Source organism: Gymnodraco acuticeps, unplaced genomic scaffold, assembly GCF_902827175.1.
Source record: "Gymnodraco acuticeps unplaced genomic scaffold, fGymAcu1.1, whole genome shotgun sequence".
Classification (NCBI taxonomy): domain Eukaryota; kingdom Metazoa; phylum Chordata; class Actinopteri; order Perciformes; family Bathydraconidae; genus Gymnodraco; species Gymnodraco acuticeps.
In genome coordinates, this window is record NW_022992263.1 from 121,261 (window position 1) to 247,629 (window position 126,369).

A 126,369-nucleotide genomic window follows, 5' to 3' on the forward strand; every position below is an offset into this window, starting at 1 on the left:
TTATATGAATTTTGCATTGAACAATAAAAATAGTGCAAAAATAAAATGAACTTTACCCTTACCTTAATCTACCGTTGTGTGTGTACCCGCACCGCACGAGTAAACGGTCTGCCGTGTTTGTTAAATATTATATTGTGTTGTAAAACGACTTATTCGTACCCTTATTTTGAAGGATGCAGTATCCAACAGGAAATTATGTTCTAACTACGGGTTGCTTAGAGCGCGGCCGCAGAGATTAATGAATACTTTAGCGAAGCGGTGCAGACTGAGGTTTACATTGTGAAAGATGTAGGATGCGCTATTCAGACAATGACGTACACTAACAAAAGGTAGGAAACGTGTTTATCTCACCTTTTGTGCACGATATAATGCGCTGTAGATGATAACCCACATGTGTAATTAAACTGGTTTTGCATGCAATGTAGTCAATGTTTTAAACTAGGTAGACAGGCTAACACTTATTAACGCTTAACACCTTGGAAATGTGGCTTGAAATAGTAAAAATGCACATATACTATCAGAGTTGAGTGTGTCATTAGGCGTCCACAACATTTGCGATAGTACTGATATACACTTTGGATAATCTAAACTAGTTTTTATCTTTTAAAACAGCTATTTTTCAAGACTTTGTAGGCGTGGCAGATTACGTTTGATTGACATCTCCCTTGTTTTGGTAATAATACTCTAATTAGCCAGTTAGGCCTTATGAAAAGATTTACTTAAAACGTGATTTGTTTAGGAACTTTCACTATCAATATCCATGTTAGGGAGAGACAGGCTGCAGTGTTTTTTGTATTACAGTTTTACAGGATTTTGCCAACTTTGATGTAAACATTTACCAGACCTAACTCTAACTGTCATACCTTAACTTTACTTGGCTGCTGGACTATAGTCAGGTCTCTTTATAGCAGCTGTAAAGCATTATCTTCATGCATTATCTTTAAAACCACGTTGGTGTTCTTCTTCGCAGGTTGTGAATTTGAGGCAGACATGCCTCTTTTAGAATTCTTAGCTGGGAGCATTTCAGGTAAGAAAAACTTGTATTTGTTTTAATTTGTGACAGAAAATAATAGTTGATTGAATAGAATATGTATTAAGGAGTAATATTTGCCTGTTGATTATTGTAGGTGCATTGGGACTGGCAGTTGGACATCCAGTGGATACCGTGAAGGTGCATGACACACTGAAACCTATAAACATTACCAAATGCATAAACCTAGTTTTGTAACCTCATGTTTTATTTGTAGGTGCGCCTGCAGGCCCATTCTGCATACAAAGGGATATTTCACTGTATAGCTAAAACTTACTCTGCTGAGGGGGTAGGTGTTTTGTCCTTTTAAATTGTTGCACCTTGTAGCTCCAGCCTCCATCACAAAATATGAATGCATATTTAACTATTTTTTTGCCTTTATTATATCAGCTCCATGGATTCTTCAAAGGCATGGCATTTCCGGTGATGACCACAGGTATCAACAACTCCATCATCTTTGGCTCATACAGTAATGCCTTAGACTACCTCACTCAGTCTCAGCGCAGCGACCGAAATCAAGGCAAAGAGCCTTCTGCTGCACATGTCTTCGCTGCCGGATGCTTTTCAGGCTTTGTGCAGGTAAGAAGGACTGTCATTCATGGTCTGGCTTCTTTCAAAGCACCTTTGTAATTAACATACCCAGATATTACTGGCATGATGGGACCACAAATTCTTCTAAATAGGACATTTCAGGGTGTGAAAACTCTGCATGGTTTAAGCGAATGTCACTAGTTTCTCGTTGCATGTGTGTTTCCCACCTACAGGTGCAGGGAAACAAGACTTTAAAGGAAGGCTCCAGTCATTAGATAGTTAATTAAAACTTCAGTATTTAGTGAAACATTATGTTTAAACCATACCCTGAAGAAATCAGCGATATTCCCCGGTAAATAATGATTTTATAGCTCTTTTTTATCAACATCTGTATATTCCGTCAGGCAGCTGCCATTTTGGCCATTTTCAGTAGTCACATGATCCGAAAAACTAGGTCGTGACGTCATCTATGCGTTCACTTTGTAAACACACGAACAGCTCATTGGACGAAAACATGGCGGAGTATTTGAGTTCGGACTCGTCAGCCGAGGAAGAAGTTTAGACAAATAAAGTCCAGGCGGACGCACCTCTGGGTAATTTGGGAACTATCAGTTCCATTTGACCTTTTTCACTGTAAAAATCATTTTATTACTTTGAATTATCACTATAGGTATTCATTCCATCCAAATACAACTGTAAAAAAAATAAAAACATAGGCCTACTCTGTTATCCTCTTAGGCCCCACGGACCCGGTTCCGGGGCCGAAATCGCGTCATTTGCAGGAAACAACGTCTAAGGAACCTTAATATTTAATAAACTATGAATATTTTATATCCATATAACGGGAAAAAAACTAATTTAACTGATCTTTTTCATTTTTTTCTTACAAAAACACACAATGCTAACAGTGAGCCTCTGAATTAGCCCAGAGCGAAAAATGCTAACCTATTACTGCACCGAAAATCACTCCTAGCTCCCTTATTACTTATTCTAGCTGCACATCCAACACATCGTTTATGATCGTAAAGACACAGAATCTAACGGTGCTCACCTCAACACTGAAAGATACAAACTCGCGACGTTATCAACAAAAACGTACATCAAAACAAGTGGCGCTAGGTAGGCCTACTAACATGCGCTAGGCCAGGGGTGCCCAACCAGTCGATCGCGATCGACCGGTCGATCGCGGGGAGATTCCCAGTCGATCGCGAGATGTGTCTAAAAATAGAACAACAATATTTTGTTTTATCGTTAATGTCCTGTAACATAATCTTCCTGTGCCAGAATAATGCACTTGAACGCATCAAAGCTTTGTGATTGGCCGGCGTGACCCCATGTGTCGGGGCGCGGCTGGTGGGAAGTGGGCAGTGCACTAGTTCGCTAACGTTGTCCGTGTCAACAGGAGTGACAGTCCACACACACACAAGACCGCAATTATGGCAGAAGCAAAACATATATAATTTTCACTCCGAGTGGGAGGATGATTATTTTTGTATCTATTCCAATTCAAAGTCCATCCGTCTCATCTGCAATGCGAGCGTGGCTTTATCAAAGAAGGGTAATTTAGGAGCGGCATTTCAAAACAGTGCACAAACGCTACGAGACGGAATTCCCTCCTAATTCTGCCCTACGCTCCCAAAAGGGGAGGGGCCTGAAAGGACAGCTAAATGCACAGCAGTCCATTTTCACCAGGCCCAACAACAAGAGCAAGGCTGCTACCAGAGCATCTTATCGTGCCAGTCACGTTCTTGCGAAACACATGAAGTCTTTCAAAGACGGCAAAGTTGTGAAAGAAGCATTCCTGGAGGCTGCCGATGCGTAATAAAAATAACAGTAGCATTTCAACAGGTTTTTGATATGATAAAAATACCGTTAGATACCGTTATTAATCAGCTGTAAGTTTGAGTTTGTTTGAACTTATTCATTATAATTATTGTTCAAAATGGTATAATAATGCAAACTTAAATTGATTATAGTCTATCAATTCAGGTTAAGAAACTAGTGTTGCTTGCATCCTATTTTAAAGGCATTTCTTTTTATAATCTACTAAAATGCAACAAAAAAAAGGTTTGATTCTATTAATTTTGTCTTTTTTATTGCACTTTGGCAGCAGATTCCTGTGTAGCTTCAGATCTGAGTTGTCTTATTAGTAAGCCTAATTTATACTTTTGTAGCAACACTAATTTTATATAATGGCAAAGAAAGGGTTCAGAGTATTTTCCTTTTTTCCTGTGTCATATGTGGCAGCACTGTTCAATGTTTCTTAAACATTACCCACTGTAGTATGTGACGTGTGAATAAACTCCAACTCTGTATCAACAACACTGTTGTGTAACTTCAGTGAAATACTTGTATGTGTGTAGATTAGAAAGAGGTAAGATAAAAGATCTGCAGTATTTTATCAACCTTCCTAAATTCTCCCACACCACTCCGCTCCTCCGCTCCCTTCACTGGCTTCCGGTAACTGCTAGAATCCACTTCAAGACACTGGTACTTGCTTACCGTGCTGCGAATGGATCTGGCCCTTCCTACATCCAGGACATGGTTAAACCGTACACCCCAGCGCGTGCACTACGCTCTGCATCAGCCAAACGACTCGTTGCGCCCTCGCTGCGAGGGGGACCCAAGTTCCCATCGGCGAAAACACGTGGGTTTGCTATCCTGGCTCCAAGATGGTGGAATGAGCTCCCCATTGACATCAGGACGGCAGATAGCTTGCACATCTTCCGGCGCAAACTGAAAACTCATCTCTTTCGACTCCACTTCGAGCGTTAGAACGATTAACGAAGCACTTTTATACCAATAAAGGACTGGCTTATCTAAAGCCAGTTGAGTAGCACTTGAAATGTTTGGCTCTATGAAACTTGATATACTTATATGATTCTGTTTTCTTCAAGGTTGTGTCTTCCTGGTCGAATGTACTTATTGTAAGTCGCTTTGGACAAAAGCGTCAGCTAAATGCAATGTAATGTAATGTAATGTAATGAAGTATTAATCGTACAAAGGTCAGTTTTATACAAGTAGAAGTGTGTATTTACCTGGTAGTAGGCTGTCAGTAATGGCTACGCCTCTCTATTTGGACTGGTAGATTTCGGTAGACTGGCAACTTTAAAAGTAGCTCTCGGTTCTAAAAAGGTTGGGCACCCCTGCGCTAGGCTAACATGGCTTACCTTCGTCTTTGCCTGGTCTAAACTGGTCTTCAATGGCATTACAACAATAAAAACGATGATGTAGTTAATCCATAGGTTAATATCCAATGTGACTGTGTCCCCTTTGAAATGTTCTGATAATCTATAAGCAATAAAACTGCAATTCCGTTATCTGCTGTCCGCTCTGTGCTCCGTGCGCTCAGGGTCCTGCAATTCCTGCTTCCTTACGTAGTAAACAATAAGTAAAGTCTGCTGCGTAATGTGCTTACGCTGGCTGGCATTGGCAGTGCACTGCATCCCCATTAAGTAATGGTTGATTCATAAATCCCATTTTATGTTTCATCATACTCTCAGAGTAGTCGTCCGGAAACTTGAAATGTTCGCTGCATACATGCTCCTGTGGATCTTTCGGTACGGGCCGAGCACATTTCGCTAGCCACTGCCTCCGAACGTACTTCCTACCAGTGGCGGCCGGCCCATAGGGGCGCTAGGGACGCCGCCCCACCTCTTCCCACATACAAAAAAATATATAAAAAAATATATTAAATAAAAAAATATATATTTAAAAAAAATATATATTTTATATTTTTATTTTTAATGAACAAGGTAAATATCATACAATTGGTATCAGTAAAATGTACAATCTACAATAACATCTCGTTTAAAATTGTGTTACGATGTCTAAAGTTACTGATAAGTCACATGTTTCCTGCCTGGCCTTGCCCGTGGCATTAGTTTATCATTACCGGGCGCCGTGCAAGGAGCCCCCGAGCCAAACAGCAGCAACCAGCACGTTGCAAAAGTCTCAATAGTAAACTGTGCCGCCGAAACATAATTTCAGCCAATCAGCGCCGTCAAATATTTTGGTCACGAGGGCGCTCACGTTGGTGCCCACGTTGCTTACGTGCGTTGACGTGAGTTGTTTTTTAGACTCGTGAGTGACCAAGGTGTTGGATTAGTTGGATGAGAATGGCTTCGTGTGCAGGTGGAGTCGCCGGACCTCGGTCCCCGCCCAATTCCGTTCAAGAGCTAATCTCCAATCCTTTCGAAAGGAGAAGTTTGGGAGATAAACTGTTGCTTAAAGACCTTGGACCGGACCAACCCGATTTGTATATATCGCAGCAAGCTCATGAAAAAGACAAAACGTATCAACGAGGCTTCTCACGTAGCTGGTACACCAGAAAGGCATGGCTAGCTGGATGCAAACAGGTAAATGCTGTCTTTTGTTTCCCATGCTTGCTCTTCAAACAGCCAGGGACAGATACGATCTGTTCAGAAACTAGACAAAAGTTAAACAAGTACAAACCACAGACTGTCTGTGTCATGGAGAATACAGTCGCTGGTTTATTTATGTCTGTATAGGCCGTTGTTGTGAGTGTGGACGGTCGGAGCATATAACGTTAGCTTAGCCAAGCTCCATTCAGAAAACAAGCATTCTAAATGGTTTTTCGCCTGCCGTCTGTCTTCAGACTTGTCAAAGCATTAATTCATGGTTTTTACTAACCGGTATCAGTATGTTGTTACGTCGACATCATTTATAAACGTGTATTACAATTTAATCACGGTAAAATATGTTCATTTTGTTGTAGTTGTAGCTCCCGAGCGCGTCTTGTTTGAATGATGCTAGAGCGATGCGATAGGAGCGTTTAGAGCAGGGGTGCCCAACCTTTTTTGAACCGAGAGCTACTTTTAAAGTTGCCAGTCTGCCGAGATCTACCAGTCCAAATAGAGAGACGTAGCCATTACTGACAGCCTACTACCAGGTAAATACACACTTCTACTTGTATAAAACTGACCTTTGTACGATGAATACTTCATAAAATACTGCAGATCCTTTATCTTACCTCTTTCTAATCTACACACATACAAGTATTTAACTGAAGTTACACAACAGTGTTGTTGATACAGAGTTGGTGTTTATTCACACGTCACATACTACAGTGGGTAATGTTTTCAAGAAACATTGAACAGTGCTGCCACATATGACACAGGAAAAAGAGAAAAGACTCTGAACCCTTTCTTTGCCATTATATACAAATAGTGTTGCTACAAAAGTATACATTCGGCTTACTAATAAGACAACTCAGATCTGAAGCTACACAGGAATCTGCTGCCAAAGTGCAATAAAAAAGACAAAATTAATAGAATCAAACCATTTTTTTGTTGCATTTTAGTAGAATATTAAAATAAATGTCTTTAAAATAGGATGCAAGCAGCACTAGTTTCTTAACCTGAATTGATAATAGACTATAATCAATTTAAACAGAACAGATCTTAATGTTTGCATTCTTATACCATTTTGTACAATAATTATAATGAATAAGTTCAAACAAACTAAAACTTACAGCTGATTAATAACGGTATCTAACTTGAGTTTTTATTATATCAAAAACCTGTCCCCAAAAAGCGCTTCAGCAGCCTCCAGGAATGCTTCTTTCACAACTTCGCCGTCTTTGAAAGACTTCATGTGTTTCGCAAGAACGTGACTGACACGATAAGATGCTCTGGTAGCAGCCTTGCTCTTGTTGTTGGGCCTGGTGAAAATGGACTGCTGTGCATTTAGCTGTCCTTTCAGGCCCCTCCCCTTTTGGGAGCGTAGGGCAGAATTAGGAGGGAATTCCGTCTCGTAGCGTTTGTGCACTGTTTTGAAATGCCGCTCCTAAATTACCCTTCTTCGATAAAGCCACACTCGCATTGCAGATGAGAGACAGATGGACTTTGAATTGGAATAGATAAAAAAATAATCATCCTCCCACTCGGAGTGAAAATGATATATTTTGGGCTTTTTTGCTTCTGCCATAATTGCGGTCTTGTGTGTGTGCGGACTGTCACTCCTGTTGACACGGACAACGTCAGCGAAATAGTGCCCACTGCCCACCAGCCACGCCCCGACACATGGGGTCACGCCGGCCAATCACAAAGCTTTGATGCGTTCAAGTGCATTATTCTGGCACAGGAACATTATGTTACAGGACATTAACGATAAAACAGAATGTTGTTGTTCTATTTTTAGACACATCTCGCGATCGACTGGGAATCTCCTCGCGATCGACTGGTTGGGCACCCCTGGTTTAGAGCGAAGCGAATATTCGCATCGCGTCCGGTCTGAACCATACAGTCTATGGTCTGAACGCAGCATTAAAGCGAGCTCCGCACTGCACTGGAAACGCGCCATTACATCACCAGAAGTCCTAATTTAAGGGGTCATTTCTCCCCAAAACAATTTTTTTACTCACTATATCAACAGCCCCACCAAAAATATTTTCCACCAGCCGCCACTGCTTCCTACGCTTACCCGTTGGCAATAGATGGAACCGAGCATTCCGTGGATTGTTCCTATCCGAATTGTGGCAATGTCGCGATACAATGAGGCATATTTCAATAGAATTGTGAGAGTAACTAGAGTAAACAACATGAACAAAGCACATATGTCAATTTGTCCTCGACACCAAACGCATAGTTCACGTCACTTCCGGTAAAATAAGTCATGTGACTCGTCAAAATGGCGCCGCCCACAGGGTTGATGTTATTTAGGTAATTAATCAGTTTAAAATCACTGATAACGTCATCGGATTAAAAAAAAGACTGGCAGAGACTGGTCTGTTTTATCGGATGATAATTATTTAAAAATACGGGTCATGAGGATTGCCTACCTTTAAGTATAAAGTGCTACTGGCCCCTAGAGGTTGCAATGTTTGTTGCAAACAAAAAGTATTGTTGCTAAGAACTAGAATGATCAAGAATGTGACCTGAGCCAGCGGCCCAGGATCATGAAAATCAAACATGTAGCTTTCAACCATGTACATTTAGTTATTTTCTGTGTGCAGTTGGACAATATGCATGTCGCTTGGACCCAGGTAGAGGCTGTGGAAAACATTGAAAAGTTGTCGACTTGCCTTTAACAGAGGGGGGCGCCAAAGTCATTTGAATTATTTCTTAGAGGACCATGCATACTATAATTGATCAATTTGATTGCGTAGGTAAGTATACAGAGATTGGCCTACTGGCAGTATCAGATTATATCCTCTTGGATGTATATCTCATTCAACCAGCGTTTCCCAGGCTAAACCACAGGGAGGTTTCTGTCAATTGCAGCCCAGGAGACAGACATCAGACACCCCTTGCATGGCCACGTAGCACCCCCACGCAGGCTCAGATCCAGAGCCAGTTTTGTGCCGACAGTCCTGCCCCTCCAGACAACCAAACAAGCAGCAAGGACCAACATCTGGGAAGATGAATGGCAAAGAAATGACACATGAGCTCTTGAATGGCTGGACAGAGGAATCACACCAACGGAATGCCTCGCTAGTGGCCACGACCTTGGCTGGACAACCTGGAAGTCACTTAGACTGCGTGTGGAACAGGGGAGGTGCAAAGCACTGATGAAAGTGTGGAACTACACAACAGAAGACACGTGCAGCTGTGCATCAGTGCAGACAATGTCCCATCTACTGGAATGTGCCGATGCCCCCCGGTGCAGTCCAGAAGACCTGGCAGAACCTACCCCATCAGCTGTGGCCTGTGCCCGATACTGGCAGAACGACATCTGAGATTGCTACGGACTCGAAGAAGAAGACTATAATTGAAGGGCAGCCTTTGGGATTAGCGCCATGAGTTTATGCAAACTATGTTATGGCCCAAATTATTATTTGTGACCTGATAGTGGTGAAGGAAAGGTCAGGGGGTTCAACTAAATCATTTGAAATAATCAGTGTTTTATCTGACCACTGGGAGGCGTCCAATAGTTTCCAAACTAATATTTATTTTGTATTCAAAGCTGCTAAGAACTATGTGTACTTACCCTTTATCTGATCATCTGCCTTCAGGTGTTTGTTTACGTACCCATCGACCTGGTGAAGGTGCGTCTGCAGGGTCAAACAACAACTGCCCGATACCGTGGCCCTGTTCATTGTGTGGCCACCATCCTGAAGGAGGAGGGTCCCAGGGGTCTGTTCAGAGGAGGGTTGGCCCTCGCCATAAGGGACATTCCCTGCTATGGACTCTACTTCCTGCCTTACGAAGTCACGCGAAAGGCTCTGACTGAGAGCGGCAAAGAGCCAGGTAGGTGTCAGAGGCAATAGAGCAACAGTACGACCCTCAGTAAATAAATATGTATCCAGGGCAGTTTATGAAAAATGGAAGGTCACTACTACAAATGGTAAATCAAAATGAAGACATGCTAAGCAAAATATCTAACTTTTTAAATCAAAATGATGAGGAACTGAACAGAACAAAAATAGAATTATTCAAAGTTAAAGATCTCAGCCTTTTCCTAAACACACTAAAGGCTTGTTTCTTTCGGATTTCAGTGATACATTATTCCAAAATGTTGTTCTTAGTCAAGATAATCCATCCACGTGTGACGGCCACACATTGATTTAAGGTGTTTTTTCACTGTAGTGGCAGGGGAAAAGGTTTAAGGCATGTTGATTATCATGAAATAAAATGAACTATTATACATGTATAATATCCTCGCAACTGCAGTTCTTAATGTTCACTGTTATGTACGGTTTGAGGGTGTGGGTCATTAAGCCTCATGGTGTGTGTGTGTGTGTGTGTGTGTGTGTGTGTGTGTGTGTGTGTGTGTGTGTGTGTGTGTGTGTGTGTGTGTGTGTGTGTGTGTGTGTGTGTGTGTGTGTGTGTGTGTGTGTGTGTGTGTGTGTGTGTGTGTGTGTTGTTAGAGATTTGGAGGGATAACTGGTCCGCTTTTCAAATCTCCGCGCGTTCCTATGAAGCTGGTTATAATACAGGAAGGAATCCATATCTACAAAGTAACCGTTAACAATAATCTACTTTAATGGCAATATGACAATGCAATACAATCATTACAATACAACATGATATATTACAGTTATATTGCAATGCTTAAGGAGTAATGCCGGCTTACTCCTGCTCTGGTCCGCATACTGCAGAGCTACTTTCACCCGAGGGCAGCATGTGAAGAAGAGGCCGAACGCCAGGGATCCACCGGATATATACCAGAGTAAGAAGGAGGGGTTTGGTGTTAGGTCAGCTGGTCATCTTTTCAGGTCATCTCATTGGGAGACGCAACGCAGCAGGAAACGCAGCAGGAAACCAAACAGGCTCACTTTACAACAAAAGGTCTCAAGGCCTGCATACCTACACCTCCCCCACAGAGCCATAAAACCCTGTTTACTCCAACCAGCCCAGAATGTTTATAGCCATTTGTAGTCCTTACATTTATGAAAGGATAAAACAGAGAAATCAATATAAAACACAAACACAGGTATTGTTTGAACAGTATTCACTTAACTGCTACTGTTGATAAGCACCAGAGAAACCCAAGGGACCTCTCTTAATATCACAACCACTGTAGCTCGTTCTAAGTCGAATGCAAATCAGGACATGCTCTCACCTTCCCCCATCTTCCTTTGTCCTCAAAACACATGTCAACAGGCCCCAAATCCAGCTCACAGTTTTACCCAAATTATTCCCATTTTAAGCTTATCCATAGTTTGCTAACATGAATAAATACAAATATAACTCTACAGTGTGTGTGTGTGCGTGCGTGCGTGCGTGTGTGTGTGTGTGTGTCGAATGCGGGTATTCAGAGGGATATTTAAGTTTTCCTCAGCATGGGTTTATATATGTTAAAATGCAACGGGGAAAATAATTGAATGTGGATATTGCATCGATCCGACCAAGAAGCACGTCTCCGTGGAGAGGACGCACACAGATAGAGAGATTCTCTCCAACACAGGGGGAGATCGCTCCAGGCCCGGTTCCAGAACAAAATGACTCAGGGTGCATCTGAGATTAGAGAGGGTGCAGTGGTAAAGTGCTATTTTTATAAGTAGGGAGTGGACCCAACACCCTCTAGGGGGGTCCGAGGGCATGCTACCCCGGGAAGATTTTTTTTTTAAATATTGAAGTAATAAGCATCAATCTGGTGCACTTTGAGAGCAAAATGAAGAGATCTATGGATCTATGTGCTCTTTGCTTGATTCATGCGGGTGGTGACGGCATCCAACATTCGGAGCGACCGGAAATCGAATTGCTGTGAAGGATTTCCTGTATTTTTTTGGAGTGTTGATTACAGCCAAGCATTAACTTTGGTATTATAACCATTTTGCCACATACCTGCTGAGACATATCTTCTGGTAGAGCGCCAACGCCCACTGCAGGGGCCAGCACAGCGCGTTCTCAAACCAGCTCTGACAGCGAAAAACGGGGGACAGGCAGACGGCCGCTGTCACGTAGCTGGATGATCCACACTCCCCCAGGTCACCTCTGTACACTTAGTGAGGAGCCCCCGGGGGCCCCTCAATTGCCAGAAGAACACAAACATACCACCAACCTGTTAACTCACCAACAGACTGTTCTTCCGGTGACGTCATCCACAGCTGAGAGGTTGCCTGTCAATACCCATTACCCAGCTGATGCTACGCTAACGTCACCCTTTACCCAGCTGATGCTACGCTAACGTACAACATCTACCCTGAGCTATCTCACCAACCACAGCTTTCAGTATGCCACCAAAGAAGGTGCAGATGGACAGCAAAGAAGGAAAACCAGAGGAGGATCTGGTCTCTCTTGCTCAGGTAACAGAGTTACTAAATCAGCAGAAAGACATGTTTACTGCACTCTTACAGCAGCAACAGGAGAACTTCAGAGGCTTTGTTAAAATGATTATGGATTCCACTAACACAAGGCTGGATGCCATTACAAGGGAGGTTCAGGAAATCAGGTCTAGCATTCAATTTACTCAAAAGGATACAGATGACATGAAAACTCAAAATGTGAAACAGTCTGTACACTGTAAGTCTATGCAAGCTGACATCTTGAGAAATAGTGACGGCCTGTCAGCTGTCACTGACAAAATGGAATATGCAGAAGGACAATCGAGAAGGAGCAACGTGGTTCTTGACGGCATCGGTGAGGAGCCTGGGGAGACCTGGGCGCAAACTGAGGAAAAGGTGAAAGACATTCTTGTGGACAAACTCCAGCTTCAACGAAGCATTGAGATTGAGAGAGCTCACCGCACTGGGAAGCCAGCCGCTAACAATACCAGACCCAGACCCATAGTAGTGAAGTTCCTGAGGTTCAAGGACAGATCAGCGGCTTTGGAGAGAGCCAAAAATCTGAGAGGGACGAACATCTACATTAATGAAGATTACACTGAAGCAGTCAGAATGAAAAGGAAAGAGCTACTCCCTAAATTGTGGGAAGCGCGGGAGAGGGGAGAGATTGCCTTCCTGAGGCATGACAAGCTGATAATCTGCCCCCCACAGCACTCCAGAACCTAATTGTATCACTGGACTTTTAAGGTATATCTGATATGAACTAATTATGAACACATGACAATAATGTCACATTCTGTTAATCTGCCAAAGAAGGGAATGTTACTTGCTCACTTGAATGTGTGTAGTTTGAGGAATAAGGTGCATGAACTCTGCCATTTGGTAGAATCAAATAATATACACATACTGGCTATCTCAGAATCACACCTGGACTCATCTGTTGATGATTCAGAGGTTGCAATGCATGGTTACAATCTGTTCAGAAAGGATAGAGATAAGAATGGTGGCGGAGTTTTGATCTATGTACAAAATCATATTCCAGCTAAAGTACGATACGACCTAATGAAAAATGAAATAGAAGCTTTATGGTTACAAATACAATTGCCACATTTAAAACCCAAATTAATTGGATGCTGTTATAGGCCACCGAGTGCCAATTCAAACTATCTAGATGGTATTTGTGAAATGGTAGATAATACAGCTGAGTGTAATAGCGAAATATATTTCATGGGAGACCTGAATATCAATGCCTTCAATGAGAAATGCCCCATGTGGAACAAGATTGCATTAGCTGCCAAAATGTGTAACATGACTCAGGTAATAACATCACCAACCAGAAGGGCTACAAATAAACATGGGGCTATTACAACGACCTGCATTGACCACATCTATACTAACAGGCCAGAGCACTGCACTAAAGTGTTGTCACTCACAGTTGGCTTTAGTGATCATAATCTAGTTGCTATAGTACGCAAGACCAAAATACCTAAGGCTGGCTCCAAGATAAATTATAGAAGGTCTTATAAGGGGTTTAATCAGGAACAATTTGTAGAGGAGGTAAAGAATGTGCAATGGTTTGATGTTTGCCATGAGGAAAACCCAGAAAAAGCACTGGGAGTATTTATGAAGTCTTTCATGGGGATTGCCGATCAGCATGTTCCTATGAGAAAATGGTCTGCCCGGTCAAAGTGTGCCCCTTGGTTGAATGACGAGATGAGAAGTGTAATGGTCCAACGAGATGATGCTAAACAAACGGCAGACAGAACAGGTTCTCTATGTGACAAACAACATTACTGTAAACTAAGAAATGCGGTAACCAAATTGAATAAATGTAGAAAGAGGGAATACTACATGCAAGAAATCAGTGATTCTACGAATGATGGAAAGAAATTATGGAAAATATTGAATAACATAATGGGGAGGAACTCAAACATGCATCCTTCTTTTATAGAAACCGAGGGTAAATTCATTACCAAGCCAGCAGATATTGCAAATCATTTTAATGATTATTTTACAAATAAAGTAGATAAGCTGAGGAATGCCATGGGTGCAGTCAAGGACACAGTGTCACATCACATCATTAAAGATTGTATCATGAGGGAAAAGCAGTGCATGTTTGAATTCCACAATGTTACAGAAGAATATGTTGAAAATATGCTTTTACATCTGTCCGATGATAAATCTCCTGGGATTGACAACTTGGATGGTAAACTGCTCAAAATGACGGCCAAATACATATCCAAGCCATTGAGTCACATTTTTAATAAAAGTTTAGAGCAAGGCGTGTGTCCCGAGATCTGGAAGGAAGCCAAGGTCATCCCATTACCCAAGGATAAAAGAAAAACCTTTGCTGGTTCCAATAGTCGACCTATAAGTCTCCTCCCAGTGTTAAGTAAATTAATAGAAAAAATAGTATACACCCAAATTCAATACTACTTTTCAAGTAACAATCTGACAACGAACTACCAACATGCCTATAGAGATGGTCACTCTACAAGTACAGCACTTGCACAAATGACCGACGACTGGTTAAAGAGCATGGATGATAGGAGGCTTGTAGGAGCTGTGATGTTAGACTTTAGCGCAGCTTTCGATGTAATCGATCATAGTCTGCTGCTGAACAAACTCAAATGCTATGGTTTTGATTCTGTTGCTATGTGTTGGATGGAGAGCTACCTGACTAGGAGAAGGCAGCGAGTGTTTTTCAATGGGAGCTTTTCTGAAAGTAAGGTGTTGCAGTGTGGGGTCCCACAGGGGAGTTCGCTTGGGCCTTTGTTGTACTCTATATTCACAAATGACCTTCCTTACGTATTAAATAAGTCCAGTGTAATAATGTATGCTGATGATTCCACGATGTACAGTACAGCATCAACATGCAGTGAGTTAAACTATCTACTTAAAATAGAGATTAAAGCCATAGCAGACTGGGTCAACAATAACAAACTGGTACTCAACATTGCAAAAACAAAAGCAATGGTGTTCGGATCCAGACACATGTTAAGCAGCAATCCTCAATTAAGCCTGACACTGGTTGGTCAGCCAGTGGAACAGGTAAACGAGACTAAGTTGCTTGGCATTGTTCTTGATTCTGGTTTACGGTGGATAAAGCAAATTGACAGTATCGTAACTAAAATGGGAAGGAGCATAGCTGTGGCGAGAAAATGTACAAAGTATGTAACACCAACCACTTTGAAACAAGTCATTCAGTCTCTGGTTTTGTCATATCTTGAGTACTGTCCGGTCATATGGTCATCAGCAGCAAAAACACATTTACAGAAATTACAAATAGCTCAAAACAAGGCTGCCAGACTAGCTCTACACTGTTCGAAGCGCACTCATATTGGAGTTATGCATAAAAGCCTATCATGGCTTCCAGTTGAGAAACGTCTGCAATCTCGTGTTATCACTTTTTTTTTTTAAATGTCCAATTTAGCAAAAAACCACTGTATTTTTATGATCAAATAGTTTACACAAGAGACGAGCATGACCATAAGACTAGACAAGCTACATCAGGCCATCTACTGGCACCTAAACCCAGGACACATCTTCTGAAATCTTCTGTGTCTTATAGAGCTATAAAGGAATGGAACTCATTGCCAAACTACCTTACTGAGATAGAGTCCAGAGCCTCTTTCAAGAAGAGATTGAAGGGCCATCTACTAATGACCATGTACCCTTGTGAGCTGTGAACCCTAATTTAATTTGATCGCATGTTGTTGATGATATTGGTGATGTTTTTTTAATGTTTTTAATGTTATTAATGATGTCAGGACTTATGTCCTAAATGTTGCTGTATTATTGTTGTATTGTTTTAAGTGTCGGACCCCAGGAAGAGTAGCTTTTGTCGAGAGCAAAAGCTAATGGGGATCCTTAATAAACATAAACATAAACATGCCTTCCCAGTCCCTTATCACGTACAAGAGCATGGCGCCAGTTGTTGTAGCCAGTTGTGGTGAAGGCATCTGACTTACTTGAACCGAAATGTCTACATGCATAGCAGAAGATTTTTACATGAATATTCCAGCCAATCTCTGTTTTGAAACCATGAGCTGCAAAATCTCTGTACTCCCAAAGCGAGAGCTGTGTCCGGGTCCTCGGCAGTAAGTCGGACCCATTTCCGGTGAGGGTTGGCCTCCGCCAGGGCTGCGCTTTGTCACCAATCCTGTTTGTAATATACATGGATCGGATTTCGAGGCGTAGTCATGGGGGAGGGGGTCTGCAGTTCGGTGGACTAAGGATTGCACCACTGCTTTTTGCAGATGATGTGGTTCTAATGGCTTCATCGGTCTGCGACCTTCAGCACTCACTGGATCGGTTCGCAACCGAGTGTGAAGCGGCTGGGATGAGGATCAGCACCTCCAAATCTGAGGCCATGGTTCTCAGCAGGAAACCGATGGACTGTCCACTTCAAGTAGGGAATGAGTCCTTACCCCAAGTGAAGGAGTTCAAGTATCTCGGGGTCTTGTTCTCGAGTGAGGGAACAATGGAGCGTGAGATGGGCCGGAGAATCGGAGCAGCGGGAGCGGTACTGCAGTCGCTTTACCGCACCGTTGTGACGAAAAGGGAGCTGAGCCAGAAGGCAAAGCTCTCTGTCTACCGGGCCATTTTCGTTCCTACCCTCACCTATGGTCATGAAGGATGGGTCATGACCGAAAGAACGAGATCGCGGATACAAGCGGCCGAGATGGGTTTTCTCCGCAGGGTGGCTGGTGTCTCCCTTAGGGATAAGGTGAGAAGTTCGGTCATCAGGGAGGGACTCGGAGTTGAGCCGCTCCTCCTTCGCGTCGAAAGGAGCCAGTTGAGGTGGTTCGGGCACCTAGTTAGGATGCCACCTGGGCGCCTCCCTAGGGAGGTGTTCCAGGCACGTCCAGCTGGGAAGAGACCAAGGGGTAGACCTAGGACCAGGTGGAGGGATTATATCTCTTCGCTGGCCTGGGAGCGCCTTGGGATCCCCCAGTCAGAGCTGGTTGATGTCGCCAGGGAAAAGAAAGTTTGGGGCTCTCTGCTGGAACTGCTACCCCCGCGACCCGACCACGGATAAGCGGAAGAAGATGGATGGATGGATGGATGGATGGAGCTGCAAAATGAGGGCCTTACCCCACTGTAGGCGAGTTGGGTACTTTTTAAAATATACCTGGGCAGGCTCTGTTTTGCCGAGGTCCTCTGGCACTTGCGGGCCGCCGAGGGGTGGCGGTGTTTGGGGCAACGAAGACGGCTGCTCCGCCTCCGTGGGCGAGGCGGGCAAAGCCGGTGAGTCGGGCGGGAGGACGTTAGGGCCCTTCTCACTTCGGTTAAATGGATTCCTTGCGTCCCTCACTTGCGTCGTTTCCCTGCGACTAGTCCCTCCCACCAGGGAAGCATGGAGAGACGCAAGGCAACCATGAGAAGCAGGGGCCGTTTCTCAATCTCGAGGAAACTGGCTTCCAAGCCAATATTTCAAGGATGCTACGTCATCGAGTGCCGCCGAAGGACTGTTCCAATCTCCAGCATACTTGGAATTCCACCGAGGCCGCGTCCTTGGTTTGGGGGTAATTTCGAGGCTGCACATGGGTAGACTTCGCGTCCTTAAAATCCCCACAATGCTTTGCGCACGGACCAATTTCCCGAAATCTGTGGCAGAAAATGTAAGGCGGGGCCTCTCATATGACGCAGACCTGCACACTTGCTAGCCTGTTCCACTCTTCGTTTTCCGAATGCCAGGAAGGATTCTTGCCTAGCTTCTGAAGCAAGTGACTCAGAAGACATGTGCTACCAAGCAAGCATCCTCGCGATTGAGAAACGGCCAGGGAAATGAGTTTTAAGAGCAATGGGACATCCTTTCCTCCGGAGCGTCACGTGAAGCGACGTCCGTTTGTGATGACGCCGCACAGCTGATCGTCTGACATCAGCTCTGTCCCTGTTATTTTCACAAACACCCCCGCCTACACATTTACTGACACTAACATTTGTATCATCTGTTGTAGACCCAAATAAATCAAATCAAATAAGAACTCATTCTCAAAAAAGATAAACGCCATTCTTAAAATGTATAAACGAACATTAGTTGGAATAATATTGATTAGAGTGCACAATAGAAATAAAATAATTGAGAGAAGAAAAAGAGATATGTTATCTATCAAAACCCAGTTAGATTAACATTCATTGGATTGCACACTTTGTTTGTTTGTGTGGATATGTAGCACATTAACATTTTAATAGCACTTAAAGGTGGGGTAGGTAAGTTTCAGAAACCGGCTCGAGATACACTTTTTGTTATATTCCATGGAATGCTCTTAACATCCTGATAGCAATGAATATCTTAAGTGCTTTGACAAAAAATCCATAAAAAAATGTCATCTGTGGAAGCCGTAATACTGTAAAAGGTACAACCAATCCGTTTAGCCGGGCCGGCTAAACGGATTGGATTGCCGCCCTGTCTGTCAGCCTTCCATCTTGTGCACGCACAAATGTATCTCGTGCCCTCATTGGGCGTGCCGTCATTGGGCGTGCATTGCAGCAGTACTTCAATGACTCGCCAGCAACAGGCGGCCACTTTCACCAGTCTGCTGACGTCATGTGCGCGTTCATGTGTGTTGGAGGAGGTGCTCTGTAAGGAAGTCTGAAGGAAGGGGCGGATTCTTTTCGGCTGTGTACTTTCAAATTTTAGTGCACTCGAGCCGGTTTCTGAAACTTACCTACCCCACCTTTAATGACTGACTGAATGGAAATGACAAAAAATGAAAATGTAAAACGAAAAAAGTGATCATGAAAATGTTTCCAACAAATGAATAAAATGATTTTTGACCACTTTGTTGTTCAGATATATCACATATGTGTAACTAAATGAAACAGGAATTGAATCAAAACACGGTATAAACTGAGGAGTGACTCCCGTGAGGTTCATGTGTTTTCTTCACTCCGCTGGGAAACTGCTCTCATGTCAAGAAGCATGAGATCAGTGCATGCACTGCATCGTCCAATCAGTGAGCGATACACAGTAAGGGGGCGGGGCGAGTGTCTGATGATTTCATCGAAGGATGGTCTGGTGGTTCCTCGGTTATAGATCCTCCATTATCGCTCCTCGCTCCTCCGGCAAAAATAAGGCCATTGGGACGCTACTCAAGATGGCGCAGACAAATCAACTTCCGGTGAGACCGAGGAGCGAGGAAATTAAAAATAAGAGAAGTGAGAAAGGGCCTTAGTGTCCACCACAGTGGCCGTGGGTAACGTAATGTCCCCATGATTTGAACTGTTATTACCTGCAGTAGATGCAGTGTTACTGCTGGCGATAAGGGCTGGTTGTTTTAACCATTTTCTGATGTCCATCATTGACTGCTGTGTAAGCACCGTGCACCTGACATAATAACGTTACTTACCGTTTAAATTGACCAAATAAATGCAGTAGACAATGTTATTTAACCACAATTACAATTTATTTTATTTCAACTATATTCTTCTTATTATTATTATTATTACTACTACTATTATTATATATGTAATATTTTTCACTTTTTATTGTTTTCACTTTTAATTTTTCAAATGAGGGTGCATAACGAACGACTCAACTCACCCTTATGCACCCCCGTAGAACCGGTCCTGGATCGCTCCTTTGTGCCACGCCGATCATCGTGTTTTTCTTTTTGTGGATTATAGCCTAAATAGACCTATAAACATTTCCGTTTTTTTGCTGCCGACGGGCGCAGGAGCAACAGTTTTTTTTGTCAATTAACTATAGTGGCTTGGATTAGGCAGTAAAGACAATTTCGGTTTATCGCCGAGCGGACTTTTTGTTGAGTTTTGTTTGTGTTTTGTTTGGCTGGAAAACTGTGAATATAATTGAATAACGTATAAAACCTGTCTTTGTTTATTTTGTGAATGTGTGGATATAGACTGTAGTAAATACACTTCCATGCGGACTATTTGGTAGAAAGAGTAGATTGTCCGTTTATCAGTTCTGTTTGCCTTTAATATATTATTTATTTCATATCAAGAACCCCTTGTGTGTTTATTTAACACAGCTATTTGTGATAGTTGATCGTTACACACGTGACAGGTGTGGTTTATCAAGATGCTGATTAAACATGATTATCACACAGGTACACTTTGTGCTGGTCACATTAAAAAGCTATTATTATTTGTTTTTGTCTTGAAATTATTTTTTTTAAATTAGAACTTCACCTTAGGGTTACAGAAATGCATTTCTTATTCACAGATACCTTACAGAATCAGTTTGACCACCATGTGCCTCGTACAGTTTGTAACACACAATTGGTGCACTCCTCTTTAATGGCTGTGTAGGCTACATGTAGTTTACCCACTGACCCAAACATGCTAAATAGTTGACATAAAATGCAATGCAAGATCTCGGATGTTTATAGTTTCCAGAAGTTTCCTCTCAAACTGTTTTTTTGAATATGACAATGAGTTCATATACTCAATGGCCTCCAAAGTAAAAATATTGAATTAACAAGTTTCATTCAGCGTTGCGCACTTGATCTTATCTCATCATTTTTCTGTCCTCAGGTACATTTGCAATACTGATGGCGGGCGGCGTGGCGGGCGTGGTGACCTGGGCCTTCGCCACGCCCATGGACGTGGTCAAAGCCCGGCTCCAGATGTCGGGGGCCGGCGGGCGGGAGTACAGCGGGGTCCTCCACTGCATGAGAGTGAGCTTCAGAGAGGAGGGAGTGAGGGTCTTCTTCAAAGGCCTTACCCTGAACAGCCTGAGGGCCTTCCCCGTCAACGCTGTCACCTTCCTCACCTACGAGAGTCTCATGAAACTTTTCTATCCCCCGAAAAGATGACATATTTAGACTCTCTAAAAGCCTGAAAACACTCCACCTGAACAAAAAGTGATGAAGATGTTCAGATTGAGCACCCTGTGAATTGAACTGCCTTAAACAAGGATATCAGATTAAGCTGCACATTGTGGACATCAAATCTATCATAGGCTACTTGACAAAATATGAATGTAAACAATGCTGCGGACCGACAAGTGTTTATTTCCAAGCATTTTATTCTTCCGAACTGGACACAAACAGTGAATGATTTCCTAATAAAAACAATACAAAGAATGTAGAGGATTTCTGGTGCCTGGTCCATGGAGTTTTTCCTAAAAACCCCACCAAGAAACAACTAGTGGATATGAACAGGAGTCTCCTTTGGCAGTCTCAACTAATTGTTAATCAACAGTCTCAGTGTCATTTTTGATGTGCTGCTTCCTTTGTCAGCTCTATACACATTACACCTTTTGCACGGTGGAAATAAGACCACTGAGGTGGGGGTTTTATCATCTTTTATTTTTTAAAGAGACTCTTGGTCCATTATTACAAAAACATACAAAACTCAAATATAAATTAAAAAAGGCATTTATACCAATGTTTCCACAGAGGTGACTGGTATCGTACAGCACTGAAACACGGATTTGACAGCAGCATAATGACAGAGTTATGAGAAACATTCAATCGACAGATGAATTTGTACATTTGATTTCTCAAAAGAGCATGGAACGTGTTGACTCGTGCGTTACAGAACATTTCACTTGCACTGCACCACCTTGGTTTTCTAAGCAGTATACGCAAACAGTCATTATATGCAACCTGGAGATTCTTGAGGCTCGCCTTCTTATACTTGACCCACAAGGGGGCAGTATAGAGAGGAGTGCAATAAGCTCTAAAGAGGTTCACCTTAACCTTATCTGAACACCAAGAGAATTTTCTAGCCAACATGTTGGCTTGCATATATAAGACATGCCGCTGTCTATACATGTCATCATCATCAGCCATTTCATCTGTGATGATGTGTCCCAGATACTTAGTGTTACAGCAAACAGACAGCACCTGTCCTGACAGATAGCATGTTGGAAAACAAAGGTTCTTATCCCCTTTTGCTCTGCAGATCATTACAGCGCTCTTCTTAGCATTGTATTTAACGTCAAATTTGACTCCTTAATCAGAACAAACATTTAGCAACTGTTGAAAACCAGCACTTCTAGGAGAAACAATAGCCAGATCATCGGCATACATAAGATGGTTTACAATCACATTACCAATCACACACCCTGTTTTACAGACAATCATCTGATAGATCATTCATATAGATATTAAAAATCCATGGTGAGAGGAGCCCCCCCTGGCGGACTCCATTACCAACACCAAATGGCGCAGAGACTGCATTCCCCCATTTGATCCGCATGCTCTGGTTGGCATACCAATAAGCCAGGATCCTAATTATACTGTTAGGCACACCCCTTTGTCTCAATTTTAAAAACAGTTTATGGTGGTTAACTCGGTCAAAAGCCTTAGAGGCATCAATGAAACCAATCAGAACAGTGGAATTCTGTCTTCTATATGTTTCTACCATTTCCTTCAAAGCATAGATGCATAGCTCAGTACCATGCTTAGCCTTGAAGCCAAACTGGTTATCTGAGGTACATAAATAGGAACATAGTCTATCTAACAAAATTCTTTCCAGGACTTTGGATAACACACTGGCTAGAGCAATTGGTCTATAGTTATCCAAGCTCCCTACCTTGCCCACTTTGTCCTTAATGACAGGGACCAAAGTAACAGTCAACATGGAGTCTGGCAACATATCATGAGTCATGAGGCCGGTAAAACAAATGGCAAGAACAACTGCAACCTTCGGGCTTGCCAGTTTAAGGTGCTCTTATTATTTATGTTGCAAACGGTAGATGTTTTTGACAGCCAAGCTAAGTAAGGTCCCTGGTCTTAAAACCATTACCTATACCAGGGGTGCCCAACCAGTCGATCGCGATCGACCGGTCGATCGCGGGGAGATTCCCAGTCGATCGCGAGATGTGTCTAAAAATAGAACAACAATATTCTGTTTTATCGTTAATGTCCTGTAACATAATCTTCCTGTGGCAGAATAATGCACTTGAACGCATCAAAGCTTTGTGATTGGCCGGCGTGACCCCATGTGTCGGGGCGTGGCTGGTGGGGGCAGTGCACTAGTTCGCTAACGTTGTCCGTATAGGCCATAAGGTGAACCCTGTTATCGTTTCATCCCGCTCCACAGAAGTGGAACTACACAATCTTTAGTTCATAAAAAAGAACGAGTCATGCTTATCCACCAAAAAAAAGTTCGTCGCTAAAATTCCTGTCAATTCTTCTAGGCACGTAATTATTGGCTGAACTAGTCCCTTCAAAGCGTAATAATATCTTGGTCAAAAGTAGTGCCACGGTCCGTCACGTGATCGTGCTACACCAATTGGGTAGCTGCATATACCGGTATCAACAAACTAGGGGTGGGCGATACCACAAAATCTGGATTCGTTCCGATACCAAGTATTTCAGGGCCAGTATCGCCGATACCGATATCGATACCGATACTTTTTTTAATGAAAAGCGTCTTATGTACTTTCATATAGGGGAGAGCTGCATGACATGATTTTTGAGCTGAAATCATCATAAATAGACACAATCTGAATTCATTTTCATGAATAAAGACAGGACAGTTTTTATAGACAAATACACGTTTTACTTTTGCAAATTTAAAGTGCAAACATGAAAAATAACATTACAAAGTGGCCAAAGTAGCGAACTGTCTTCTTGCACACATCACAGTTCGCTAAGTTTTAATGGCCAGTTGTGAAATTGCTCCACACAACGCTGCTCTTTCTCTCAGCCATCATGCGCGTGTGTGTGTTGCACTCGCGAGTCGCTGGCTGCTGCTGTCCTGCCCTGCTGGCTGCTGTCAGTCAGCTTGATAATCGGCGTTCAGGCAGGGAGCCTCGAGGAGAAGAGGACAGCAGTGGAGAGAGAAGAAAAGAGCATATACTTGTGTTCGTCTGCACATAGTTTTTTGAAGAAATTGACGAGTAGAGGAGACGAGAAAAAAAGTATAACAGTATCGATCCTATTGGCTCTAGTATCGATATTTTGAAACGTAACGTAATATCGGAGGTATCGATATTTTGGGATGGATCCGCCCACCCCTACAACAAACAGATTTGGAAAAAATGGCGACCGCCATGGTTTCATCGAGTAGCGGGGACGAGGAAAACGCACCAGAAAGTCTCAAAAAGTCAAAATGATCAACACACAAACATTGTTACATGCATATTACGTCTGTGAACGACAAGGTTGATTATTTTACCAATACAAGATGGAATACGTACAGGACAAGCTTACAACGGTGGCATTGATTTTGAAGTTACAAATACAATATTATCATATTACAATAATTATAATTATAATAATAATATAATATATATATTATATATATCTATAATAATAATAATATATATATATCTATAATAATAATAATCTATATATATATAATAATAATCTATAATAATAATAATGCAATTCATCAAATTATTATATGATGAATGAGTAAATAAATGAATCAATGCTCATTGGTATAAGTACTGCATTTTATTGATCTAAATTACTTAACGTAACAAGTTAACCTTCTTCTTGGACGCAGCTATGTATGAAATCAAATCATGTTTATTGTAAGAGTGCATTTAACGTGTACAGGGTAACAATAACAACAGACAGACAGACAAAAAGTCCTCAGTCTAATGGAATAATCCACGAGCTCAGCCAATGAACCTAGCGATGCGAACACGGTAGTCCAGGAATGTTGTTGTAGCTGGAGTTGGCTGATAAACGCTGCTAGCCAATGTTGATTCGATGGTCAACTCTGTTCCCAGATAGTAAAACCTCTCACAAATACCGCGTATATAACGCAAATACCTCGGACTTAGTGATGTATTAAGACATATGACAAAACATGACATAAAACAAGCATACAGCACTGTTTAGAATCCATTTGGTCTGGTTTAGCGTAACCATGTGTGCGGCCATCTTTCACTTCTGTTGACAATATGCAGCTACCCAATTGGTGTAGCACGATCACGTGACAAACCGTGGCACTACTTTTGACCAAGATATTATTACGCTTTGAAGGGACTAGTTCAGCCAATAATTACGTGCCTAGAAGAATTGACAGGAATTTTAGCGACGAACTTTTCTTTGGTGGATAAGCATGACTCGTTCTTTTTTATGAACTAAAGATTATGTAGTTCCACTTCTGTGGAGCGGGATTTATTTTCTAAAGGACTTTTCGAGGTTCACCTTGCGGCCTAGTAGGAGTGACAGTCCGCACACACACAAGACCGCAATTATGGCAGAAGCAAAACATATATAATTTTCACTCCGAGTGGGAGGATGATTATTTTTGTATCTATTCCAATTCAAAGTCCATCTGTCTCATCTGCAATGTGAGCGTGGCTTTATCGAAGAAGGGTAATTTAGGAGCGGCATTTCAAAACAGTGCACAAACGCTAAGAGACGGAATTCCCTCCTAATTCTGCCCTACGCTCCAAAAGGGGAGGGGCCTGAAAGGACAGCTACATGCACAGCAGTCCATTTCCACCAGGCCCAACAACAAGAGCAAGGCTGCTACCATAGCATCTTATCGTGTCAGTCACGTTCTTGCGAAACACATGAAGTCTTTCAAAGACGGCGAAGTTGTGAAAGAAGCATTCCTGGAGGCTGCCGATGCGTAATAAAAATAACAGTAGCATTTCAACAGGTTTTTGATATGATAAAAACTCAAGTTAGATACCGTTATTAATCAGCTGTAAGTTTGAGTTTGTTTGAACTTATTAATTATAATTATTGTACAAAATGGTATAATAATGCAAACTTAAATTGATTATAGTCTATTATCAATTCAGGTTAAGAAACTAGTGTTGCTTGCATCCAGGGGCGGATCTACCGGGGTGGCATGGGGTGGCAACTGCCACCCTAAACAATAGCCTTGCTACCCCAGCTGCCACCCCAGTTGGTATCTTTGTTTTGAAAGAAAAGTTGTTGCTCATCGGACATTTATGAGAGAAAGTCTCTAATGTCCGAGTGCAAGTGAATGCAGCACAAGAAGCACGTCATGTAACCCCTCCCCCGGTCCTGGCGCGAGAGTGGAAATATGATTGGTGGCGAATTCATTTGAACGGGACGGCGCAAAACGAGAAGTCTTTCGGACTCAAGTAGACTGAAGGAATGAGGTATTTGCGGTCTACACTGACAGAGAAGAGAATGTCAAGTTTGGCTGCACTCAGCATTGAATCAAAACGCACTAAAGCTGTTGATCTTAATACATTTGTGAGGCGTTTTGCTGAACAAGATAGGAATCGCCGCATTCAGCTGTAATAGACATGCCAACTTGATGCTCTGCTCACGGATGACTCGATGAGAATAACAAACTGTTAAGATGATGACCTTGTATGCGTGTATATATTTTTTTCTTTGAGGGGGTCTGCCCCCAAAAAACAATTTTAAGTCCTGAAAAAGTAAAATAAGACGGTGTGTAAAACTACACTGCCCAGCCAACAGAAAGTAACCACTTTGATTTAACTAGGCCAGTAGGTAAGGACCTTCCACTGGATAATAACTGCAGCGATGTTTTAGCTGAATACACGTTTTTTAACCCTAACTGATGCAGTTAGTCACTTCTTTAATGTTTGTTCTTTCTGATGTAAAGTCAAGGTTGTAACTGTATATCAATAATGATATAATTACTTGTTTTTCAAATTTGAAGGAGGGTGAGCAAGCATCTTGATGAACATTCATCATTAACTCCTCCAAAAAATAAATATAGTTTATTCAATAATAAATGAATATGTGAATCATAACAGTTCTTCACTATATCTGTAAAGCGTCTTTGAGCACCTGTAAAAACGCTAACAAATTAAATCTATTATTATTATTATTTATTATTTATTTATACAGCTGATAGGAATAATATGATTGTTAATAGTATCATATTCATTCAGACAAACATCGATGAGACAGTTAATTAATGTACTTATTGCAGCAGTCTGCATATATTTGGTACTCCTGCTGGTCTAAGAGTGAGACAAACTCATTCAGTTATTGTTCAGTTAAAATTCATTAAATTACGTCTGCCACCTTATATGTAAGGCTTTACTGATGTGCCACAATAATATCACCTATGTGATTGAGTTAAAATATTAATATTGTGGCTTTCCAAGTTAACATTGATTGTAGGGGTGTAACGGTTCACAAGCATTTCGGTTCGGTACGTACCTCGTTTTTAGGTCACGGTTCGGTTCGGTACGTTTTCGGTACAGCAGAAAAAATGATCACAAAACATTAAAAACATTGTTTTTATTATTATTAAACTGTGACTAATGTATTCAAATAAATACAAAATATAGTAAAATAAACATTAAGGTGCAGCATTTCGATGAACTGAAATAATCTGTATTTGAACTGTACTAGTACCTAAGCAGCCAGCTTGACATTAGGACTTGCTTGTCATTGTATTTTCATGTTGTTTAAAGAAAGATTAACTTGTCCACATTGCTTGCTGAAATGGCAGATCTGCTGGCACTAACAATGTCTCCTGCTGTGGAGAACACCCTCTCTAGGGACAGAGGTAGCACAGCCAGGTAGCGCTTTGCTAGCATGGCAACATAAGGATATTTGGCGTTTGTAATAGCTTTGGCTCGGTCTGAACTCTTTGCGAGTGGTGGAGGCTTACATGCTAGTGGGAGTTGGGTTTGCACTTCAGTCTTTTTTCTTTTGGTACCGGTGATATTCACATTCGGGTGATGCCTTTTCAAATTAGTGTGATGTATTGCCAGCCGTGTAACCAATGTTAGTTGAACAATACCGACAAACAGCTTTGGTTCGGTCCACCTGTCTTTGTCCGTCATCCTTGTACGTAACTGCGAAACCAAAATGTTCCCAAACCGGAGACTTCAATGATGCTGCAGGATTTTCAGCTCAACTTTATCTGCGTTCGCCATTTCGACAGTTCCTCAAATTACTGACTACATTTGAACGCATCCCTGTGACCAGCTCTCATAGTATGCCTCTCGTCTAATGAAATGACTTGGTCGCTCTATGATATATACCTGAGATTACTTCCAGAAAGTTGTTCATGTTCTCAATTTTTTTACGTTTAACGCTATATTCGTTCGGTACACACGTGTACCGAACCGAAGGGCCCGTACCGAATAATTTCAGTACGGGTACCGTTACACCCCTAATTGATTGATATGATTGCGATTTAAATCAGCATATACTTCTGTCAGGGGATGCCACCCCTCAAAATCTCCTGCCACCCTCTTGCCACCCCATGAATATTTGTCTAGATCCGCCCCTGCTTGCATCCTATTTTAAAAAGGCATTTCTTTTTATAATGTACTAAAATGCAACAAAAAAAGGGTTTGATTCTATTAATTTTGTCTTTTTTATTGCACTGTTGCAGCAGATTACTGTGTAGCTTCAGATCTGAGTTGTCTTATTAGTAAGCCTAATTTATACTTTTGTAGCAACACTATTTTTTATATAATGGCAAAGAAAGGGTTCAGAGTCTTTTCTTCTTTTCCTGTGTCATATGTGGCAGCACTGTTCAATGTTTCTTGAAAACATTACCCACTGTAGTATGTGACGCGTGAATAAACTCCAACTCTGTATCAACAACACTGTTGTGTAACTTCAGTTAAATACTTGTATGTGTGTAGATTAGAAAGAGGTAAGATAAAGGATCTGCAGTATTTTATGAAGTGTTAATCGTACAAAGGTCAGTTTTATACAAGTAGAAGTGTGTATTTACCTGGTAGTAGGCTGTCAGTAATGGCTACGCCCGTCTATTTGGACTGGTAGATCTCGGCAGACTGGCAACTTTAAAAGTAGCTCTCGGTTAAAAAAAGGTTGGGCACCCCTGACCTATACCATAACCATTTTTGACATCAACAATAGATCAACCACCTGTGTGCTATGTGCAAAGGGTCACTTGTTACAAATTCAGAGAAAATCTACCAACTCCGAGGTTAATTATTTTGGTTTTCTGACCCACAACCTTCACGGTTTAGGTTCACTCTCACCGCTCTCATCAGCATTGATTTCAGCAGGCAGAGTTTTCTTTTAGCAAGAAATCACAACAGTAGTCAAAGTATCAACGAGCTGATGAGCGTACTGGAGCTTTCAGCTGCACAAAAGTCAAATATTTCATTAAGATAGAGCTAGAAGGAAACATAAGCCCACTTAAATCTGTCAACATATTCGGCCAATAAACTTTTTAGGTTATAAAATATGTTTTGCGATAAGAGCTTGTTGTCTCTGGCCAGGACTCTAAAAAGATCATTTTAATCTCATGAGACCTATCCTGTTTAAATAAAGGTTAAATAAAGTGGTTATTGTAATTGTTGGTCAAAATGTTATCTCATAGTTGACACATGAACAAAAAGTGTTATCACGTGCAAACGAAAAAGGAAATATGGTAAAAGATAATATTGTGATATATATATATATATATATATATTGTGCATATTTTCCAAAACGAGTTTTAACCATGATACTCCCATGCTTGTAAGTCAAGTATAACAGTTTATAACTGCTCTCTTCTACCTCAACACTTCCACTTCTGAAGCTTTAATGATACAATACTCAAAAACATTTAATCAATATCAAATATTTTCTTACACCTGGATTTTAAAGGCACCAAGAAACAAATGGTCAACATTAGAAAGGAAAAAATACATGAAATGAATGAAAATGTGTTCAAGTCAGATAACCTTTATAGTAAAAATTAAGAACGGATGCCTTAGCACAACACATCAGAAAAAGAAAAAAAAGACAGTTTCTTGAGGCACAAAAGTAGAGCATAATGAAAATGCTCAAACCGTGTAACTGCCAGACTGACAGTCATATCAGGAAACCTTATGATCTCATATAGGGATTTGTCTTACCAAAACACAGACGAGAAGCCAGAACCCAACACCACTTGGTAGGGGACAAAAAGTTGGGTTTGATTTTTGTTCAGGCCATATCTTGTGCTATTTGTAATAACGACATAGTTAACTGACATCTGGGAACACAGTGATATGGCTTTTAATAGATCCAATGAGGACAGAAAAGCAAACCGTGACTGTGTTATCGCTAATAATAATCCTTCATTGCACAACAGGGCAAACAACTACAGTGGGTCATGGTTGAATCAGGGAGTTGGTCTGTTAACTTCGATGGATAGTTAACAGACGGATTGCGTAATAGCTTTACAGTGTCCCTTCTAATCCCAACAATTCTAGACATTATCTGATAGGCAGGACAACAAAAATAAAACCCAAGTTGTTTCATGGAGATTATGAATGCGACATTTACAACAGCTCATCAATCCATTATGTCAAAGGCTCTTTTTTTCCTAAGGTTGTCAAGGTTGCTATCCCAGAAAGCATTGGGGGAAAGTCAGTTTACAAAGAAAAAGAAAAGTACACAAACTTCTACATACACCATCAATGTACATGATGCAGGAAGAATGCAGTATGTGGCTTTAAAATATTTCACACATTGTTAAATAAAAAGTGTGTCATAAGGCAAGACTGACCTCGTATCAGGCAACCTTATGATCTCATATTCAGATTGTTCACACAGGTATGATACAGTGTCGCTTACACCACCACAGAATTATATTCTTACAGCTTCAATGCTTTACAGATATTCACAACAGCATACATTCAGCAGCAGCTGCTGTACCACAGATAGAGAGAAACACTCAGGAATGCAGATGTAAGACAGAGATCTTACAGAAGTCACTTCCTTCATTCAGCTGAAGGACACCCTGAGCTTCCCCTTTAACTGACCCATATAAGACAAAGCCAAGGATGTGTAAGTGTAAGCACATCATCTAGCTAGGGATAAAGAAATACTGTCTATACGGTTGCACAGGAAAAGGGAAGGATTTGTCAAACAAACACCGACCTGTTTCTCTCGTATGCCTCCATGGTGAATGGAAAAAACTAAAAACTGGTTCTTGATGAATGGAAGGAGAGGAGGGCCGCGTTAAGGCAAAACTATATCCAAACAACTTTTCATGACATTTAAAACAGCATTTGCAAGAATTTGAGTTTCATTTCTCCAGTCGTATGCCAACATTTTCCTGAACACTCACATTTTTCATAAAACGTTACTATGTAAGCACTTTGGCCTGTGAAAGTGTGATGTTTATAGGCAAGTGTTTTAAAAGTAAGATTTTAGCTTAAATGCATGTTCTTGTAAAGAACTGAGCATTTGATCAGATAAACAAAAACTGTATTATACTGCATGAGATGGTTGGAAGTTTGTAAACAAATGTGATATCATGTTGCTGTCGTTAAACGCGGCCGCCATTTAATTCAATTCATCACAGATGTTGCCTGTTTTTTCATTCTTGGTTCACCGTGGAGGCGTGCAAGAATACATTCATTTTCTTCAAGAATTCAAGTTAAAACGGGAATAGTCATTCATATACAAATTCAGATTTTAGGGGTAAGACATTTAAAACGGATCATAAGTAGTCCTCTTTATGTGGAATATGTGCACGCACAATGAAGAAATATCCCATACACCCGTCTGGTCAGCCACAAACAGAATCTTTGTTTAAATACCTTGATCCAATGTTCAGGCAGCATTTTCAGTCTTTAGTGCTGAGTCGTCAGTGTGACTGAGGGGAGGGGGAGATCTGTTCCTGCAGAAGAGTTTTTTGGTTCTGCTCGGCAGCCAGGGCCCGTAAGGTGGTCCTCTGGATCTGCCTGGTCTTGTTGTACAAGAAGACCCCCAGGAACACCAGGCCGGTGCCGGCGGCGCTGAGGATGGTGATGTGGTTGCTGAACACGATGATGCTCAGCCACACCGACAGGGCGTGTTTCACACTACTGGCAACACTGAGGAAGACAGGAAGGTTCAACTGTCAAAATAATCCAACTCATGTCATATGAGAGCATTTTTAAAGATGCTCCATCCTGTTTTATTATGCCAAAAACATGACTCGTTTACTGGAAATAGGACAGATTGCTTTAAGCAGTGTTCTACATCTGCATGTACAGCAGCAGAAGACCATACCAGGTACCAACTAAAAAAAGATTAAGGGTACCAAACCTGGACAAGGCCTCATATTGTTGCTTTTAGCTGCATACTAAGGGTGCCCATCCGTAATGGAGCACTCGGGTTTTACAAACCTAACTGAGCCTCATTTATATTACACATTTATAAGCACTGTTGTTGATCATCTACCTCTTTAATGGCCACAAGCTCTGCTTTCTTTCAGCAGGTCAATGTTTCAAGTCATAACGTACTTATCATTTCAAGATTGGGACAGATTTAAAATTGATTAGATGTCCTGAACATTTTCTTGGTATCAATCCATCAGAGCGCCATTAAAGGAGAAGCGCACCAATTCACATCTCACTCTTTAACTCGGTCAGAATCAAACTAAAATGATAAATAAAGAACTTGAGTTATAAGTCTACTTAACAGTGCAAACTAATGTCAAGTGGCAGAACCTGGCACCAACATTACCCACAATGCAACTTGCCCGCAGACAGTTTGGTAGGATATAAGTTGTGCTATGCTTGATGAGTAAGTTAGCCTCAAGCAGAGTTGAGAAGAGGGCTGCGGCCCCCTGATTTATTTATTTCCAGTTTTTTCCTGAACTATTTTATTACATATGAGGAATTAACCCCTATTACCAGTCAGCAGTCATTCTGTAAAAAGTTGAGTTCCCCTTTAAGATAAATGCATGACTACATATGTTGGTATCTATTAAGCAAGGTCCATTTCAGCATGTTTATTAACCTAACAAAGTATTGCAATAAAAGTGATCGTATTCAGACAAGTGTACACAGTACTGTGTCAAACAGTGCACGTGTAGAATCAGGCTTCAGGAGGATGACATAAATTAGTTTTTCTTTTGTGCCTGTCACCTGATATTCTGTACAAACTGTGAAGTCCACTGAGACAAATGTAATATTTGTGATATTGGGCTATATAAATAAACATTGATTGATTCATTGATTGATTGATTGACCTACCTGAAGGTAACAGGGGAAATCCGTCCCATGAGCGCGTAGGCGGTGACACTCTGCAGGTGGAACAGGGCGCCGTCAAAAAGCAGCAACAGGACAACGTCCTGAGTGATGACTAAGCTTCGGCCACTCTTCCCGATCACTGGGATGTCCTGAAAACATGGAGACAGAGCACGACACGCATTAACATCATAACTGGTGCCTCAACCTTGCCCTCAACTATCAGAACATGTACTCTAAATACACATTGCTGTATTTTGTGCCTGTGACATGCCTCCATGCTTTAATGTTCAAAAAGCTCTTTATTTTACTCATACTGCCTGTGCTGCAGCACCTCTTTTCACCCTCTGTCTGGAACCAGAGCCCAGTCTGCTCTGATTGGTTAAATGCCCGGCTCTGTTGTGAGTGCTTGCCAATAGAAGTGAGAGTGTTCCGTAGTGATGTTACTATGTTGCGGTAGAACTTCAAAAAATGACATTTGGGATTTTAGCCTTTGCAGACCATTTACATGCACCCAAACCTATATAACACACTACAGGAAATTGCAAAAGTCAATGCCAAAAATAGCTTCAGACTTTAGGTATAAATATAACCCACTATAAATACACTTGCAATAATTCAGTTAAGCAATAATTGTAGTGTGTGTGTGTGTGTTGACCTACCAAGACAAAAAGCCAGGCAGGTATAAGCATGATGACTGCTGCGGCACTGGTATAAAACTGCAGCTCCGGAGGGCTGAAATAAGTCCGAATTTATATTATAAATGTGTTTCCATTTTGTTTATTTCACTGCTGGAAATAGGAGGGTTCACATATTTTTACCTGAACTTGTATCCGTCTCCACTTAGCAGCTTTTTGGAGAATACGTTCTGCAAACTGAAATTGGAGAAACATGGTTAAATAAGGCATATAAAGCATCACACTGCTGTGGGATGGTTCTGTTGAGTGCTGCAGTACCAGTCCATGATGTTGGTGGAGAGCGCAGCGGAGAAGCCAATCATGTTGAAACTCATCTCCGTGGCTGTGCAGAGAGCCAGGCCCGCCATGATGGGGAACAGGGACAGGTTCACCCACAGCCCTAAGGAACAGAGGCGTTGGACACAATGAAACGAGTCAACAGCTTCTCCAAAGACATAAACCATTCAGCTGCAGTCTAACTGAAAGAACCAGATTTAATGCTGTGTTGCCAACACAAATGTTGATGAAAGTAATTGATGGAAGTGATGTAATAAAGGTGTTTTACTCCACTCTGTGAACAATGTCGTTTTACTGAATTACATCAAGTCTCAGTCCAACAAGAATGAGAGATTGTATATATAATTTAAACCTAGTGAAATCTTTAATTTTGAATAAAAGTTGTAACTCCTTATCTCATGCCTCTCCTAGAAGCTGTCATACATTGTATCCAGTTTTAAGCCAAGGTTGTATTTAACTGTGTATCTTGAACACACAAAGTGTTTTTAATCAAACATCATGATCTTAAGTTATAAGAGGATAACAGGTAAGCAAACATTAGCAGTAAATCCGTAGATCCTTCATCCTTTATCCCCTGAAAACCATTGTAGAAACACTGATTATTCATTTGACACTCCTTTACTCAGTGTAACTCCCAGTTATATTCATGGGGTCAGTTTGTTTGGGAGAGAAAGAGACTCCTGCATATAATTCAAAACCTTCTGAACACTGAAATAATCCTAACCGGGAGAAATGTCCGGGACTGACGAAATGCAATGATCCAATGCTACTTTACGCCTCAACCAAATGATCGCTTTTGTTTTGATTAGGAGAACCCTAGTGGCAAATAAGTTATATATGCTGCGTTTAACTCAAGAAAACTCAAACAAAAGTAGGTTTGGAGTTGTATATGTCCCCAAAACATCACTGCATTGATGCTCCAACAAAAAGCGTTAGAGGACCCTGCACAAAGAGTGGTGGCCATTGATTTGACCAGTTTGGAAGGCAACAGTCATTTCTTTGCATCAACTAAACAACTGACAATACTTCCAGTGCATCTTGGTCTACTACATGTTACTGGTACAAGTAACTAGAAAAATCCTGAGGAAAGACCAGGACCAGTTTGACTCTCTGAAGTGAAAGACATTCAGTGTCCCCTAAAGCCCTGCTCTCCTGACATCAGTGTGTCCTCTACCTGTGTACTCCCCGAGGATCAGCCTGGACATGATCACAGTGAAGATGGGAGCCGAGCTCTTCACGGTCTCTGCAAAAGACACCGCCACATTCTTCAGGCTCACCAAGCCCAGAACCACAGTGGTGAACCTGAGGAAAGAAGACAAAGATGATGCCAAGATATGACTTGAGATTGCATCAGCATTTGTTAATCTAGCACAGGGGTGCCCAACCTTTTTTGAACCGAGAGCTACTTTAAAGTTGCCAGTCTACCGAGATCTACCAGTCCAAATAGAGAGGCGTAGCCATTACTGACAGCCTACTACCAGGTAAATACACACTTCTACTTGTATAAAACTGACCTTCGTACGATTAATACTCCATAAAATACTGCAGATCCTTTATCTTACCTCTTTCTAATCTACACACACACAAGTATTTAACTGAAGTTACACAACAGTGTTGTTGATACAGAGTTGGTGTTTATTCACACGTCACATACTACAGTGGGTAATGTTTTCAAGAAACATTGAACAGTGCTGCCACATATGACACAGGAAAAAAAGAAAAGACTCTGAACCCTTTCTTTGCCATTATATAAAAATAGTGTTGCTACAAAAGTATAAATTAGGCTTACTAATAAGACAACTCAGATCTGAAGCTACACAGGAATCTGCTGCCAAAGTGCAATAAAAAAGACAAAATTAATAAAATCAAACAATTTTTTTGTTGCATTTTAGTAGAGTATAAAAAGAAATGCCTTTAATAGGATGCAAGCAACACTAGTTTCTTAACCTGAATTAATAATAGACTATAATCAATTTAAGTTTGCATTCTTATACCATTTTGTACAATAATTATAATGAATAAGTTCAAACAAACTAAAACGTACAGCTGATTAATAACGGTATCTAACTTGAGTTTTTATCAAAAACCTGTTGAAATGCTACTGTTTTTTACTGTCCCCCAAAAGCGCATCGGCAGCCTCCAGGAATGCTTCTTTCACAACTTCGCCGTCTTTGAAAGACTTCATGTGTTACGCAAGAACGTGACTGACACGATAAGATGCTCTGGTAGCAGCCTTGCTCTTGTTGTTGGGCCTGGTGAAAATGGACTGCTGTGCATTTAGCTGTCCTTTCAGGCCCCTCCCCTTTTGGGAGCGTAGGGCAGAATTAGGAGGGAATTCCGTCTCGTAGCGTTTGTGCACTGTTTTGAAATGCCGCTCCTAAATTACCCTTCTTCGATAAAGCCACGCTCGCATTGCAGATGAGACAGATGGACTTTGAATTGGAATAAATACAAAAATAATCATCCTCCCACTCGGAGTGACAATTATATATGTTTTGCTTCTGCCATAATTGCGGTCTTGTTTGTGTGCGGACTGTCACTCCTGTTTACACGGACAACGTTAGCGAATTAGTGCACTGCCCACTAGCCACGCCCCGACACATGGGGTCACGCCGGCCAATCACAAAGCTTTGATGCGTTCATGTACATTATTCTGGCACAGGAAGATTATGTTATAGGACATTAACGATAAAACTGAATATTGTTGTTCTATTTTTAGACACATCTCGCGATCGACTGGGAATCTCGTCGATCGCGATCGACTGGTTGGGCACCCCTGATCTAGCACAAAATCTGTTCTACTTTCTTAGAAGCTACTAGTTAGTCTCTAACTTTATTCAATGACTAAGAAAACAAAAGGGGACCCACCTCATGAGTCCAACAAACAACATGATCATGATGAAGTTGGAGGGGTACTCTGTTCTGGACTTGTGCTGGTAAAGGCAACAGGGTACAAACATCTTTAGGAAGCCTATGATGGTGGTGGAGAGCATCTGAACAGCACCTGGGAGCACATGGAAGCAAAAAATCCCTGAGGCATGATGTCGGATGACCTTTAACTCCTAGAACTGCAATTCAGTAATATTTACCATTGTCTTGTTGGACAAATAAAGGTGGAAGCAGAACATGAACAGCAGCACCCTACCTGCTTGTTTAGGACACAGATGTGTTTCCATTCATTTCAGGGAACAACGAAAAACTACTTGCAGGGAGCAAAACATGCATGAATTAGGAAATCCACCATAGTGTGCATTTGTATTTAAATACTTATTGTTTTTGTCAAAGTAACATTATCATCACGTGTGTTAGCACATCTTAAATATATTAAAACAATCTTAGAGAACTAATTACTGGGTGAAAAAGGTAAAGTCTATACATTATCATTAAAATGGTTGGCATCTGTCAGATTTTAAAGGTCCCTGAATGCACCAGCAGAGTCAAAAAAATGTCTATGGACATCTTTCGTTATTACCTATTTTAAGCAAGCGACATGTTTTTTGGTGCAAGTAGTTTTTCTTGCAGATCAGGCATGCCATCAATCTTAAGAGTCATGGGGTGCTTTACAAAAAGCTGAACAATGATATGGCAAAAAATCTGATGATGCAGAGGGACCTGCACAACCACAAAGGTTGGTTTCACGTTACTTGCAGGCTGATGCAAAATCACCTAAAATAAAATAATTATTAGCATTAATTTGATAGCATCTGTCCAATGTAACTATGACTTGTTCATCTGAGTCATGACCACAGAAGCAAAGCTGTTTTTCTCCTGCTTTGTTCTACACCAAGTGCTTATAAACTTTGTCCGAAAGGTAGGAGTTCTAATTTACAATGCAAAGGAATGGATTAATCATTTAAAAACAGAGCTGGGTGTCCCCTGCAACCATCTCGATAACAATTGAAAACACTTTTTTGTCCGTATATACCTGTAATGACCCTCTCGCCGAAAAGCTCTGTTGAAGTGCCTGTCTCTTTAAGACCCCCTTACGATAAAGCCCAGTCTGCTCTTATTGGCTGGCAATAAAATTAAAATAAAACCTAGTTCTCAAGCTGTTTTTGGAGATACTAATCTTGGGGACAATATCCTAATGAGCCTGAATGTGACATAGGATGTAGAGCCAAATCTCAATGGCTTGTTGAGTCCCAGGTGTTTATATTCAATGTAACCTGCAGAAAGCTGACAAGGTTGTTGTAATTGGTTAGTAGTTACTCCCGTATACCCACATGTGTGTGGATAAGTATATTTATCATGTATTTACCCAGCATGCTTGGCTCCCCATCCAGCAGTGACAGGATGTACTTGTTGAGGAAAAGGGTGCAGAAGCTGAAGAAGTACCAGAGGCCCAGGTAGGTCATGGAGCGCCAGTTCCAGACCCCTGACTCCGTCTCGATCACCGTGGTCTCTGTGATGGTGATCTTCAGCAGCTGCTCCCCCGGCAGGCTGTCGCTGCGGGTCAGCACCATGCGCTCCCGCTGGCTGCGGAACGGAGACAGGAGGTGCCATAGCGGATGCCGCGTGTTTTGCCTACCGCCCAGCATCACACCTGCTGCCTGAGGGCCCGACAGGTGGCTGATAGGAGGGAGGTGAAAGTTTGATGGTTAGTTCATCTTCCGATTGGTCAAGCAATCGATCAGTCTATACTGGGAATGGTTTAAGTCCCGGTGGCCCGTCCTTTCTATAGTCTTCTGTCAGTTGAGATACAAGCTGAACAAAAGAGGGGGGGGGGGATGAGTTCTGTCAAGCTCTGGTCAAAAATACCGGTTCTTGTATTACATTGTGTCACACATATTGAGTGAGTGTCCATCAACTTGTTACATATTTAAAATTGTTACATAAAAGCAGTGTTGGAAGAAGTACTCAGATCCTTCACTTAAGTAAAAGTACAAATACTATGGTCTTAAAATGCTATACTAGAAGTAAAAGTTTTCATTTTGCTCAATGATTATAATAATATAGATTTCAGAAGAATGTATAGGCCTACATAATACCTCAAGTATCAAAAGTAAAAGTATTCCTGCAGAATGGATGTTTTCACAGTATTATATTATTATGATTATTATTTTTATCCTGTTTATAGGGTTAGGTGGTTATGCATTTTAGTATTGCGATTGGCCAATATGGACCAAATTACGAAACTTGAAATACTGTGTAGAAAAGTACAACTGTAATGTATTATACCATATCAGCATATTATGTGTTTCCATTTGTAAGAAAGTAACTTTTAAATAAATGTAGTGGAGTAAAAAGTAAGACATTTGCCTCTGAAATGTAACTGAGTAGAATTATTAAGTAGCATACAATGGAAATACTCAAATGTCAAAAAAGTACAATACTTGAGTAAATGTACTTAGTTACTTTCCACCACTGCATATAGGCGATTTTTACTCCAGTTTACTACTGTGGTCAAGCCAGCATCCGCGTTGTTTTGCGGTGCGCGAATATCCTATGCATTACGGTAGAGGCCTGGAAAAACTGCCTTCAAAATAAAAGTGCTTACTCGGTCAATAACAATTATACCAAACATATTAAAATATGTACTATATAGGCCTAATGTGATCAATAATAATGTAAGACAAACTACGTATAACTACCACATTATAAATGAGTGAATGTAAAACTTAAAGAGTTTCAAAATAAAAGACCTTTGAAGTTTCATATATGAGCCATCATCCAGGGTTTCCCACACAGACTATACTTGGGCGGGCCGCCCAGGTATATTAACGGCCGCCCAAGTATATTTCGCGACCCATTTTTTTTTTTTTATAAGTTTTTTTTTGTATTTTTTTTTTGTATTCGTCCGTGACCACGACGCCATCTGCGATCGATTAACTTGTGGACAATGATCCCTCGCTCCCTTGCTCTGATCTCGCCTCGTTAAGTGGCCTGCCTCACACAGGGTGACTGGCTGTCTACATGATGTGGCCTGCCAACATGGCCACTGTCATAGAGATCATAAATCAAAGCCCTTGATTGGTCTCTGTGTGTCATTCAAGCTCGGGATAATCTCAGCTCAGGTGAGGTAAAGGACTCTGAGTGTTTAGATAGTTAACTTAGTTTAAGTTCTCAGTGGGTCTCAAACAGTGTGGTCACCATTTACAGTATGTAAACACATATTTCCATTTGAGAGGGTAGTGATTGATCTAATGGATAGTGAGGTGGGCTGAAGATCGGAAGGCTGTGAGTTCAAATCCCGCCAGGAACACCACCACTAGTGTGCCCTTGAGTGCCATCTTTACGCAAAATGATTATACAAAATGAAAACTTTTTTTTTTTTTTTGCGCACCCCCCCCCCCGCCCGCTGCCACCACCCGCCCAAGTATATTTCAGATCTGTGGGAAACACTGCATCATCCCTCTGTTTTTAGATAAGAATAAAACAAAAACCCTCCAGTATCAAATACTTATTTCACTTCAGGGTGATAGCAGGACATCCCATCTAGTCACTCAGAGAGAATCAGGACAATCTGATGTAGTTTCAAAATAAAATACCTTTGAAGTCTCATATATTTGAGCTATCATCCCTCTGTTTTTAAATAAGAATAAAACAAAAACTGTCCTGTATCAAATACTAATATCACTTCAGGGTGATAGCAGGATACCCCATCTAGTCACTCAGAGAAAATCAGGACAATCTGATGTACAGTTTCAAAATAAAAGATCTTTGAAGTCTCATGAGGTATCATCCCTGTTTTTAGATGAGAAAATGCTTACCAAAAAAAAATAATATGTTGTCATCTTGTCTGTTTCACCAATTTGTGTGTGTTTGTGTGTATGTATTTGTTCAAGATGATATGATTATTAAAATTCAGAAGTATAGCATGGGCCTTGTGACGGTCCTGTGCCCACTCCAATTTAAAAGCTTTTCTGTATTTCAGAAAAGGAAAAATACAAAAAAACACAAATATAAAAAAATAAAATACAAGACGAATATGCGATCAGTAAAAGACAGAACATGTTTTTCTTGATGTAGAGTATAATAATAATAATATTAACAATAACCTTTATTTGTATAGCACCTTTCATACAGGAGTTGCAGTCCAAAGTGATTCACAGTCTCATAAGATAGAGTTTAAGAAAATGGATGTCAAATAAAATACAGTTAACAAGAACATTGATATCACATATGAAAGGGTTAAAAGACATACAAATATAAATAAAATTAGCACAGAATAGACATTGAGTAAAAAATAGATTCAAAATTCAGGATAATAAAAGAAAACCAAGTAGCTATCTAAAGCTTTAGCTTTTTCTTGAATATTTAGACCGAGCAGGCTTCCCTGATGTCTAACGGTATCGTGTTCCACAGCTTTGGGGCATAATTAATGAAGGCCGCATCACCAATTTTCTTATTTCTGCCTCTGTTTAATTGTTAAATAGGAAACATTTAAACAGCTGACACAACAACTTGCCATGGGCCCAAGGCGGTTGAGGCAAAATAGGCAATGATGAAGGCTTAACAATTAATTTGATGTAGACAGGTTCATATTATTATCAGTGATACTAAAAATATTGTAAATGTTCTTGTACTGTAAGTGTAGTGTATCAAAAACACAAATTTGTTGCAAGTGTATTTAAGAATAGGAAGTTAACATATCATATCAGTGCCCCTAAAAATATATCTAATGGCATAGGACATAAGGCGGAGTGGTTTAGGAAAAACAGTCTATGCTTGGCACCCATTAATATGCATTGTATGTCAGTTTCAGCTCATGGAAGATGCATTCTAGGAACTGGAGGGACTCCACACCCACCCACATTTGTTTCAAATTTTTTATTTTTTTTCAAAAACAAAGTGTTTTGTCATGTGTACATAACTACATAAAGAAAGACATTTCTAAAGCAATAACCCTCTACAACTTGTCATCCCTGGCCAGCAGATAACTCCCAGCACCATACATTGTTCGATCCGTCTGCTACATTGTACTTACATCGTACATGCAGTGCATACTTTTGAGAATTTCAAATGTATTCTTGTCTGTTCTATAGTGTGCATTTAGATGTAGATACTCTTATTTTACAGTGAATATGGATATTTTTGCTTTAACCTTTATTTCTCTTCTATCTTACCATTTTTTTCGGGGTGATAGCTCATATATGAGACTTCAAAGGTCTTTTATTTTTAAACTCTGATTCTCTCTGAGTGACTAGATGGGGTGTCCTGCTATCACCCTGAAGTGAAAGAAGTATTTGATACTGGAGGGTTTTTGTTTTATTCTTATCTAAAAACAGAGGGATGATAGCTCATATATGAGACTTCAAAGGTCTTTTATTTTGAAACTCTTTAAGTTTTACATTCACTCAGTCATAATGTGGTAGTTATACGTAGTTTGTCTTAGATTATTATTATTGATACATTAGGCCTATATAGTACATATTTTAATATGTTTGGTATAATTGTTATTGACTGAGTAATATGGCGTTATATTTGTGCCTCTATCCTGAGCACGCAATGAAACATGTTGAGCATAGAAAAAGCTATTGAGCGCGTACTTGAACATTTTTGAGCACAGAGAAATATATTTTCTCATAAAATTCCTGCTCCGTGCGCAAGCAGACCGCTGCACGCGCTCTCTCTCCCTCGTTCGACCTCTCCACCCTGTGCGCGCTCAGCTTTGCCTGTCTGCTCGCTCAAGTTGTCACAGCGTTACAAATGTGCCACAAAACCAACCAATCGGAGAACTCGAGAAGGTCAATTCTGATTGGCTGGTCGTCTCCAATCATATCTTCTATCTGAGATGAGAGGGATTTTCGGTTGCCATCAGGCTGTTGACGTTCTTATTACACATCCATCGTTGACATTTACAGGACATGACAGACTCGAATGAAGAGAATAGTACGCCACAGTGTCAGGTGAGTTATACATTTCTAGTTTTCTATCACGTTATTGTTTGCAATGCCTTTGACGAAACCTTTTATCCGATCGTTTCAGATAAGGGTGAGTTTGCTAGCCGGCAACATAGCAAAATGGGTAGTTTAAGAAAACAGCTAACAAACCGTAGCCTACGTGTACATGAACACTTCTGAGGTATTGATTACTTGCTGTAAGCATTAGAGGTGGCAGAATGACAAAACATGTTTCTCTCTCTATCATAATTTTGGGTTGACCAGAACCTGGACCAACTTCTGTTTCCTGTTCTACAATGGGCATAGAGCTTGCGTTCATTTTCAACCGGACAACTAAACAGATTAGGCTAGGATACCGGATAAAGTTAGCAACACACGTTAACCATGAACAGCCTATTAATCCGTTCTCCTAATGTTATTTCATCCAACGTTGTGGAATTAGAGAAAAGGGGCTTCTTAACGTGCTTTGATCCAGGGTGGAGGGAGTTACATATTATACTGAACAAAAATATAAATGCAATACTTTTGTTTTTGCTCCCATTTTTCATGAGATGAACTCAAAGATCTAAAATATTTTCTATATACAAAAAAAACCATTTCTCTCAAATATTGTTCACAAATCTGAAAAAATCTGTGATAGTGAGCACTTCTCCTTTGCCGAGATAATCCAACCCACCTCACAGGTGTGGCATATCAAGATGCTGATTAGACAGCATGATTATTGCACAGGTGTGCCTTAGGCTGGCCACAATAAAAGGCCACTCACTGATGATTATTTTGCTTTGCTAGGTTGTGACAGTGCACTACAACATATTTGATCTAATTAATTTTAGTCTAATTTATTTATCATATTTATATATGTTAAGTAGCTTGTAGAAGTGCGCACCAAAATATTTGTTGATCTTGTTTATTGGTATTTATTATTTTGATATTATTTATTTAAATGTATCATTTATTTAATACATTTTTGTATTGGTTTTTCAGTTGAATTATACGTTCAGGGTAATCAACAGTTAAAAAGATACTGTTCAAATTATTATTTGTTTTAAAGTTCTATAAATGGATGTTTTCAAAGTCAATGAATAATCGTATTTAATAATCATGATATTAATTATTGAGCAACATAATCGTGATTATTGCCATAATCGAGCAGCCCTAGTGTGTGTGTGTGTGTGTGTGTGTGTGTGTGTGTGTGTGTGTGGTGTGTGTGTGTGTGTGTGTGTGTGTGTGTGTGTGTGTGTGTGTGAGAGAGAGAGAGAGAGTGTGACAAGAGCTATATTCAGTGCTCTGCTGCCTTGGCTACACTATTTCATCGTTGCTGTTGTATGATTGGTGTTTAGCTACGGTATTTAGCGTCTACAGCACCTCCGCTTTTAGGGTTGACGTAGACCCAAACGTCGCCCGGAGGTCCCCCGGTGTTGTTGCGGGAGCTGCTGCACTAGCTAACGCTACATTAGCAAAACAAATGCTAATTTATTTTGCAAAAGGTGCGGCGGGCTTCAAACACGTTCCCCTCCACTGGTTTCAACCAAGCACTAAATTAGATGTTTTCCAACCAAATACGGTTGAACTGACACTTCCCCATATTAATTTGTAAGTAGATTCGAAGATACATGAGTTTCTGGCCGTTTCTCAATCTCGAGGATTCTGGCTTCCAAGCCAATATTTCAAGGATGCTACGTCATCGAGTGCCGCCGAAGGACTGTTCCAATCTCCAGCATACTTGGAATTCCACCGAGGCCGCGTCCTTGGTTTGGGGGTAATTTCGAGGCTGCACATGGGTAGACTTCGCGTCCTTAAAATCCCCACAATGCTTTGCGCACGGACCAATTTCCCCAAATCCCCAAATCAAAAATGTGCTAACGTGACGGCCATCTTGGTGTTGGTCACGGATGCAAGACCAGAGTTGTAGTTCGTTGAGCGCTTCACACAAAAAAATGTGTTACTTCACAGTTTTACGACACATTTAATTTTTTTTACTTGCAAAATTATCTTTTAAAATTGACAAACATCATATGTGTAATTCGTTGCACAATTCAAAAGATAATCTTTCTCTCTCCATTGACTTCAATACATACTTTTTCCAAAATAAGGTCCCATGGAGGTCCCCCGGAAGGGGAGGGACTTCGCCACTCTATCGCACCATAGAAGTACCTTTCAAATCCGATCATTTTTAAGACCTTCTAAATCATATTTAAGACCTTTCTTATTTTTTTGGTCATATTTAAGACCTTTTTAAGGCCTTAAATTCAGATGATCAAATTTAAGACTTTTTAAGACCCCGCGGGAACCCTGCATACAAGTTTAAGAAGATAATATTTGTTTTAAAGAATTCAAAGCAATAAACAACAGCAACAGGCTCTTTAACCAAGGCAACGTTAGCCTAACATGTATATGTTAACAGGTAAGTTAGCTGTTCACACTATCTATGTATATTTTCTACTTTTTGTAATGCTATTTTATTTCTATTTAAGATACATTTTCGCAACTCTTCTCTCTACATGGCGCTGGACCAGCCAATCAGAATTGACCTTCTCGAGTTCTCCGATTGGTTGGTTTTGTGGCACATTTGTAACGCTGTGACAACTTGAGCGAGCAGGAAGGCAAAGCTGAGCGCGCACAGGGTGGAGAGGTCGAGCGAGGGAGAGAGAGCGCGTGCAGCGGTCTGCTTGCGCACGGAGCAGGAGTTTTATGAGAGAAAATATATTTCTCTGTGCTCAAAAATGTTCAAGTGCGCGCTCAATATTATTTTCTATGCTCAACATGTTTCATTGCGTGCTCAGGATAGAGGCACAAATATAACGCCATAGAGCAGGGGTGCCCAACCAGTCGATCACGATCGACCGGTCGATCGCGGGGAGATTCCCAGTCGATCGCAGTCTAAAAATTAGAGATGGGCGAGTCCTGATTCATCCGGATCATTAACCAGGATCCTAGAAATGAGCTGGTCGTGACGAGTCTCCCCTCTCCATTAACCCGAGTCCTTTGAGTCCTACACCTGGTGTGACGTACAAATTAAAACTATAAATTGCGTCACTCGCTACTCTCCTTATAACATGTAAAATAACATTACAACGTACCCCAGTCCATCTGCCTACCCTTTAGCAAGTAGGATAGCTTCCAGAAGTTATCGTTTGGCTCAGGGGAGGGGACGCGGATCAGTGAAACTTCCTGCAGACTCGTGGGGACTAGTGTTAATTTCGTTGACTAAAACTATGTCGAAATATGTTCGTCAACGACCTTTTTTTCCATGACGAAAACGAGACGATGACGAGACTGCACCGACGGCAGTAAACAATAACTGTAACCAAATCAACATGCAATATCGTTGACGAAAAGTGACGAGACGAAAATGTAGTTTGCTAAATAAAAACTATGCCAAAATCTCTCTTTACTTTCGTTGACGAAAAATGAGAAGACGAAATATTATCAAAGATAACGTTACATATCTGATAGTCAGTTTTTCTCCCAGCAGTTCCACTTCCGGTGCTGCGGCAGGGCAGCAGCTGTGTGTCTGTGCTGCGCGCGGCGGTACATTTGAATTACACCGGGCGGCGGTACATTTGAATTACACCGGGCAGCGGCACACTGTGAACTGTCAGGAAGACTCGGGTCTAACTCATGGTCTAACTAACCTTATTTAACAGAAAATAAAATGGCAACAACAGGGCTTGGGAGCAGTGGTCGCACTCGCGTTAACCGAATACCCCCCCGTCAGCGCGAGTGAGTGATACATTGTGTACTCGACGGGTAATAATGGATTATGACGGAAATGTTACGATCCTGTCCGTCAAAATGACTGACAACGAAAAAGTCTAAAGCCACCACTGCTTGGGAGAAAGAAACAATGTGATATTTGGGCCCATTTTCGCTACAATGAGGCGGAGAAAAAAAGCGAATGCATTGTTTCATCAGAAGGGAAGCAATGTGGCCATAACACAGCTGGTAAAAACACCACAAACCTGACCAGATACTCTCTGCATAGCTGCATTCTTAATCATTCAACCTGTGTTTTTCATCAAATAAGGACAAGATATAATCTTATTGTGAAATAAGTTTGACTAAAAGGACAAATTATTGGTTTTGGGTAGACTAGTTTGACTGAAATGTTCTATATAATCTGATGACTAAAAAAGATTCAACAGTTTTCATTGACAAAAGGTAGACTAAAATAATTAGTTTTCTTTGACTAAAATAAGACTAAAATGCTCAGACTTTTAGTCGACTAAAACTTGACTAAATAAAAACAGGATGAAGGTGCATTTTAACACAGGACTAAGACTAAAACTAAATAAAAAAATAGCTGACGAAATAAGTAAGTAAGTTACGGCTCCTAACCGTAATAGCATAGCAGATCCAGAGATCCATACTCGTCATGTGCACGAGCATAGCCGCGGCCGGGAAGACATTTTACTTAGGGGGTGTGGCCAAAAGTGGGGAGACATTAACAGTAACATGCTGCAGCCCCTCCTCCAGCTCCCGGCTCCCGTGGCTATATAATGCACGAGTCAACAGCAGACTCAGAGATTCGCAAATCCTGACTCACTGTGCAAAACACAGCAGACTCGTGCGGACTCAGAGCTGTAACCATATAGCAGCAGATCCAGAGATCCAGCAGACTTGTCATCATGCAGGAGTCAACAGCAGACTGAGATTCGCAAAATCGCAAAATGACCCTTTTTTTTGTGATCAACGTGTTTTATTAAAGCGAAAGACACGACTTTACACACATTTAACACATACCAGTATTGCAATGATTACGCAGTCCATGAGAAAATAGGGGGGGCATATGATTAGATCTACATACACACTGTTTTCATGACCCAAATATGTATATATGTTCATTTTAATTAATTTCTTATTTTTCATAGTTATTTTATCATGGGTGAAGATATGCTTGATTTTTTTGTGTGTGCATTTAAGAAAATAAGTGTTTTGTACGGAGCCCTGGAAGGTTCATAGAGAGAAAAATAAATAAAACGTGGCCACGTTTTACTTTCTCGTGCGCACGCTTTAGTAACTCGTGCGCACGAGTTACTTTCTCGTGCGCACGAGTTACTAAAGCGTGCACACGAGTTAATAAAGCGTGGCCTCGTTTTATTTAAATTGAGGGATTCCTGTGTGACTCACAGTATCTGCTGCCCACAGCTGTTTTATAGAAGGAAAACCTCCTTCACTTTATGAAATCTCTGCGGCACCAGTGGCCTGTACTACGAAGCAGGATTTGCTATTTACACTATTCATTCATGAAGTATGACGCTGCGCTGTCAGCACGCGTCTCCATGTTTGTGATTGGTCAAATGTTGCTAACCCCGTCCCTTTCACGTGAACGCGCTCTCAGCCGGACAGAGAAACCCTGGTTGATTTACTGAGTTGATAACCAGCTTCGTAGGACCGCTTATCGACATCGCGTTTGTTAGGGTTAGTTAAGCTGGGTAAATCGAACATGTCCAGGTCCAGGGTCTGTTGAACTGGCTTCGTCGTACAGGGCACTGGAGGCAGTAACGTGTAACTCAGCAGAATCTGAGAAGAGCAGCACCAGCTGCAAAGAGCTGTGCCTTTTACTGTTTACTTCACTGCGTGTCCCTTCATTAGAACCGCTGAATAGAGATCGAGGCTGCTACGTTTAACCACACACACATCGAACTACCAGAGTATTCTCCCTCATTTTATGAAGGAGATGTCCTGTCACCGGGGCGCATGATGTGTGTGTGTGTGTGCGCTCAGCTCCGCTCTGTGTGCGTGTTCGTGTGTATCCGACACCACCGGCATTTGTTTTCAAATTACCACGAACAGTACTTTAAACAAATCTGGTTCCCCATAGTTAAGTGTATTCCCAAGTGAAAGAAATGTGTTTAATCTTAATCTCGATGTGCTATAGTCCTGCCGGAGTGCACCGGAACGAACGATACTATCATAAACAAATGCCCCCCCCCCCACACACACAAAACGCACGCTTTAGTAACTCGTGCGCACGCTTTATTAACTCGTGCGCACGCTTTAGTAACTCGTGTGCACGCTTTAGTAACTCGTGCGCACGCTTTAGTAACTCGTGCGCACGAGTTACTAAAGCGTGCGCACGAGAAAGTAAAACGTGGTCACGTTTTATTTATTTTTCTCTCTATGAACCCTCCAGGGCTCCGTAGTTTTGCATTATATGTATATAGTTATTTTAATATGTTCCTGTATAAGCAAATGTTGCACAATTGTGTTTTAATAATAATTGTATAATTAAGACATTTTATATATTTTAACTGTTTTGCAATTTTCTATCATTTGTTTCTTTTTGTGTGCTATGTTGAAAATAAACGTTTTGCCAAATAAGATCCGTATTGGAAATGCAGCTATTACACGCAGGAGACTGTTGCACAACATGACAATATGTTCTGTTTTATCGTTAATGTCCTGTAACATAATGTTCCTGTGCCAGAATAATGCACTTGAACGCATCAAAGCTTTGTGATTGGCCGGCGTGACCCCATGTGTCGGGGCGTGGCTGGTGGGCAGTGGGCACTATTTCGCTGACGTTGTCCGTGTCAACAGGAGTGACAGTCCGCACACACATAAGACCGCAATTATGGCAGAAGCAAAAAAGCCCAAAATATATAATTTTCACTCCGAGTGGGAGGATGATTATTTTTGTATCTATTCCAATTCAAAGTCCATCTGTCTCATCTGCACTGCGAGCGTGGCTTTATCGAAGAAGGGTAATTTAGGAGCGGCATTTCAAAACAGTGCACAAACGCTACGAGACGGAATTCCCTCCTAATTCGGCCCTACGCTCCCAAAAGGGGAGGGGCCTGAAAGGACAGCTAAATGCACAGCAGTCCATTTTCACCAGGCCCAACAACAAGAGCAAGGCTGCTACCATAGCATCTTATCGTGTCAGTCACGTTCTTGCGAAACACATGAAGTCTTTCAAAGACGGCGAAGTTGTGAAAGAAGCTTTCCTGGAGGCTGCTGACACGCCTTTTGGGGACACTAAAAATAACAGTAGCATTTCAACAGGTTTTTGATATAATAAAAACTCAAGTTAGATACCGTTATTAATCAGCTGTAAATTTGTGTTTGTTTGAACTTATTCATTATAATTATTATACAAAATGGTATAAGAATGCAAACATTAAGATCTGTTCTGTTTAAATTGATTATAGTCTATTATCAATTCAGGTTAAGAAACTAGTGCTGCTTGTATCCCATTTAAAAAAAGGCATTTTATTTTATACTCTACTAGAATGCAACAAAAAAATGGTTTGATTCTATTAATGTTGTCTTTTTTATTGCACTGTTGCAGCAGATTCCTGTGTAGCTTCAGATCTGAGTTGTCTTATTAGTAAACCTAATTTATACTTTTGTAGCAACACTATTTTTATATAATGGCAAAGAAAGGGTTGAGAGTATTTTGTTTTTTTCCTGTGTCATAGCAGCACTGTTCAATGTTTCTTGAAAACATTACCCACTGTAGTATGTGACGTGTGAATAAACTCCAACTGTATCAACAACACTGTTGTGTAACTTCAGTTAAATACTTGTATGTGTGTAGATTAAAAAGAGGTAAGATAAAGGATCTGCAGTATTTTATGAAGTATTAATCGTACAAAGTTCAGTTTTATACAAGTAGAAGTGTGTATTTACCTGGTAGTAGGCTGTCAGTAATAGCTACGACTCTCTATTTGGACTGGTAGATCTCGGCAGACAGGCAACTTTAAAAGTAGCTCTCGGTTCAAAAAAGGTTGGGCACCCCTGCCATAGAGTAAGCACTTTTATTTTGAAGGCAGTTTTTCCAGGCCGCTACCGTAATGCATAGGATATTCGCGCACCGCAAAACAACGCGGATGCTGGCTTGACTGTGTTTTCCGAAGTGGAGGCTGGCTTGACCGCAGTGTATTACTTTACATTCATACACTATTATTCATTAAAACTGTTTGTGTTGAAATGTATGTTACAATTTAAAGTTTTTCTACCGATTATTGGATACTTGTGCAGCAAACACCTTGTTAAAACTGTAAATGTCTATGGTTAAACAGGTCTCACATGAACACAGTGAGCACAGCTTTTAATAGGGAGCATGTTGCTGAGAGAACAATGAGGTGTTGCACGTAAAACAACACTGTTCACACTAATCTGTGCAGTTTGCTTAAACGTTACTGTCAGTATCTTTGTCCTCAAGTGTCAACCATAGGCAAACAATGCAACACTGCCTTGTCAAAACAGACGGAGGAGAATATTATGAGTAGCTGGATAAAGCACAAGGTGTCCGAATTAAATGCAAAATTAAGATTTCAAGAAGTCTTACCTCTTAGTTTTTAGATCTTTCAACAAGCCCAGACAGCCTCGAGTGTTATATAAAAAGAGGAAATGGCACATTGACGCTAGCTAGCCGCTGTTTTAAGTAGTAACATGAGATACAGTGCAGCTACAGAGTCAGCCATGCTGACCGCCATTGTTCTCAACATGTCATGAGAGAGAGTGAACTGAGACTACGCCCTTTATACAAAAACTGTATTTATCTTGTTTATCCATGTCGGTGCACCTGACTTTCAGACATGGCCACTAGCTTCCAACAATCATTGCGCAATGTCAACTTGTCAAGCTAACCTCAATTAAACAGCTCACACAAGAAAACATTTCAAAATAAAACCTTTACTCTTGGCCGGCGAAAGCTCTTAGCGTAAAGTGAAAGTCGTGCAGTAGTTTAAACTCATTTAATTTAATGAACCGGTCTGAACATGTTAAGATTAGAGGTTGTATATATTTTCAAGATTTGTATTTTTTTTATTAAGTTAGAACCTTTGGCCGCAATAAAAAATAAAAGCTTTTATTTTACAAGATACAATCGCTGCGTTTCCGGTGAGGCAAGGCACATTTATTTATATAGCCCCTTTCAACACAAGGCAATTCAAAGTGCTTTACAAAAATTAAATTAAGAGCATCAAGAAACATATTATAAAATTATATCTAGAGACACTCATTTAAAAGCAATGATATAAAATGACATTTAAAAACACTCATTTGAAAGCAAAGGTAAAAAGCAGAGACTCTTCGCAACTTTCCGAAGCTGCATACCATGTGTTACCTTCCAAGTTAACCATTTGTAAGTGTGTTTGATGTAATTTAAAAATAATGCAATTTTTGATTTCATAAAAAAATGTGACGCTTATTTGAAAAACAACTGGAACAATTTAAAATAGACTCTATGTTGTAGTCAATGTTGACCAATGACCACCATGTAGGGCATTGACCTCTCATTATTTCCAATAAATGTTTATTAATGGGCAATAAATCCATGGGTCAACGTTTCAATGTACATCGATCTTATACTGGGCAGAATGGTTTAAAATGAACTACCACACAGCTCCAGAACTGAAACGTTTGAACAGGTTAACCGTTAAGGTCTTTCAAATAAATAGAGACTAGACTTTCATGTGCTCCTTTATTAGTATTCCAGATACTGTGAAGATACTTTGCAATTATTAAGGCATATACTTTGAATGTAAATATACAGTGCTAGAGTGCATAGAAAAGTTAAAATAAAAAGTTAAGAATGCAAAAATAAAGAACCCCCCTGGACTTCAACAACAAAACCACATGCACAGGGCATAGCATCTAACACAGGCATGGCCAAACTAAGGCCCGCGGGCCATATACGGCCCGTTGGGCTTTTTAATCGGGCCCGCCGAATATTGGTACAAAATGGTCCAAATTGTAGTAAAGACCGAATTCATTTTGCCTTTTTTCTGCAATACCCGGCATTTCAGTTGATCCCACTAGCGCACTCTAGACACAATATACCTTTGCTGGAGTCTGGTCTATTCAGCTGGCCCCACTCGGCAAACCGGCAAGATCTAAGAACCAAATACGTCACGCTTACATTGGAGGGGGTCGAGATTAACCTGAGCAATAACAGTTCATGGCGAGTACAGCGAATACAAGTTGTAACAAGCAGTAGCGCTGAGCAAAGTGACTAGAACGCGACCACACACTTATATAAAGTCAGGCAACACTAACCAGGCTTAGTGTGATTGTTTATTTGACCTTACTTTAATGACCATCCATTCACTGTTATTGACCATTGTGAAGAGGCAGACGTTTTCCTGTTGTTTTGTATTATTGCAGCAGCTATCGGATGGAATCAATACATGGGCTATGTGGCCATCACAAGTAAAATCATAACAAAAACTACGCCGGTAAAATATGCGTGTAGAAAACGGCTTATGCCACAATATGATAGCAAGTAGTCAAGATAGTCTGATTAGCTTTGGTTGCTATGCTAACATCCCCTGTAGAATGCCAGATACACTTTCATAACAGTGTTGTGAGGCCAAACGGTGTAAATTCATACCGAAACACATTCACTGATGGGGATGGGGGATATTTATCAGCTGCTAGTGTGACAGTCAGACAGTGAATACTTTACAACGGCCGCTGCCGTGAGTTAACGGGAGAATAAACTCCGGTGGAAGAGCAGCGCTGCAGCCAGAACCGGCCCTACCCAATAAGCGACATAAGCGGCTGATTAGGGCCCCGCAGCCACTAGGGGCCCCATAGCAAAAACATTTGATTTATTTTTAGTTGATACTCATAATGTTCCCCTCCACGAACATCTTTAGTAAAAGGCGAAAGATGTATTGTTCTGAAGAGAAATAAGAGTGTAATTCCATAGCAAACATTTTAAGCATGAAAAATAATCTCAGTACACTGTCGCCGTGATAAGTGTTTAATTAATTTTGTTAATATGCCTATATTGCCTACTCTCAAAATCATCATCGTCATCATGCATTGATTGTATTGACTGGCACTGCTACTGCTGCACTGGCGCTGCGCTAGTGAGTGAGTGAGGCAAGGCCGTAACCATGGAGTCAACATTGGGGGGGGGACCAAAAATGAAATCAACATTTGAATACTAATTTCCTGCCATTCTAAAGGAAAATATATAAAAAATTCACTAACAAATGGGATACTTTTAAATGTTTGTCTAATAATGTCTAATAGTGCATTGTATTACATTGCTCTATTTCATAGAAGTATTTTTTTAATATCAGTTAGGTTATATGGGGGGGGGGGACATTCACATTAACATACTACATTAACATTCAAGTGTATTAACATACACTTGAATAAAGTAGTCATATTTAATACTTGGTCACAGTCTGCACTTTAACCTCATAGTCATTAGTGTGAATGCTGTTTACAGCATTCCACTATAGTTCTTCAAATCTTTATCAGTGTGAATGCTGTTTCCAGCATTCCACTATAGTGCTTCAAATCTTTATTAGTGCGAATGCTGTTTACAGCATTCCACTATAGTACTTCAAATCTTTAATCCCCTTAAACTTATTTCAGTCAATACTTTGGCTCTCCATAACTTCAGCTTATTTTCAACAACAGAAACCATTCAAATATTAAACTATTCAGCCTGTTCAGGAATCGATGGGAAACCTTCAACTTTTAAAAAATATTTCATACTTTTTGAAATATTCAGCTTTTTAAACTCTTTTTTTTTTAACATTGAAGTCAATGGGAGATGCCTTCAAATCCTGTTTTCCTACACCTTGCGCCAAATGCTACTCCTTCCACATACTTTCAGCTAGACACTTCATTCCAACTTTCAAATGACCACAAGGCCTTCAGCTATTCAAACTTGACTTTTATTTTTGATATCTTTTACACTTTTTGAGATATTGAATTTAGTTTGGAGCTTGGTAGAGAGGCCTTTTTCAGATTTTAACATTAGAGTGGATGGAGCAGCTCGTTAACTCTAGAATGATTTGATATCAAAACAGAGTGGAGCAGTGCTTGAAATTCTCCCCCAAAAATATTTTAAACTTGCCATAATTCCCAAACCATACACTCCTCAGACATATTTTTTCATGAAAAACGTAGGAAAACCTCTCCTAGGTTGGAAAATTAAAAAAAATTAAGAAAAAAATATCAAACAAAATGCCTCTTCAGGGCATAAAGTGACAAAAAGTCCAGCTAGCTCCCAATTGAGTCCCATGTTAAATTGTTCCAGATCTTTCTTCAGAGCAGAGAGAAGTACACTTTAGACAAACTGCTCCCATCTCCACATTTTACACACAAAACCCAAAAAAACAACATATTTCAGTTCATTGGGGTTCCCTGATGCTCACGGTCTGGCCATTTGTTTATAAGAGCCATAGTTTTTTAACAGGTGGCACAATTGTCAGATATAATCCCCAATGCATTCTTATGGGACTCAGTGCTGCAGATGGTTGTCATGGTGTTGCTGGGCAGATTGGAGCCACACACACGTGAGTCACATCATCCAATCAGAGCATACATCATGGAAACGTTTGATCTCTGGGTTTACACACACAGGTGTTTGTAAACATTCAATCACTACTACTTACATTTAATATCTTTATTTAACTCCTTCAGCCTAATTTCAGCTGCAGGAACCATTCAAATATCAAACTATTCAGCCTTTTCAACACATGATGGGAAACTTTCAACTTTTTCTAAATATGTTGTACTTTTTAAAATATTCAGCTTTCGTACGTTGTAATACATTTTGTACATTTTCGTTAAATAATACGGATACATATGTGACGCTAACTAGCTAGCTGGACGTACTGCACTGTTGTTTACACTTATTTTTTAATTCAATTCAGAAGTTTATTAAAGTCATACAGAGATCTTGGCTCCGTTATAGATAAGTTATACTTCATATTACATACATAGACCAAAGTGAAAATATTTAGACCGGTATAGCCTACAGTACGGTGGGATTTATAAAATGCTACCCTGACGTCTGCTGTTAGCTTTATTTATTTTTCTGACATGTTCCAATGTTTTACTGTTTATTAAACTTTGGGACAAAATTACAACCTTTTTATTCAGCTCATGCTGCTTTGAGGTAGGGCTAAAAGAAAAGCCTATTTTAAATATTTCCACCAGATTTGATCATCTTTTATTTAGGGTAAAGTTTATTTAATTTATCCTAATCCCATAATAATAAGACAATCAAAAATAGACAGCAGCCTTTTGCTTGATGTTAGTTTGTGCTGTCAAAGGGATTACATTACATTGCATTTAGCTGATGCTTTTATCCAAAGCGACTTACAATAAGTACATTCGACCAGGAAGACACAACCTTGAATAAAACAGAATCATATAAGTACATCAGGTTTCATAGAGCCAAACATTTCAAGTGCTACTCAACTGGCTATAGATAAGCCAGTCCTTTATTAGTATATAAGTGCTTTGTTAATAATTCTATCGCTCGAAGTAGAGTCGAAAGAGATGAGTTTTCAGTCTGCGCCGGAAAATGTGCAAGCTATCTGCTGTCCTGATGTCAATGGGGAGCTCATTCCACCATCTTGGAGCCAGGATAGCAAACCAGTGACGTGCGGTGAGGTTCATGGCTGGTGAGGTACTGACTCTTTCAGAGTCAGATTTACAAATATTATATTCTGACCTTAATCGAAATATTCTGTTATTTTCAAAAGCTTTTTTGGTCTGATGTTTCGATTCATTTTAAACAGACCGTTCAACAAAAGGATACCCACAATCTAAATATTGGATTGTTCTTTCTTAGTAAGAACCAATTTTCATTACCAATGTGGTCTTACCTTGACTTGAAGATGAAGTCCATGCTATCCTTCTGGACAACAATCTCTATTACTTTTTTGTAAAAGTCCTCCTTATCTTCCTCTAGTTTCAAAAGTCTAGTTTGTTGTTCGCGTCTATACCGTCTCTGCGTAGAACAACAGTAGCAACAAGGACCTGTGGGCTCACGTGCGCCCCTTCAGTGCGGCAGAGGTTATGGCTGCCTCCCCTGGTGCTTTTTTCATTGCCGTTGTACGGCGAGCCTAAATATCATATACGTGAAATAAGTTATTTAGAGACTATGGATGGCGAGGATAAATGTAATAAAGGGATCTACAAACATTACATTGGTGACATACAGTGAGATGGTAACAGGCATGCGCTTAGGGCCCGCTTTCCAGCCAGTTTCTGTGAGGTGACACATTTTGAGGTGAGGCAGAGGTCATCTGTGCCTCACCTTACCACACAGTAACTGGCTTGAGCGCGCTCACAAAATAAGTGCCCGCGCTAAATTAGTGCCCGCGCTCCAGCAAGTTACTGTGGGCTTACGTGAGGCATAGCTCGTCCCTGCCTCACTCCTCATCGCTCCCATGTAGTTGTAGCGGAGCTCGGCAAATTTGCTGATTTTGACTATAAAAAGCGATTGGAATCATACATAAATCACACTTACAACACAGATCAGTGGAGACATTTTATTATTATTACTATTTAGTTTTTCTTTAGTTGTTTTTACGTTACATTGTAGTATGGCCAGTCTATGAGTATGACAGGTGAGGCTCTGCCTCCCCTGCCTACCCTGACTGCACGTCGCTGTAGCAAACCCACGTGTTTTTGCTGATGGGAACTTGGGTCCCCCTCGCAGCGAGGGTGCAGCGAGCCGTTTGGCTGATGCAGAGCGTAGTGCACGCATCCATTCGCAGCATGGTAAGCAAGTACCAGTGTCTTGAAGTGGATTCTAGCAGTTACCGGAAGCCAGTGAAGGGAGCGGAGGAGCGGAGTGGTGTGGGAAAATTTAGGAAGGTTGAAGACCAGACGAGCCGCTGCATTCTGGGTGAGTTGCAGAGGTCGGATGGCACATGCAGGTAGACCAGCCAGGAGGGAGTTGCAGTAGTCTAGGCGTGAGATGACGAGAGCCTGGACCAGAACCTGCGTCGCTTTCTGTGTCAGCTGGGGACGTATCTTCCTGATGTTGTAAAGTGTGTATCTGCAGCAACGGGTTGTAGCAGCGATGTTTGCAGTGAAGGACAGGTTGTTATCTAGGATCACACCCAGATTCCTTGCAGTCTGAGTCGGGGAAACAACACAGGTGCCGATGTTGATAGACAGGTCAAGAGTGGGACAATCTTTTCCCGGAAGGAAAAGCAGCTCAGTCTTGTCAAGGTTGAGCTTGAGGTGATGAGCAGACATCCACTGAGAGATGTCAGCTAGACAAGCAGAGATGCGTGTGACGACCTGGGTCTCTGAGCGGGGAAAGGACAGAATTAATTGGGTGTCGTCAGCGTAGCAGTGGTATGAAAAACCATGCGGGCTAATGACTGATCCGAGCGAGTTTGTGTACAGGGAGAAGAGGAGGGGACCAAGAACAGAGCCCTGAGGGACCCCTGTAGTTAATTGACAAGGGTCGGACTCTGACCCTCTCCAAGTTACCCTGTAGGTACGGTCTTTGAGGTATGAGGTGAGGAGGGAAAGTGCAGAGCCTGAAACTCCAAGTTCTTGGAGAGTGCGAAGGAGGATCTGATGGTTCACCGTGTCGAATGCAGCAGACAGGTCCAACAGGATGATGACAGAGGAGAGGGATGCTGCTTTGGCAGTGTGCAGTTCCTCAGTGACAGCAATGAGAGCAGTTTCTGTGGAGTGACCTGCCTTGAAACCAGACTGGTGCAGATCCAGAAGGTTGTTCTGATGGAGATAACAGGAGAGTTGTTTAAAGACAGCGCGTTCAAGTGTTTTAGACAGGAACGGGAGTAGAGAGACAGGCCTGTAGTTTATAACATCAGACGGGTTGAGAGTGGGTTTCTTTAGGAGAGGGTTTACTCTTGCCTCCTTGAGACTGTTTGGAAAGTCACCAGAAGTTAGAGAAGTGTTGATGAAATGGGAGAGAAACGGTAGAATATCAGGAGCGATAGTCTGAAGGAGGTTTGAAGGGATAGGGTCCAGAGGACAGGTGGTAGGGCGGGCAGAGGTAATGAGGGTAAGAACCTCACTTGGAGAGAGAGGGGAAAAGGAGGTTAGTGTGTGGGTGGAAGGAGGGTCTGGTGACCCAGCAGTGAGTAGAGGTGAGTCAGAAAAAGAAGAGCGAATATCATCAACCTTTTTTTCAAAGTGGATAACAAAGTCGCTTGACAGAAGTGAGGAGGGGGGAGGGGCTTTGGGAGGGTCCAAGAGGGTGGAGAAGATGGAAAATAGTTTTTTGGGATTGGAATAGGAAGATTGGATGTTATCTTGAAAGAAAGTGCTTTTTGCCTGAGAGATCGAAGCAGAGAAAGAGGAGAGGAGAGCCTGATAGGTTAAGAGGTCGTCACAGTGTTTGGATTTCCACCGTTTCCGCTCTGCTGCCCTAAGGACGGTTCTATTAGCACGCAGTGCATCATTTAGCCAGGGAGCAGGAGGGGACTGACGAGCCTGCCGAGATGTGAGAGGACAGAGAGAGTCCAGAGAGGATGAGAGAGTAGAGAGGATAGTTTCTGCAGCAGAGTTTGGAGGTAGTAGTTGGAACGAGTCAGATGAAGGGAGGGCTGAGAGCACCGATGAGGCAAAGGTAGAGGGGGAGAGGGAACGAAGGTTACGGCGGACAGGTGCAGGATGAGAAGAGATTAGTTTGTTATGTTTGGAAAGGGGTAGAGAGAATGAAATGAAGAAGTGATCGGATGTGTGGAGCGGGTTTACAGAGAGGTTAGAAGTAGCGCAGTTCCTTGAGAATATGAGATCAAGGACATTGCCAGCTTTATGAGTTGGTGGGGAAGGAGACAGTGAGAAAGCAAAGGCGGTTAACAGAGATGTTAGTTCATCTATCTTCCCTGTCTGGAGGTTGAAGTCTCCGAGAAGTACAGCCGGAGGGCCAGTTTCAGGGATGTGTGAGAGGAGATGATCTAATTCCTCCAAGAAGTCCCCCAAGGCGCCTGGTGGACGGTAGAGAACAACAATGGTTAATTGTATAGGATGGGTTACTGTGACGGCATGGAATTCAAAGGTGGAAGGAGTGAAGTTAGGTAGCTTGAAGAGGGAAAAGCTCCATTTGGGAGAGAGCAGGAGACCAGTGCCACCTCCTCTGCCAGTGGGTCTGGGTGTATGGGAGAAGGAATATGCTGTGGAGAGAGCTGCTGGGGTGGATGTGTTGAATGGAGTAATCCAGGTCTCAGTGAGAGCAAGGAAATCCAGGGACTGCAGGGAGGCGTGGCCAGAGATGAAGTCAGCCTTAGGAACAGCTGACTGGCAGTTCCACAGGCCACCTGAAACTAGATGTTGGATCTCAGTGGAGCATGTGGGATAGATGAGAGCAGGCCGGTTATAGCAATTAGGAGATACACGAGACCAGTGATAATTGTGAGAAGACACAGGAATGGAGAAAATACACATGATTATAGCCTGAGGGGCTAGAAAACTAAAGAAAAGAAAAATAAGACACCAGCGGTAATTAGCTGAATCAGAGTAGGATTTGCCTCCTCTTTGCCTCCCTCGTGACTCCAGCAGGACTCCAATGTCTTTGTCAGTCTTACTCCAGCAGGACTCCAATGTCTTTGTCAGTCTTACTCCAGCAGGACTCCAATGTCTTTGTCAGTCTTCGGCTGTCTGACGCTAAAGCTGACGCTCCAGGAAAGAGCTACCTATAATGGACGCCTGATTGCTGAGTTCTCACAGCTGTGGGGCCACGCCCCTCTAATTAGTTAACTCTCTACAGCTGATGGGCGACAGCAGACTGGCCCTACCTATATTGTAATGCAGGCTTGAGTGCCCACTGCGACCTGTGTAACAGGTTCCCTTGAGCAGATCTGAGATTTCAAATCTCTCAAAAGCGCCGTTTTAGCTACAATAACTACAGAACAATTATACAGAGTAGAATAAATGAAACAGAGAAGTCTAATTAAACAAGAATATAACTTACAGTGGTTGCTGCGTCAATAGGTATTGTCGTCACCCGGTCGAGATGCACATGTGTGACTGTCATTTCATCTCTTTAGTTTTTTAAAAACCAGAACAGTACATCATTTTAAATGATCCCTTAAGAATTGTTTGTCTGAAATGCTTAGTTACATTTTGCAATAATACTTTTGCAACCCTGTGTTTAATATGATTAATTCACTTTTTTATTTTTCTCTTCTTTTTCTCTGTAATTAGGACAATTCTGGAGAAATGGATCTGCTGGAGAAGGACCCCTAATCTGAAAAGTGCACAGCGGATCATCAGGACAGAGCTGCCATCCACCTGGACCCCCCGAGGTGCTGGAGAAGGACCCCTAACCCCAGCGGATCATCAGGACAGAGCTCCATCCAGCTGGACCCCCTGTGGTGCTGAAGAAAGCAAAACGGCGATCAGGAACATCCTCCACCCAGACCTCTGCTTACTGCCGTCCTACAGACTTGTGTCTTACTTTCAGAATTTGATTTTGTATGTGTCCTTTCTTTTAATAGATATCTAACGATTATAGCTTGAGTCTGTCTGATTCCCCAAACAGCTGCTTCTATATACTTGCTGCACATATAATAAAAATAAACAACTCCATAAACACACTTTTGCTGATATTTGTGTTACTGCCGGTGATGTTAAATAACATGATTGATTTCCTCTGTCTCAATGATGAAAGTTATAATAATAGAAGACATGAAGCTGCAGAGAGAGGATGGATATATTCTTACCTCTACTTTGTGATAAGATGAAAATACAATATTAAATTGTAATTGTTAAACACATTGTTTATTTCATTTACTGAGGTTTTAAAGATTATTTACAACATGTGTACATAAGCAGTGGAATAATAGGATATCTCTAGGTCATTAAACTCTCTTCAGTTTAATTTTATTAATACAAGAAATAGGTCATAGAAAATGTTTAATTGTGTATTTCAGCAGAGCGGGTGGCACGGTGCTGCTGGACCTGGAGGTGCTGACCTGGGGTCAGTGGGACATCATCTGGGCAGGTTTAGGGGAAGAAGGAGAATATAAACTGTTATAATCACAGCTATTAAGATTAGAACACTAATATTGTTAACAATCAATCTATACAACATGCTTTTGTTCCTTTAAAAAACATATTGTTTTATTAGTACAGAAAAATTAAGACTTATTTTAAATATATGAAATAATATGATTAAATTACATCAGCTATAATTTACTTGTTAACTTACTAATGTAACATTACTAGGGGCTAAAGGAACAGCTTCATCTTATTTATCTGGCCATGGTTCTCTTTATTTAATCTCCGACGGTGATCTCCAAAAAATGTAAAAGTAAAGTTTCTGGATCCTTTTTAGCTAATTTGCTAGCAGGCTGCTGGAGCAACGCAACCGAACAGCGCGTATCACGTGACGTAAATACGAAGCGCTCCGTAGGCTAGACCAGGCATCCTCAAACTACGGACTCCGGTCCGGATCCGGACCGAACCACCACTGTCTCCGGACTCTGAGCAAATTATACTTTTAATATGTATTATCTCTCTGTATTATATGTGAGACATCGCCACATCGCATTCGCAACGAGTCAAAAATTATCCGCTATGTCCACTGCAAACAGCGCTCTGCATGTCTGACTGTTCCACTATGTTCCACCTGTGTGTGTCAACGCTTTGGTCCAATCACATTCAGCATCCAGTCAGCGTTTTTTCCCCCTAAACAATCTGCGAATCAGAGGCACAGTAGGGCGGGTCTTCGCGGACTGCGGGTGGGAAAAATGTGTGTGTCTCTTTCAACCTGTCTGAGTCAGAGCGAGAATTAAAAAAAAAAATTTCAGAGCGAGAGTTAACAGCTCATCTAGTTCCATCTGTACTGTAGCTAGTAGCCTAGTTTCACCTACCGGGGTGGCAACTGACACCCTAAAAATAGGCCTTGCCACCCCAGCTGCCACCCCAGTTGGCAGCTTTGTTTTGAAAGAAAAGTTGTGGCTCATCGGACATTTATGAGAGAAAGTCTCTAATGTCCGAGTGCAAGTGAATGCAGCACAAGATGCACGTCATGTAACCCCTCCCCCGGTCCTGGCGCGAGCGTGGACATATGATTGGCGGCGATTTCATTTTGAACTGGACGGCGCAAAACGAGAAGCATTCGGACCCAAGCACTGAAGGAATGAGGTATTTGCGGTCTACAATGACAGAGAAGAGACTGTCAGTTTGGCTGTACTCTGCATTGAATCAAAACGCACTGAAGCTTTGATCTTAATACGTTTGTGAGGCGTTTTGCTGAACAAAATGGTAATCGCCGCATTCAGCTGTAATAGACATGCCAACTTGATGCTCTGCTCACGGATGAGCATACACAACTATTAAGATGATGACCTTACGTGTGTAAATATATTTTTTTCTTTGAGGGGGTCTGCCCCCAAAAAACAGTTTTAAGTCCTGAGAAAGTCAAATCAGACGTTGTGTAAAACTACACTGCCCAGCCAAAAAAAAGTAACCACTTTGATTTAACTAGGCCAGTAGGTAAGGACTTTCCACTGGATAATAACTGCAGTATAAAAGAATGCATGACTGAAGTGATGGAGACCATGTTGAAGGCAAACAAAAAGAGGAAATAACAGGTCAAATCAAGCAAATCCCCCTCTCAGATTCCACAGCAACCAGAAGAACATAAATACTGGCTGGTGATTTGATTAATCAGCTTTGTGATGGAATAAAAAATGCACAGTGCATTTCCTTAGCTGTGGGTGAGTCCACTGACACCACTGACAATGCTCAGTTGCTGCTGTTTGTGAGTTGTTATGATGAGGCAAAGGGGGAGTTTGTTGAAGATGTGTTGGGCCTGACGAACCTCAGTGGACGCACAAGGGGGAATACATTTATAAAGCAATAATGGGAATGCTGAATGAAAGAGGGTGCAGCTGCCTTTATTCATAACTGTGCAGCTCTTACACTGCGACTCTGAGGCGTCAAGCACTGACACAATAACAATGAAAACTGCTGCATACAGATTATTTTTGTTTTTGCAATCTCGTGTTAAGATTCTTGTTGCAATTGTTTAAAAGTTTGAATGACCGTAATAAACGGACCTTTGTCTTATTGAAACATTTATTTTGGACCTTTAAGATTTGTATTTGAGTACCCCTGGGCTAGACTGTCTCATTTCGTAGGCCGCTCGGTCCAGCCTACGCGGTCTCCTCGGCCGCATCCTGCGTCGACCGCGTAGGCTACGTACCTCGAAGGATACAACCCCTGAATTGAGACACGGCCTGTGTGTGCCTTCTTAAATCGTTTGTTTACATCCCTCACTTCCGTTTCGCTTCTCATGCACTGATTCGCTAGCTGAACAGCCAATCAGAGTGATTGCTTGGTCCTACTGCCTGACCCGATGCATGGCCGATTCAACATGTTGAATCGGCCATGCATCGGGTCAGGCAATCCAAATAAGGCGTGTCACGGCCGACGGTGCGGGACACACCAAATTGAGTTTGGGCGACAGGACACGCTTCGTCTTCCGACTAACGAAAACGGCCGAAATCGGCCTGGGGTGTCAGGGCCTTAAGAGTATCTCTGCTCTTACTCTCTGTCTCTTTCAAGTGAAAAGTGCTTGAACTCAACATTTAATTGTATCATTGTCACACAACACATAAATTGTTGTACTAAGTGGATAGTTACAAATATATCCCTGTTCTTTTGAAACAATATACAAAGGTTATACGTTTATAATTTCAATCCATATTTATTTTATAAGAACTGTTGTTACTGAATTTTGTTACCGTAAACGTATCTAATTCCTAAAGGGTGTTTTAAGTCATATTTGATTGTTGCTGTATTTATTTACTTAACTAGTTAACATAATAATACGATATTGTATTTATTTTCTCTGATAAACGTAAACACACCCCAGGTATACAGTTCACACACTGTTTTGATCAGAAAATAAAGAGCTTTGTTTAACCTGTCATATACTGCAATAAAACAACCAACTGAATTGTTTGATTCTTATATTTAAATATATTTAACCTGCAAATATTAAGGTGGTTTAAGGAATCAAACAGTAACATTTGTGGTATTGGAGAACAACAGCAATGCCGAGGAAGAATAAGGGGTCCCAAGCCCGAAGCCTGCGCTGGAAAACCCTGTGAAACAAGTGAAGCAGCAGAAGGTTCTGGTCCTCTGAGCAGTGGAGAAGTGAAGGTGTACACACGTCCAGTGTCTCATGCTGTAAGTGTACAACAGGGAGGTCAACACCATGCATCCTGTGAACCACAGACTTCTTATGCTGACATGGTAAAGAGGAGACGTCTCACTGATGATCTTTGTGAGGCAGGCCCTTCTCATGCTAAACCAGTAAACCAGAGAGGTCAAGGTGATCAGCCAACAGTACCACAGCCAACCTATGCAGATATTTTGAAGAGTGGACGTGTCAGTAAAGATGCTTGTGAGGCATGGCCTTCTCATGGAGACAGTGTAAACCTGGGAGATCAACTTCCTGAGCAACATGTCCCTGCATCGTGGAGCCAGGCTTCCCCTAAATAAGGAAAATCCAGAAATAAGCAGTGCACCTGTAACTCACTAACATTTCTTGCATTCTTCCATGAGAATGAAAACATCACCAGAGCTGACCTTGAACTTGTTTTGGATAAAGGTAACGTGATGTATAATGAGGTGAGAAAAACTGTTAATCACATCCATTTGACCACTGATGAGCTCCCACAGGAAGTTCCTGCACGCAGGTTTACCCATTATGTGGACATGACAATGCTTTCCAGGTATGGCACGTTAGAAGAACCTTTACATCCGACTGTAGATAGCTTTCTGGACCTGGAGTCAGGACTGAGCTGCTTGTTAACTGAGGTGCAGTTTGCTTTGCTGCTGATGACACAGTTGTGTATTGCAGTATTTAGAACCAGAACAGGCCGGTATGGTTTCTTTGACCCACACTCCAGGACTAGTAAAGGCTTGCCCCTTTCCCCAGATTCACTCACTCCTGGTACTGCTGTCATGCTGACATTTACACGTCTCAGTGACATGATTGACAGGCTCATGAAGTTTCACAGAATGTTGGGCACACAGTTAAACTGTACCTATGAGTTAAAGCCTGTGGAGTTTTACGACACAAACCCAGTCTCTCTGAATGATGCTGTCCTGAACACAGACGGCAGACCTACAGCTGTCACTGTTGATGCACCTGCTCTGCTGGATGAAGCTGCTGATGAATCAAGCTAACCTACTCCAATGACAAACACACCCACTGATTGTTCTGAGCACATTCTACCAGACAAGTAAACTCAAACCCCTGCTGTGAAACAACAAGAGGTCCATATCACATCTCCATCACATGATGCTCCACAGGTTGAATCAAAGTTTACTGATCAAGTGAAAACCCATGGTCTCAGTGATCCTTCTGACAACATATTTAAAGGAGTGTCTACCGAAATCCCTTTCATATCATCTGTGAGACAACAGGAGGTATTGCCTGACCTAATCCCTAATGCTCAAACTGAACCAGAACCTTTAGGTGAATTCAGTTTCCTTCCATCCCATGATGCCTCTCCATTAAATGCTGTTGCCAGTAATCTGTCTGATACTGTATTGCAGAACATCTCCTGTAAATTGTCAAAGCTTAGTAAACAGCAAAGGCGAAAAATCAATAGAAGACTCACGGTCTCAGAAAAACCTAACAATAATAAGACTGAAAGCATTGCTAAAAGAAAACTGAAGCAAAGCCATGACTTTGCCAAGCGGTACAGAGATCATTTTGAGTTTCAGCAGAAAAGAAAATAATACATTAGCAACCGTTATAAAGACAATCCTGATTTTAGAGAGAAACAAAAGCATTATGTCACCTCCCATTACAAAAACAATCCTGATTTTAAAAAGAAACAAAAGCATTATGTCACCTCCCATTACAAAAACAATCCTGATTTTAAAAAGAAACAAAAGCAGTATTTAACCTGCTGTTACAAAGACAATGATTTGAGACGGGGAAAAAAACAGCGCTTTACCGACTGCTACAGAGACAATGATGATTATAGACAGAGAAAGAAAGATAACTCTACTAATCGTTATGAACATGACAAACCATTCAGAGTAAGACACAGACAACTAATGAAAAAACTAATGAAAGACCGGTTTAAAAACAATCTTGCATATAAGATTATGCATAACATGCGATGTGCCATGAAAATAACAAAGAAATACAGAATGATAAATAAACAAACTCAAGAAAGTGACAACAGTTTGATTGAGGAGGTCGTATCTGTTTTCAGATTACATAAAAAGGCTGGTCCCACTTATGTGTGCACTGTCTGTCATAAAGCATCTTTTCCAAACCAAGTGAGACCCTGTAATAGGTCAAATTACCTCACAAATCCAGTTGTGGTTTCTGTAAGGGAAACTTCTGTAGCAATGGAGAGTCAGGACTCAGAGAGACACGGGACGAGCAGGAGTTCTGATGTCAAACACTGGCAGTTTATTACAAGCATCGGCCGGAGAATTCATATCACAAGTCACAGCATCAGAAAGTTCTGACTGCACCGGTGGGTTGCCATGTCAATTCTGAATCCCTTCTCATCTTGGCAGACCTTTAATTAGCTTCACTCAGAGTCAACTCACATATTGGGGGAAGGTGTACGTGACCACCTGGAGGTACTGAATTACTTATTTGACTTTATGGCTCTTGTGACCGAGAGTTGACCGATCATAAAACTCATACTGTCAGCAATAGCTGACAGTTCCCATTCCTTAAGACAGATAACAGACTTCGGCTTCGTCGTAAAACGTCAACAGGCCGAAAGGTCAAATATCTTAGGAGTAAGGAGAATTATTCTTTGACACTTACTGTAGGAGTAAAGATAAAATGAATCCCTAACAGTTTCAGCATGCCTGACAGGAAAGTATGTTCATGTTTGTAATGATGTCTGCAGAAATGAACAACAATGCAAAGTGCCTGATGAGAGAAGGAGAGAGTGGATTTGTTCCACCTGCCATGATCATCTTAAAAACGGAGTAATGCCATCCCTCGCTAAAGCCAATCATTTGGAGCTTGCTGATATTCCACCTGAACTGTCTGATCTCAACATATTAGAGAGGCATCTTATAGCCAAGTGCATAACGTTTGCCAAAATCATTCCTCTTCCCAAAGGACGACAGAGACTAATACGTGGTAATGTGGTGTGTGTCCCATCTGAAGTACAGGAAACAGTTGAAGTGTTACCAAGACTGAGAAGCCAGTCTCAAGTCATGAGAGTAAAGCTTAAGAGAAGGTTATGTTACAAAGGCCATCAACTGTTCCAGACTGTGACCTGGTCTAAACTAGTGCAGGCACTGCATAAACTCAAACACATTCACCCACAGTACAAGGACATAACCATCAGAGATGACGCTGACTTATGTGACCCAACACTTCCTGATGAGGATGATGATGAGGATGATGATGATGATGATGATGATGATGATGATGATGATGATGATGATGATGATGATGATGATGATGATGATGATGATGATGATGATGATGATGATGATGATGATGATGATGATGATGATGATGATGATGATGATAGCATGCATCAATGGATGAGGTTGATTATGATGAAGCTGATTTGATGGAAATTGACAGGTGTGAACAAAGTGCACTTTGTGGGGCAGACAATGAGCAGGATATTGACATGTTGCCCTGTGATGGTGAGAAAGCAGACGAGCAGAGAGATGATGAAGAACAGGAAGGTGACATGCCTAATGGAGGATTTGCTCTGGAATCGTGCCTTCAGCCATGTGATGTTTCAGAGGACATATTGTGTTTTAATGAAGGAATCTACTCTGTTGCCCCAGCAGAAAGAAACAGTCCTGTTAGTTTTTTCAAAACACCTAAACTAGAGGCCATGGCTTTCCCTGTACAGTTTCCTACAGGTCAGAACACACTGGATGAAATGAGATGTATCAAACTAACACCCAGCAGTTATTTCAAAGCATGCCTGTTCTGTGTTGATGATCGTTTTGCAAGAGACACAAACTACTTGTTCTTTGCACAGTTTGTCACAGAAATACACCTGGCTACTTCCAGCATGACAGTACAGTTAAGGAAAGGCAAGCCTTTTATGAGAGATGGACGACCAATAATATCTGGTATGTTGCAAGATAAACGAGAGGTTGAGAAACTGATACGAAATAAAGATGCAGTGAGATTCATGCAGCCACTGAGAGGAACACCAGCCTATTGGGAGAAAACCACAAAAGATCTTTTTGCCATGATCAGACAGTTGGGAACTCCTACATTCTTATGTACATTTTCTGCAGCTGAAATGCGTTGGCCTGAAGTGATTGAAGCAATAAAAAGGCAGCAAGGTGAAGATGTCGATTTTGAAGGACTTGACTGGTCAGCAAAGTGTGACATACTGCGAAGCAATCCTGTAACAACAATGCGTATGTTTGATAAGCGCGTTGAGGCGTTATTCAGAGATTTGATCTTATCTCCTGCACAACCCCTTGGAAAAGTTGTTGACTACTTTTCCAGAGTTGAGTTTCAGCACAGAGGAAGCCCACACATACACTGTCTCCTATGGGTAGAAGGGGCACCTGTGTTTGATGACGATGATGATGAAACTGTTGTGAATTTTGTGTCCAAGTACATCTCAGCTAAGCAGCCTGATCCACATACACAACCTGAACTGTACAAGAAAGTTACAGAAGTGCAGATGCATAGCAAAAAACACTCAAAGACATGTTTCAAAAGCCTCAGCTCTGGTTGCAGATTTGGATTTCCTAAACCACCTGTCCCAACCACAATGATAACGAGACCTGGAGAAAATGTTGACCCACAGCAAGTGGCTCTAGCAAAGGAAAAGCTCAAACCACTGAACTTGTTGTCGAAGGAACCTGAAACTGCTTCTCTCAGTTTGCTGCAGCTCTTGGCTAAAAATGCAATTTAACCCTCAGTGAGTACCAGCAATGCCTCAACACAATAAACAAATCCAGTGCCATAATACTGAAACGTGACCCAAAAGACTGCTGGGTAAATGGATATAATCCACATCTCCTTGAAGCCTGGGATGCAAATATTGATGTCGGTTATATTCTCAATGCATATTTATGCATCATTTATATCACTAGCTACATCACCAAAAAGGAATCAGGACTTTCTGAGTACCTCAAAACAGTCATTGAGAACTCCAGCAGAGACAATGTCAACGAGTGTGATGAGATGAGGGAAATCATGCAGGAATACTCAAAAAAGAGAGAGGTCAGTGCTAAAGAAGTGCTCACGCGGTGTAATATTCATACCGACAGATGACAACCCAGTGAAAATGAGTCTGCCCATGTCACGCCTGGAGAACAAAACATCAGAATGTCCAAATGTGTGGATGACGTCTTTGACTGACAGATACAAAGCCAGACCTGAAACCCCAGAGTATGAGGAGATGTGTTTGGCTGATTTTGCCGCAACATGCAGAATTGTCTACGGCCAGCACACAAAAGGTAAACATGTTATGCCCCTCCTCAATGAGATGGGATTTGTGCAAAGGCGAAAAAACGAGAAGCCTGCCATCATCAGATTTTACCGCTGCTCACAGGAAAAGTACCCCGAGAAGTTTTATGGAACATTACTAAGACTGTATGTCCCTTACTGGTCAGACCAGGAACTGAAAAGACCGCATTTCCCCTTCTACACCAGTTGTTGGGTCCAGCTACCAGGTTCTGAGCAGCCCGAGTATGTCAGACGCATTGTGAAACGAAACAGAGACAAATATGAGAAAAACAGTGAAGAGATTGAGAATGCAGTCGAGGAGTTTGAACAGAACAAAGGTTTGATTGATGAATGGTGTAATCTGGCTCCTGAAGCAGAAGTAGACAGGTTGGAATGTGTTGAAGAACTGGAGGCAAGACAGCCGCTCAATGAAAATGAACAAGAGAATGTCCCAGAATACAGTAATCAGGCTAATGCTGTAACTGAAGCCAGAGCCATCAGAGAAGCCCCGGCATTTTACCCTGCACTGTTACGCCAGATGTACCAGAATCTGAATCAGAAGCAAGCATGTGTGTTCTATGCAGTGAGGAACTGGTGCCTGAATAAAGTCTGTGGCCTAAATCCAGAGCAGTTCTTCTTTTACATTAATGGAGGTGCTGGAACAGGCAAGTCACATCTCATCAAATGCATCTACTCAGAGGCATCTAAGATACTGTGCAAACTGCCTAGACATGCCGAGGAGGCTGACATATCGAATCCAACTGTCCTGTTGACTGCTTTCACCGGAACTGCAGCCTTTAATATATCAGGCACAACACTGCACTCTCTCCTGAAGCTGCCGAGAAGCCCAAAGCCTCCATTTCAAGGTCTTGGTAACAAACGGGATGAAGTCAGATCTGAACTTCTAAATGCTGAAATGATCATCATTGATGAAGTGTCCATGGTGTCAAAGCCCCTTTTCGCCTATGTGGATGCGAGACTGAAACAGATCAAAGGCAGTCAGAGACCCTTTGGAGGAATGTCAGTATTGGCTGTTGGAGACTTTTATCAGCTACCACCAGTGCGACAGGGAAAGGCCCTCTGTGTCTATGACCCATGTGAGATTGACCTTTGGCAGGAACACTTTCAGATGATCAATCTCACTGAGACCATGCGTCAGAAGGATGATGTTGCCTTTGCAGATATGTTGAACCGGATCCGTGTGAAAGTGAAATCTGACCAGTTGCCTGCAGCAGACAGAGCTTTGCTGTCACAGACTGTCACTGAACCTGCACTTTGTCCATCTGATGTCCTGCACATTTTTGCAACTAATAAACAAGTTGATTCCCACAACTCAGCAACATTAGCTCGTCTCTATTCCCACATCACCAAGATTGATGCAGATGACTTCAGAAAGGACCGACAAACTGGAACAATGGCAAGACAGGCCAAACCATTTAAAGGAGGCAGAAGTGAGTTACCAGATTCAACCACCGTTGCTGAGGGTGCTCGTGTCATGCTTACCAGAAACATAGACGTGTCTCAAGGATTGGTGAATGGTTCGTTCGCTACACTGGCCAGGGTACTTACCTCTGAAGAACGTGGTTCTGCACATGTCACTATGCTTGGGCTCAAGATGGATGATGAAACAGCTGGAAGGAATTACCGCAATCGAGCACCGGGAGAACCTGATGATCTTGTGTACATTGAGAGAGCAGAGGAGAATCTGCAACAGAGAGGAGTGGTACGCAGACAGTTTCCACTTAAACTGGCCTATGCTTGTACAATTCACAAGGTTCAAGGTATGACGAGGACATCAGCTGTGGTCTCTTTAAAAAAGTAGAGTAGGGGAAAAAAGGCAGACAGGTTAAGGGGGTGGGGGGGGGGGGGGAAGTAGCGGAAAAATAAACCTATTAAACTAACTATACAGTGGCGAAAGTCAAGAGCTTCTGGAGCTTAAAGCCATGAACTCATAGGGCTATTAGCCTAGCTAAACACAATGTGAACATTCTTTCAGGGCTGAACAATATTGTTGTAGTTTTGTTGATTTTTCAACCCAATTTTACATTGCTACTACAATGCATCATTTAAATATACAGCACACACTTCCTTTGCCTGATGGTGACAATATGGTTAAGCCCTGCCTTATCAACCTGTTTGATAAACAATTATTAAGTAACCAAGCATTTTGGTTTTGCAAGTATCATCTTGTTTTTTTTCTTTGTTTAATTTGTTTATTGTTTTTTGAAGCTATATTTTCAGCATAACTTGGCCTGTGCATTTATCAGGGTGGGTTGGGCTCAGGGTTGATAAATGCACGGGCCAAAATTGTGTCAGCAGCTATGTACATCATGCTGACACAAATAGCTGCTGACACAATTTTGCAAAAATGTATTTACATCAAAAAGTATATGTTCTATGTAACACATACTTTCTGATGTACTTCTACCAGCTGAAATCCCACACTTATATCCCTCACAATTTCAAACTACATACTCTAGCGTAGGGTAGGGGGCCATGACTTTAGAGACTATAACTCCTGTAAGTTTCCTTTCCCTTGGACCAGACACAGTTTGTCAGTTTCCTCTGTGACGGCACCTGCCAGCTTTGTCCTCATCTCCTTCAGCGCCGTGAGGATCGACTCACAACAACTGACAACTGCAGCAACAGCAGCTTACCTGTTGACTGCTCACAACAACCAAGACATGCAAGCTGCAACAGTGGCAGCAGCTTAACTGTTCAACCACAGTGGACCAGTCACTGCTGGACCACACAGAGACACCTTCTACTTCCTTCTCATCCCAATTCTTCGAAGAAGAGGATGAGATATCTCCTGCCTGCCTCAGTCTTGTCTTCTCTCTGGTGTTGAGATACTGGATCATCTCGTAAAACCAAGACATGCAAGCTACAACAGTGGCAGCAGCATAACTGTTCAACCACAGTGGACCAGTCACTGCTGGACCACAGAGAAATGTGTTCCCCCTCAATGCAGGCAGTGGTGAAGATTCATCACAACAGAGCAAAAGGTATTGTCTTCTAATTTCATTTGTGCTTATGTAATGTTTTAATGTAATGTTGTGTTCACTCATGTATTCACTTCTTCCATCAGGTCTTGCTCCACTGTGATTCCAACATTTCACAGTGAAGACACTCAGGACTGCACAGACAGAAACAAACACAGAAGAAGCTGACCATCCTGCAGCAGTCCTAAACTTCTGTGTGAGAAGATGTTTTGCCCTTCAGCAGTGTTCAAGATATCTGCATTGACTACCTCCATATCCTCACATGTGTATCCACTGCTGTGCACAGCTCAGTACAGCAGGACATGCATCCTGTTGATCCTTTGGCAGTGATCAGATGAACTGTTGCAGGGAACCAAACTGCCACAGATCAGTCATCCCTGTCAGAGTGAACGTTCCTCCTAAAGCTGTGAAGGTAACACATTGTTGAACTCGCTTCATACAATATCTAACTGTATTAACAACTACAGGAATGTGAGGGGTAATGTATTTTCACCTTTTTTCTTTAAGACTAGTAGTTATACACATACCACTTCAATCTCATTAGTATGCATAGAAAGTGACAGGTGGTGTGACAGGTCCAACCCGGTATCACGGTGAGACGTGAACATGTGACGCTTTACCATTGCTGGGAGACGTGAAGATGTCACGGTTTCGTCTTTTCAAAACGTGAAAAGCGTGACAGCTACACGGTATTGTTAACCCATTTTAACCAGTGGAGAAATAACCGGAAATACCAAGCAAATGCTACCCCGACGTAATGATTTATTTTTTAATAGTCACACTCGATTACATCAATTTTCTTGTTGCCCCAGCTGGTCGACACCACTTTTAGCATAAACAAAGGCTACATTAATGTATTAAATCGATGTTAATCCATGCGTGTGGATGTGGAATTAACGGACGTGCGATTGAGTTGCCAAGCAACAGCTTCGGTTCATGTTAATTTACAAACTATTCAACTACAACCGTAGTTATATTTAAAAACATGTTAGAAGGCCTCACGAAATACTTTAATGCACATTAAAATGTAAATGTGAAGGAATGTGTGTATAACAAAATACATCGGTCATTAAACGAAACCGGAAACAGACGTAGGCAAGATCCTCAGCTCGATGATTGGATGGTAATTTACAGTCATTCGATCTGAGTTTTCACACCATGAGACATAGTGAGAGACAGGAGAAACATTCAAAACCGTTATTCATCTGTATGATCAGATTCTTTGACAAACATGAATCACAGTAACCACAACCTTTCAAGTGGCAATCCAGTAAATTGAAATAAAGATGCAAAGTCTCTTTCTCTAGTTTGTAGACATTTGTATTCAAATGTATTCTTATTTATTTAATGTACTGAGAAAACAAAATGTACAATATCTCAAATTTAGAGAGGACCATTAAGAGTCAGATTCTTAATGAAATCTACGGACACAAAGTACTTCATTATCTACTTTTCAGCTTTTATACACAAAAGTGTATCCTTCAGTAACTTTCTCAGAGAATTTAAGCATAAATCTGCCAAATGTTTCAAAAACAGCCTTGTTTCACTGAACTGCCATTAAGAGTCAGATGCTTTTACGGAATCTAATAAAACAGAGTATTTTCTACAGATGACTCCTCCCACTCAACGCAATAAGTCCCATCCCACTCAGCAAATCATATAAAACTAAGGACCCCCACTAAGACGACCGTTGAAAGTAGCCATGAATCTGAGAAAAAACAAGTCTGATGTAGCCTCCCCTTATTATCACCAGGATAACGGATATGGGCTTAATGACTGGATGTTACAAAGTAGGGGAGAGGATGTTCCCGAAGAAGAGCCCTCCTCTATATCATATCCATGTAAGGTCTTTAGGACAAAAGAGGACCACGATAACATGACATATGAAGAATATCTTTCTTTAAAAGATGGTATTATAGATGCACCTTTATAGAAACAGTATATCTCATACCACTCGCCAAGATCGCAAACGACAATTAGCAGAAAAGAAAAGAAAAAGTAAAGAAAAACGAAGAAAAATTAAAAGGAGAAGAAAAATGAAAAGCAAACGCAGAATGCGAATGAAAAGAAAAGGACGGAAAACCCAAAAGACAAAACGAAGGAAGGTGAAAAGAAAAAGGAACAAAGTGAAGAAATGTAATGGTGTTGTTGAGTCATTACCGGATCATAATAATCTTATAGATCATCTACCGCTAACCGACTGCTGCGAATGTGTTGAACAAATACCAAAAGCAATGGCAGAGCTTTGCTTCAATATAATGAGAGAAAAAGCACGATACTGTGGAATTGCCCAAATTGGTGACAGTGCCAGAACATGCATTAAAAGACTGTTGAAGGATCTCTATTCTAGTATCGGTTGTCATTACATCGAAGGATATGCCAAAACGTGTGACGACATAGACAAAGCTTTTGAAGACAATTATATGGTACCTGTCCTTACAGCTAAACAAATCCTACGCCAGGTATTCAACAGACCACAAGAAGCACAAGAAGCCCCAGAAAGGATTACATTCAGAGCTAATAACGGTGAAACCGAAGAAGAAGCAAAGCAGATTATAATCGTTGCGGGTGAAAGGATAGAGAATTTGCATGTGATGTTAATGCATTTATCTGATATAAAAAATGCATTTGTTTACTTCCAAGAGACCCCTAAACATCTACTTGGGCAATGTGAATTAAACGATAAACCAATCACTGTCAATGAAACGCGGAAAGAAGCAGCAGTGCAAATCGTTAAGTCTATTACCTTGTATGCACTACGACATTAACTTGGTAAAATGTAATGTGTTTTTTATGAAAGTGTGTTGAATGATGTGTTTTCAATTAAACAACCATTACAAAATGAAAATGTGTTTTATTTTTTTGCTCTCATATATAGTAATAGTATTGTAAACGAAACATTTATAATAAATCTTCGACAGGCTGCCACACAGCCTGCAGTCCGTCACCCCGACCCTCAGTATGTGCACTAAAGAATGGGCAAAGATTACGGCTTTTTCGGTTTTCTAACCACCATTAGGCGTCTAAAAATAGTTGGTTTTACTGAGGCACCATATTGATTTTTGCTCCACCACAAATGGAGTCATTTTCTTGACCATAAGGACCTGAGATGTGCACAAACCTGGTGACCAAATACAAGAAGCATCTGACCTCTGTGCTGGCCAACAAGGGTTTCTCCACCAAGTACTAAGACATGTTTTGCAAGGGGATCAAATACTTATTTCCCACAGTTTAATGCAAATCAATTTTTATCTTTTATATAATGTCAATTTCTGGATTTTCTTTTTGATATTCTTACTCTCATTGTTAAAATAAACCAGTAATCTATTTGTAAGTGGGTACACTTACAAAATCTGCAAGGGATCAAATACTTATTTCCTCCACTATATTTGACTCTTCACTTGCTGTAACAAATATGCATTTCCTCTCTGTGGGACGAATAAAGGTATTCTGATAATTCCTCATACATACTCCTTTAAACCATTTTTTAAAAGTTAAGACATTCAATGGTAACCTTGTTAACAGAAGTGGCAATAACAGAGTGATATTGACTTTTAGTGATTTATTTATTATGCACTTTTTCCTGCAGGTGTGGCTTGAGCCTCATCTCGCATAGCATTTTGGGCAGATGGATTTAGAGGCATTCAGGTTGTCCATCATCTCCAATGCCCTGACGCTCCGTGGCAGGGGGAGACGTGATGGCAGCTTATAGCAGCACTGGTTGATTATACTGTTGGACAACATATACACAAGTTTCAATTCAACATACCAAGTTGTATTGACATACTGTATGCACAACAGCGTTGTTTAGGCAATGAAAATCCTAACCCTAAACCTAACCTGGGGTCCTAAGCTTCTCCAATAATGCAACATACAATATACTCAGGACATAAAAAGATAAGTGAAAACACTTCACAGAGCTCAGGAGTTTTACAGCCTTATTGCCTGTGCGATAAACTTAAGCTGCGCACCAGTTATGTGCAGCCCTGGATATAAGAGTTGCTCATTGATGCGGATGGTCGCGAGTTCGAATCCATGCTATGGCATGCAACATTTTTTATATTTAGTCAAGAGAGAATTATATGTGGAAAGTTGTCTTCTCAGACTCTCCATATTTGAAATTGATTATTGTATAGTTAGTGTTATAGTATTTTAGGGTAGTTAGTATAATAGGTTTATTCATTTTGTAACTATTAAATGTAAAACACACGTTTTTCACACGCTGGGAGTACTTCCATTCGCGTCGTCTTGGTCTGTAGATGTGATTTGATGTGTCGTTTGTACATTTTGATGGCGGAAAAGATAGGAAAATGTCCCGTTGATATACATACTGAGAAATATATCTGTATATAATAGACTTTTTTCTCAGCAATTTGTAAGCGGGAGATAAGCGTTGGTCTTTGCTGTGGGAGACCCGGGTACGATAATTAACGCTGTTTTAATGAAAATGCGAAAATTATTTAAAATTAGTTGAATTGAGAGAGGGACAAAGGATCTTTACTTTTAGGTTAATTATTATAGGTTTATTTATTATGGAATTATTAAATATAAAACAATTGTGTTGAATTAAGAGAGGGATAATGGGTTACATTATAATTTATGTCAGGGTGAACAGTGAATGTGTGAAATACTAATATTATGCTAACCGCTAGTTGCTAAGCTAACGGGAGCTATTCAATGTATATTTCCATTGAAAATGCTAACCGCTAGCAGCAAAGCTAGCATCACAGCCACTGCTCCGTTTGCGGATACTTTGCACACGTTTTTCACACGCTAGAAGTCTGAGAGTACTTCCGTTCGCTTCGTCTCGATCTGTAGATGTCATTCGATGCATCGTTTGTCCATTTTGATGGTGTAAAAGACTACTGTCTGCACGAAATCGGAAACCGGAAATCGGTTTTTGAAAGGACTCACTGACTGCCTCACTTCATGGAGGAATGTCTCCCCGCTCCATGTGCACTCTGGCCCCGGTACATGTGTTGCCTGGAGACCCCAGTATGGTTCTTAAAAAACTTTAAGTTTTTGAACTGGTCTCTGGAGGAATGTAAGTGGAGTTGTCAGGGTACCCGCATTATGAGGCACTATTTTCGGATACATTTTATCCATTTTCACCCCTTCCTCTGGTTCTTCCAAAAGTTAACATACTTTTTCTGAGTCTGGAGGAATGTAAGGGGAGTTGTCAGGGACTCTACCCGCCTTATGGGACACTATTTTCGGGTACAATTTATCCATTTTCACCGTTTTCTATGGTTCTCCCAAAAGTTAACTTAGACTTTTTCGGACTCTGGAGGAATGTAAGGGGAGTTGTCAGGGACTCTACCCACCTTATGGGACACTATTTTCGGATACTTTTTTTCCATTTTCACCCCTTTTCTATGGATTTCAAAAAAAGTTAACTCAGACTTTATTAAATTATTTTTTTTATATATGACTTATGTCTCGATATTTTGCTCGTGTTACCGCCCGTCACACCGAGAAGTTTAACCACACCTCGGAGCGCGTTATCTCTGCCATCTCCTCCCTGTGTGTGTGTGTGTGTTGCTGCATGTAGCAGCTGTGTGTGTGTAAACTGCCCCTCGCCCTCGCAAGCAGGCGGGGGAGAGAGATCTCACGTCTCGATTTATACACACTAGGAGTTCGAGAGTAGGTCCATTCGATTCGTCTTGATCTGTAGATGTCATTTGAGGCATCGTTTGTCCATTTTGATGGTGGAAAACGCAGGGAAATGTGCCGTTCGGAATGTTTATAAAAGACTATACAGCTATCAAGCTTTTTGATCCTATCAAGCGACTCGTGTTCGAAACCAGCCTCGGCAGTGTGAATGAATTATGTTGAATTAAGAGATGGAGGGTGGATCTGTAGTGTATTCTATTATAATAATGAAATTATTTATTTATTTTGCTCATTGAAATTGTTACTTTTATCACGTTGTTAAAGTGAAGCTGAAAGTGACGTCACTGTTAAGAAAAGGAGGGAGAGAGATCTCTCGTCTCGATGTTCACATGCTAGGAGTCTCGGAGTAGGTCCATTGGCTTCGTCTTGGTCTGTAGATGTGATTTGATGTGTCGTTTGTACATTTTGATGGCGGAAAAGACAGGAAGATGTCCCGAGCTATAAGCTTGAGGCGACCGGGTGTCGCCCCTCGCTACGGGAGACCCGGGTTCGAAACTCCTGTCAGACTCTCCATATTATATAGCAGAACAAATACATTTATACAAAAACATTTAAGAAACATTATAAGAATAATCATTGGGAACATTTAAGAACATTATACACATTAATTTCATCATATTAATCATATATCACACAATGGTGTGATGGGAAAAGCCATTGCTACGTTTTCAAACTTGTAAACACGCTAGGAGTCTGAAAGTGGTTTCATTAGCTTCGTATTGATTTGTAGATGTGATTTGATGTGTTTCACCAAAAGTTAGCATTCTAACGTAACATAAAGTCCCGCGACTGCTGTGTGCACCATGTCGACAGAGGTATCGCTGGAAAGCTCCGTCTCTCCTGCACAATCTCATCGGATCCAAATATGGTCATTTCCTTTGTATCAGCAACCAATCGTGAAAGCACAAAGGGGTCTTAAACCAAGAAACGAAATCTCATTGGCTGGTGTCAATTTATGACAACGTGATTCGTTCAGATGCGTCACGTGGTGTGCTAAAACACTTCCTGGTTAGCTTTCCGCTAGAAATTGAAATCTCAAAATGGTAAAAGAACGGCGAAAAAACGTTCACAGAGAAGACGACAACAATTGTCACTTGCACGAAGCAAGGTTATACAAAAAACAAATGACCCCGAACATGAAATACCTTCACGGAGTGCGTCGATGCGCAAGCTGTCATCCAAAGAACAGGAGGGTTTAGCTAGCGCCTCACTGCAATCTTTAAAGGTCGTTTTCTCAAAATGAGTTTTTCCTCCTACTCTGAGTTCGAAATGTCAACTTCAGTAGCACGTACATACACCAAACCTTCCAGTTATATTCCTATCAATATTATGAAGGCTTTTACAGAAGGGTTTATTCATATATCATTCATAGCCTGAATTATACAACATTGTATACCTAAAAACATGGTGAAAATGGATATTTTAGGGCTGTTGACAGTATTTTCTGATTTATGGAGTGATAAAAAGAGATATCCAATATCCCTTCTGTAAAAGCCTTAGATACTAATATGACTACAAAATAAAACAAGAATTTTGAACCTGGCTTTATCCAAAGTTTAGATTTCGATTCCTGAAATGTGTTAAAATATGTGCATATTTAATGAGATAATGGATAATTTGCATATTTAAACATGCTATTTCAGAAACTTGTAATACAAAAAACAATTGCCTTATTGTAAGTAATTAACTGGAGAAATGTATAGCTGATACCTTTAAGTTAAAAAAATTACCCTATTCACCTGGGGTGTCTCGCCTTAAGTATAAGTATTTTTTATAAACATTTAGGCTTAAATATAGGTTCCACAGGACATTTCGGCATGGCTGTGAATGTGCTAAAGGAGAAGGCAATAATGACTTTTACACCATCACTACATAGGTGAAGCAGCAAACAAATACAATTTCAGCTTTCTACGTGCTTTTGCCGCCATTCCACGCCCCAGAAAACGACTAAAGGGAGTTGGCGCAAAAAGGCGCAAAAAAAAAGAAATACCAGAAAAATGCTGTAGGGGGGGTCAGTGAGCAAAACTGTGTGAAAATCCAGGGAAGTTCACACACCTAAAATTCACTTTGGGCACAATGTGAGGACTTTTTTGAAAATCACCAGATAGCATTTATACATCCTCAGGAGGGTGTTTCAGTTGAAACAAAGTGAGGACCGGGCAAAATGACCTCACTTCCCAAAAAAGACCTCAGTTTGTTGGTTAAAAACTCCCCCCGGTCCTCAGTAAGATAGAAGAACACACACACACACACACATTAAATATCTCCGTTGTGGGACAAATAAAGGATTATCTCATGCATCTACACATGTAACCTTACTTATACACACCAAAATAATGTTTACACAAAGTTTATCACAGACACTAAGGGTGTAACGGTTCACAAACATTTCGGTTCGGTACGTACCTCGGTTTTTTGGTCACGGTTCGGTTCGGTACGTTTTCGGTACAGCAGAATTTTTTTTCACAAAACAAAACATATATATATATTTTTTTTTTATGCCACATCAATGAATACACTCCATCACTGGTTTGAGTAAACACATCACAAATATATCATAGAAAACTGGCTGTTTTTGTGGAGGACAGACTTCAATATAATGTAAGCATAAGAGGAGAGTACACTCGATTCACATGATTATATTGATTATATTGTAGTGTTGGAATCAGACTCTTCTGATTCTAGCGGGTCTATCTCACTGTGGCGCAAAGGATTGTCTTGTAATGGAATAGCAGTATACTGAACGAAAGCTAAAGATACCATGCTGGAAACGCACTTCTTCAGTATTGGGATAATCAAACAGACATATAATAGGACACAGGTCAAGAGCAAATTGCTGCATGAGCATGTTCCTAGAGGCTATTATGAATGGGGCATGACCTGGAAGCCTTGCGTCGTCTCGTAAGTGAGGTTCTCTAGCCGAACGTGTAAGGTATCTATGTTATGGGCTTTTTACCTTGTGGTGTTCATGGTGTTGGAACTCTGGGTAATGATGTGTCGTGTACATTAAGGACGTGAGGACCGTGACTGCTGAATTCAAATCCACTAGAGTGCATGTACCTATCCAGAGGGGAGCCAGAACTTGATAGAGCTTGTCGCCGCACAACCAACCGTAATCTTGTGGCGAGCTAAACCCCACATCACTGGGCCAGGCCAGTTGGAGGGAAATATGGTTAACATCAGGGAATGCTACGTTAGAAAGGATTCTTCCAGGGACACTGAATATGCAATACGAGATATTGTAAACACCGTAACTGCACTGTGCTATCTTCCCCATCCCTTAGAGTAATGTTACCAATCCCTGTCTTGACCAGCCCCTCTGCCCATGTGGTTCGCCCCTGCTCTCCCCATGTACCTCTTAGATATCTCGATTTTGGCTGACATGCTGTGTGCTGACCATGGATACATAAAATATAGGACTAGTCCTAACACAACTATCATGGCAAGTATGCAGAGGAACCATTTTATGATTGTCCAGGCTCTCCAGTAGTATCAACATTGCTCACGGTTGCGTTGTCGTTTTCCAGGCGAGCCGTCATCACGAGGTGGGAATGCTCCATGGGGTGTGTGTGTGTATTCCTTCGGTCAATTTTGTGACACGGACAGTCAGACTCCGCACACCGGTGACACAAACGAGGAACCAGAGAGCATATGGAACCGCTCAGCTGGCACTCGCTTGTGACACCTTGTGTGTAGTGTGTTTTGGTGTATGTAGTGCAAGTGTGGTGCAAGTTGGTGATTAGGACACATCACTTGTTGTCATCTACTTCTGTTGGTGATTAGGACACATCACTTGTTGTCATCTACTTCTGTTGGTGATTAGGACACATCACTTGTTGTCTTCTACTTCTGTTGGTGATTAGGACACATCACTTGTTGTCTTCTGCTTCTACCGTTTCTCCTTTCCTGTGACTACGACCTTGCAGTGGCTGGCGTGGAACCACGTAGCTCTCTCTCGGCGACCTTGACCGCTGTCTGGTTGACCAGACGCAGGTAGGGGCCAACGATTGGATTTCCAGCTCTTTCTCCGGAAATCCTTGACCAGCACGAAGTCGCCGGGTTGGAGATGGTGAAGTAGACCAGTGGCAGTCGCTAAAGTGGATGACAGGTTAACATACAACATAGCAACATAGCATCCTCACACAAAGTTGTGGAGGGAAGAGGACATCCTGGAGCCTTGAGTCCAATCTGTGGAGGAGCCCCAAAAAGGATTTCAAATGGCTGAGTTGGCTCCGTGTTCGTTCCCACATCCGCATGTACATCAGCACAATGGGCAGAGCTTGTGTCCATGACAGACCTGTGTCTGCACAGCATTTTGTTAGTTTGTTTTTGATTGTGCAAATGAATTTTGCTTAATGCAAATTACCCCCCTTCACCCCCCTTCTGATTTATAGCCTCTAACATCCCCCCTTTTGACACATTGTCCAACCCATGTGTCAAAAACAGCCCCAACAGCCTTCCACCGAGCCTTCTCAACTGGTGTAGCTAGCTGCTGAAGTGACGACATGTTGTCAGTGAAGGAGGAGACAGGCATTCTAACAAATGAGTGTAAGGTGCGTGAGGTGCGAGAGGAATCAGACTCTTTCTTTGCGGCTGAGTCAGCAGCTAAATTAGCAGACCCAATTTCTTAGGGAAACTGGGTCTGTACTGCTTGCAGAAATTGTCTACACTTCCAAATAGCCACAAAATCGTGCACTACCCCAAAAGCATAGCGTGAGTTAGTGTAAATAGTCACGGTTTTGCCTTCTGCAAACGTGCAGGCTTCAGTTAGTGCGATGAGCTCTGCTGCTTGTTATGAGAGGTGACATGGGATTGGTCCGGAACGGAGTACAGCAGAATCTGAAACAACAGGAAAAACCCCACCCGATTAGTTCCCCCTTGGTCGCGAGAGGCAGACCCATCAACATACAAAATGAGGTCAGCGTTGGTCAGAGGAACGGCTTTTAAGTCCGGTCTAGGTGTGCACACAGTCGTGTTCGTCACCTTCAGGCAAAGGTCAATAAGAGGGTTCTTACACCTTTTCCAAAGTCAAATTCAAGCACTTTTCAAGCATTTTCAAGGTGCACTTTTCAAGAATTTTCAAGGTGCACTTTTCAAGCTTTTCAAGCATCTTACAGCTGTTGTAAATTACATATTTATATGCACATACTCAAATGATTATTTCCCTACCTCACATTAACTCAGATGTTCTTTATGCTATAAACAACCAAATGTGTGTTTCGTGATAGCATTTTACACGAGGATGAAAAATTGAAGAAAAGAAAACTAAGTTTAATATTAATATCAAAATGAGTGATCTGTACATCTAAAAACCCAATTCAAGCGACCTTTCACCTCCACTTAATTAAATGCACTGGTTGCAAGATAAAAAATGTGAGTTAATTGATTTTAGATAAACAGTTTAAGTTGCAACATTAATGTATAAGTTGTGTTGATGTAATAATGTTGGTAATTACATCAACTTAATTGTGTCATTTGAACTCTGATTTCTGCGTTAATTGACTTCACCCTAAATTCAAGTTGAGGTATTGTAATGCAATTGGCTTGATAACTTAATTGTTCTACACCTTGAGTTAAGGATTTCAAATCCACTCCCACTTAAGATGCCTGGACAAGTTCCCACAGTTAAGACAAATAGAAATATACAAAGGACATTTTAAGGTGAGTGTCATCTTTTGTCATTCAAATACAACTCGAAATTCAAACTCTCCTGATTGAAACATCATGTGTTGAAATAACCAACTGCAGTTCAAAAATAAAAAGTGAATTGCCTAATATTTTTGTTGTGGAATCAATTAATTTCTTTCTTTAAAGGAAAAAACATGAATAAGCTAAGAGAAAAACCCTATTGAATACAATATTATTTGGAGCAACTTAATTTACAAATGGCTGTCAACTTAAAAACATCTGTCCATGTTCAACATGTGGTAATTAAGTATACACAACTTAAGATTACATTTAAATCATACGGTAAAACAAGTTGGAACTTTTGGAGTAATCAACTTAAAAACTTGTGTTTATGCTACCAATTAGTAAGTAAGTGGTAATTGAAAACACCTGATTGTAGAGGAAACGCCTTCTCCCCTAACTCAAATATCTTTGTTGCTTTAACAAAATGTCATTAGAAGTTGTCTTAACTCAATAACCATCGATGCAACCTATTGCCTTGATTCTCTTTGTTAAGCCAAGCATTTGTTTTTAGAGTGTTCGTAGACTGGGTTCGTAGACTGGGCCTCCCATATAACCTGGCTGAGCCGATATAAAAACAATCAGCCAAATAACTTTTCAATACATTATTGATTACTATTCTTTTAGGTACTTTAGGTTGGCAGTGAACATAAGTCAGAGGTACACGGTGTACTTTTCCTTCACTACATGTATTTAATACCTTTAGTTACTTCATAGATGTGGATGAATGATGTGAAATCTAATCAAGTGTTGAATCAGACTTTAGTTCCACCTGGAGTAAATCCACCAGCTACCCTGCAGTATACAAAGTCATTCAGACTAGCTGCACCTTTACCAGCTTTGAGAACACTTTCATGATCAATCATATCATATATATTATTCTGAAATGGACCAATCTGCACAATGAATACTTTTACCGTATTATATTTTGATAATACTTTTCTACTTCTTCTTGAGGAACATTTTGAATGCAGGACTTTTACTGTACCACTCTGGTACTTCTACTTTTACTCAAGTAAAAGATCTGAGTACTTATTCCACCTCTGGTAGTGCATTAGTCTGAATTCTAGCTACTAAATCACGCAGAGCTGCGTAAATATAGCCTCACAATGGTAACAAGTGGAAAATAATATTTACCAATGTGTACAATGATTTTAGGTAATTTTGACTACTCAGAACACCTTACTTATACAAAGGAAGACTGTGTTCATTCTACAATTACATGGGATTAAAGCAACATGTAGTTTTACTTGTATAATACTTCCATTTTGTATAAAAGACAGTTTGTTTTCATCTGTTTTAGAACAAACCAAGTATTGGTCTTCAGAATACCAAACTTGTTTCGGCAAATTCAGATGATAAATACAACTTTGAAACTTGTAAAGGCATAATTACAAGCAGAGAATGGACTAATGTAACATCACAGCAAGCATAACAACAGCCGTGTGTTATGCACACATACGCAAGAATGACATCATCTGTCGCTTAGTGAGTTATCTGAAAGCGTTTTCCCCTCTCCTGAAATGACATGACCCAAAAATGTAACTGTTCTTTGTACATATTGGAGTTTAGACAAACTAGCCTTCTGGCCTTCGGCTGCGAGGTATTTTAACAAGGAAATGGTATCAGCTCCACACTGTTCTGGAGAGAGACCGACCTTGTACACAATGCCTGGTTGTACACAGTAGCCTTGACACAAACGTGTGAATCTGTAAGGTTTACCCTTATATTCAAATGTGAACAAAATTGACTGTCTTTGTGTACAGGAACACTGAAAAATGCATTTGAGAGATCTTATTACAGTAAAAAAAATGCTGCAGAGGCTGGAACTTTTGGAGTAATCAGATAAGCGACTTGGGACGAGCGGGCATAGCTGCATAGCATTTACAGCTGTAAATCCTGGACAAATCTCCACTCGTCAGGAGGTTTTGTCTCTGATCTTTTGACAGGAAACACTGGAGTACGTACCGGAATCGTTACACGGAATAATGACCCCTTGTTTAAGCAGAGAGGTAAACACTGAGTCCATCAACATGGACATTAAACCTACGTCATATCTGTGAGCTGCCCAGAGTGAGCATGGCCCATCTGAAAGCGCGGCAGGAAGCTCAGAGATATGAGAATTACCTCATCATCCTCAACCAACAGCAATGTGCGCAGAACGGCTACGTTTGTGCACATTTTCATCTTATACATGTCACCTGACATATAGTACATAACATATTCTGTGTGTGTAGGTGTCCAATCAGTGACTGACTCCAAATTACATTACATTACATTACATTGCATTTAGCTGACGCTTTTATCCAAAGCGACTTACAATAAGTGCATTCAACCAGGAAGACACAACCTTGAAGAAAACAGAATCATATAAGTACATCAGGTTTCATAGAGCCAAACATTTCAAGTGCTACTCAACTGGCTTTAGGTAAGCCAGTCCTTTATTAGTATAAAAGTGCTTCGTTAATAGTTCTAACACTCGAAGTGGAGTCGAAAGAGATGAGTTTTCAGTTTGCGCCGGAAGATGTGCAAGCTATCTGCCGTCCTGATGTCAATGGGGAGCTCATTCCACCATCTTGGAGCCAGGACAGCAAACCCACGTGTTTTCGCCGATGGGAACTTGGGTCCCCCTCGCAGCGAGGGCGCAACGAGTCGTTTGGCTGATGCAGAGCGTAGTGCACGCGCTGAGGTGTACGGTTTAACCATGTCCTGGATGTAGGAAGGGCCAGATCCATTCGCAGCATGGTAAGCAAGTACCAGTGTCTTGAAGTGGATTCTAGCAGTTACCGGAAGCCAGTGAAGGGAGCGGAGGAGCGGCGTGGTGTGGGAGAATTTAGGAAGGTTGAAGACCAGACGAGCCGCTGCATTCTGGATGAGCTGCAGAGGTCGGATGGCACATGCAGGTAGACCAGCCAGGAGGGAGTTGCAGTAGTCTAGGTGTGAGATGACGAGAGCCTGGACCAGAACCTGAGTCGCTTTCTGAGTCAGCTGGGGACGTATCTTCCTGATGTTGTAAAGCGTGTATCTGCAGCAACGGGTTGTAGCAGCGATGTTTGCAGTGAAGGACAGGTTGTTATCTAGGGTCACACCCAGATTCCTTGCAGTCTGAGTCGGGGAAACAACTGAGGTGCCGATGTTGATTGTTAGGTCAAGAGTGGGACAATCTTTTCCCGGGAGGAAGAGCATCTCAGTCTTGTCAAGGTTGAGCTTGAGGTGGTGAGCAGACATCCACTGAGAGATGTCAGCTAGACAAGCAGAGATGCGTGCAACGACCTGGGTCTCTGAGCGGGGAACGGACAGAATTAATTGGGTGTCATTAGCGTAGCAGTGGTCTGCAAATCTTTAACGATTGGATCCAAATCCCTCTAGCTATCAGTGGGGCCCCTGACTAGTGAAATGTGTGGACCGCCCCTGGGATTTGACACAGTTTGTGTTGTGTGGGTGTGCAACAGGAATGCAGCTGCGCAGCCAACTTCAAGCTTAGTTTTAAGCATGAGCTCCTCATTCACACATTCTAACAGAAAAACTCTCATCATTCCCAGTCAGGGAACCACATCTACACGGATCATCAACAACGTTAGCACGTATAATGCAAATGAGAAGTCCATGAACACAGCTGGTGGAAAAACACGTTGATCAGTCACCCCGCAACAACACCTGAGAATCAGGATATGTCAGCAGCCATTTAATACACATTCACACAGTTCTTTATCATCAAATGCCAGTTTTTGAACCATCGTAGGAGATGGCTGCCGGACTTTAAACCCCTCATTTGTGGAATAAATGAGATCTAAGCCGAACCGGAGTTTCAGATCTCTGCCCAGTAAATTTATTAGGCAGACGGAGGATAAAAGAAACTGTTTTTTTACTGATGTGGGAAATGGATTGACTATCATCACCGTTATCTCTACTGTGAAGTGATACAAAAACTTCTCCTTTACAATCACCCCAGCCGCTCCTATTGAGTGCATAAATCTACCACTAAATTTGCAATCAGGCAAATCTGCCCTTTTTACTATAGAACATCAACACCCATGACAGCTAAAGTCAGTGTGGGACATTTCTCAAATGCTGTTTCACTGTCATATTTCAAATATGTACCCTCTTTAACCACAGGCATGTTTTCTACATTTTCCAATTTTCCATAGCATGATGTGTGTGTGTGTATTCACTTCCCTGGTTCGATGATGCTGGCTGAATTTCCATCTCGCTCGATCGGGCCCCTTCCTCCCCCATCTTGGTGTAGGTCAGTCTGATTGTGAATGGCCCCGTCCTTGCTGTCCCCCTCTCTGCCTCCCCTCGCCAGTGTTCTGTGAGCAGTCCCATAATCCAATGTTCAACACTGCCACACTTGAAACATCTTTCTCAAATGAAGGTCTTGCTTCTCGTCTTCTGCCTCGGAAAACCTCTTCTGCCTCTCCCTCGGTATTGTGACTGGCCAGCATTCTGCGTAGCTTGCGCTGTGTCTGTGAGTCTGTTGAGAAAGGCATTACTGAGGTGTGTTGCCCAAACACTTGCTTGGGCTTGGGTTTGTTTATCCCGCTGTTGTCCCCATCTACTTGGGGCTGATGGGGGTGGCGAGCTTGGAGTTGACTGCATGGCTGGGGCTTGTAGTGGCGGTGGAGGTGGTTGAGGTGGGCCAACCGGATTGCCAGGGTTGTACCCCGGGGGAGGGAAAGGATACCCAGTCGAGGAGAGGTCATTCAGGCCTGCAATGGAAGAACACAGAGATGTCTGGGGTTTACATGGTTTTGGAAATAATTTATTTTCCTTCTTTTCTTCACATTCATCTTCAACCTTAATATTTTCTTTAATGCCCAAGGCCAACTGCCTTCTTTCACGGCATTCTGCTTAATCCTCCCAGTATTTATTATAAACACTTTCTGTGAGTGTCCAGTTTTCTATATAAGTCTTTTACTTTAATCCTCCTCTTTGTATTTCTACTTCTTCTTGAAGAATACATTTATTCTTTAGTTTCTTGATTTTTAATTTACTCAAAAACCTCCCTTTGGAAATCCAAACATTTCCGTCCATATATTTATTCTTTAGACAGACTGTTTTCACCATATTTTACTCTCATGACGTCTACAATCGGGCCCTCAGGAGGGTGTACAAGCCCCCTACTTTGCCTTGCTCCCATGACAAAATCACCTCATTTGTTTCACAGTACAAATCGCGCAAAAAACTAATCGTAAACCCACTTCTACGACGGGATAAACCCTATGTGATGTTTGTTTCACAGTACAAATCACACAAAAAACTAATCGTAAACCCACTATCTACGATGGGATAAACCCTATGTGATGTTTGTTTCACAGTACAAATCACACAAAAAAACTAATCGTAAACCCACTATCTACGACGGGATAAACCCTATGTGATGTTTGTTTCACAGTACAAATCACACAAAAAACTAATCGTAAACCCACTATCTACGACGGGATAAACCCTATGTGATGTTTGTTTCACAGTACAAATCACACAAAAAAACTAATCGTAAACCCACTATCTACGACGGGATAAACCCTATGTGATGTTTGTTTCACAGTACAAATCACACAAAAAACTAATCGTAAAACCCACTATCTACGACGGGATAAAACCTCTTCGAGCAGCCCCTTTCATAAACGTCATGGAGTTCTAATTACGTTTAACTTTAAACAATTTAGACATTGTACATCTCACCCAGTATTGGAAAGCCTTTGAGTTCGTTGGATCTCGTGAAGTCAATCGGTTCCACCCCCGGCGCTGGTCCTCTCGTCCCATACGGTTTCTGTCGGGGTAGAGGAAGATCGGCGGATCCTGGAGCGCCCACCACCAGCGTCCGGAGGTGTTCCCAATCGAACTTGCAGAGACCCTGCTCGCAGCGCCAATTGTTATGGAAATCTAAAAACCCCAATACTGTAGAGTACAAGTCAGAAAACAAATAAATGGTGAACCAGACAGAGTTGTCTTTCTGGTGATGTTTATTCGAACAAACATCAGATACAATAACATATAGACACAGGTCTCACAGAGTATAGGATAGTCTGCGCGAGTGTGCGCAGTTCAATATAGTTTTCAAGCTTATATTGAGGAAAGGGTGGGAAGGTAAGAAATCTGTCTTCACACGGTCACATTGTTATTAGACACCTGGCCTTGAGCTGTAGAAGTTCTCGTGTGACTTTGTGTGAGTCTCAACCCAATAGCGAAAAAAGCTCTGTGGCCTTGAAGTAGGATAGATAGAGGAAAACAGCACATCTAACCAAATGAGACACATTTGGTTAAAACATATCAGGATATAATACAATTTCCACTACAGTAGGTCCTTAGATTTCTAGAGTGTCCATTGGTCATTTCAGACCGACATGGCTGCCGGCCGGCCGAGATGTCCTTGCCTGACACACAAATCCACCAATCACACACAGTGTAACGCCGAATCAAGCTGCTTTGAGCGGCAATATTGGCTGCTGTGCCCTGGGTACAGTCTCACAGGAGATACTCTTGAAAAGCTACGATTCTAGCGATTCCGCAGATATCTTGAATCATATTTCTACTCCTTACAAGCGAAAATCTATGATTAAATACGTAAATAATGTGCACTTGGACTCCACCGACTCCCTTAACACCGCATTGCGTGGTGGAGTCACGAACTTTGTTACATTTACGTGTCTGCACCACGCATAATGACATGTCATCAGCATGTGACTGCAACTTGTTCCTGTTCGCGGACGACTCAGCCCTGCTGGTCTCTGACAGGAACAGGTTGCAGGTTGAAAAAACCCTCAGCTCCGAGCTCGGCAGAATCTGCACCTGGCTCGCCGATAATAAATTATCATTACACCTGGGTAAAACAGAGTCCATTCTCTTCGGTTCGAAACATAATCTCAGCAAATCCGACGACTTCTCAGTTGCAGTGGGTGACATTATTGTCACAAGTAAGAAGGAAATTACATACCTAGGATCTATTCTTGAGGCAAACCTCTCCTGTGACAAAAATGGCATCCAATGTAATAAAAAAAGTCAATCAAAGAACTAGATTCCTATACCGGATCTCCTCTCTGGTAAACAAAAACACCCTGAAAACTCTGGCAGGAGCACTCATTCAAGGGTACAATGACTATGCTTGCACGTCATGGTACCATAGCACCTCCAAGGCGCTAAAAATAAAACTTCAAACATCGCAAAATAAACTGGTCAGACTACTGCTTGACCTTTCATCTAGAACCCACCTCACCTCTGCCCACTTTGACAACCTAGGATGGCTTAGAGTAGACGACAGAGTACAGCTACTTGCAATGGGCCTGGTCTACAAGATCCACTACACCTCTATGGTACCCATGTACATGTCAAAATGATTCCCAAAGGTCAAGGAATACCATGATCATAACACCAGAGGGAGCTCCACAAATCATGTGAAACCCAGATTTGGCACAAAAAAGGGGGAATACACGTTTCGCAATTATGCCACATCAAGGTGGAACGCTCTTCCCACAACTGTAAAGGAAAGTAAAACTATACTTACCTTCAAAACCTCTCTTAAAGAGCACCTTCGGGGGAGAGCATTGCAAAACTGGCCCCGGTAATGGTACAAATCTCAACCTGTCGTTCAATGGACAGCTTCCTCCCTGTTTAGAGTATTGAGAGGTCCTGATAATTTATTCCGGTAAATTATTCTGACCTCCTAATTGACCTTTCCGAAGATTATTGAGTCTATGTAAGTTTGCTGCGTGGCTCAGATCCACCAACGTCAGCAAGATCTCACCTCTTCCTAACCCCCCCGAAGAACCAAGGTTTCAATTAACTGCTGTTTCAATTCAGACAACTCTTTTTTAATCTGTTTAAGCGATCCCGAAGGATTTTGATATCAGTAAATGGAGTGTGCTCCTACCTAAGTGTGTGTGGCAGGGTGCAATCTTACCTTTGACGCAGGAGAGGAGGGCACAGGTGTCTTTTAAAGGATCCCAATCCAACAGGTGGGATTCAGTTTATTTGAAGAAAAATAGGTCCAAACTAATACAGGGTTTTTTCCTTCTCTCTCACAACATTATAATCATCCTAACAAAAAAACCGTGCTGTGATCATGTTCAAATGAAACTTTAATTCACAGTCTTACATTTATTACCAAAATGTTTTAATTTCAACTGCCCATTTCAGTTGTGACATTTTAAAATTCTCCCGATAGAATTTAGAGGTATTTCCTCGTAAAAAGACCGGTGACAATAAAAAGCGCATTCAACTTTTCATTCACCCATTTATTCACATCAGTTTCATACACTTTTTCCGACACAGACGGCGGATTAACACTCAAAAAACCCATTCCTGTCCGCAAAATTCGAAGGAAGGTCCTTACAGGTCGCGGTATTTATAATTTTCAAACACTTTTTCCGACACAGACGGCGGATTAACCTTTCAAAAACACATTCCTATCCGCAAAATTCGGGGGACCAGATGTTTTCCCCACAGGTCGCGGTATTTATAAAGGTTCACACACTTTCTCTCATCAAATCATTCCACTCAGCCAACAACCAATAAATTCGAGAGATATTTACCCCGTCTAGAAGGACCTTACCGAGAGCTATTAACCCAGCTCTGAAGCACACAGCCTACCCGGAGAGAGTCTACCAGGGGTCACCCCCCCTCTCTCGCGCTCTCTCAAAAAACCAGTCTCTTTATGCTAAAAAAACTGGATCCTAAACCCAAAAAAACAAACTCCTCCTCTTACACCCAATTCAGTTGAAAACCGCGCATGCGCATAATGTACAAGGCTGAACATGTCCCAACATGTTCCACAGCTGTTATGGGATAAGACACCCTTTCATATGAGGTAAAAAGGACATGAACTCTCTTTGGCCTCTTAATGTTTCTCCCCTTAGTGTGAAGCCCCCCCCCCCCCCCTCTCTCTGGACTGCTGCCAGAGGAGAGGAAGAAAACTCAACCTAAACAACCCACTTGGTTTTGTTTATACTGTAACTATAGAAAACCTAAAATATGAAGCATTTTCATTGTGGGTTATACAAGAATATAATTGATTATATTTGATTATAACTAACTTTCGTTTTTAAGTATTAAACATACTATGAAAACTCACAACACCCTCTTTTCAAAACGCAAAGTTCTCAAATAGCAACAGAAAAAATTGTAAGCATAGATACATATTCAAAAACCGTCAAGAAGCATTCTCATTATGGGTTTATACAAGAATATGATTGATCATGTATGATTTATAATTAACTTTCGTTTTTTAAGTATTCACTTCATACCATGATCTCAATTAACTTTCGTTTTAAGTATTCACTTCATATGAAGATCTCAACACCCTCTTTTCAAACGCAAAGTTATCAAATAGCAACAGATAAAATCGTAAAAACACATACATATTACATCCGTAAAACTCCACGCATCAATATCATGAAAAGTTCTTCAGTATGTGTAATCAGGACGACCCTTTGATGAACCTGGTGTGAAAAAACACCGAAAACATAGTACCGTACAGGAATGTCCTTGGGCGAGGGGCCCATCTGTTGTAGACTCCTAAATCCATGTTGCTATCTGATGTATATCCTTGACCCTGACCATGGAGGGGTTGCAGTTTTTCGCTGGACGACATCTCCAAACGAAAACCAGATAACTCGGTCGACAGTTGTTATGGATTTTTTAGACCTCGTAAATAATCGCTCATGACTTTGTGACAAGGTCAATGAGTCCCCACACAATGATAGCACAAACGAGGAACCAGAGGCATATGAAACAGCTTAGCTGGCACTGGCTCATGACATCCTGTGTGTGCAGTGTGAGATTAGGTGTATGTGGTGCCAGTGTGGTGCTGGTGGTACTTGTTGTCGTCTTTCGTTGGTGACTAGGACACATCACTTGTTGTCGTCTGTTTCTACCGTCTCTCCTGGCCTGTGACTACGACCTTGCAGTGGCTGGCGTGGACCCACGTGGCTCTCTCGGTGACCTTGACCGCTGTCTGGGTGATGAGGAGCACCTGGTAGGGACCTTGCCAACGGTTGGATTTCCAGCTCTTTCTCCGAAAGTCCTTGACCAGCACGAAGTCACCGGGTTGGAGATGGTGAAGTGGACCAGTGGCAGGGGGTAGGTAGGGTTGCTGCTACCTGGCGTCTGATATCTGACCATGCAGTTATCAGGTAGTCGTCATCCTTTCCTGGGAAATCCACTGCGATCTGAGTGGCTCAGCGGGTAGAGATGCAGCCTGTCCCACAGAGCTGGAATAATCATCCTCCTTCTCTGGCGGGGTCATAGGTGACTCAGCCGCTGATCCATTAATAATTGTTTCAATTGAAACAATTTCCCCCAGGAATCCTTCCAAGGGGTCTGGTACTCCATGTTCCTCTGGAATGTCTATTGACAGCAAGGACATCTTTTTGGCTTGGGCACCCGGGGAGACCTCTGAATCAGATCACTTTTTTCTCTTACGAGTCTCCTCCTTTTCACCGCTTGCCCCTTCCGGTCCTTCTGCACAGGTTTCCTGGGTCCAGGAGTCTACTTAGCTTCACTTGAGGCACTGTGACTGAAGTTTCCCCGCTAGGCAGGTTCAAATCCTCTTGGTAGATTGCTGAGGTATTAATCTCAAAAATATAGCTAAAATCAAGTTTAAATCATTTCTCTGATCCATAAAAAGTTGTTTCAGTTAAAATAAAAACTTCCCCAAGGGTTTTCTCAAGAGGGTCGTGTATTCCATATTGCTCTGTAATTTCTATACACAGCAAGGTGATTGTTTCTCCTCTTACTCAGTTGGCCTCTAATGGCAGAAAGCACTGGGCCATAATCTACTCTTATCAGTTTAACGACCTGACAGCCCTACACCTTCATGCTGTGTGAGAACCAGCAAAAAAGAAGGAGAGATGTGCTCAAAAAATCAAATTTAAATGAATACTCTTTTTAGGGTGTAAGCGTATATCAATTAAAAATAACTGAAAAGAAAACTAATAGTGTAAAGTTAAAAAACAATGAGAAAAATAATATAAAGGTTATTTTCCATTTCCTCTTTGATACTGAGGTATTCTCCATCCAAGCTCTAATGATTCATATGCTTAATAGACAGAGTTTCGTCTTGCCATCTTTCTGCATAATTCACTATAGATTCTAACAGTTCTACTGCTAAATCCTTTGCATTGGAGCTATTGCTTGTTACTCAGATTTAAATTCCCTCTTTTGCTCTATAAAATATCCCTTGGTACAGAATTTACCAAGACAAATTCTAACTTATTGCGGGAAGATCCCACAAAAAGCCATCCTCTCCTGTGGAAGAAAACACATTAACTGCCACGTGTGTGTGCAAAACATGTCATGTGATGTGAGACTGATAGCATCAATAGTGGATGGGTAGGCCGCAGTCATATTCCTATCTGGATTCTAAACTCAGTTGGCTTGGGTGAACCGGTCCTCTCTTCTGGAGTGAAACTACTTTCCCAGAAAATTGACTTCACTGTATCCAAACCTTCTGATTTAGTTTTAAGCTAACCCTTCTCTGGACTTTGCCCCTTTCTGGTCACCCATACACGATTTCTGAATTTAAACGGAAAAGGTGTGATAGTTAGATATGACCTGACCTTTGCCCTAGGTAGCTTTTCCATACTTATAGAAATATATTCAGCCTTGTCAAATTGATTGGAATGTCCCAATTTGTTTTACAGTTTTTTATACTCCACTCTTTGGCTGCTCTAATGCCTGATACTTATATGGTAAAGACCAGATAGGTGTGATTCCCTTTATCCTGCAAGGGTGACAAAAACTTTCTCATTTTTAAAGTGAGTGACATTATTCATTCCTATTTCCTCAGTTTTTAGGAAAAATACTTATATGTTCCGCCATTTTAGCAGACACTGTGTTCCAGTTGCTCTGGTCAGAGGATAAACATGTTTATGACTCCCTCCAGTTATCAAAGGTCACAAGGAAATACTTATTCCCACTGGGAGTGCGGGTCAGAAAAGGACCTGCTTATGTCAGCACTAAAAATGGTTAGTGGTCCTTCCTCTATTATTTTAAGATGCTCAGGATGAACTTTCTTAAACCCATCCACCTCTACACATTGAAGACATGTTGACCATGTGTGTTGTAGGTGCAATCGCAGTTTTGGTAAGAGGATTTTATTGTGGAGACAATATTTTCTCATCTGAAATAGGCCCACATGGCCTAAACTGCTGTGTAATTCACGCACAACCTAAGGAGCTTCTTCAGGTGGTACGTGAATGCTTCCACCCTTTTTCCATATTCTAGGGAATATGGCAGTCCGGTGGTTAACTCGTCCCGTGCTTTAAGCAAGGTCAAACTTCTCTATTACCCTGATAGTTAAATTATATCTTATCTATATGGCTACGGACATGATTCCATTCTACATGCCTGCCTTTAACTCTGCAATAAGACCCTCAATAGATGGGCAGGTGTCAGCGTTTCACCTTTCACATTTTTGAACTGCCTTTGTTTCCAATTATTAAGCTCTTCTTTACCCGCTTTTTAATAATAATCACTATCAGTAATAATACGGATGTGTGCTATTTTTCCTTTTTTAGCAAAAGGAAGTCCCTCAACAAATGGCCTTTTCCTCAGCAGGCTGTACCTGGTATTGCACCCTTTTTCTTGCAAAGTACTTCACCTGATTTAGTTTTCATTATAAAGGCCCAAGTGGCTGCTTGGTCACCTTTTCGCAAACTCCCCTCTGTAAACAGTGTTATCTGTGGAGTAGCGGTTTTCTGTTCGGGTTTCAATGTTTCCCTTTGTGGCTTACTTCCTGAGGTCCTCTGCACCCCACATCTGGATCAGACATTATCATCTTCTATTTTCTTCATCTACTCATCATTGTTTTTGCTCCCTAAACAGTTTGTTTAGTAGCTTCAGATATTGAAAAATAAAGAGTGTATATGCACATTTTGGTACCTTGAGACATTTCCCTCAGGGCTGGATACATTTTTAATGCAAGTGCAAGATGCTTCTCTTCAGGTGATAATTTTCCCTCTGTTCCTGATCAAGTCATGGACATGAATAACACAGATTTTCTATCACCCTGGTTCCTTATCTCCACATTGTTAGTTTCTGAGAATGGGTCTCAACATACTATTTTGGTTTATGATATTTGATATTATTGTTCTGGTGTTAAGATAATTTTTTGAATCTCCCTCTTTTCTTAACAACTGGAGCTATGTCTATTTTAGATCCGACTTGGTTAAGAGTTGATTTATTCATTGGTGAGAGGAACACTATTTCCCTTGTGCTGGGGTGGGGGTGGGTAGCCTGGGAGAGTTCCTTAAAATCTCCAGATCTTCCTCTGTGCTGAGGCCATAAAACTTTTAATGGTCTTTCGTGGTCTGCTCAAATTTTCTTCCCCTCCAGAGGTCACGCCTGTCTTTGACCCTGTGTGCTGCGTGTTTCTGCAGCACCTCGGGAGCAGAGAAAAGAGGAGACCTTTTTTCCAAAAGTGCATTCTCCTTCATGAGAAAAATAGCACCACATTTAACTCTCCCTGACTTGTCTTTAAAGCGTTCTTTAAGGCTTGAATTGAGTTTTCCGTTGTGTAACGGAAAATCCCATTCCCAAACAGGGGTCAAAAGTAAATAGTTTAGTTGATTTTGGTAAAGTATTTGAGCTTTAGCTTCGCAAAAACTTTCTCATATTAGTTTTGAAGATATTTTTGGGACTTGATATCTGCTGATAGTTCCCACATAGGTTTTTTCTTAAAAGTACATTCAAAACAACCGGTATTTGTGGGTCATCTGATCACCACATCGCCTTCTGACAGTTTAATAGTCCTTATCATATTATCACACTGTTATTGCATGCTAGGACCTATTCTCTTTGCCAGAGCTACTGCTATTTCTCCTGCATGTTTTAGCTTCCTATTAGCAGGGTTTATTAACATGGTTTGTTGATCCAGTTTAAGATTTTCAATATTTGACATTATTATTTTCCAACATTCCTTTTTCCTGAATATCATGTCTAACAATGTGGGTTTTTTTTTTTTTTCTTTCTAGGAGTAGTAGATGGGATACTCCTAAATGGCATTTTTTGAGCTTTTATCCCTGTATGGTGGAGATAGGGTCTCAAACATTATACCACCTGCTTGTTGCTCTCTGTCAAACGGTAGTCTGACAGGAAAGTATTTTGGTCGCGGTACGCCCGTGGGTCTGGGCTAAGCTGACCAGGGCGGGCAGAAGCTCCGGATTTTGCTTCTGTGTATCCCCCCTGTGTGGTTGGCTCCGAGTCATTAAAAACTGCGTTCTAACCTCGTCCGCCATTTATTTTTGTTTGTTTGTTTTAAAAAACAACACAAAAATGTATTTAAAGGGTTCAAGTTCACTCTTTTATACACATGCAAGTTCCTAGGCTTTACTCTCGACGGGTGTACAGTCCGACTATACCGTCACTTGGTTCTAAGTTCTCTTTCTGGATTCAGTTAGTACATGCGGGTACCTCAGCTAAGAGTTTTATTTACCGAGCTTCGAATTTTTTAAACAGCATAGGTACCTTTAGACCTATGTTTATCTTTATTAAATCTCCTATTAACTCTTCCCCACGTTATGTTTTAACGCAAAAGTTCAAACCGCAGCTCTTGGTCAAGTCCTACCTATAAGTTTCAAAGTAATTGGACAAGTACTGAGCAGTGCTCCTACGGCTGACTTCACTTTAGCCACCTAAACCTGTGTTAAAGGGACCACAGGCTTCTCAATTTGACTAGGGGAAAACGAACCTTCTTTAGCTTCTTTAATCAGACAGCTATATCCGATATAATATAACCCTCAGTCCGGTGCAATAGTATTAACTTAAATTACTACACTTTCAGGTTTAATTATATATATTCTAGGATTTGGGGTAGGTATTTTAACAAGACTTTCAGCCTGTATTTCGCTGATTTGTATTCATCGACTTTTTTCACTAGGTCGTTTTGGTTCTTGTATTTTGACTCTGTAAAAATATTACTTTTCACAGAGCCCCACGTTGGGCGCCATGTTTAGAGTATTGAGAGGTCCTGATAATTTATTCCGGTAAATTATTCTGACCTCCTAATTGACCTTTCCGAAGATTATTGAGTCTATGTAAATTTGCTGCGTGGCTCAGATCCACCAACGTCAGCAAGATCTCACCTCTTCCTAACCCCCCCGAAGAACCAAGGTTTCAATTAACTGCTGTTTCAATTCAGACAACTCTTTTTTAATCTGTTTAAGCGATCCCGAAGGATTTTGATATCAGTAAATGGAGTGTGCTCCTACCTAAGTGTGTGTGGCAAGGTGCAATCTTACCTTTGACGCAGGAGAGGAGGGCACAGGTGTCTTTTAAAGGATCCCAATCCAACAGGTGGGATTCAGTTTATTTGAAGAAAAATAGGTCCAAACTAATACAGGGTTTTTTACCTTCTCTCTTCACAACATTATAATCATACTAACAAAAAAAACCGTGCTGTGATCATGTTCAAATGAAACTTTAATTCACAGTCTTACATTTATTACCAAAATGTTTTAATTTCAACTGCCCATTTCAGTTGTGACATTTTAAAATTCTCCCGATAGAATTTAGAGGTATTTCCTCGTAAAAAGACCGGTGACAATAAAAAGCGCATTCAACTTTTCATTCACCCATTTATTCACATCAGTTTCATACACTTTTTCCGACACAGACGGCGGATTAACACTCAAAAACCCATTCCTGTCCGCAAAATTCGAAGGAAGGTCCTTACAGGTCGCGGTATTTATAATTTTCAAACACTTTTTCCGACACAGACGGCGGATTAACACTCAAAAACACATTCCTTTCCGCAAAATTCGGGGGACCAGATGTTTTCCCCACAGGTCGCGGTATTTATAAAGGTTCACACACTTTCTCTCATCAAATCATTCCACTCAGCCAACAACCAATAAATTCGAGAGATATTTACCCCGTCTAGAAGGACCTTACCGAGACCTATTAACCCAGCTCTGAAGCACACAGCCTACCCGGAGAGAGTCTACCAGGGGTCACCCCCCCTCTCTCGCGCTCTCTCAAAAAACCAGTCTCTTTATGCTAAAAAAAACTGATCCTAAACCCAAAAAAACAAACTCCTCCTCTTACACCCAATTCAGTTGAAAACCGCGCATGCGCATAATGTACAAGGCTGAACATGTCCCAACATGTTCCACAGCTGTTATGGGATAAGACACCCTTTCATATGAGGTAAAAAGGACATGAACTCTCTTTGGCCTCTTAATGTTTCTCCCCTTAGTGTGAAGCCCCCCCCCCCCCCTCTCTCTGGACTGCTGCCAGAGGAGAGGAAGAAAACTCAACCTAAACAACCCACTTGGTTTTGTTTATACTGTAACTATAGAAAACCTAAAATATGAAGCATTTTCATTGTGGGTTATACAAGAATATAATTGATTATATTTGATTATAACTAACTTTCGTTTTTAAGTATTAAACATACTATGAAAACTCACAACACCCTCTTTTCAAAACGCAAAGTTCTCAAATAGCAACAGAAAAAATTGTAAGCATAGATACATATTCAAAAACCGTCAAGAAGCATTCTCATTATGGGTTTATACAAGAATATGATTGATCATGTATGATTTATAATTAACTTTCGTTTTTTAAGTATTCACTTCATACCATGATCTCAATTAACTTTCGTTTTAAGTATTCACTTCATATGAAGATCTCAACATCCCCCCCCCCATCTATGTATATACTCGCATTTTAGACTCTGTTACTAACTGTATATCTGTAGACTTGGTATGTCTTAAATGTCCGGTTAGGATGTATTAGAACGAAATCTAAAATGAAAATTGTAAATAAGCAATCTGTATGTAAAAAACCACCTGTATGTAAATTGTAAATAAGCCATCTGTATGTCAAATATGTCTTAAATGACATGATGAATTGGAAATGGGGGACCCTGATGTAAACAAGACGAAAGTCTTTCTCTGGTCTGCATCCCCTTAACAATTGTATGTTTTGAGCTGTACTGTACTGTACCCAATATACAAGCTGTTAATAAACTTTTCAATCAATCAATCAAGCAAACAACCCCAATGTAAAGTGAATAAGGCTCTTTTGTCGTGGTGCACACACGCATTTCTACAACGTCCTGCAGTGAGCTTTTATTCTACAAAACGTTTTTAAAATCTACTTTATAGCTTGTAGAAACTCACGGGAGGCTTCTTTTATTTTATTTGTATTCATAATTATTTTTATTTTTCATCAGAATGTATTATGGTGCATTAGTTACGAATTGTTGTTCTCAAAAAACAGTGCATTGTGTGTAATACAACTGTGATTTTTATTAAATTAGTTAGTTTTTAAGGAAGGCCAGAGCTTCAGCTGTGTCCAATAGATTGTTCCCTTTTAGTTAACGTTTTTTTAAAATAACATTATATTCCGATTTGATCATGTCCCCTTTATTGTATTACGGAGAGCAATGTGAGCATCCATTCCCATTGGATAACGGAGGATTTTACACCCGGAAGTGAGTATTCTCCTTAATGTCGATTGATTTTACAGTGATATCTGCACTACTCATCAACTCAAAAACACCAGATTATCCTTGTTGATTACACAACATTGATTGGTTTAAATTGTGTACAATGCTTTTGTAATTGTCCCCTTCGATTCGGAGAAACAAATATTTGTTCAGTTTAGGATGGCTGAAGACACTACCCAGAATCCTCAGCTATTTTTCCGCGTTGCCTCAAGCTCTGTGATTGGTTGACCTCCAACTGCATTCCATATGAAAAAAACGTTTCGTAAAAGATAAATCATACTTTATTCAGCAGTGCTTGCTTTACTCTTTGAAAGTCATCACATGAATGCATTGTAATAAATGGTTTGGCTGCATTAAATATTACACATCTGTCGTAGTTCTTTATTTATCTACAGAGATCTGGCCTCAAAATAGACCGGAAACTATTCTTTTACCGTTCTGTTTTAATTTCACAATAACGTTAGTAGAAATAATTTGTTTTGATATTATTGTTTTTTATTAACTACTAGACCGCTGGGTCATGTTAAGACCATCTTTTCTGTGTTGCTGTGGGTTTTTTCCATCGCTTTTGTTACAAATATCAAAACAATAACAGAATATATCCGTCGTAAACTAAACCAGAAACAGCAGTATATTTTATTTTGTTAACACTGTAAACTTGACAGCTTTTTAACCCATACCTCCTACTGGTTAAAGCACGTTATTACACGTTTAGAGTAATATTGAAATCTTGAAAAGGGATGTCCAAAATAGCAATTATATACAGTTTTTAATTAACTATTTGTAGAGAATAACGAGTAATGTATATACTTTATAGGGATCTGCAGATAAATATTTAGTCTTCTCAAGCACCAACAATCATTACATTACATTACATTGCATTTAGCTGACGCTTTTATCCAAAGCGACTTACAATAAGTGCGTTCGACCAACAAAATACAAGCTTGAAGAAAACAGAATCATATAAGTACATCAGGTTTCATAGAGCCAAAACATTTCAAGTGCTACTCAACTGGCTTTAGATAAGCCAGTCCTCCAATCAAATATCTCTCCTGATTGTTGGCACTTGACAATCACCTTCCCTGAATTTTACTCAGGTGTAACTAAAGTCTGCTTTAAGGGTTGTTTATATTTCACATCATTAATCAGAATCTGTAAAGTAACTAAAATAAATGTAGTGGAATAAAAATACCAGGTTAACCTTAAAGAAAGCCCTCAGGATTATAAAAGACCCCTATCACCCCAGCCACAAACTGTTCTGTCTGCTGCCGTCTGGCACAACAGCCGCATTCTAGGAGAGGATGTGGCTGTTGTGGAGGACTACAAGTACCTGGGAGTGCACTTATGGGTTGAACTGGAGGATCAACACTGACGCTGTGTACAAGAAGGGGATGAACAGACTCTATTTTCTGAGGAAGCTGAGATCCTCACGTGTGCAGCAAGATGCTGGAGATCTTCTAGTCTGTTGTGGCCAGTGCACTCTTCTTTGCTGCGGTCTGCTGGGGGGGCAGCATCAGAGCCGGTGACACCAGCAGGATCAATAAACTGATCAGGAAAGCTGGTCTGTCATCGGCATCAAGCTGGACCCCTTTGAAGCTGTGGTGGAGAGGATGATACTGAACAGGTTGTTGTCCATCATGGATAACCCCACCCATCCTCTCCACCTGCAGCTGGACAGTCAACGGAGCTCCTTCTCCAACAGACTGCTGACAAGGACCGATACAGGAACACATTCCTGCCCACTGCAATAACTCTGTACAATAAATCACCTCTGGCTGGAAGAGAACTCTCTGCTCCATAGTTTCTCTTGTAATACAACCTCGCTGTACATTTTACACATATATAATCTGTTCAATATTTGATATTCCATATTCCATTGTCATATATTTTTGAATATGTATATTTGCATATATAATATCTACATGTATATTTTCTATTTCAACACGTATATTTTCTATTTTCTTTTCTTTCTATTCTTGTTTATTTGTAGTTTTGTTTTATTGTAAAATGCCTTGTCTTTTATGCTGCTGCAACAAAAACAATTTCCCAAATTGGGATCAATAAAGTACCATCTTATCTTATCTTATCTTACATCCGGACTAAAACCACCAGATTCAGGGACAGTTTCATCCCACAGGCCATAAGACTATTAAACACCTGAACTTTGAAATAACATCCTTAGCATTAATCTGGCTGCTACTCAGAAATGATTTGTCTAATATATCATATTCCAATCACTTGTATAGAGACTCTTATTGCACTATTTCACTTTTTACTATTTTTCTTTTTGTATTGACTTGCACTATTTTTTCTGTGTATCTGTTTTATTGTGTTGCACTGTTGGAGGAGCCTGTGGCCTAAGGGAGGGAGGGGGGGGGGGGTAGGAGACGTTCGATTCCTGTTTTGAATAGTGTGCCGTCGATGGGTTTAATTCCATTTCAAAATGCTGTTGACATGCTGTATATATGGTGACATGCTGTTGACATTACGTTGACGTGTCGCTCAGCGTAAACTTCGCGAACTGCCACTCCAACATCCAATCACAGAGCTTGAGGACAAATCACGGGGTTTGTCAAGCAAAGCACATGGTGTAGTCCCAAACGATAGCTGAGGATTCTGGGTAGTGTAGTGTCTTCGGCCATCCTAAACTGAACACATATTTGTTTCTCCGAATCGAAGGGGAAAATTACAAAAGCATTGTACACAATTTAAACCAATCAATGTTGTGTAATCAACAAGGATAATCTGGTGTTTTTGAGTTGATGAGTAGTGCAGATATCACTGTAAAACAATCGACAGTAAAGAGAATACTTACTTCCTGTTACGGCCTATAGAATTTTGGACCCCAAAGCAAAAGACTGGAGAGAGATGGTCAATAAACAAAAAGCTTTATTCAAGCAGAAAACAGAAAATACGGCAGTGGAGTCAGGAAGTTGGCTGGCACTGAGTCGTCAGGGACAGGAGGCAAAAATCCAAACACTTAATCCAAACGACGAGGAGAGCAGCGAGACACACCGGAGGGTCGAAACACAGAGGAATTATGTGGCAGGGAAGTGGCATGAGGACCGGGCTTATAAATCTACAGGTGAAGAGGTGAGTGGAAACAGGTGTGCCTCGTCTGCTCCTGGGAGGAGCCAGCCAACTCCCTGTCACACGCCAGCCCTGCAGAGGAACACAGAGAAGAGAGGGGTGAGATAGGAAAAAGTACACAAAAGCACACAACAAAAATAAAACTAAACAGAATCATAACAGTACCCCCCCCCCTCAACGGACGCCTCCTGGCGTCCCTACCAGGCCTGTCCGGGTACCTCTCATAAAAGTCCCTAAGGAGAGCAGGGTCCAAAATCAGGGAGCGGGAGACCCATTGACGCTCCTCTAGTCCGTACCCCTCCCAATCCACCAAGTACTGGAACCCCCGGCCTCGCCTTCGTACATCCAACAACCGCTGGACGGTGAAAGCAGGATGATTGTCAATACTCCGGGGGGGAGGAGGGGGCTCGGCCGGAGGGCTCAGAGGACTGGAGGAAACTGGTTTGAGCAGTGAGACATGAAATGCTGGGTGGACATTCAAGGCAGCAGGCAGCTTGAGCCTAACCACAGCGGGGTTAATAATCCGTTCAATTACAAACGGGCCAATGTACCTGGGTGCCAGTTTGCGGGAGTCAGTCTGGAGTGGCAGATCACGGGAGGACAGCCAGACCTTCTGACCGGGCTGGTAGTCCGGGGCTGGAGTGCGATGGCGGTCTGCAAGCCTCTGGTTGCGAGCAGCAGTGCGAACGAGAGCTGCCCGAGCTTCATGCCAGACTCTGCGGGCCCGCCGAAGATGCCCCTGTACTGAGGGGACTGCCACATCCCTCTCCTGGGTGGGGAAGAGAGGGGGTTGGAACCCAACAGAAGCCATGAATGGAGACATTCCTGTGGCGGAGCAAACCAGGGAGTTGTGGGCATATTCAACCCAAGGCAGGTGGGAGGCCCAGGAGACTGGATGGTGAGAAGAGACACAGCGAAGGGCTGCCTCCAGGTCCTGATTCGCACGCTCAGTCTGGCCGTTGGTCTGCGGGTGGTAACCTGATGACAGACTGGCCGACGCCCCCAATGCCTGGCAAAAGGCTTTCCAGACTCGAGAGGCAAATTGCGGACCCCTGTCAGAAACAATGTCCAGAGGAATGCCATGCAATCTAAAAACATGCTGGGTGATTAGTGTAGCAGTCTCCAGAGCAGAAGGTAACTTAGGTAGGGGAACGAAGTGTACGGCCTTGGAAAAGCGGTCAACAATCGTCAGGATAACTGTATTTCCTTCCGATGGGGGAAGACCCGTCACGAAGTCCATGGCGATGTGAGACCAAGGCCGATGAGGAATGGGAAGAGGGCGGAGAAGACCAGCAGGGGCGCGGTGGGATGCCTTACTGCGGGCGCAGATGGAGCAGGCGGCGACATACTTCTTGGCGTCAGAGGACATGGAGGGCCACCAGAAGCGTTGTTGGAGGAGGCCTAGAGTCCGAAGTGCTCCTGGATGGCAAGCTACCTTAGAATCATGTCCCCACTGGAGCACTGAAGATCTGGTGTGCGGTGGAACGAACAGCCGACCCGGTGGACAATCCTCAGGAGCTGGATGGTCCTCATGTGCCTCCTGGACCACCCTCTCAACCTCCCACCTGGCTACTCCCACCACACAGGAGGATGGAAGAATGGTTCCCGCGGATGGCTCCTCAACCGGAGGAGCGAACTGACGTGACAGGGCGTCTGCCTTGATGTTCCGTGAGCCTGGCCGATAGGTGAGGGTGAAGCTGAACCGGACCAGAAAAAGTGCCCATCGAGCCTGGCGAGAGTTGAGCCTGCGAGCAGAACGGAGATAAGCTAAGTTTCTGTGGTCCGTCCATACCACAAACGGATGAGTTGTGCCTTCAAGCCAGTGCCTCCATTCCTGCAGGGCTAAGACTACTGCCAGAAGCTCCTGATTTCCCCACATCATAGTTTCTTTCTGCCGGGGAGAGCCGGCGGGAAAAGAAGGCGCAGGGATGCAACTTCTGGTCGGAGGCTGAGCGCTGGGAGAGGACTGCCCCTACACCAGTGTCGGAGGCATCCACTTCGACCACGAAAGGGGCTGAAGAATCAGGGTGAGATAACACAGGAGCAGAGGAAAACAAACACTTCAACATAGCAAAAGCAGCCTCAGCTTCAGATGACCACACAAAGGGAACTTTAACTGAGGTGAGCTTGGTGAGTGGGGCGGCTGCTCGACTATAGTCACGAATAAACCTGCGGTAAAAGTTGGCAAAACCAAGAAACCTTTGGAGTTGCTTTCTCGTTGTAGGAGTGGGCCATTCGGCCACTGCCATGACTTTGGCAGGGTCGGCTCTGACCTGTCCCTTCTCTACCACAAAACCCAGGAATGAAACAGAGGAAACATGAAAGGCACACTTCTCAGCCTTAACATAAAGTCTGTTCTCCAGAAGTCTCTGCAGCACCAACCTCATGTGTTGGACATGTTCTTGGGGGTCACGAGAGAAAATGAGGATATCATCAAGATACACAAAGACAAATCTGTTAAGCATATCACGAAGGACATCGTTAATGAGTGCCTGAAACACAGCAGGGGCGTTAGTTAACCCAAAAGGCATAACTAAATATTCAAAATGTCCCAGGGGCATCTTAAACGCAGTCTTCCACTCGTCTCCCTCCCTTATCCTAACTAGGTGGTAGGCATTTCGGAGGTCCAACTTAGAGAAGATGGTGGCTTGATGGAGGAAACCAAAAGCTGAGTCTATGAGCGGAAGAGGATACTTATTCTTTACAGTAATGTCATTCAAGCCCCTGAAATCAATACAGGGGCGTAGAGTCTTATCCTTCTTGTCAACAAAAAAAAACCCTGCCCCCAATGGAGAGCGAGAAGGGCGAATGAGACCAGTAGCAACAGAGTCAGTGATATAAGTCTCCATGGCCTCCCTCTCCGGCTTGGAGATATTATAAAGTCTGCTCGAAAGGCAAGGGAGCACCGGGGAGCAAGTCATGCCACAGTCATAAGGTCGATGAGGTGGTAGAGACAGGGCACGATCCTTGCTAGAAAACCTCCTGGAGGGACATGATACTCAGAGGGAACTGACGTGAGGTCAACAGGTCTGGGGGGAACAGGTTTTGAAGTAACAGGTGGTTGGGTATGGCAGAGTGTAAACAGTGAGAGTGGCAGAACAAACTCCAATTGACGATGGATAAGGTGGCCCAGTCTATGTGTGGGTTGTGGAGTTTAAGCCAGGGGAGACCTAACACCCAGCGGAGAAAGGGGTGAGGGAATGAGATAAAGGGAAATGGTCTCGTGATGATTACCTGAGAGTAACAATGACACTGGGGCAGTACGGTGAGTTACACGGGCAAGAAGCCTACCATCAAGGGAAATAATGTTCTTGGGCTCGGGCAGGAGTTCTGAGGGGAGATTAGACTGGAAAACCAGGTCAGAGTCAATACAATTTTCATCAGCCCCTGAATCAACTAAGACTTGAAGGGGAAGGGAAACTTGTGAACTAGAAACCGTACCCTTTAAACTGGAGACGATTAGCGTGGGAAGAGGAGACAGAAGTATGGCTCACCAGCGCCCCTCCCCCGGCTGCTGAGCCTGCTCTTTTGGCAGAGCGGAACAGTTGGCTCGAATGTGGCCAGCCTGACCACAGTATATGCAGAGCCTCTGGAAGAAACGGCGTTCCCGTTCCGCAGGTGAGAGCCTCATTCTCCCCAGCTGCATAGGCTCTTCTGGGCTTAGGGATGAGGAGACGGTGGGTGGGTCCCGGTAGGAGAAAGGCCCCAGGCGTTGGTGAGGAGGTGCAGACTGTCCAGGCGGACGTGGTGACTTGGGTTGGGAAAAGGGGAGAGGGAATCTCTGCCTGTCTGTTCTCTCCCTACGCCTCTCACGGAGGCGATTATCTAAGCGAATGGCCAAAGAAATTAACTCCTCAAGGGACGAAGTCTCATCTCGAGCAGCTAGCTCATCCTTTAACTGGTCGTTTAATCCACGGGAAAAAGCTATCTGTAGAGCCGTCTCATCCCACCCGCTCTCTGCTGCGAGAATGCGGAAATCAATTGAGTAAGTGGAGACTGACTCAGAACCCTGGCGTAAAGAAAGGAGCCGATTACCAGCCTCCTTACCCTGAAGCGGGTGGTCAAAAACTCGATACATCTCGGTCTCAAACACAGGAAAAGAGTTATAGATAGCTGGGTTACTCTTGGCTATGGCTACCGCCCATGCAGCTGCTTTACCCGATAACAAACTCATAATGAAAGCTACTCTAGTTCTGTCAGAGGAGTAAGTTAAAGGCTGCTGATCAAAAACTATGGAGCACTGGTGAAGAAACTGACTGCATGTCCCTGAATCACCTGAATACCTCACAGGGGTGGGGATGAATGGTTCACGGGGTTGGCCGGGATGAATGACTGGAATCTCAGGGGGTGGGGGCGGTGGCGCAGGAGCTGGAGCCGTCAGCGTGTTGAGCTGGATGAAAGACTGGTCCAAGCGGCCGCTGAGTTGAGTGAAACCGGCAGTAAGGTTGTGGAGGGATTCCATGATACCCTTGTAGAGCTTGTTCGTGCTGCCCCACACGAGCTCCCTGTGTCGAAAGAGCTTGCCTCAATTTCTCAGTCTCTGCGGGGTCCATGCTTTGGCCAGATAATTCTGTTACGGCCTATAGAATTTTGGACCCCAAAGCAAAAGACTGGAGAGAGATGGTCAATAAACAAAAAGCTTTATTCAAGCAGAAAACAGAAAATACGGCAGTGGAGTCAGGAAGTTGGCTGGCACTGAGTCGTCAGGGACAGGAGGCAAAAATCCAAACACTTAATCCAAACGACGAGGAGAGCAGCGAGACACACCGGAGGGTCGAAACACAGAGGAATTATCTGGCAGGGAAGTGGCATGAGGACCGGGCTTATAAATCTACAGGTGAAGAGGTGAGTGGAAACAGGTGTGCCTCGTCTGCTCCTGGGAGGAGCCAGCCAACTCCCTGTCACACGCCAGCCCTGCAGAGGAACACAGAGAAGAGAGGGGTGAGATAGGAAAAAGCACACAAAAGCACACAACAAAAATAAAACTAAACAGAATCATAACACTTCCGGGTGTAAAACCCTCCGTTATCCAATGGGAATGGATGCTCACATTGCTCTCCGTAATACAATAAAGGGGACAGGATCAAATCGGAATATAATGTTCTTTTAAAAAACGTTAACTAAAAGGGAACAATCTATTGGACACAGCTGAAGCTCTGGCCTTCCTTAAAAACTAACTAATTTAATAAAAATCACAGTTGTATTCAGGCCCGGTTCCAGAACAAAATGACTGAGGGTGCATCTGAGAATAGAGAGGGTGCAGTGGTAAAGTGCTATTTTTATAAGTGGGGAGTGGACCTAACACCCTCTAGGGGGGTCCTCACCTCCTCTAGGCGGGTCCGTGGGCATGCTCCCCCGGGAAGATTTTTTTTTAAAATATTGAAGTTAAAAGCATCAATCTGGTGCACTTTGAGAGCAAAATGAAGAGATCTGGATCTATGTGCTCTTTGCTTGATTCATGCCTTCCCAGTCCCTTATCACGTAGCCTCAGTGGCGACTGGTCATTAGGGGCAGGTGCAGCCCCACCTAGTGTCAGCAGAAAGTATTACAAATAATGATTACAAAAAATGCAAAAAATAAATTCAAAAATATATAAAATATATTTTAAGATCATGTTTAATCATCTGATTCGTCTGTACATTGCTGTTTTAGTCTGTGTTCTTCTAATTAGTGTTTACAGTGTGTGCCTATTGAGCTGTTTAGAGCCATGTGGGACAAAACCCGATCCTGCCCCTGCCTCTCACTGTCTAAGTGAACGGTGACTGTAAAAACTACACTGCGCATGCTCAGAATATTTTCCTATTTAATGTGTGTGGCAAAAGAATAATGACCATAGGGGCATAGAGCTGCCATCCCCACCATACGTCATCTCACATCATTCAGAGCTGATTGGCTGTAAGTACGTGTGCCGCAAAAAGTGTGGTGTGTGAAGAGGAGACGAGAGAGCTGCAGTGAGGCGTCCTAAAACCCGGAAGTAAGCTGCGCATGGCTTCCCTCGACAAAAAAGCAATGAGATTTCTCCATAGGATTTTAGAAAATAGCTCCAAATAAGATCTGTGGGAAACGTAGCTGTTAGATAAATGCACGTTTTGTTCGGCCGGATAATATCCACGTCTACCCTACTTTTATAATTTTCGAATCATAAATCTATTGATTAGATTAGATTTATGATAGACTTTTTAAACTACAAGAACATAAGGAGGACTTTTACAAAAAAGTAATAGAGATTTTTGTCCAGAAGGATAGGCAAATGGACTTAATCTTCAAGTCAAGGTAAGACTGCAATTTTATTGAAAATGGGATCTTACTAAGAGAGAACAATTCAATATTTAAATGATACAATTAAAACATTTTGGGTATCCTTTTGTTGAACTGTCTGTTTAAAATTAATTGAAGCATCAGACAAAAAAAGCTTTTGAAAATAATATTATATTTTGATTTAGGTCAAAATATAATATTTGTAAACCTGAAGAGTCAGTGCCAGTGCCTCACCAGCCATGAACCTCACTGCTTATAGACATCTAATTTTTTTGTGCCCCACCACTTTTGTACATATAAAAACGCCACTGCGTAGCCTATAAGAGCATGGCGCCAGTTGTTGTAGCCAGTTGTGGTGAAGGCATCTGACTTACTTGAACCGAAATGTCTACATGCATAGCAGAAGATGGCATCTTTTTTACATGAATATTCCAGCCAATCTCTGTTTTGAAACCATGAGCTGCAAAATGAGTAGCCTACAGGCGAGTTGGGTACTTTTTTAAATATACCTGGGCTGGCTCTGTTTTGCTGAGGTCCTCTGGCACTTGCGGTCCGCTGAGGGGTGGCGGTGTTTGGGGCAACGAAGACGGCTGCGGCTATTCCGCCTCCGTGGGCGAGGCGGGCAAACCCGGCGAGTCGGACGTTATTGTCCACAACAGTGGCCGCGGGTAACGTAATGTCCCCATGATCTGAACTGTTATTACCTGCAGTAGATGCAGTGTTACTGCTGGCGATAAGGGCTGGTTGTTTTAACAATTTTCTGATGTCCATCACTGACTGCTGTGTAAGCACCTTGCAGATGACGAACGCGCAGCGGCACAGGTCACGCACACCTGACATAATAATAACGTTATACCGTTTAAATTGACCAAATAAATGCAGCAGACAATGTTATTTAACCATTATTACAATTTATTTTATTTCAACAAAATTCTTCTTCTTATTATTATTATTACTAATATTTTTCACTTTTTTCTCTTTTCATTTATATATTTTTTCACTTTTCATTTTTCAAATGAGGGTGCATAATGACTCAACTGAGGGTGCAATGCACCCTTATGCACCCCCGTAGAACCGGGCCTGGTTGTATTACACACAATGCACTGTTTTTTGAGAACAAAAATTCGTAAATAATGCACCAAATACATTCTGACGAAAAATAAAAATTATTATGAATACAAATAAAATAAAAGAAGCCTCCCGCGAGTTACTACAAGCTATAAAGTAGATTTTAAAAACGTTTTATAGAATAAAATCTCACTGCAGGACGTTGTAGAAATGCGTGTGTGCACCACGACAAAAGAGACTCAGAAAAAGGGACAGAGGCAGGGATAGATGAGGAGGCAGACTTCTGTTTAATTTATCTTAAAATAGGCCTACACATACCAATGTATTGTTACACCTCTTCATAAAAGTGATTTTATTTATCTTAACAAGTAAAAATACCAAAATATGTCAACAGTTCTCTTTATTGTTTTTCTATAATTGTATAAATGCGATAAAGTATATTTTTTGCACATATGGTATAACTATATGTTTTAAGCTGTGCTAACAAATTGATTTTGTGGCTCCAGACAAATTGTATGGAAGAGAGGGCAAATTGGCTCTTTTGATAGTATAGGTTGCAGACTCCTGCTATGCCATTCTATGCAATTCCTAAGAGGAAATTCAGGGACAGTGTTTCTCTGTCCTTGCTCTTCTGTAGTCCAAATGGGCAAAACAAGTTGCACAAAAACATTTGCTGCAACTGATGGCAAAGGTGGCAGCACCTCTAAACATCTGGCTAATCCTTAACAAAAGCCCCTGGAATGTGCAACTCCTAAACACTAGCAGTATATATAGGAGCTATTGCAGTGCTTAAGAAGTACTGAGGGTGGTTTTAATATTTCTCATAAAAGGGCAAACTTAGCATTTCAGTAGATGTTAACAGTATTCTTATATGGTGTGTCTGTAACAGAATAATGATCTTACTGTGAGGCATGGTCATTTTTCAGTGACACAAATATGAGAAATTAATATAAAATATCATCTGAATTTTGACAATAGAGAACATGTGTGCATATTTCTGTATTTTCCTACACACTGAATGTGTGTTTTTGTAATCATTCCAGTTGCCTCCCAACTACTGAAACTACTCAAACTATCTACATGTGTGATCTGAATGAGTGATTTATTTGTATATACTTTAAACTTATATTTCTGTTAGGGCTGTCAGTCGATTAATCGCATGATTGTCCATAGTTAATCGCGATTAATCGCAAATTAATCGCACGTTTTTGATCTGTTCTAAATGTACCTTAGAGGAATATTTTTCAAGTTTTTAATACTCTTATCAACATATGAGTGGACAAATATGCTCTATGCTAATGTTTATTATCATTTGAACAATGACAAATATTCTCGTGAATATTAAACACAACAACCTCTGAACATTACAAATATTCGCCTCAATTCAACCTGGAACCTCTCTCATACAATAATACAATACAAATGGTGTGTGTGTGTGTGTGTGTGTGTGTGTGTGTGTGTGTGTGTGTGTGTGTGTGTGTGTGTGTGTGTGTGTGTGTGTGTGTGTGTGTGTGTGTGTGATGGATCGTTGGAGTTATGTGCAACTCAAGGCATATGCTCGAATGGGAGCTGCCGGGACGCTGCAATCATGTTGCACGCACTATCCGAGCTGAGTGTGCTGACTTTTCGTACAATGTCCCACTGTCTGGCCACCTGCATAAAGTCAAATGCTCGGCACAGTTGTGGCGAAATGTCGCTCCTCTGTTTTCATTTAAACAGCTCCTTATATCCGTTAGCGCAGCTAGCTAGCACCAGATGCTAACAACAACAATGCACGTAAGGTCTCTCTCTCGCTCGCTCGGGCCACACATACACACACCCTCCCGGTCCTCCCAATAGCCAGTCGGTGCCTGCCGGTGAGCGTGGAAGTGTGGTCTGCTGCAAGCGGGCAGCAGGAGCGGGGCTGTCAGCATCAGCTTGTAGATGGTATTTTAAACTCGATGCGCTCTGAAACTACGGGGCGGCCGAGGAAAAAAAATACACATGCGTTAAAATAATTAGTGGCGTTAATTTTTTTTTGCGTTAACGCGTTTTTAACGCGTTAACTTGACAGCCCTAATTTCTGTTTAAACTTTAATGGTTTACTTTATAACTTAAGTATTTGTAATGCTTTTACTTTAATTATAGTATTAATCTCACTGGTCAATGAGATTTATTCTGTAAATCAGGCCTGATTATCAGAGTTTTTGAGCAGCAGAATATTGTGGTGTCTGTTGGAGACTTTCCCGGGCTTTTTGATGGCCCATCAGGGGGAGGGGCCCTCTGCACCTGCAAAGTGCATGCTGCTGCAAAGTGCATGCTGCTGTATGGCTGCTACACATACAGTCTATGCTGCTCCAGCAGTTTTTTTTTAAATGATAATACATTGATTTACAAGTATATAATGTAGTATAATATTTGATAATGATAAGGATTCAACCCAGAATTATCTTATTTGTGCTGTGCTCTGTTGTAGTTCACCTCATTGTCTCTGACACAGAAACACGGAGCCCGTTTCCTAAACCATGCTAAATGTATGTGTGTGCATAAAGCTGAGTTATGATCGGTCATAATTAAATAGTTAACAGTGAGATTTACTCACATACTTTTGGCCATACTCGCGCAGCCCTACAAATGAACTGAGATTACCACACACATGTTCTTTAGCAAGTGTGCAGAGCAATGTTGATAACATATACATTTGAAGGTTGGATATATGTAAAAAACATGTTGTGTATATATTAATAATTTAAGATGTAAATTAATTAATTTGTAGTACTTTCTATTTTTATTGTGTCATTTGGTGGCATCAATGTGCATTTGATACAGATAATGGAGCAGATACTTTAGGCAGGTGTCTCAGACTCCAGGCCCGCGAGACAGTTTCTCATGGGCCCGTTGTTGATATCATGTAATAGTGTTAATCTGGCCCGCGCGTTTACGTTTGCGCTTTCAGATTTTAATTTTATTTTTGGATTGATCCCGCTGCTGGCAGGGAACTGCTGCGCGCAGTTCCCTCGCCCCTCCCCCCTCCGAGGGAACTCCACCACACGTCAATCAAATGCGCGCAGCGGAATCAATCACAGTGATCCAAAAGTAACAGAGTGGAAGGAAAATATATATTCTATATATATATATTAGGGCTGTCAGTCGATTAAAATATTTAATCGCGATTAATCGCATGATTGTCCATAGTTAATCGCGATTAATCGCAAATTAATCGCACATTTTTGATCTGTTCTAAATGTACCTTAGAGGAATATTTTTCAAATTTGTAATACTGTTATCAACATATGAGTGGACAAATATGCTTTATGCTAATGTTTATTATCATTTGAACAATGACAAATATTCTCATGAATATTAAACACAACAACCTCTGAACATTACAAATATTCGCCTCAATTCAACCTGGAACCTCTCTGCTCGAACGGGAGCTGCCTGGACGCTGCAATCATGTTGTGCACTATCCGTGCTGAGTGTGCTGACTTTTCGTACAATGTCCCACTGTCTGGCTTCGCGTTAACTTGACAGCCCTAATATAAATATATATATTCTCCACCATGAACTTCAATGAGTCAAAGTACAGGTCCAGACTTACTGATAAACATCTTCAAGCCATACTAAGGGTTTCAACTGCTTCCTCCCTCAAACCAATGTGGCTCAGCTGTGTGAGAGGAAGCGCTGCCGAATAGTCCATTTAGCTCAGGAACCTTCCTAACGGAGTGAAATGACCCAAAAGTCCCTCAGTGGCAGCCATGATAAGTGCCGTTCGAATTCTCTAGATCAGTGGTTCCCAAACTTTTTGTGCCCAAGGCACACCAAAGGACAAGTAAAAATCTCAAGGCACACCTATTGTGCAAAAATAGCCCTTATAACACGTGTTATCACCCATATCATGTAAAATATCTGTAAATGTGCATAATTATTTACTAATGCCAAATAAAATGTGACAAAGACAACTATATTACGAAATATTTCAGAAATTAATTTGAAACTTTATCAAATTAGGCTTCATCAAAGCAGCAACACACTCATTTAAACCAGACAGGTCACAAAATTCAAAATGAGGCAAAGGAAATTCAGCAGAAATTCAGCACAGAGAACTGTCAATTGAATTGTCAAAAAAAATTGTCAAAGAAGCTGCATTGTCCATGGTCCTGAACTACAAATTCTAAATGTATTACTTTAAAAAAAAAAAGTAATATATTACACTACTTCGTTACTATCTACATCAAATAACTCGTTACTTTACTCGTTACTTTACTCGCCGAGTACGTACGAACTGCGCATGCGTGAGTGGCAATAACTTTCCTTACCAGCAGGCAGCGGTAGTGTGTATTTGTCATTCAAAACAGGCAACAACCGGAAGACAGAGAAGAAGAACAGACTATGTGATATAAACAAACAACAAATAGCGTGTGCGGTAGCTTCACCTTAGCATGTGTTCTTTGCAGGTGTTTGACGTGGTGTTTACAGCAGTGGATAACAGCTTCTGGCCTGGACAGTTTGCACCTCACCGTCACATTCCTGTCTATTCTTTGGACAAACTCAAAGTAATGGGCATACCTCCACCCCTCGAAAGTTATCGCTGACTCAGCCATGTTTATGCAGCACTGCACGTGGAGATGTGGATGCGCAAATCGCGCAGATTACGTACATATAAACCTATAAAGTAGCCTACTGATAGTAAATTAAAAAATAATTATTTTTGTGTAGTTGTATATTGCAATAATAACGTATGGTTGTCACAAAATCCCACGGCACACCCGAACTTGCCTCACGGCACACCGTTTGGGAACCACTGCTCTAGATGATAGGAAAGGAGGTTTCAAACTTCCTTTATAACCTCCTTTAGCTTGGGAACCACTGGCCCTACCTCGACGAAAGGAGAGGAGAAAATGCTGCCCCACAATGCCTTGCAGCCGCAGCATTTGCCGTCACACAACATTCGGCCGTTCACGGAAACAACCGATTATGACCGAGATTATATCATGAAAGTTACGGTGCTTATAAAGCATTTTAAAACGTAGGTAGCAACTTGCCAAAGTGCTTTGTTTTAAACGTTCGTCAGTATTATAATCAAAAAGAGAAATATGAACGTTAGTTTTGACTGAAATGATCAAATAAAGTCAACATTTCACAGTGTTTACTGAGCTGTGTGGGGTTTGTTCAACTTTTAAAAGATGTTTGAATGGTGATATACACAGTGATAGATGTTAAAGGGAGGGAATGCTCATGACACGCATTTTTAAATAATTATCATCCGATAAAACAGACCAGTCTCTGCCAGTCTTTTTTTCTTTTCTTTTTAATCCGATGATGTTATCAGTGATTTTAAACTGATTAATTACCGAAATAACATCAACCCTGTGGGCGGCGCCATTTTGACGAGTCACATGACTTATTTTACCGGAAGTGACGTGAACTATGCATTTGGTGTCGAGGACAAATTGACGGATGTGCTTTGTTCATGTTGTTTACTCTAGTTACTCTCACAATTCTATAGAAATATGCCTCATTGTATCGCGAAACATTGCCACAATTCGGATAGGAACAATCCACAGAATGCTCGGTTCCATCTATTGCCAACGGGTAAGCGTAGGAAGTACGTTCGGAGGCAGTGGCTAGCAAAATGTGCTCGGCCCGAACCGAAAGATCCACAGGCGCATGTATGTAGCGAACATTTCAAGTTTCCGGACGACTACTCTGAGAGTATGATGAAACATAAAATGGGATTTATTAATCAACCATTACTTAATGGGGATGCAGTGCACTGCCAATGCCAGCCAGCCAGCGTAAGCACATTACTCAGCAGACTTTACTTATTGTTTACTACGTAAGGAATCAGGAATTGCAGGACCCAGAGCGCACGTAGCGCAGAGCGGACAGCAGATAACGGAATTGCAGTTTTATTGCTTATAGATTATCAGAACATTTCAAAGGAGACACAGTCACATTGGATATTAACCTATGGATTAACTACATCATCGTTGTTATCGTTGTAATGCCATTGAAGACCAGTTTAGACCAGACAAAGACCAAGGTAAGCCATGTTAGCCTAGCGCATGTTAGTACCTACCGCCACTTGTTTTGATGTACGTTTTTGTTGATAACGTCGCGAGTTTGTATCTTTCAGTGTTGAGGTGGGCACCGTTAGATTCTGTGTCTTTACGATCATAAACGATGTGTTGGATGTGCAGCTAGGATAAGTAATAAGGGAGCTAGGAGTGATTTTCGGTGCAGTAATAGGTTAGCATTTTTCGCTCAGGGCTAATTCAGAGGCTCACTGTTAGCATTATGTGGTTTTTTTGAAGAAAAAAATGAAAAAGAGTATGTTTTTTTTACAGTTCTATTTGGATGGAATGAATACCTATAGTGATAATTCAAAGTAAGTCCGCCTGGACTTTATTTTTCTAAACTTCTTCCTCGGCTGACGAGTCCGAACTCAAATACTCCGCCATGTTTTCGTCGTGTGTTTACAAAGTGAACGCATAGATGACGTCACGACCTAGTTTTTCGGATCTACTGAAAATGGCCAAAATGGCAGCTGTCTGACGGAATATACAGGTTTTGATAAAAAAGAGCTATAAAATCATTATTTACCGGGGAATATCGCTGATTTCTTCAGGGTATGGTTTAAACATAATGTTTCACTAAATACTGAAGTTTTGATTAACTATCTAATGACTGGAGCCTTCCTTTAAAGAGCAACTTGCAGGTTTTTTTTTTTACTACATTTATGCTTAACCTTGCCTGAAAATTACAATTAAAAATGTTAATGCAGGATTTGATATGTTTTACAAGACATAAGGGCAGGAATTCAGAGGGAAGGAGCCGTTTTGAGCTCTGCTACTAAAAACTGCTTTTTTTTAATGTCATACGTCAAACGCGTCATATTACGTCACATGGGGGAGCAACTTTCTCGGACTCGTTCTCTGCCCAATCCGCGGTAGTTGGTTTGAGCGGTTGTGATTTAGTGAGCTGGTATTTTTTCGCTAATTTTACATTGCATTTCACCATTTGTAATCATGGTGAGCTTGTGTTTGTGCAGGTTGCACAAACTCGAGCCACCTCCCTGCAGCACATACTCTCCACAGCTTCATCAGGAAACCAGTGGCGGTTCTAGACCAATTTGACTGGGGGGGCCACTGGGGGGTCAGATATTTTCTGAGGGGGGCACAATAAATGCAGGACGAAAAAGAGAACTAGACAGTATGAAGTAATTGCGCATAAGAAAACAATGCAATACAGTTATTGGTATTTGTTTCAGTACACTTACACTGAACAAAAATATAAACGCAACACTTTTGTTTTTGCTCCCATTTTTCATGAGATGAACTCAAAGATCTAAAACATTTTCTATATACACACAATAACCATTCCTCTCAAATATTGTTCACAAATCTGAGAAAATCTGTGATAGTGAGCACTTCTCCTTTGCCGAGATAATCCATCCCACCTCACAGGTGTGGCATATCAAGATGCTGATTAGACAGCATGATTATTGCACAGGTGTGCCTTAGGCTGGCCACGATAAAAGGCCACTCTGAAACATGCAGTTTTGCTTTATTGGGGGGGGTCTGGGGGGGTCCGAAAACCAGTCAGTATCTGGTGTGACCACCATTTGCCTCACGCAGTGCAACACATCTCCTTCGCATAGAGTTGATCAGGTTGTTGATTGTGGCCTGTGGAATGTTGGTCCACTCCTCTTCAATGGCTGTGCCAAGTTGCTGGATATTGGCAGGAACTGGAACACGCTGTCGTATACGCCGATCCAGAGCATCCCAAACATGCTCAATGGGTGACATGTCCGGTGAGTATGCTGGCCATGCAAGAACTGGGATGTTTTCAGCCTCCAGGAATTGTGTACAGATCCTTGCAACATGGGGCCGTGCATTATCATGCTGCAACATGAGGTGATGGTCGTGGATGAATGGCACAACAATGGGCTTCAGGATCTCGTCACGGTATCTCTGTGCATTCACAATGCCATCAATAAAATGCACCTGTGTCCGTCGTCCATAACATACGCCTGCCCATACGCCTGCCCATACCATAACCCCACCACCACCATGGGCCACTCGATTCACAACATTGACACCAGAAAACCGCTCACCCACACGACGCCACACACGCTGTCTGCCATCTGCCCTGAACAGTGAAAACCGGGATTTATCCGTGAAGACAACACCTCTCCAACGTGCCAGACGCCATCGAATGTGAGCATTTGCCCACTCAAGTCAGTTACGATGACGAACCGGAGTCAGGTCGAGACCCCGATGAGGACGACGAGCATGCAGATGAACTTCCCTGAGACGGTTTCTGACAGTTTGTGCAGAAATGATTTGGTTATGCAAACCGATTGTTGCAGCAGCTGTCCGAGTGGCTGGTCTCAGACGATCTTGGAGGTGAACATGCTGGATGTGGAGGTCCTGGGCTGGTGTGGTTAGTTACACGTGGTCTGCGGGTGTGAGGCCGGTTGGATGTACTGCCAAATTCTCTGAAACGCTTATGGTAGAGAAATGAACATTCAATTCACGGGCAACAGCTCTGGTGGACATTCCTGCTGTCAGCATGCCAATTGCACGCTCCCTCAAAACTTGCAACATCTGTGGCATTGTGCTGTGTGATAAAACTGAACATTTTAGAGTGGCCTTTTATTGTGGCCAGCCTAAGGCACACCTGTGCAATAATCATGCTGTCTAATCAGCATCTTGATATGCCACACCTGTGAGGTATGGGCTCAGAACAGTCTCATAATACACACATGCGCACAGAAGGATTCACACTTGTATTTCATGATCTGCAAAAGGATTCACACTTGTATTTCCGGATCCACACTTGTGTTTTTCAATGCACACACAAATGTATTCCGTTTCATATACATGTAAATAAAATCCAAATACAGAAAAAAGTTTTACATGTGTATTTTTGATCCTCACATATTTGTTTTCCGTTTAAAACCTCTGAACCTGCAAACACAAACCGCTTTCTGTGCACGGATCGCTGTGCATTCCTGTGTGGGTTTTTTGAGACTCCCCTGACACTCAGCCGATTCGTACTTGTAATTATTTCTATCTATAGCCAATCAGATGTCTCCTCAATTCTAAGCCAATCACATGAGCGCGCCCCCACGAGGGTAGATTTCTTGCGTTCATGACGTAGCGCTTCATGTACGCATTTTGCGCAGTCCGGAGCTGACAGCTCCATGGAGCCTGCCTGCAGGCGCTAATCTCAGGACACCCTCCACTCTCAGTACAGCGCCACTTTCCGAACAGGAAATGCACGCAAATACAAGCCTTTATATTATTAAGGTACAGCGCCACTTTCCGAACCATTGATGAATGCTTGTGTACACAAAAACGGCAGGCAAAACCGTTTTAAATGTGTGTTTCCTGTATGGCGAATACAGCTGCTTTATTTATGTCTGTATGAAGTTGTTGTGAGTGTGGAGGGAGCAGCTACAGGTTAGCTTAGCCTAATCGATCAATGCACTACGAAGCCAGTGCTAGACAGTGACCTGTTAACGCGGGGGAGCCCCGCCGGTCATTATCGGCCGATATTCACTCTTAATAGTTTGATCGGTTCTCTCTATAAAGGCCGATCAGGAGAGCTGGATCTGATCAATATGGACATAAACGCGAATGAAGTATAACCGGACGCGAGAGATCTACAAGATCCACTACACCTCTATGGTACCCATGTACATGTCAACATTCTTCCCAAAGGTCAAGGAATACCATGATCATAACACCAGAGGGAGCTCCACAAATCATGTGAAACCCAGATTTGGCACAAAAAAGGGGGAATGCACGTTTCGCAATTATGCCACATCAAGGTGGAACGCTCTTCCCACAACTGTAAAGGAAAGTAAAACTACTTACCTTCAATACCTCTCTTAAAGAGCACCTTCGGGGGAGAGCATTGTAAAACATGGCCCCGGTAATGGTACTAATCTCAACCTGTCGTTCAATGGACAGCTTCCCCCCCCCATCTATGTATATACTCGCATTTTAGACTCTGTTACTAACTGTATATCTGTAGACTTGGTATGTCTTAAATGTCCGGTTAGGATGTATTAGAATGAAATCTAAAATAAAAATTGTAAATAAGCAATCTGTATGTAAAAAACCACCTGTATGTAAATTGTAAATAAGCCATCTGTATGTCAAATATGTCTTAAATGATATGATGAATTGCAAATGGGGGACCCTGATGTAAACAAGACAAAAGTCTTTCTCTGGTCTGCATCCCCTTAACAATTGTATGTTTTGAGCTGTACTGTACTGTACCCAATATACAAGCTGTTAATACACTTTTCAATCAATCAATCAATCAATCAATCAGAGAGAGATCAGAGAGATATCAGATCAGCTGCTGAGTCTGATGGAGACATGCTGCTCTGCATGATCACCTGGTGCTCCGCCCTCTGTTTAGCGAGTTGACCGGACTGCGCAAAATGCGTAAATGAAGTAATCTTACCCTCGTGGGGGCGCGCTCATGTGAATGGCTTAGAATGAAGGAGACATCTGATTGGCTATAGATAGAAAAAATTACAAGTACGAATCGGCTGACCGTCAGGGGAGTCTCAAAAAACCCACACCCGAATGCAAAGCGATCCGTGCACAGAAAGCTGTTTGTGTTTGCAGGTTCAGGGGATTTAAACGGGAAACTAATAAGTGAGGATCAAAAATACCTATGTAAAACTTTTTTCTGTATTTGGATTTTATTTACATGTATATGAAACAGAATACATTTGTGTGTGCATTGAAAAACACAAGTATGGATCCGGAAATACAAGTTTGAATCCTTCTGTGTGCATGTGTGTATTATGAGACTGTTCTGAGCCCATAGTGAGGTGGGATGGATTATCTCGGCAAAGGAGAAGTGCTCACTATCACAGATTTTTTCAGATTTGTGAACAATATTTGAGAGAAATGGTTATTTTGTGTATATAGAAAATGTTTTAGATCTTCGAGTTCATCTCATGAAAAATGGGAGCAAAAACAAAAGTGTTGCATTTATATTTTTGTTCAGTGTATTTATTTCAGATAGATCTTATAGTTATTACTGTTAGCTTCAGCTTAAGTTATAGTGCAATGTTTGCACTCACACCATATTTATATAACAAATTGATAAAGGCAATGAACAGTTACATCTCTACTTTACATAAGGGTGTTTGCACAATCTCACATTACAGCAACAAAATCCTGCGGTTTTTGGCAAACTGAGTACCAGAAAATATACATTTAAAAAAAAAAAAAAAAAAAAACGTTTCATTGTTAGGGGGGCCACAGGGGGGTCAGAGGTCAGTGTTAGGGGGGCACTGGCCCACCCTAGAACCGCCCCTGCAGGAAACCGTATTATATCTCTCTCCCCCCCTTCGCTGCTCTCCCCTCCGGTACACGGCACCGTAAGACGTAGTGTGGAGTTGCATTAGGTAACGCTGTGGTGGCTGTACTGCTCCAGCCGTCTCCTTTGTGTTTGTTTGTTTCCCCCTGTCTGTGTTGTTTGTGTGGGCGTGGTGGCTGTCACTCCTGGCTCCTGGCTCAGTGGTTCTCCACTGGTTCTCCACACACCAAAGCTCCATTTCTCTCCGATGGCCGTTATTTTTTCTAATCCTTGGCTGCTCCTGGTCTCTTGGACGCATAGCAGGCTCATAATTATAATCATATGCATTCAAGATATATTTACAACCTCTTCTGTGTCAAAACTAGCATTGTGATCCATGTTTATTCATACGTTAGACCGGCCTCTCTCCCCCATGTTACGTCACACGCGGGAGGTCACGTGCGGAGGCTTTTTTATGCGGAAGTGAATAGGTGTTTTTAAATAAATAAATTTGTATTTATTTTAAGATCTTTTCATAGTTCATACAATCATACGTATTGGGATCATTTGTATTAATGTGGACCGGAGGGAGAGGGTGACGAGCATACGTTTCACTTTCCTTTTTTATTTCAATTCCAACTTTGGTCATGAAGAATATGTTTCTCTGTTGTCCACGTTCATAAAGCATAAAGCATAAAGCAACAGCATCAGAGCACGGTGCAGAGTCTCTAGATGAGTTTACAGTAGTCCCTCGTTCTTATTAAACATCCATGTTGTAGTCCGCTGTATAGAAAACTGTGGTTTCCATAGTTTCCCCACAGCAGCAGACGCACATTCATGACGTCCGCTGGCGCATCATAAACACGTCGGATAGTGAAAGTGCAGTCGGATTCTCTAAAGCACCGCAGTCTCTTCTCCTAAGTCCTTTTGAATTCTCCTATCCACTATCCCTTAACCCCGTGACGTTTCACTCGGAGGTCAAGGAATAGACGATAGGGTTAGACGTTAGGAGCTGATTTTTGGATTATCCGACAGCAACCCAGCTCTCTACCAGCAAGGAGTAGGCAAGAGCAACTGTAAATAGTTATGTTGTGAAGAACCGTTCATGTTAAGATGATGTTGAAGAACTGTTAATGTTGTATTTTTTAATACATTTTTTGTGGAATACTTGAAGCGGCCTAGACTTGCCCAGACTCTACGTCCACTCTGTAAACCCCAACAGTACTACTAACTCATAAGTATTATGGGTACTGCAATCAAAACCAAATATCAAGTCAACCGAACAATAAACATATACATTCTTTTAACGAAAAGTGCTGTTTAATTTGATGTGGATCATAGTTTGAGTGAATATTCAAATTTGAATTATAACTTCTGAGCTATGCTTCTGAGTGAACAGTCACGCAGCGTCTGACGTCATTACTTCATAATGTTGCGACGAATCGAGAAAAATCCATCCAACATGGCGGAGGGAAAGCGAAGGGATTCCACACATGGCTTAACTTGTAAGTACCAAAATAAGTCGTTAAAACTGTTTTTCTTGTTATAATATTGTAAGGATATACCACCCGAAGATCATATGTGATCGTTAGACTCCATTGTTAAATTCAGAGTTACGTGCGCAGCGCCGCAGTTGCCGCCTGCTTAACCCTAACATGTCAGTGGGTGACACAATCAACAACCTGATCAACTCTATGCGAAGGAGATGTGTTGCACTGCGTGAGGCAAATGGTGGTCACACCAGATACTGACTGGTTTTCGGACCCCCCCCAGACCCCCCCCAATAAAGCAAAACTGCACGTTTCAGAGTGGCCTTTTATTGTGGCCAGCCTAAGACACACCTGTGCAATAATCATGCTGTCTAATCAGCATCTTGATATGCCACACCTGTGAGGTGGGATGGATTATCTCGGCAAAGGAGAAGTGCTCACTATCACAGATTTTTTCAGATTTGTGAACAATATTTGAGAGAAATGGTTATTTTGTGTATATAGAAAATGTTTTAGATCTTTGAGTTCATCTCATGAAAAATGGCAGCAAAAACAAAAGTGTTGCGTTTATATTTTTGTTCAGTGTACATGTATATATACACTCTGTATATATGTTTGGCTATAATACATTGTATTACAACACAGTGCACCGTTTTTTGCCAGAAGACTGCTTAACTCCTGAGCTCAATGTCGTTTATTTGACATATATATACACGTTACCTCTTCTTCTGTTACATTGCACACTAAACTTCCTTACTGCATTACTTTATTTTATAATTGCTTCTATTTTCTTTCTTTTTAAAATCATATATATATATATATATATATTCATGTTGCATTGTTGGAGGAGTCGGGGACATAATAATTTAATTTCCATTTCTACATTGTAGTTAGTAGTTTATGTGCACATGACAAATAAAGCCTATGTATATGTATGTATATAATAATATAAATGTAAATATATGCATCAGTAACTGCTTAGTACAGTGGATAAAGAAGCTGACTTTGATACAGTAGATGACTGGTTGAAATCCTGGTCGGGACTTTTTTGTTTTGTTGTTGAAATACCTGAATTTGATAAAAAATAATCTAATTCTTATTCCAATCCAATTAAAAAAACTCTAATATTGTTATATTGGGAGCAATCAGTATCCAGGTTTCAAAAAAATTATTATGAGTCAGAGCTCATTTGAACTGTTTTGTATAGGACTGCAACTAGAGAATTTTAAGTTATTTCAGCAAATTACTTACTCCAATCGATTGTTTAGAATTTAGGTCATTTTATTTAAATTTAAACTAATAAT

The 126,369-nt window shown here is 41.5% G+C and overlaps 2 protein-coding genes and 1 pseudogene across 5 annotated transcripts; 1 reads left to right on the top strand and 2 right to left on the bottom strand.

The window, feature by feature from the left end:
* The first annotated feature begins 200 nt into the window (after positions 1 to 200).
* On the top strand, positions 201 to 21,415 carry LOC117540342 (solute carrier family 25 member 45). The gene is made up of 7 exons (XM_034206962.1): positions 201 to 329; positions 971 to 1,027; positions 1,128 to 1,171; positions 1,248 to 1,319; positions 1,421 to 1,609; positions 9,537 to 9,771; positions 20,754 to 21,415. Exons 2-7 carry the CDS (start codon positions 991 to 993, stop codon positions 21,032 to 21,034), a joined length of 858 nt encoding a protein of 285 aa, XP_034062853.1. The 5' UTR covers positions 201 to 329; positions 971 to 990; the 3' UTR covers positions 21,035 to 21,415.
* An 8,374-nt stretch (positions 21,416 to 29,789) lies between these two features.
* On the bottom strand, positions 29,790 to 51,451 carry LOC117540341 (solute carrier family 35 member E2A-like). Of its 4 annotated transcripts, none has more exons than XM_034206957.1 (9): positions 51,186 to 51,451; positions 38,305 to 38,615; positions 36,915 to 37,050; positions 35,221 to 35,348; positions 34,029 to 34,149; positions 33,894 to 33,947; positions 33,735 to 33,807; positions 33,079 to 33,224; positions 29,790 to 31,932 (listed from the first exon to the last, which is right to left on the bottom strand). In XM_034206957.1, the coding sequence occupies exons 1-9, from the start codon at positions 51,254 to 51,256 to the stop codon at positions 31,704 to 31,706; spliced, it is 1,269 nt and encodes a 422-aa protein (XP_034062848.1). In that variant the 5' UTR covers positions 51,257 to 51,451; the 3' UTR covers positions 29,790 to 31,703. The 4 variants fall into 4 exon arrangements, with proteins under 4 accessions (XP_034062848.1, XP_034062849.1, XP_034062852.1 ...); XM_034206958.1 differs by having other exon boundaries at positions 38,305 to 38,750; XM_034206961.1 differs by lacking the exon at positions 51,186 to 51,451 and adding an exon at positions 50,525 to 50,583.
* A 1,983-nt stretch (positions 51,452 to 53,434) lies between these two features.
* LOC117540353 lies at positions 53,435 to 53,542 on the bottom strand (annotated as a pseudogene).
* Between the last annotated feature and the right edge of the window lie 72,827 nt (positions 53,543 to 126,369).

Bases quoted from the DNA above. Each gene is read 5' to 3' on its own strand.
- LOC117540342 (XM_034206962.1), top strand. From the start codon at position 991: ATGCCTCTTTTAGAATTCTTAGCTGGGAGCATTTCAG. The intron at 1,610-9,536 runs GTAAGAAGGACT...ATCTGCCTTCAG, and splicing joins GCTTTTCAGGCTTTGTGCAG to GTGTTTGTTTACGTACCCAT. The intron at 9,772-20,753 runs GTAGGTGTCAGA...TTCTGTCCTCAG, and splicing joins TGAGAGCGGCAAAGAGCCAG to GTACATTTGCAATACTGATG.
- LOC117540341 (XM_034206957.1), bottom strand. From the start codon at position 51,256: ATGTGCCATTTCCTCTTTTTATATAACACTCGAGGCTGTCTGGGCTTG. The intron at 37,051-38,304 runs GTAAATACATGA...ATGTGCTCCCAG, and splicing joins TGGGGAGCCAAGCATGCTGG to GTGCTGTTCAGATGCTCTCC. The intron at 33,948-34,028 runs GTACTGCAGCAC...CTCCAATTTCAG, and splicing joins TCCACCAACATCATGGACTG to TTTGCAGAACGTATTCTCCA.